The sequence below is a fragment of the Colius striatus genome, chromosome 23 (genome assembly GCF_028858725.1).
Source record: "Colius striatus isolate bColStr4 chromosome 23, bColStr4.1.hap1, whole genome shotgun sequence".
Classification (NCBI taxonomy): domain Eukaryota; kingdom Metazoa; phylum Chordata; class Aves; order Coliiformes; family Coliidae; genus Colius; species Colius striatus.
Window position 1 is genome coordinate 1,143,136 of NC_084781.1, and position 121,896 is coordinate 1,265,031.

General features: G+C 52.0%; 1 protein-coding gene across 1 annotated transcript; it reads right to left on the reverse strand.

Annotated features, from left to right (window-relative positions):
* Window positions 1-69,047: 69,047 nt before the first annotated feature.
* On the reverse strand, window positions 69,048-120,703 carry ETS1 (ETS proto-oncogene 1, transcription factor). Its single transcript, XM_062013962.1, has 8 exons — window positions 120,399-120,703; window positions 97,183-97,302; window positions 96,190-96,390; window positions 93,060-93,137; window positions 92,007-92,255; window positions 87,204-87,464; window positions 75,734-75,852; window positions 69,048-74,809 (listed from the first exon to the last, which is right to left on the reverse strand). Exons 1-8 carry the CDS (start codon window positions 120,466-120,468, stop codon window positions 74,594-74,596), a joined length of 1,314 nt encoding a protein of 437 aa, XP_061869946.1. The 5' UTR covers window positions 120,469-120,703; the 3' UTR covers window positions 69,048-74,593.
* Between the last annotated feature and the right edge of the window lie 1,193 nt (window positions 120,704-121,896).

The following is a 121,896-nucleotide window of genomic DNA, read 5'->3' on the forward strand; positions in this document are numbered from 1 at the left end:
AATGAAAGAGTGCACAGGCTTTCAAATCCACCCTGATTTGCCAAAAATACTTCAGCATCAAACACGTGCTTTGCACATGAGTTCAGAGTGTGACAGAGAATGGGGTTTGGCAAGTAGCTTTGAAAAGAGGAGCTAAATCCCAGGAAAACTGTAAATCTTTGCATGCTGAGTCCTATCCTGAGGTCAGACATGTGTTAAACTGAAGACATAGGTGGCCATGAAAAGCCATAACCTCCCTTTGAACTCTATAAGTCACCTGGAGAGCAGAGAGACAGGGCATCAACACAGCCCCAGGTGATGCTCAGGGTGCTGTGCAGAGTTCCTCAGGAGAACTAGGCAGGAATTTGTCTGCACAAAGTGGATTTTCAGCGCCATCAGACCTGTTCAGCACCTCAAGAGGCAGCTTTGATTGCCAGGTTTGTTGAGATCTACCCTTGTTTCTATGTTGCATCATCACAAGCTGCAAGCAGATGGCTCCAGCATCCATCCATCCATCCATTTAACCACCCACCCACTCACACATCCATCCATCTATTCACCCACCTACCCATCCATCCATCCATCTCAAAGCCCATTCACTCAGCCATCCATTTACTCACCCATCCATCCACCCACCCACTCACCCATCCATTTACCCATCCACCCATCCATTCACCCACCCATTTACCCACCCATCCATCCGTCCACCCACCTATCCATCCACCCATTTACCCACCCACCCATCCATCCATCCATCCACCCAGCCACCCATTTACCCACCCACCCACCCACTCATCCATCCATCCATCCATCCATCTATCCATTCACCCACCCATTTACCCACCCACTCACCCATCCATCCATCCACCCAGCCACCCATTTAACCACCCATCCACTCATTTACCCACCCACCCACTCATCCATCCACCCACCCACCCACCCACCCACCCACTCACCCATCCATCCATCCATCCATCTATCCATTCACCCACCCATTTACCCACCCACTCACCCATCCATCTATCCATTCACCCACCCATTTACCCACCCACTCACCCATCCATCTATCCATTCACCCACCCATTTACCCACCCACTCACCCATCCATCCATCCACCCAGCCACCCATTTAACCACCCATCCACTCATTTACCCACCCACCCACCTATTTACCCACCCACCCATCCACCCACCCATTTACCCACTCATCCACCCACCCACTCATCCATCCACCCACCCACCCATTTACCCACTCACCCACCCACCCACTCATCCATCCATCCACCCATTTACCCACCCACACACTCATCCATCCATCCACCCACACACTCATCCATCCATCCATCCACCCACCCACCCATCCACTCACCCATTTACCCACCCACCCATTTACCCACTCACCCATTTACCCACCCACTCACCCACCCAACCACACTCATCCATCCATCCATCCATCCACCCACCCATTTACCCACTCACCCATCATCCACCCACTCATCCATCCATCTATCCATCCATTTACCCACCCATCCATCTATCCATCCATCCATCCACTCACCCACTCATCATCCACCCACCCATCCATCTCAAAGCCCTTTTTGTTTCCTCCAGTGGCCAATTTTGAGGATGCTGGTGAGCAGCATCTCTCTTCAGGTGCAGTCACAACCCCAGGCAACAGGACTCACACACACACACAGATGTGAGAGATCTATTCTAGATAGACACACCCAGATATATCTCTGCTTAATGAATTCATGGTGTGCACACACATGGGTGTGTTTTATAGGCCTCCTAGTCCTAAGACTAAAGCATAAGCCTGCAAAACCTCATCTCAGCAGGTATTTTGGGAGGATTTGAATCATCAAGAGTCTTTGACTTGAGAGTTTTCTACCTTTTATAACCAGGGCATGAAGCAGCTGAGGCTTTGCACTAGCCAGCAGAGCCACAACCTCCCCTGCAGAGGTGAAGCCACTGAAGGCTCAGCTGCTAATCCCAAATGCATGCAGGGAAAGCCTTTTCATCACTTAGAGAAGTTGAAGAGTCATAGAGCTGGGTGACTCCTTCTTCCCTTCCCTCTGCACCTTCCAGGACACTCTGACACTCCAGCTCTGTTGAAATGGGATAATCCCACCCAAGAGATGGTTATGAAGCAAGAGAAGGCTTCTTCCTTGGGTTTCTTATTGTTAATTGCTGCCAACTTTATTCCTTGGGGTGTTTTGTCAAGGCCTTGGCTGGGGGATGAGTAGCTGGAGGAGACAATGCCAAGATACATGTTGCATCTGAAGCACAGCTTCATTTCTTTCCAGAGGTTTCCCATTTCTCACTGGTTTGGGTTGATTCTCCTGCCACAAAAGCTCAAGAAGCAGAGTTTGGAGAAGCACTTTAAGGGGTTACAGATGAAAGAATAGGGGGGAAAGTGCCTTAACTGGCTTTTGAAATTGCCTTCAAATGCCATGAAGTGATCTTCTCCCATTAGCCAAAGTCATTAGGAAAGTAACCTCTGCACCCAGGAAGGAAGGAAAAGGGGTAAGGATGAAATGAAACCTCCAAAAAGACAGAGGTGACTTAAAACCTGAGCAATTCACCCATTCCCACAGCCATCTCCATGATCTTTTTCCATCCCTGAGCCCTTGCTGCTGCCTGCTGGTGCCTGACTGCGTGTGCATGGTCTCACCAAGGAGAACAGCACTTCTTTCCATCAGTTGTGACCTGGGGAGGTTTCTCACTCTGCTTGAGGAGACATTTGAGAGTAAATGGAGGAGTTTCTAGCTTCCCAAGTTGGTTTCTTTTCCCCATGTTTTGGCTTTCATGCTGGTTTTCTCCATCTTCTCAGCCATGAAACTGTTACTCAGGGAGGTTTGCACCCATCCCTGGCCATTGCTGCAGTCCAAGAGCTGCAAGCATCTTCCTTTTCAAGCACTTGGGAGGATCTAAACTTTCCCTCCTCTCCCAAAGCTTAAGGGATTCAACAGTGTCCACTGGCATCAACAGCCTGGTGAGGAGAGGAAGCTTCACAAGGTTCTTTACTGATCAGTTGTCAGCAAGAGATCAAACTGAGGTGTCCTTCCAGGAAGGTAACTCTGTCCATACACCACCAGCACCAGGCAGAGCCTCAATGCACTGAGCCCCTTTCTGGCTTCAATTTTCACAGGGTATTTTCCTTCAAAGAAACAAAGAGACAATGACAGAGATCTTAATTTTGTTGTCAAAATCCCCACTGATGACAAGGAGAAATTGATTGGCCTGGAAACAACTGTTCTTTCTTAATGGTGTGGAATGAGGAGAGAACAGAACCTCTGAAGAAACATTTCCTTTTCTCCCTGACATGTCAGGTCCCTCAGCAGCTGCTGAGGATACAGGGGAGAAGTTGGGCAAGGAATTAAGCAGCTGTTTCAAAGGAGGAGAGAAGGTGCTGATAGAAAACAATCAAGACAAAGCAAGATAGAAAGTGGATGAGGGCAAGAAGTAGTTTCTCTCCTGGTGAAAAATGTGTCTGGCCTGCTTCCCTGATGAGCTCATATATCTGACAATATCCTCACTGTAATGGTTTGCAGACCTCAGGTACATTATCATACCCTGAGCCTGAGCCCTCCAGGGAAATCATGGTGAGGAGGGAGGTGGGGAAGCATCTGTGTGGTGGTAGGTTGCTGAGAGCAGTGGCATAGGGATGCCCATGGTGGTGGGATGGAGATGCCCATGGAGCTGGGATTGGGATGCCCATAGTGGTGGGATGGAGATGTCTGCAGTAGTGGGATGGAAATGCCCATAGTGGTGGGATTGGGATGCCCATCATTCTGGGATTGAGATGCCCATGGTGGTGGCATAAGGATGCCCATGGTGATGGGATTGGGATGCCCATGGTGGTGGGATTGGGATGCCCATAGTGGTGGGATGGAGATGTCTGCAGTAGTGGGATGGAAATGCCCATGGTGATGGGATTGGGATGCCCATGGTGGTGGGATTGGGATGCCCATCATTCTGGGATTGGGATGCCCATGGTGGTGGCATAAGGATGCCCATGGTGATGGGATTGGGATGCCCATGGTGGTGGGACTGGGATACTCACAGTGATGAGATTGAGATGCCCATGGTGGTGGGATTGAAATGCCCATAGTGGTGGGACTGGGATGCCCATGGTGGTGGCATAGAGACGTCCATGGTAATGGGATTGGGATGCCCATGGTGCTGGGATTGGGATGTCCATAGTGGTGGGATGAAGATGTCTGCAGTAGTGGGATGGAAATGTCCATGGTAATGGGATTGGGATACCCATGGTGGTGGGATTGGGATGCCCATGGTGGTGGGGTTGGAATGCCCACAGTAATGGGATTGAGACACTCATGATGATGAGATTGGGATGCTCATGGTGGTGGCATGGAGATGCCCAAGGGTGTGGGATTGGGATACCCAGGTACATTATCATACCCTGAGCCTGAACCCTCCAGGGAAATCATGGTGAGGAGGGAGGTGGGGAAGCATCTGTGTGGTGGTAGGTTGCTGAGAGCAGTGGCATAGGGATGCCCATGGTGGTGGGATGGAGATGCCCATGGAGCTGGGATTGGGATGCCCATAGTGGTGGGATGGAGATGTCTGCAGTAGTGGGATGGAAATGCCCATAGTGGTGGGATTGGGATGCCCATCATTCTGGGATTGGGATGCCCATGGTGGTGGCATAAGGATGCCCATGGTGATGGGATTGGGATGCCCATGGTGGTGGGATTGGGATGCCCATAGTGGTGGGATGGAGATGTCTGCAGTAGTGGGATGGAAATGCCCATGGTGATGGGATTGGGATGCCCATAGTGGTGGGATTGGGATGCCCATCATTCTGGGATTGGGATGCCCATGGTGGTGGCATAAGGATGCCCATGGTGATGGGATTGGGATGCCCATAGTGGTGGGATTGGGATACTCACAGTGATGAGATTGAGATGCCCATGGTGGTGGGATTGAAATGCCCATAGTGGTGGGATTGGGATGCCCATCATTCTGGGATTGGGATGCCCATGGTGGTGGCATAAGGATGCCCATGGTGATGGGATTGGGATGCCCATGGTGGTGGGACTGGGATACTCACAGTGATGAGATTGAGATGCCCATGGTGGTGGGATTGAAATGCCCATAGTGGTGGGACTGGGATGCCCATGGTGGTGGCATAGAGACGTCCATGGTAATGGGATTGGGATGCCCATGGTGCTGGGATTGGGATGTCCATAGTGGTGGGATGAAGATGTCTGCAGTAGTGGGATGGAAATGCCCATGGTGATGGGACTGGGATGCCCATGGTGGTGGCATAAAGATGCCCATGGTAATGGGATTGGGATGCCCATGGTGCTGGGATTGGGATGCCCATGGTGGTGGGGTTGGAATGCCCACAGTAATGGGATTGAGACACTCATGATGATGAGATTGGGATGCTCATGGTGGTGGCATGGAGATGCCCAAGGGTGTGGGATTGGGATACCCAGGTACATTATCATACCCTGAGCCTGAACCCTCCAGGGAAATCATGGTGAGGAGGGAGGTGGGGAAGCATCTGTGTGGTGGTAGGTTGCTGAGAGCAGTGGCATAGGGATGCCCATGGTGGTGGGATGGAGATGCCCATGGAGCTGGGATTGGGATGCCCATAGTGGTGGGATGGAGATGTCTGCAGTAGTGGGATGGAAATGCCCATAGTGGTGGGATTGGGATGCCCATCATTCTGGGATTGGGATGCCCATGGTGGTGGCATAAGGATGCCCATGGTGATGGGATTGGGATGCCCATGGTGGTGGGATTGGGATGCCCATAGTGGTGGGATGGAGATGTCTGCAGTAGTGGGATGGAAATGCCCATGGTGATGGGATTGGGATGCCCATAGTGGTGGGATTGGGATGCCCATCATTCTGAGATTGGGATGCCCATGGTGGTGGCATAAGGATGCCCATGGTGATGGGATTGGGATGCCCATGGTGGTGGGACTGGGATACTCACAGTGATGAGATTGAGATGCCCATGGTGGTGGGATTGAAATGCCCATAGTGGTGGGACTGGGATGCCCATGGTGGTGGCATAGAGACGTCCATGGTAATGGGATTGGGATGTCCATAGTGGTGGGATGAAGATGTCTGCAGTAGTGGGATGGAAATGTCCATGGTAATGGGATTGGGATGCCCATGGTGGTGGGATTGGGATGCCCATGGTGGTGGGGTTGGAATGCCCACAGTAATGGGATTGAGACACTCATGATGATGAGATTGGGATGCTCATGGTGGTGGCATGGAGATGCCCAAGGGTGTGGGATTGGGATACCCAGGTACATTATCATACCCTGAGCCTGAACCCTCCAGGGAAATCATGGTGAGGAGGGAGGTGGGGAAGCATCTGTGTGGTGGTAGGTTGCTGAGAGCAGTGGCATAGGGATGCCCATGGTGGTGGGATGGAGATGCCCATGGAGCTGGGATTGGGATGCCCATAGTGGTGGGATGGAGATGTCTGCAGTAGTGGGATGGAAATGCCCATAGTGGTGGGATTGGGATGCCCATCATTCTGGGATTGAGATGCCCATGGTGGTGGCATAAGGATGCCCATGGTGATGGGATTGGGATGCCCATGGTGGTGGCATAAGGATGCCCATGGTGATGGGATTGGGATGCCCATGGTGGTGGGATTGGGATGCCCATAGTGGTGGGATGGAGATGTCTGCAGTAGTGGGATGGAAATGCCCATGGTGATGGGATTGGGATGCCCATGGTGGTGGGATTGGGATGCCCATCATTCTGGGATTGGGATGCCCATGGTGGTGGCATAAGGATGCCCATGGTGATGGGATTGGGATGCCCATGGTGGTGGGACTGGGATACTCACAGTGATGAGATTGAGATGCCCATGGTGGTGGGATTGAAATGCCCATAGTGGTGGGACTGGGATGCCCATGGTGGTGGCATAGAGACGTCCATGGTAATGGGATTGGGATGCCCATGGTGCTGGGATTGGGATGTCCATAGTGGTGGGATGAAGATGTCTGCAGTAGTGGGATGGAAATGCCCATGGTGATGGGACTGGGATGCCCATGGTGGTGGCATAAAGATGCCCATGGTAATGGGATTGGGATGCCCATGGTGATGGGATTGGGATGCCCATGGTGGTGGGGTTGGAATGCCCACAGTAATGGGATTGAGACACTCATGATGATGAGATTGGGATGCTCATGGTGGTGGCATGGAGATGCCCAAGGGTATGGGATTGGGATACCCAGGTACATTATCATACCCTGAGCCTGAACCCTCCAGGGAAATCATGGTGAGGAGGGAGGTGGGGAAGAATCTGTGTGGTGGTAGGTTGCTGAGAGCAGTGGCATAGGGATGCCCATTGTGGTGGGATGGAGATGCCCATGGTAGTCAGATTTGGATGAGCATGATGGTAGCATGGAGGTGCCCATGGTACTGGGATTAAAATGCCTATGGTGGTGGGATTGGGATGCCCATGGTGATGGGATTGGGATGCCTATTGTGGTGGGATGGAGATGCCCATGGTGCTGGGGTTAAAATGCCCATGGTGATGGGATTGGGATGCCCACAGTGATGGGATGGAGATGTCCATGGCGGTGGGATTGGGATGCCCATGGTGATGGAATGAAGATGCCAAGAGGCCAGGGACCAAGAGGTGGCGCTGACAGACTGCCAACCAGCAAAACCAGCTCCTTAACACCGACAGCAGAGACAAGCAGGCACACACCCTCAGCAGACGTGCCTTTATCTCTTATCTCCTTGTGCTCGGGCTGGACGAGGCATTCTCAGGCACTAATCTCATGTCTGCCCTGCACAGAGTCCCTGAGGAGACAGGGGAGCTGCTGGGGTTAGGAGGAACACAAAGCATCCAGGTCTGAAGGCCACGGTCAAAGGCAGCTCTAATTAATTCAAACCAAGGCAACTGTGGTTTTCTGGTAAGGAAACAGGGTTGCTTTGCTGTAGGGGAGAGACTGGTTAAGAGAAGGTGACAAATGCTTGCTGTGCAGAGATATTTCTCTGCTTACCCTCTTGTTTCTCCTGCAGGGCACTGCAAGAGGCAGGGGCAAAGCTCTGCCTTGGCATCAGAAGCCACACAGCTCCTGGGGCTTTCCCAGACACATCTGGGGTGCACTCGAAGAAAAGGCACTCTTTCTTGGCTTGTTTTACAGAGAAAAACCAGAAAGCTTCCCTAGGCACATCTGATAAGCAGGTGGCTGCAGGTAAAAACCAACCCAGGGCACTTCATCTCTCCCTTTTCCTCAACGTCTTAAAGCACTTCTGGTACCAGAGATGAGTCACTGGAAATCCCCACTGTCTAGTGATGTTCTTCCTCCAAACACCATTTGATGCTACTTTGAGCACCACAGGGTCCACACTTAATCTTTCCAGTACTCTAGAAGCTGGGGAATGAGAGGAAGAAAGGTAAAGAGGGCACCTGCTTTAGGCAGCCAAGCACATGGACAGGTTTGCAAAGAGCCCAGTCTCCTAGAGAACATCAACTACATCTCAGTGCTTTGGCACTTAGAAACTGCTCTTACATCTTTCCTCAGGTAGAAAGTGGTTGATGCATCTGGAGAGGGTTAAACCCCCTTCCCCCCAAGGGCTTGTCCAGATTGGGAAGAGATCAGAGGCTGAGCTGGAAACAGGAGGATCCCATGGAGCAATATACTGGTTATATCCAGATGGGAAAGGTAAAGTGAGGGTCTGCTGCTTCCTCAGGTTGTACATGGTCATGGGAAACACAACTGCCTCAAGAAAGTGGGAGTGTTTCTAGGAAAAGGTGTGCAGGTCCCCTGTTGAAATCAGTAGGGTCAAGCCTCAAGGTGCAATCAATAGGTTGAAGCAATGTAAAGCCATCAGTGGAACATCCATTTTGTCTCTGAGGCTGAATCCTCACCATTACAACTGAAAGAGCCAAAAGTGCATCTCAGACAAAGACCAGGCACAGAGGAGGAGAAAGAAAGATGCCTGAGAAGGGAAAAGTCCCAAAGTAATATGTGTGTGTTGCAAGCAGTCTGAAACAAGGGCTCCTCTGCATCAAAGATCTTGGAGGATGTTCAAGTTGAAGGAAACTGAGGCTTGGAGAAAGCAGCAGCAGCAAATTATTCGTGTGTAGAGCAGCAAAACCAAATGCTGATGGTGAAACATCCACAAGAAACACCTTGATCAGGAGGGAAACACAGCCCCAGGCTCCCAGAGAAGCCCAGGGGAGGAGAAAGTCAAGTGGCAGGGTCAGACCCAGTGGCCTTTTGCAGCTCTGAGGGTCCAACTGCAACCCCTGTGCTGCTTTTTCCTGACCCAGTACTGTTGGCTTCTGTGAATCCTGGCCCAAACCCAAGAGGTTTGTAGTTAAAAGCCCTGTAGTTAAAGGCCCTGGATAACCAGGTGGACTTTGGCAGGAGGGTGCCTTGGATGGGTGGGAAGGACAACCCTCAAGCATGGAGGCTGGATGATCATTTAGGGATGATGAGTAGCTTAAGATGACTTTATCCATGACACCTGGCCACGTTCCTGTGTGAGCTGATCTAGGTGGGAGCTGCTTCTGCAGGGGGGTTGGACTGGATGAGCTCTAAAGGTCCCTTCCAACCCCCACCATTCTATGATTTAAAGTGATGGATGGGCATCACATAAACAGCACAAGAGAAGAGGTGATACAAGAGAAGGTGAAGAAAAGCTTGGACCACAAGCCTTGTGAGCTCTTGGGGTGGGAGGAAGCTTCCAGGCACCTTGGAGAAGAAGAGAGCACACCAGCAGATGCTTAGGTTGACCATACAGTCATTCTGGATCCTTAAACTCAGTTTCAGGAGCAACAGCAGCAGTAATTGTAGACTCTCCCCACCCAGCATCAGCTTAATGGGTACAAATCTGCCAATTAAGGACCAATTAAGGCTCAGCTTTAAGCCCATTCTCCTTACTCAGCACTGCTTGCCTCCATTTAACTGGTAACAACAGGGCTCTTTGGTTATGGCCATCATCCCTTTTCATCTAAGGATCTCAGAGCACTTGATGAAACTCCTTTCTCTGTGGTAGGTAAAGGCTAAGATGTGATTTGAATATCATGAACCTAATTTATAAGGGATAAATTACAGGGGGGGGGAGATAAAGAGCACATGGGCCCATGTGGATAAAATGAAAGCTCCATCTTGCCCCATTATCTGGCATTGGTTAAGCTTCTGCTTGTAGAAGGGGGGTTTTTTTTTGGCTAATTTCTCTCCTTTTTTCTTCTTCTTTCTTTTTTTTATGCTACTTATTTATAGCTGAAGGCCAACTTTGAAGCCAGAGCCAAGCATTTGGGGAGCTGCTCAGATAGGGCCCTTGAAAAGGAGGATGATGTCTGTTTCAGATGTTTTTTTGCAGCAGTTATTGTTTCAAGGCAGTGAGGAACTGGGACATCTCTGCCCTCCCCACACACACACACACACAAGCTCTGCCCTCCCCTCAGCTTCTGGAGAGGACACAGGCAAAGCAGATGTCTTGAGAGCTGGGGGGAGAAGTGGTGACAAGTGTGTGTGGGAGAGGCATGGGGAAGGGGATCAGATGAAAGAGGATTTGAGGCAGGAATCATACAATCCCAGCATGGTGGGGGGTTGGGAGGGAGCTTTAGAGCTCATCCAGTCCAACCCCCCTGCAGAGGCAGCTCCCACCTAGATCAGGTCACACAGGAACGTGTCCAGGTGGGGTTTGAAGAGCTCCAAGAAATCCCACACCACCACACTCACAGAATCACAGAACCTCAAGGCTTGGAAGCGACTTTAAGACCTCACCCAGTCCAACCCCCCTGCAAAAACAGCTCCCACTTAGATCAGGTCACACAGGAACGTGTCCAGGTGAGGTTTGAAGACCTCCAAGAAAGCTTCAAAGGGCCAAGGTTGGTGTCAAGTGCTCCCTGATGCCCCAAAAAGAACCTCATCACCAGGGCATGGGGCAGGAATGTTGGAGATGTTTGGAGGTGGCCAGAAGTTTCACCTGCCTCAAAAAGCCATCACTCCAGTGGTCAAGAAGTTGACTGCCCTTTGCAATGTGCCTTGGTTTTCCTCAGTGGGCTTCAAGCTCCAAAGCTTCCTTGTGACCTGGTCTGGGTCCTTGTGACCTGATCTGGGTCCTTGTGACCTGATCTGGGTCCTGTGACCTGATCTGGGTCCTGTGACCTGATCTAGGTGGGAGCTGCTTCTGCAGGGGGTTGGACTGGATGAGCTCTAAAGGTCCCTTCAACCCCCACACCCTTCAAAGGGTCCTTCTCAGACCAAGGCACCACTCATGGCCTGTTGCTACACTTTCAGAAGGGGTTTAGGGTGGGTTTTTTCCTGCTGGATTTAGACCCTTCCCTTTGCAAAGTGAAGCCTTTCACCACTTCTTCCAGGTGGTGACTCAAGGCTTCAAGCAAAAGCCAAGATCTGCTGTAGCTGGGAGCTGTTTCCCTTCCCTTGTGCAGGGTCTCACCCCCTTGCAGTGCCCTTCATGCTTACAGGCAGCAACAGGAGGCTTATTTTTGGCCACTTCTCCAATAATGAGAGCCTATGAAGGGCCATGGGAAGATTTCAACTCAAGGGAGGAAGAGGATTATAGAAACACTCACTTTTTTTCCCTGGGGCTCCTGCTTCAGTGTCTGAATGACATCATGCCCTGTGATAAGAAAGGGAGTCTTTGATAGCATGGAGGGTGGAGGGGAGGACCCTGGCCCACAGCCAAAGACCATTAGGAGCAGCACATACCTTCATCCAGTCATCTTCTCCCTCCCAGCAATTCCTGGAGGGTGATACAACTTCCTCCAGGCCAGTGAGGTAACTGAGACAACCCTGGGGGCTCTATCTTGGAGAACAGCAGTTGTCTGAGGGAGGAGAAAGGGGGGAAGAGGGGCAGATGCATCCTCCCAGCTACATGCATGGAGCAGCTTGGACAGATTGGACATTCTTAGTGATCTCTTGGGTAATGAGGACCTTTTGCTGCCTGTTTATGAGCTCTCCATCCTTAACCTGTTCCCTGCTGCCCCTACAAAGTCCCAAGCTTTAGAGAAGACCTCTTTGGCCAGCTGTGCCCTGCACCACCATCCTCCAACCCCATTGCTTTCAGGTTAGGGGGGCCTGAGCCTGTTGGGGTTCTCTGAACCAGCACAGCTGCTCTGGAGGGATGCAACTGGAAGAGGAAACAGTGCACTGCCCCAGAGAGTGCCATTTCCATGGCTTTCTGTGTGACAGCACCGACACAACTGGTCCAGACAGTTTGTAACCTTAACCTGGTAGCACTATTTTCCCTGTGCCTGCCTTCCCCATGAGTGATCCAGACTCAATTGGGTGAAAGATACCACCTAAGGATCCCTGGAGTGTTTCCCCCTATCTGCTGCTTGCACAGAGATTCCCCCTTCTTTGGGATTTGAGCCTTTCAGACCAGCACAGGAGGAAAGCAGAAGGCTTGTCATAGAACAAATGCCTCAGCAGTTGCTTTAAGGTGAGGTGGCAAAGCATTTCAAGCCATCAAACACACTCCAGGAGACTTCTCACACCTTGCAACAAAGCTCATTGCAAGAGTGGAAGGGAACAGATTGAGTTTGCCCCACTACAGCTCCTTCTCTAGTCAAGATGCTCAAGTTCAGTAGGGTGTCCTGGCCCTGCTCCTTTCTTCTTGCAGGGCAGCATCCCTCAGCCCCTGCCTGAGAGCTTGCCCTGCACATCTCAGAGCAACATCAGTTACCTGCAGCTACACCTGATTTTGCTTCTCAGCCTTCATAGCACAGTCCCTCAGAGCCTGGCACAGCGTTTGCTAAAGCAAGGAGCTCTCTTAATTAGCACAGCATCCCCTCTAAGCCCTTCCTGACAGCATTTCTCCTCCAAAATCTTCCTTACAGAGGAGAAAAGGGTGATATCTGCCCCACCTGACCCACACCACCCATTCCCAGCACTCAGCACCCCCCTCATGGCTGTTACAATGGGCATGGGGATGGTTTGGTTTGGGGAAACACCACAGGGAAAAGCTTCAAGAGCAGAGCTGTTGGTGGTTGTGAGCAGCTTGTTCAGAGCCAAGCTCACCAAAATGCCAGCTTGTTTCTCCCAGAGCCACAGTGCCAGAGGGTTTGGTGCTGTTTGAAGTGCAGGTCTCAGCTCACCCTCCAAGCCCAGAGCCATTAGCAGCATGTCCCTGAGATCTCCAGTTGTCCCCCCTCTCCCCTTGGAAATATGAAGGCTATTAGAAAGGGAGGTAAATGAAAATGTGGTTGCCAGTTTCCCCAGATGTGAGGCCAGTGTCATGGACAGATTTTATTGTTCTATAAATACCAGGGGCAGAAGGTTGTTATTAGCCACCCAGTAATTAATACAATGTGCAATGGCCCCCCCTGCCATGGCCCACCACTTAATGTCCAATTAAATAGCATGCTGCCTGCCTGAGCACGTGTCAGCCTCCCCACATGTTGCACAAAACTCCTGCAGAAAGGCAGGAGTTAGGCACAAGGTATTACCCCCAAAATGAAATCAAGTTTGCTGAGGTTTGGTGACTCTTGCTGATGTCAAAGCCTTCAGGAGCACGTTGCTGCACACAGCCAAAGGCAAGCTGCAAAGAAAAGGGCCTCATGCAAACTCCAACAGCAGAGGTCTGTGCATTAAGAGGTGGCTAAGTGAACAAATCCCCTCTTTGCCACTTGCCCACTGCATGCCAATAAGCTGCTTTCATGCACTAGTAACACAGCAGAAAGCCCCAGAACACATCCCAGGGATGCTGCAGAAAGCCCCTGCAGCACAACGTGTGAAAACCTTCATGTTGATGCCCTTTGGAGGGGAGAACCCCTATTAAAACTCCTCCAGCAAGCCAGAAATATCTAGAGGTGGATGTTTGGGATGCTACTCCAAAAACAACCCCCAAAAGGTAAGGATGGATGGGTTTGGTCAAGGAGTTGTTTGAGATGTGGGGGGTTGGATGCAAGTGCAAAGGTGGGTGAGGTAGTGCAGAGCCTCTGATGTGCTGGGTTAATGCTGGGGTGGGTCAGGGAGCTTGTGAGTGGTATGTGAAGGGAAAGCTGCTCCCACAGGTGCTGTAGAGGAAAAAACATGGGTAAGTGGCTGGCCCTGATGTGGCAAATCATGAGCTGTATGGAGAAGCCCAGTGTGGGCTGTGATCATTTTATCATGTAGAGGGTTTGCCTGTGATTGCAAGGACGGGACTTGGTGCACCTGCAACATCACCTCCTGTTGTATCTGTGAAGCTATCATGACAAAAAAGAGTGATTGCAGGAAAAGGAGGTGGTGTTTCTATTTCAGCTACATAAGAACAGCGTTTTACCTAACCCAGAGCATCCTGTGAGGCCTGGTGGGTCACCTGCTGAGGATGGATGTGATCCATCCCTTGAAGGTGGGCTGTGTGGAGCCCTCATCCTTCCCTGAGTAGCCTCAAGCTGCAAGATGGGAGCAAAGCTGCTGCTGCTTTCCATGCTAGTGTGACACAAGGGAGCACACACACCTATGGGGTGAGAATTAACTGTGGGAAGGGACTTGGCTGAGCTGGTTGGGTGTCTCTGCTCTGACCTGCTTGGATGGCCTTGGCTGGAGGCTGTATCACCAAACCTCTTCACTCCTCTCCTTCAACAAGCCCTTGGAGGGCTTTTTTAACCCTGCAATGTCTATTGTTTGGATTTCCAGTGGCAAATGTCAACCAAGTACCCTGGGATGGCTCCACAGTGGATGCTCGAAGTGGGAGGCTGCAAGCAGGGCTTGGGTTGTGCCTGGTGTTATCCTCTTCCAGTTTGGCTTGAAGTGCAAAGAAGCTTTAAAGCTGGTGGCTTGGAGCTTAGTCCTAAACCATGCTATCCAAACTTCTTGCTTTTTGTTATCTGTCCTGCACAGATCCTCTGTGTGCAAAGATGATCAATGAAGAGCAAGGAAAGAGCAGGGAGGGGGTGGCTTCCTAATGGTTTGGAGGGAAGAGGCTATAAAATCAGTAGCCTGGGAAGCATGAGACCCACATGAGGCTGAGAGCTCTCAGGTTGAGAACCCCTCCTTGGTGTTTGTTTGGCTCCAGCCTCTTGGTGCTGAGGTGGGAGAGAGAAGAAGTTGCAATGCACCAAGCTCAAGTGCAATAGCAGGTGTGCAAAGGGGTCTTGGCTCTCTGAGGGGTGGTCACTGCCAACTTCAGGCTAGCCAGGCTGTATACCCTGGTGTGAAAAATGAAATGGATGAAGAGGAACATTGTTTCCCACACTAACAGAGGGAGGGATGCAAATGATACTCCTCAAACATCCACCTCCAACTCCCTGACCTTCGAGCAGTCTGGCAGCCAGCCCCTGAGACGAGTAGAGGTGATAAAATCTCTTGCCAAGCCCTTGTTTCCCAGCTCCATCTGGACTATCCAGCAGCAAACACTTGCATCACCCTGCTGAGGCCATTCAAAGGCCATTTCCAAGCCAGGACATGCTGGGTGTCTCCTCTCAGATGCACTCTCAAGGCAAGTGCCACCACTTCAACTACCCATGGCCTGGGGATGGAAGCTGGTGAAAGCATCATATGTGATGCACTGGTTGAAGCACCCACTGCATTTCTTTTCCCTGGACACTCAGCTTTGGTTAAAAGTAGATTTTTGGCTCTGCTGAAAGCTTTAGCTCTGTACCTAAAGCTCCTACAGCTTCTGAACTCATAGAAATGTGTGACAGGAGACACCAAAGGGTTGCAGAAGAGCACAGAAAGCCACACACGTTGAGCTCTTCATGGAGGGAGAACTCAGCGGAGGGTCTCAAGGATGGAGGGTTCTTTTTAAGGCTTTAGGGGAATATCTGTTGGGGTTCAGGTAGTATTTAGGACCAGGAGGTTTTAGTCCTGACCTGAGGGATATTGTTCTGAGAGATACTTAATCCATTTGTTGGATGGATGTCACCTTGGGCTGAGCCCATTGAGAGGCCGTTTGCCCTCTGCAAAATGCAGGTGGTGCATTGCTGTGAGCCCTTCACTTCTCTCCCAAGTGGCATTTTCTCAAGGATCTGGGTACCAAAGCTGCAAACACTCTATCAGAGGGCAGAATCTGGCTCTCAGTGCCAAGAACCAGCACACAAACAGCTACTGGATGGCATTGCCACCCCCTCAACAACCTGCTGCAGGGAACCCTCTTGAGAGTAGAGCCCTCAGCTCATCCCATCCCTCTCCTTACATGAGTGATCTTGAGCAGCTTCAGGGCTTTGCAGGGTGTTAATGTCAGACACCAATGAGCACTTTCCCTTCTCTTTTCCTGGCAGGACTTGTCCATCTCCCTGGCCATGGAGCTGTGAGCAGCACAAAGAGCAGACCCTGGAGGAGGCTGGTGTTGGGATGCAGTGAGGTTATCTCTGTAACAGGTTCCTCCTGTCCTCTGCACATATGTGCAGTAACAAAGCTCTGGAAAATATGTGAGTGGGTGAGTTTGGACTCATCTCTCTCTCTCTCCCAGATGGGACATTACACAGCTCACATCACAAAACCATCAGCCCTGATTTGACAGAGCTGCCAGCATCCTTCATCCCTTTATCAGAGGCCCAGAAACGGCCATATGATCACTCCTCTCCCTCAAACCTCCTTGTCTTGCTCTGATTTGCAAGTAGGAAACAAAAGGTTTGGCCAAAACAAAACCCCCAGACAATGACAGGGAAGAACAAAGCTTGAAAAGGAGAAGGTGGAGGAGATGAGACTTGGGTTTGCCTGGAGGGGTGTAACACTGCTGAGCCCACTGCATCCAAGCTGGTACTTCTGAAGGGCATCAATATCTCTTCTCATGTCCCCAGAGGCACCCAAAACCAGCTCATTTGGCCCCTATTTTCTGACAGCTGCCTCTCAGCATCCTCCCAGTCGCCTCCTGTTGCTCCTACAGCACAGGTAGGTGCTGAACAGCTTTCACAGACCCAGCAAGTTATCACATCTCTAATCCAGAGAGGATTTAGGGGGTTTTCTTTTGGGGAGGGGAGTTTTAAGGCTATTGCTTAATACTCAAAGAAGACTCAAACCTTTTTTGCCTCTGAGGGGGAAGGGGGGGAAGGCTTTGCTAAGACCAACAGTGACATCTGAATTCAGCAGCCCACAGCTGGGATGCATTTCACCAGCTTCCAGAGAATGTTCTAAGTGTGTAAAGAGCTATTTCCCTGCAAACAACCAAGCTTAATTCTTAGGCAAACCATCTGAGCCCCTTGGCCTTAGCTCAAAACACATTAGGCAATCAAAAGCATTGATGCAATTCTTTTTGCTCTCTCTCTCTCCCCCAGCTTTGCTCAACGAGCAGGATTTAATAGACTTTGCTTTGTGACTGCAGACACCTTCCATAGCTTTGCTTCTTCATCACATGGGGGCTTAAGGCACTCATCATGTGAAATCAGGTTAGCAACTTGTTCTCCTTCCCCAGCCCCTACATTTGCATTTTGTCCACTGTTGCTTCATGAATTGACCATGTCAGGGCTTATAAATCATCCAATTCGCTCACTATCAGCGTCTCATCTCATTTTACTACCCCTAAAAAATGGCCTGAGTGCCCTTGAGGTGTTTCAAACCCAACAGGGATGAGGATGGAGGGTTTGCTGGGCTTGTGATGTGTCCAAGCATGCTGAAACACAGCAGATTTTGAGGAGGCTGGTGGAGTGCAGCAAGGAAACTGTTCACCAGCTCCTGAAAGCCAAAAGAACCATTTGCTAACTCCAAGCAAATCAATGAATTTGGCACCTAAACCCCAGTTCCATTCACTTGGACTTTGCTTGGCTCCTTGGCTGATGCTTTCATTCCTGTGGCTGGGGTCTAAATCTCCTGAAGAGCTACAAACACCTTGGGCTCAGCAGCCCTGGGATCACATCTCTGATATCTAAGCTCTGTGAACACTCAGGTTTGAGGGGGGTGTGAGAACTTGGCAGGTGCATAGAATCATAGGGTTGGGAGGAACCTTTAGAGCTCATCCAAGTCCAACTCCCCCTGCAGAAGCAGCTCCCACCTAGATCAGGTCACAGAGGAAGGTGTCCAGGTGGGTTGGAAGATGCTCTGGGTCTTGAACATCCCAGAGATGTTTTCAAGGTGATGAGGAGCTTCCAGGAGTGAAAGCATTGGCAGCAATTGGTGTAGCAGAACCATATTCAAAGCTCATCAAACCATGCAATCACAGCATGGTGGGGGTTGGATGAGACCTTTAGAGCTCATCCAGCCCAACCCCCCTGCAGAAGCAGCTCCCACCTAGATCAGGTCACACAGGAATGTGTCCAGGAGGGTCTTGAAGAGCTCCAAGGATCCATCTTCTCCTGTATTTCCTACAAGGCAGGATTGGGTGGGTTTCCAAGGACAAAGCAAATCCTCATTGCTAATCAAGACCTTCAGGTAGCAGATGCTGCTATGACTGGATTATTTTCCCCTCCATAAACCTGGATCCCAACAGTAGCAGCTGCTCAACCACACCCACAACCCAGGGGATGAGATGATGGTCTGGGATGTCATAGACACATCCAGAAGACACCCCACAGAAGATGCAGATGGATCTCCTCTTCTTCCCCCCCTCCACTCCCCTTTGTGTTTTGAGACACCAAACACTTTGTTGCTTCTCTCTCCAGTTCAACACCCATAAATCAAACAGCCCAAGCCCTGAATTAAGCTCCCCAAGATCTTTGAAGCAGGCTTTGGCTTGGGGTGGGGTGGCAGTTGGGGTGTTCCTTCTTTTCTCCCCCTCCCCACCCTTTCTGAAAATCATGACTTTATTCTTTATCTCGTTACCAAACCAAAAGGTGACTTTTCTTTGAATGTCAAAACAGGATGTTATTGACAATTTCAGGGCATTTCTAAAAGCTGCTTCTCTTTTTCCCCCCCCCCCCCCTCTCTCTCTCTGTGTCTGTCTTTCTTGTTTGAAACAGGAAGCTCATTTGAAAGCCCTTTCCTGCAAACACTTTCAGTGGTGCCAGGACGAGCCCTTGCTGACAAAGGTTTGCTCTTGATTTTAAAGAACACTCAAAACACACAGAAAAGCCAGTTAAAAAACCCCTCCTTCTCTCAGGTTACTTAGTCCTGAAGGGGACTTTGAATTCCTACCCCTAAGAAAAAAGCTCATCAATGTCAAGACTGAAGGTGGGTGGTGGGGGATGAGGATGGTTGGTGTATCTGGAGGTCAAGGTTGTTGAAGTGAATGTGTCTGTGATGTCCCAACCATCACTGCATCCCCCAAACTGGAGGGTTTGGTCTTTGGGTACAAGTGTGGTGAAGGTTAGAATGGAGAATGGTGAAAGAACCCCAGTGAAACACAGCACTGAGCAAAATGCTCAAGCTCTCAAGGAGGAACTGAAACAGTATTTGCAAGTCAAACTCTTCCCCCCTCCCTTTGTAGGCAGAGGGAAATGGGGCTGAAGCAGGTCAGAGGGGATTAAAAAAGTCATCAGAGTGGGTTGATGGTGGGTTAGAAGCATGGCAGCTCTTGTGTGGGGCTGGAAGGTGGTGAAGGCTTCCTTAAATCCTGGTTGCTTTGCAATGTTTCCCTGGCATTGTCAGCCTGGGAGCAGAGTTGGATCCCCTGACAGCTCTGTATTTAACCTGAGCTCTGCAGGGAATCCCAAGAGGATGAAATCCCAGGCAAAGGGGTGACCTGGGGGCTTTGCATCTCTGGATGTGTTAATGTGCTAAGCTGCAGCTGGGAAGCTTTTCCAGAGATCTGCCCTTCTTAGCCTGACTCTGCCTCCCTCATGGTACAGGGATGGGATAAATAACCTGGATCATACCTGGAGCACAGATATTCCAAGACATTTGTCCTTTATTTGCTTAGAAGCATCCTGGCCTGGCTTCAAACCATCACCAACTTGCTTAACTCTCATCCAAGTCTTGGTCTCACCTGCTCTTGGAGAAGACAAGCTCTCCAAATGTCAAAAGAACAGAGGTTTGGTTGAGATGACTCCTCCTGAGGCTGCTAAATATGACCAGGGCATCACATCTGCAAAGCTCTGAGAAGCTTTCATAAGGTCCCAGCTCTGCCAAAGCTCAGTGTCAGCCACAGAGCACAAATGGACTTGTATGAGGCAGGAGGAAGCCCTGAAACAGAGAGTGGGGAAGGTAGAAACCCCATCAAGCCTGTTTTGCTGTACCATTGGGTGGTCTGAAAGTTGTGGGATTAATATGATGCACACACAAGGCTTTTTTGCATCCATCTCCTGTCTTCTGCCAGGCTTTTGTGGTGGCTTGCAGGAGAAAGCCAATGTCAGAAGGAATGTCATGAAATATTCATTCCCTCTGTCAAGGAAATTCAGAGGGAAGCAGGAAGAAAGGAACAAATGTGAGATGAAGATGAAGGAAGACTGTGGCCTGCTCCTTTCATTTGCATTGGTGTAACCCAGAGCAGGGAAGGAGAGAGAAGAGAGGGGGAGAAGAGAAGAGCTGACTCCTCACCCTCCTGCTGGATACAAGCAAAGAGCAAAAGCAGGACAAGAGTCTTTGATGGCAAGAGACAAGAAACAACATCCCTTCTTGATGTACAAGGAAGAGAAGTGCAGGTTTTGTCTGACTATTAGCAGAGGGAAAACGAAGCAGAGTCTTGATTTTGGACTTTTGGGGGTGGAATCCAAGTCCCCTCCATCCTCCCAGCTTGGACAGTGCTGAGGGGCACACTGCCTGGAGGAATGAATGCTCCAGTGCTCCCCATCAAAACCTCTTCTCCAGGAGTGCAAAGCACTAATAAAATTGCTCCCCAGATGGGATTTTTCAGGCTCCTTTCCCCCCCCCCACCCCCTTGTCTTTCATCTAATTTGATTAACTTGGCTCATTTCCTCTCCTCCCTGTGATCTCACTTATGAGATGTGCAATCCCAGCTTTTATTGCAGCCTGATTAGGATCAGTCAATGACAGGAGGGAGCTTTGCAAGCAAAGGGGCCTCAGCCCAACTCAGCTGCTTCTGTGTCCTCCCCCTCTCAAGCTACATCTCCATACCTCACTGGCAGGAGAGATGAAGTGGCCCAAGGTAAAAGGAGGTAGCCAGGGGGCTTCTGGGCTACCCAGGAGCTTGGCAAGTTCCAGGCAGCACCAGACCTGCTGTGATCCATCATGGACAACACAGCAACACTATGGGGAGACCCCCCCCACCCCAATTTTTCCTGCTGTCACCCTCCTTTATTTGGAAAGGGGGGACCAGCTTTGCACCATTTCACGTGGAGTGTTGCCTGATGTGCAGAGAGGATGGGAATGGGGGGCCTTGTGCTCCCAAAGCCTCTTTATCTGCTCTGACCTTACTGTTTAAACAATGTTAAGCCTTCAGAAAATAAATATGCTGGAAGAGTTGGGCTTGATTCAGCTCACTGCCTGGCAGCTCTCCTAAAACATCCAGGAGTTTTCACAGAGCTATTTAGCATAATATTTGACACTTCTATCACTCCTTTCATCCTGAAGTGCTTCTCCAACCCAAGACCACCATGGGAGTTCAACGTTTTTATTCCAGGACAGCACTTTTTCAGCCTCTAAGGACCAAATGCCATGTTGTCCTGGGATTCCCATCCCCCTAAAATCAGTGTGAGCTCACCCACAGCATGCAGAGAGCTTGAGGAGCACTCATTTACTTTACTCTAGGGGCAAAAAGTCCCAAACCACATGCACAGAACATACAGGACATTGATTTGGCTCTGAAATGCTCTGCAGGAGCACAGGTGGTAGATTGGAGCTGTTAATAATACCCAAAGCAGGATGAGCACCATGCTAGAGCTGATTCCTGCACACCTCCCAAACCCCATCTTGTCCTGGGATCCCCATCTCCCTAAAATCAGTGTGAGCTCACCCATAGGATGCAGAGAGCTTGAGGAGCACTCATTTACTTTACTCTGGGGGCAAAAAGTCCCAAACCACATGCACAGAACATACAGGACATTGATTTGGCTCTGAAATGCTCTGCTGGAGCACAGGCTGGTAGATTGGTGCTGTTAAAGCAGGATGAGCCCCATCCTAGAGCTGATTCCTCCACAGCTCTACCTGCAAAGCCACTGGAGAGCTTCATGTTTTCTGGGCTTTGGGAACAGTTTTATCTCTGTAGGAGCTCCCAAGCCATGAGCCTGCCCTAGGATAGGGATGGAAGGACAGGGCAAGGGCAGCATGTGGTACCACCTAAGGACAAATCAAGCTTGGGCTTGTTGGCCAGCCTTTGGCCAGCCTCCAAAGCATTTCACCTTTCTACTGCAGGATAGGTGAGATGGAGAAGCTCACCCTGGGTGGGTTTTCCTTGCAGAGTTTATCAAGAAACAGATAACTCCTTGGATCAACAACTCCCCCTGTCCCCATAACTAAACCTGACACTTGATAAATGCCAGCATGAGAAACCTCATGGCCAGGGAGGGTCAGAGCAGCCACACAAAGAGGGTTCAGTGGGAAATGCCTCGTTCACATGTTGCACTTGGACTCCATCCTTCCAGCTCAGCCAGATTTTAATCTGCTGCTTCCCCTCCACTGGCCACAAAGAAGCATTTTCTTGGCCTCCAGATCCTCATTCTTCTCAGTGTCAGGCTTCAGGATGGTATTTGGCAATGGGAAGATGAGACAAGCTGCTTTTAGGTGCAGCAGGAGTTGGTTTTGGTGATGAAGGAAGATGCTCTGGAGCATGATGTTTCTCTAGGAGCATCCTTGCAGTGTGAGGTGGGATTGCCAGGCAAAATTAAGCATCTAGGAGAAAAAAAGCAACTTACAACAGAGCCCAGAACTCACTGCAGGAGCTTTTCCTTTCACTCAGGTATTGCCCAGCCCTGGAAGCTGTCATGCTGCTGGAAATGGGGGCTGGATGATGTTAAACAGGGAGCAGTGGGTTTTATTGGCAAAGCACAAACAGGATTGCAAGGGAGACTCAGGACACAGGCACTTAGTGGCCTTGGGGAGAGGAAAGTGGAGGCATTAACCATCACTGAGCCAGTCAGCCCTTGTGCAAGCCCAAATCTGCCTTATCTGGGGTTGGCTGGTTGGGTGCTGGAGCAGGGTTCAGCTGGAAAGTTCATTAGAGAAGGATGGCATGTAATGAGGGAATGTGCAGTGTGTTAGGGAAGCTGCCTGCACAGCCTGGCCTGAAGTTAAAGGGAAGGCAATTATGTGATTACCAAGCTAATGAAGGACAATTGAAATGGATAAGCCATGCTTGGCAAAAAAAAACCCCAACCCAGGCTCAGCACAGAGTCTCTAAGGAGACCAAATTGACAGGACCTCAGCTGAAGCAATGGCTGAGGAGGAGAAAAGGAGGATGCACACCCTTTACCAAGCCAAGCTGGGGAGGACCATGGCTTTTCTGGCTCAGGATCCCCAACTTTAAACCACTTCAGAGCCATCTGTACCCCAAACTCTGTGAAGGCAAAGCAGCAGCTTCCTACAGCCCATGTAAACAAAGGGGAAGACAAATAGCACTTGCTGTCCCTACATCCCATCTGTGATTCCTTCTCCTCCCCCCACCCTCCACAGCACAGTGCATTTTGCAGCCTCTGCAGCTTCAATCATGTGTCTCAGTCCCTGGGCAGAGCTGCAAGATGATGTTTAATGTGTCTGCCTGGGCAGGAGGTGATTCATTTGTCTGGGGGCACAGGGGGTACCGGTCAGGACTCACTCAGGGTTGTGGAAGGGAATCAACAGGCACTCAGGAGGGTGAGGCATCCATCTCTTATTGTATTGAAAGGAACATGTTGAACCTTTAAAGCCTTGGCTGATCTGACAGCCTCAGCTGACCTCCTGAGATGCTCTGTCTGGGGAAAGTTGGGCTGAGGATGGAGGATGAGAGAGCAAGAGCAAGGAGAAAGAGCAGACCCAGTATACCCTTGGCACAGCAAGAACCATTGGGATGGATGGGAGGCTGAGCAGATTATCCACCTCCAGCACACAGCCTCAAATGGGATGTACATGGAAAAGGTTGTTAACCTGTCCAGGCTGGCTGCAGCACAGATCTGTTTCCTAAAGACAGCTGGAGCCTGAAGCAAAGAGCAACAGTGTCTAAAGACATCCCAGGGGCTTGAGCTGCTCCCCCCTACTCCCAGCCTAGGAAGGAGCTGGTGCTGCTGAGCCATCAGAGGTTTCCCCCCCACCACCCCTCCTCTCCTCTCCTCACCCTCCCCAAACACAGCACAGACTGATAACAGCCCCGGAAACCCATCAGAGACACCCTCTGCCTCTCGTCAAAATTACCTGCCAAAGGAGGCTCCAGCCCTGCACCTTGTCAGCTTTTATGGTAATCAAAGCCAGCTGCTGGCTGGGGGGATGGAGAGGCAGGACTGGAAGGAGAAGGGGAAAGAGAGAGAAAGAAGCAATCACACTTTCTGCTCCTTGCAAAAGGGGCTGAGGAGGAGGCAGCCCAAAAACCCAGAGGATGCTCAGCCCTCCCTCAGCCTGGAAATGGCTCTTGGGAGCTGCTCCCTGGCTCAGTTTTTCCACCCTAATGGGGTTGCTCCTGAGTAGGTCTCAGCTCTGATGCTGGATCCTGGGAGTATCCCCCTGCTCCAGCTCAGGGGAAAGCTTGGTATGGAGGGAGTCCCATCTAGCAGCAGACATGAACTGCCCAGACTAGGCTCAAGGTCATGTTCAAGAGAAAAGCTCCAGTTTTAACCTAAAACAAGGCTTCTTGATGGCATTGCCCTGCCCCAGCTCAGGGGAACGCTTTCTCTGGAGGGAATCCCATCTAGCAGCAGAGCTGAACTTCCCAAGCCCATGCTCAAGAGAAAAGCTCCAGTTTTAACCTAAATAAGCCTTCTTGACAACATTCCTCTGCTCCAGCTCAGACAAAGGCCCAAGTTTTAAACTAAGATAAGGCTTCTTGACAATATTCCCCTGCCCCAGCTCTGAGGAAAGCTTGGTATGGAGGGAATCCCATCTAGCAGCAGACTTGAACTTCCCAAGCCCATGCTCAAGAGAAAAGCTCCAGTTTTAACCTAAATAAGGGTCCTTGACAACATTCCCCTCCCCTAGCTCAGGGGAAAGCTTTCTATGGAGGGAATCCCATCTAGCAGTAGATCTGAACTTCCTACACTAGGCTCAAGGTCATGCTCAGAAGAAAAAGCTCCAGCTTTAACCTAAAATAATCCTTCTTGATGCCATTGCCCTGCCCCAGCTCAGGGGAAAGCTTTCTCTGGAGGGAATCCCATCTAGCAGCAGAGCTGAACTTCCAAGCCCATTCTCAAGGTCAAGCCCAAGAGAAAAGCTCCAGTTTTAACCTAAATAAGGCTTCTTGACAATATTCCTCTGCTCCAGCTCAGACAAAGGCCCAAGTTTTAACCTAATTAAGGCTTCTTGACAGCATTGCCCTGCCCCAGCTCTGAGGAAAGCCTGGTATGGAGGGAATCCCATCTACCAGCAGAGCTGAACTTCCCAAGCCCATGCTCAAAGTCATACCAAGAAGAAAAACCTCCCCTTTTTTTACCCCCAATAAGCCTTCCATGCCCCAAACTACCTGCAAAGCTCAAACCCCTGCTGCCCACAGGTCTCTGAGGAGGGCTGGTCCCACAGAGGTTGATCTTCTGCATGCCCACACATCATCCCTCTCCAGCATCATGCAGCACCCTTAAATAATCACCTTTCCTTTGAGGCTTTTTACCCCTGGGAACAGAAGCAGGGGAAGGATTTAGAGCTGTGCCCAGGCCAGGTTTCTGGGAAGAGCAGCATCATGAAGGAAGGAGCTGTGTAATTGGGTTAGCTGAGCTCGTTTGCAGGAGCAGCTTGCTGCTGCTGCTAATGAGTTTTAATTAAAACCATCTTCACAGTGTCAGCAAGCTGAACTCAAGGGCAGCTATTAATATCAGTGGTAATTGTCTCAGCTGAGTGTCTGCTGGCATTGCCATTTTGGGGGGGTAAAACAAGCCTAAATGTGCTCAGGGCTCAACTTCTTCTCAGCCCATGCACACAAAGCCTACGGGTGGCTCAGCCTCTTGCAGCCTCACAGATGTTTTTAGCCCTCTCCCAGGCTTCTTTTAGCAACACAGATGTTTTTAGCCCTCTCCCAGGCTTCTTTTAGCAACCAGCCCCATCAGAAAGTTTCTCCAGGGCTTAATCCTGCTCAGTGCAAAGCAAAGGAAGAGTTTGCCTGCTGTAGAGTCAATCCTCTCTAGTCTAGTGGTTGGTAGGGCTGGGACAAGGGCTGGATTCAATGATCTCAGGGGTCTCCTCCAGCTGAAACCATTGATTCTATGAGTCTCTGTTTTTCTTTGCCATGAGAATGGAAGTTTGGGGCTCTCTGAACCTCTGCAAGAGATTTTTCCTTCTCTTGCCCAGCCCTGGCACTGCCCTGAGATGTCCCAGCTGGTTGCAGCTACATTTTGAGCACCTCCTGAGTGTTTCCAAGACAAGTCTCCTCTGCTCTCTGCAGCCTTTCATGTTTGAGGGAGAGGTGGCCACTGTGCAACCCTGAAACAGGATCTGTGCTGCTGAGCATCACTGTGTGCAGGGGAGGATGAGGCTGAGAGGGCAGCCTTGACACAGGCACCTGCTTTGCTTTTTGCAGAGCTGCATAAATTGACTTTAACAAAGGCTGAGTCTATGTTGGGGTGGAGGGGGGGAAAAGCCATCCCATCCCATCCCATCCCATCCCATCCCATCCCATCCCATCCCTCTCCTTGTGCTTCTGACAGTTGGGTCAGGCTCATGGATTGCTCAGGTAAGGGATTGAATTCACCAAGGCTAAAAACACTCCAATCCATCAGTGGAAAGTGACTATTGGATTGCAGGGGACTGTTTGGGTTCATGACACCTCCTTACTCAACCCCCAGCACAAGAGGATCTGAAGCATTGTGCTTTTCATTAACAAAACACATCGTTTTCCTCCCCTTTTCTTCCCCCTCTCTTCCCAAAACCAGGTCTCCAACCCAAAGCTGCTGCTGCTGTTGGCTTTTTGTCTCCCTCTTGTGACCAGCCTGGAAAGGATTTCCAGCTCCAAGGTGAAAGCAGCTCGAAGATTTCCCCTTTCAGCACAGGGTTGGCTCTAAGGAGCTGCAAAGGCACAAATCCCTGCATCACTTAAAGCCCAAGGACAGCCATGGCATGAGCTGGAGAAAAAGACAATGGTTTATTTGTAAGGAGAAGGGGAAAGAGAGAGAAAGAAGCAATCACACTTTCTGCTCCTTGCAAAAGGGGCTGAGGAGGAGACAGCCCAAAAACCCAGAGGATGCTCAGCCCTCCCTCAGCCTGGAAATGGCTCTTGGGAGCTGCTCCCTGGCTCAGTTTTTCCACCTTAATGGGGTTGCTCCTGAGTAAGTCTCAGCTCTGATGCTGGATCCTGGGAGTATCCCCCTGCTCCAGTTCAGGGGAAAGCTTGGTATGGAGGGAATCCCATCTAGTAGCAGAGCTGAACTGCCCAGTCTAAGCTCAAGGTCATGGTGGGGAGAAAAGCTCATGTTTTAACCTAAAATAATCCTTCTTGATGGCCTTGCCCTGCCCCAGCTCAGGGGAAAGCTTTCTCTGGAGGGAATCCCATCTAGCAGCAGAGCTGAACTTCCACTCTTGTCTTGCTTACCTGGAATAAAAAGCCTTTACTTTGCTATTTAACCAAGGAGGGGGGTTTCTGGAAGCTGGCTGGTCTCAGAGCAAGCACAGGAGGTGAGTTTAGTACCTTTAAGCCTCTGAATCACAGTGAAAGCTCAGCTTTTTCCCAGCCCTGCACAAGAAGAAGAAGAGATTGGAAGCAGATGTTGAAGGCAGCAGCTTGTAGCACAGGGGTGGAAGGGGCAGGGTGAGGGGTGGGAGCAGCTGAGGCTCCTGTTGCTTGAGGAAGGGGTTGAGCTGACAGGGATGAGCTGGGCAGACAGGCTCCTTAACCCAAACCAGATGGGAGGGGATGGCTTTTTTGGGGGAGGGAATGAGGACCTGGTGAGATAAAGTGATTAAAAGAGATCATCTGCAGAAAGAGAGTTGAGGTACCCTGGGGATGGGGGGGCACAAAGCCTCTGGGGTGAGGGGGTTTTGCTGCATCTCTCTTGTAGGGATGCTCTTGCAGGAATGTCTAAAAGCATGTCTGGATGGGGGGGATTCCATCCTGGGAAGCACAGTTAATCCATTCTCCTTCCCAAGCCTCAACTTCTGGCAGCTTTGACAGTCCCCAGCTCTGCCTTCACATGATCCTCCCCATCCCTCACCCAGACCTTGCAGCAGGAGGGAGGCATGAAGGCAGCTTCCCTACCAGCCACAGGGCTTGGATCCTACTGGGGGAAAAGTGAGAAAGAGACATCCTGGCTTCCCTCAGGGGGAATCTGGGGACATTGCTGGCTGGGATAAGCCACATGGGAGCTCTGTGTGTCTGTTTGGACACAGCAGGGAGGGGTTTGGGTGCTGTATCACCGTGCCAGGATGCTGACAGTCTCTGACAGATAAAGCCCCTCTAAAACCAGGCCAGAAGTTCCTCTTTTCCCCTTTCAGCAAGGGGGGGAGATTATGTGATTGCAGTGGCTGATCTCCACCTCCAGCACAGGTTTCATGGCCATCTGTGGGGAAAGCTGCTGTGTGTGCATGGTGCAAGGGATGCCACTGAAGTGAGGTGCAGTGTTTTGTTTTGCTGACCACCCTGTGCCAAATCCAACAGAAAACCCCCTTTTCTTGTGCCTTCAAAGAGGCTGGGACTCTGCAAGCATCAATTCCTCCCTCTCCCTTTCCAAACCAACCTTGGAAAAGAACAAACCCCATTCAATTAGCCAAGTTAATCAGGTGAGCTCCTGACTCACCTCTGGTGTCTTTCAAGCCTCAGCCCAGGAGACCCCCAACATGAGATTAAGTGCAGTGATCAACAAAAGATCCCAGGCAACCCAGAGATTGGTGGCTCTTCCCCTGCTCTGAACCCTGGACTGGAGGCTCCAACATTTGTTTTCTGTTTTGGAATGATAGGAAATGATGGGATTGGGGGTTTGTGCCACACTGTAGTGACTGAGTAAAAGAGCCTGGAGATGGGAAGAAGCTCCAGTGAGGTGATGGTCAGTGGGATCCACTGCTCTACCTTGTCTTGGGACCTAAAAGGTGGGTCATCTCCCCCTTGTTAGTGCAGAGAGGCTGTAGCTCCCACCTCCCCTCCCCCTGCCCAGCTCTCCTTGTCTGGAGGGGGAACAGGAGCTCGTTTTGGAGTGCAAGGATTGGGATGAAAACCCTCCTGAAGCTTGCACAGCCTGCCTGCAGCCAGCCCTGGCCAACCTCCATCCATCACCCATGAAGCAATCCATCACTTGCAGGAGCTCTCTCTGCCTGCAGCATCCTCCTGATGCCTTGCAGATACACAGCTAAATCCTCCTGCCTCCCTGCCAAGCCTCTGGCCAGCTCTGCTCTCCTTCACATTCAGCAGAAATCACATCTCCTGTTTAAAAAGACCCTTTTCCCTCACAAACATTCTCCCCCTTTGTCACTGTTTTACCCTCAGCTGGAGTTTTAGGTGCTACAGAGTGAACAAGTGAGCAGGAGCAGCAAAGGAAAGCTGCTCTGTGTCTGGAGGATGCCACAGCAAATGGAAATCATCCTTAGACCTCTTTGGCTGCTGGTTTGGGGAGAAGTGGGAGTCCTGTGCTTGGATTATAAGCACCAGAGACCCAGAGGGAGGGGGTTCAAAGTCCTTGAGCTAAAGAGAAGATGTTCTAGCAGCTTTCTCCTTTCACATTTGGGCTTCTCTTTCCCTGGATGAAATATGTTTGCTTGGCTGGGATGTCCTGAGAAGAGCCCAGAGACCCCTAGCCATGGGTTGGAATCATTAGCATTGATCTCTTCAGTTGTGTGGTTTAGAAGGGAATCTCTTTGCTGGAAGATTTGGAAGGTTTCACTAAAAAAAAAAGAGCCAACACAGCTCAACCAGTTCCATGTAAACTCTTCTAAGAGCCCCCAAATCAGCTCAGTGTTGGATCTTAGGGACACCTTTACAAGAGAGTTGGGTTCCTTTGGATCTCTTAGAAGACAGCCCTGGAAGGACAGAATTCAGTGATGGATGGAGGAAACTGGGGGATGTTTTGCTGCTTAAGGTGCTCTGAAACCCAGTCCCTGAGGGCTTGGGTGGAGTGGGAGGGTGTTGAGAACAATGCACTGCTCTGGATGTAAAAACCCAGAGAGGAAACTCAGCCACTCCATGGTTTGAAGCACTTTATCCACGTGGAAGCTCTATTTCTGCAGAAATCAGCAAGGATTCGTTTAAGCAGAGCAGGGAGAGTGAAAGCAAAAGAGGTGTTTACCCAGGATGATGTGTTTCACCCCAGCTTTACACAGGCATTGAAATTTAACCCCTTGGGTTACCTGGAAAGAGCTCCTGTGAGCCAGGAGAGCTGAGCTTTCCCTTCTCCCTAAGGCCTTTCATCTTTCAGGGTTTGGTTTTCACACTTCCAGCATCCTAAAGGTGGCCCAAAGCATCCCAAAGGAGTGAAGCTGGGCTGGAAGAAGAGGAAGAGGTGGCTGGCTTTCTGACCTCAGCCCCAAAGCAGAGGCATCTCCATTGCCTGTAACCACTAGATGGTGCCAGGAGAAAGAACGTGGGAAGGGCAAGGTGGGTACCCAGGCCACCTGGAGATGGGAGATGTTGGGCATCATCATCAAACCCAAGGCTCCACAGACCAACTGCAAACTGCCAAGCCAAACCTCACTCTCAAAGAGAGGCAGTTTGCAGCTGAAAGCCTCCCAGAATGTGTCCTGAGGGAGCTGGGGCACTTAGGACCTATCCAAGGGCTGTGCTGGATGTTGGGGATATAGTGGGAAGGCCCTTGGTTGCTTTCTGGGGAGTTTGTAAGCTGATTGTGCTTGCCCCAGGGATGCTTTCTGCACTCCTCCCATCTCTGTCCCCATCAGATGTCAACCACTGACGACATGATGCATGGGGAGAGGGAGATGTCTCTCCCTTCACACTGGAACCTGGGAACTATGGTGAGATGGATCCTGGAGAAGCTCAAGGAAACAAAATGCTCCTCAGTAACTCCCCTCCCTACAGCCAACCCAAAAGCCTTGGATGGGTCATACAGTGTCATCAGCCCATCCTCCTTGTGCAGGTGCCTTTGCTTTTGAAGCCAACTTCTTATCTCCTTTATCCCTTCCTTCCATCCACCAGTCTTCTTCCACAGCCCATCCTCACCTTCTCCTTGAGCTTCCACTGGCCTCCTCTATTTTATCCACGACCCACTGGTTAAAACAATAAGCCACAGCTACCTTGAAACCAATTCCTGGCTTTCCTCAGCTGGTTGCTCCATCACTAAAAGATGTCTTCATGTTCACCTCCTCCACATTCATAACTGAAAGCCAAACTCTGCAGAAACCCAACACACCTACAGCTCTGGGGAGACAACTCAGAGAAGCCTGATCAAGTGTGATCCCATCACTCAGGTTACCTAAATTCAGCTGAACCAGGAGCCAGAGGCATGTTGCTTTTGTGTCTCACACTGTATTTCTCCTGAAAGCCTCAGCTCCTGGATCCCAACTTTACAGATGAACCTCAACTTTCTCTTCTTTTTGATTGAGGAGGTTTCTGGACATGACTTCACCTTGAAAGCATGACCTCAGGGCACCTCAGAGGCTCAGAAAATCCTTGCCCAGTTCCCAGAGGATTCATAAGAAAAGAGAGCACATGAACTTTGAGATCCTCTTCACACCCAGGGAGGGGGGAGTAGAGAGGCATTTGCCTTCAGTATTGATTTACCATCAAGGGGAGCTTCATCACAGCATGTGCAGAGGCTTCAGTTTGAAACTGGAGGAGGCAAAAAGCCTGGAAGCACAGCAAAAAAAACAGAACCAACCCCTCCACAGTGTTGGGTTTCCCATGGTTCAGCATTTCCCATGCAACAGTGAAGATCAAGGAACTATGTGGTGTGCATGGAGATGAGGAGATGGGATCCACACCACCGTGCATTGAGCTTTCCTGGGGAAACTGAGGCATGGAAGTAGAACTGGTGGATACAAATGTGCCAAGTATGTTTTTTCCCCTACATGTTTTCATCCTAAGAGGTGAGGAAAAATTGCTTGCAGCATGGGTGTTGCCTGCAGCCAGTAAATAGAGCTGGAAATATGGCATGGGGACATGTCTCCAGGCCCTTTTCCACCCCTCTCCTTTCTCTTTGGCAGCTCTGGGGTTTGCTTTTTTCCACCCATGTATCATCTGAGCTGGAAAATGGATGTGGCAACAGCACTGGGCTGGATTCTTCACCTGCAGCAACCCCCAGAATGGGGTAGTTTCTGTCTCATTTTTACCCCCTTCCTTCATCCTGCAACCAAGAAGAGCAACAGGTTTAAAGGGAAGAAACTTGCTTTCTGAGGCAACTTCTCCCCTAAGAGGGTTGTTAGACACTAGCACAGGCTGCCCAGGGAGGTGGTGGAATCCTCATCCCTGGAGATATTGAAAAATCACATAGCTGAGGTGGAAGGGCTTGGACTCCAGACCTTCGAGAGCTTTCCCAACCAAAACGATTCTACATGGCTTGCCTGTGCTGTGCCACCACCCTCCAGTGTGCAAGGGGCTTCCTCTCTTTTTAAAGGCAGGTTAGAACAAAAGAGCTTGGCTCAAGCTTGGAACCAAAGCTCAGGGAAGGAAACCTCCTCTGCTAATCAGCTCCCTCCTCTCCCCTTCGCCCGCACGTCTCCGTCAGCTGCGGCGCGGGGGAGAAAACGGCCCCGTCACGGCTGTCTGGGCTGTGTTATTGTTAGTGTTACATTACAAATCCCCTTTCCATGCAGAGGTCCCCAGGGCTGGGGGTCATAAATAGGGGGTGGGAGGTCAGGACCTTGCCAATAAACAGGACCCCCAGCCTCCCCCCCGGCCTCCCCGCAGCGACGGGAGCGATGCAGATGGGATTTAGCCCCTTGTTTTGCAGGACTGGTGTGTGTGTTCCTCCCCACCCCTCCTAGATCCATTCCCAGCCAGCCAGGACACATCAATCCCCCTTGGAAATACTCACAGCAGCCAGTATGGCTTCCATCCACTTGCAGCTTGATCTATAATTAACCACTTTGTGGAGACAAGGCTTTTATAAATAGGTATAGGCAGGAATTGTTGGGTTTCCTCTCCAATGAGTTGATTTGTTTGGCTGCTGTTGTTGCCTGGTGGCAATAGTATTGTTTCCCAGTGTGTTTCCCTTGCACAGCTTGCTGCCTGCTCAGAAATACCTTCAGATAAATCCAGGAGTGGATGAAAAGTTGAGGTTGAGGCTCTGGGTTGGTTCCTTAGGCACAGCACAGGGTGACTTTGTAAAGGGTTGGAGCCAGGCTCCAAATCTCCCACAGTGTTTGTCATCCTGAGCAGCAGTAGGGAAAGGGTTAACACAGAGGTTCCCACAGGAGAAGATCTCATCAGATCCCATTAGGATGGGATATAGTAGCCCACAGGGCAAGGCTCAGGAGCATGTAGCCTGCAGACACCTCAGCATCTTCTCCTCTGGAACACACTGCTGAGGATGTTTCTTATGCATTGAGGATGTTTCCTACCACTGTGTGGATTTCTTTCCCTGCACAAGGTGTGAAAAGCCTGGAGGAGTCACAATCACCCAAGTGAGGACCAACACTCCAGCTCTCCTATTTGTATCCCTCTTTCCCTCAGTCTCCTCCAGCAGCTTCTGCCCTCCCATGGCTTGGGATGACAGGCCTGGGTAGATATTTGCAACACAGGGGGAGAATAAATGACAGAGGGGGGAAAAAGGGGACTTATGCAGCACAGGAATGGAAATAAAACACCATGAGAGAATCATTTTGGTTGGAAAAGAGCTTTAAGAGAAGAGTTTGACCGTTCACCTCACGCGGCCAAGCTACCCCATGGCCCTCAGCAGCTCAGCCCCATGGCTTTGGGATCCCTCCAGGGCTGGGCACTGCCCCAGCTCCCTGGGCAGCCTGGCACAGGGCTGACACCCCTCTCAGGGAAACAGTTCTGCCTCAGCTCCAGCCTCAACCTCCTCTGGGGCAACTTGAGGCCTTTTTCTCTCGCCCTGTGGCTTGTGACCTGGGAGCAAAGATGGCCGCCCCTCCTCCCCTCAGCCTCCTGTCAGGGAGCTGCAGAGAGTGCTGCTGGCTGCCCTCAGCCTCCTCTTCTCCAGGCTCAACACCCCCATTCCCTCAGTCCCTCCCCAGCCCCTTGTGCTCCAGCCCCTTCCCCAGCTCAGTGCCCGGCTCTGGCCACGCTGCAGCCCCTCAGTGTCCCTGTGGCAGTGAGTGAGGGGCCCAGCACTGACACAGCCCTGGAGCTGCAGCCTCCCCAGGGCCCAGCACAGGGGACAATCCCTGCCCTGCTCCTGCTGCCACCCCACTGCTGATCCCAGCCAGGGTGCCCTTGGCCTTCTTGCCCCCCTGGGCACGCTGCTGGCTCCTGTTCAGCCGCTGGCACCAGCCCCCCCAGGCCCTTTCCCTGCAGCAGTTTCCAGCCCCTCTGTGCCAGCCTGTGGCTGTGCCTGGGCTTGGGGAGGCCCAAGAGCAGGACACAGCATAGTTAGACCAAAACCACTGAGCTTCTGGATGATTTAGGAGCTTGACCCTCACTCAGATGGGCTGAGAGAACCTGTGCTCCACAGGCCACGAAGATCTAATGAAAAATCTCACCCATGGCCAACATCAAACGTTCTGTAAAGTGTGGGAGGGTTTTGCCAGGAGTAGAAGTGGCAGTTTGTTGCCCAAGTCCAAGTTGACTTTGGGTGATGTCTTTGTAAAACCACATGCCCAAAGCAGCAGTTTGCTGCTCGTGGCCTGAAAGATTGTCCTCCCACGCTTGACTCACGCAGCCAGGTTCAGCCCCTCCGAAACCACCTCGCAGGTAGTTGGCTAACAGGGGAAAAAAAGTCAGAGAAAGAGAGGAAAAAGGATTAGAAAGAGAAATATTTCAAGAGGGGATGAGAAGAAGAGCTCAGCTGCATGAAGCTACTCAGCTTCAGGTGATGGAGTATATGGGAAGGCTCTTGCGTCCAGCATTGGAGCAGATTTAATAGCCAAAATCTGGTTAAAACCAAAGTTTCCACCACTGTAAACTGCAACTTTTCAGAAGGGCTCAGCTCATAAATCTGCAACTTGAGCAGCTGATAAGGGACCCACGTTTCTTATCACACTGGCTTATACTGCTAGTGAAGCAGAGGGGAGCTCTTGGGTAGGCCACTCTCCATGTGATGAGACACAACCTGCTTGTTTCAAACATCTCTTTTAACATCTCCTGTCTCTGAAAAGCAAACTCTGGAGACCCAGCTAAGAGATTGGGGACATTTCTACTAGTCCTCTCGTGTTTAAATCCTCAGTGTTACCATGAGCACCCAAAAAAACATCCTTGAGGCCAACAGCAGAGTGACTCAGAGGTATGTGTGACATCGCTTTCGGGTAGATGTGAAGAGAACTCCCCGTCTCATTTCTGCTTGTGGGTCAGGTTGGTAACAGCTCCTGTTTTAATGGTAGAAGGGTGGCTTCTGGTTTTTTTGAGGGGAGGGGGGTGGTGATGAGGTGAATTGTTGGTGTGTTTTGTTTTGCAGATGCTTTGCCCAGAAGCTGAGTGAAGCTCAGATCAAGATAAAGGGCTTGAACGGCAAGCTTGAGATAGAGGTGCAGAAGGCGAAGAACCGCAAGAGTCGGTGCAGAGAGGGTGGCTGGGTCGATGCTCCTGCTCTGGCTCTCTTGAGCAGTTCTGAGGAGGAGAAATCTGGAGGACAATTCAGCTGGAGCACTTAATGGCTCTGTGGGCTTCAGGTTACTTTTGCAAAGAGCAAATGGAGCATCTTCCCTGTGAAAATGTGCGGATCGACGCAAATCTCTTGCAAGGGAGTTGAGGTCAGAGATGACAACACAAGAGCTCCTGGCCCAGCTGCTGCAATGATCTTGATTTCAGAGAGGGGGGTTTAATCTATTTGCAGATCAAAGCCTTTAATTGCATCATTATTTTTCACAGGAGGGTGACAAATTCAGGAGGTTTTGCAAGGGTGGAAAACCCCTGTTTGTAGAAACAGGGAAACTGAGGCACTGCATGGGAACGTGACTTGCTTGAATGAATGAGGTAAATCATGGCCAGCTCCAATATTTCCCACTTACTGGAGGAATCTGGAGCATGTTGTTATGGTTTTGGTGGAGTAAATCAAAGGCTGGTAATAAACCAGTAAGAAAAGAGCCTTGTGTCCAGGGAAACTTTGGCTGACAACGAGTCATGGGAGGAGACAATGCTGAAAAGGCCAAGTTCAACTCCAAATGGGTTTCTGTTTTCATCAAGTCCCCCTTTTCTGAAGGCAGATGATATTTTCCCATCTGGAACAGGCTGCCCAGATGGGCTGTGGAGGCTCCTTCCCTGGGGACATTCCAACCCAGCTGGATGAGTCCCTGTGTGCCCTGCTCTAGGTGGTGTTGCTCTGGCAGGGGGCTGCACTGGATGAGCTTTGCAGGTCCCTCCCAACCCTTGAGATTGTGTGATTCTATGTGATCCTGTCTTCTGCCTGTTAAGAAGATAAGCCTCTTTGCCTGGCTAAATACCCCATTAAAGGTTAAATGAATAAATAACAAAGAATAACTTCAATAAAGAACATAAGTCAGCATCCCTCTCTGCCCCCCACTCTCGGGAGAGATCTGCCCAAGAGCATCAGCAACTTCAGATGAGAACAAACTCTCTTATTCCTCTCCATTCGCTTTTCCTCCTCAAACAGGCTTTTCTTTAGAACCCAAAAACCCTCCAGGATCAGAAATACTCAGAGTTTCTGGCTTGGTTCTTTTCTTTTATGGGAAAGTGGGAAGCAAAGCATCCAACCCCAGCGACAATTTGCATTTAGTAAAGCCCCAATTTTCCATGGATACATTAAGGGGTGGGTTTTTTTTTTCCCTGATCAGCCACAACCTCCCCTTCCATGAGAAAATATTTGAAAGGCCTCAGAAGAAAGGAGCAATTTGGGCTCGATTCAACCCAAATACCAATAAAAAAAGCAAAGAGCCCCCACCTTTCTCAGCCTTGTTTTGCCAAGCAGCGAAGGGCTGGAGCATCTCTGGCACTGAGTTCTTCACCTTTTTTATCCATCTTCACATTGAAAAGCAGTTTATTAACGAAGCCTGGTGTAATTATACCCCCCTCCTCACACCACTGTAACCTTCAAAGCTCTCTAAGTGAATGGGGTTAGTGCTTTTGATCCCCATTTTCCCCATCCCCCAGCCCCAAATTTCCTCTTCCTCACTTCATAAAAGGATTTTCTCCCCCAGAAATGCAGTTACTATTTTACTGATGAGGTCAAGACCTTTCTCTTTTCTTTTTTTTCCCCTCCTTCTTTTTTTAACCCATTTTATTGTCCCTCAGGGATTGAGGCTTTTTTCCATCTGGGGAGATGTGTAAAGCAATCCAAAAATAACAGCACGGGCAGAGAGATGGAGAAATGGAGATAGAGGAGAAAAACCCTGCACCAAAACACCCATTCAGTGGTGCAGGAGCAGCATTTACACACCCTTTGAGAACAAAGTTGCTGTGGTTGTTTGAATATTGATCCCAAAAGCCCTGCTCCTGAGGGGTAGATAATTAAACCAACCTTCAGCTCTTAAATGAAGTGAGTTGGGATGGGATTGGTTTAAATCAGCTTTGCCTTCATAGAGATCTTGGCAATTGCTGGCTCTGGGATGTTTTTCCCACTGAAAATAAAGTGGTTCAGGGGAGATTCTGGGCCACATAGTCTCCCCTGTGAAATCACCCCAGTGAAGGGGAAGCCAGGCTCCAGATCCAATCCCACGTTCATCTCTGGAGCGTTGACTCAGCCCATGACGCCAACCAGAAGCAGCGCCAAAATGCTTTTTCCTCCAAAGGAGGGGGTGTGTTGGCAAATCCACCCTCTAGATCATCCTTTCTGCCATCCCCTCTCTTTATCTTCTTATCCCTTATCTTCTCTTTCCATTTTGCTCATCTATGGCTAGACTCAGCCTTCCCCCCCTCCCCAACCCACCTGCACTCTCCTCCACAGACCTATAAAAAGACTAATGCCCTTTGGCACATCCTTCACCTCCTGCCATCTCACCCTTACCCTGGAGGTTGGGTACAATCACTTCTCTGGTCTGCAGGATGCTCAGCACAGCCTCACCACCTCTGCATTCATCTATAACAAGCATCATTTTTAGGGTTGTTAAGACCAATGATGTAATTAAGGAGTGAGTGGAGGGCATCCCTCCATCCTCACATATTTGGGTCTTGTGCCCTTGTTTCAGCGTGGGCTTCTCAGAGTGATGCCCATGGAATCATTTGGGTTGGAAAAGAAGATGTTGGAGTCCCAGCCCTGCCCTCACCCTGCCCAGCCCAGCCCAGCACCACCCCACAGCCCTCAGCACCTCAGCTCCATGGCTTTGGGATCCCTCCAGGGCTGGGCACTGCCCCAGCTCCCTGGGCAGCCTGGCACAGGGCTGACACCCCTCTCAGGGAAACAGTTCTGCCTCAGCTCCAGCCTCAACCTCCCCTGGGGCAACTTGAGGTCAATTCCCCTTGTCCTGTCATTCATTACTGGGGAGCAGAGACCAACCCCCAGCTCACTGCAGCCTCCTGTCAGGGAGCTGCAGAGAGTGCTGCTGGCTGCCCTCAGGCTCCTCTTCTCCAGGCTCAACACCCCCATTCCCTCAGCCCCTCCCCAGCCCCTTGTGCTCCAGCCCCTTCCCCAGCTCAGTGCCCGGCTCTGGCCACGCTGCAGCCCCTCAGTGTCCCTGTGGCAGTGAGTGAGGGGCCCAGCACTGACACAGCCCTGGAGCTGCAGCCTCCCCAGGGCCCAGCACAGGGGTATGATCACTGGGATGGGATGGATATGGTCACTGGGATAGGATGTGATAGATGATGTGGCTGGGGGAGAGGATTATTTTATTATCTGTGGTTTATTTGATAAACAACCTCAAAATACACATTTCAAGTCATTTTTCTCCCCCCTCCCCCCCATCCCCCCCTCCCTCCAATTTTTCCTGTGTTAAAACAGTTGCAGCTTCCAGCCAGGAAATCAATTTCTTTCTTTATTTATCTCTCTTTGCAACCAAAATAAACATCTATTTATTTTAGGAGCACAACTTGGAAAGCAACACGTACACTCCTCAGACATCCACCAATCCCTCAGAGCTCCCGAAGCCCCCCGTGTAACAACATTCCCTTTTGAAACAGAAAAGGAGCAAGGAGGGGGGAGGAAAGTAAAGGTTAGAACCACACAGCCCTGCCTCTCCTCCTTTACCTCTTCAAAAAGGGTTTCTTGGCGTTTCTTTTCGGTTTTGAAATGAGTGTTTGCTGGTTTGCTTCAGAAAGGTGCTGAGAGCAAAGCTGCAACTTGGGCAGATGCATTGTTCTTTCTCTCCATAGGTGTGCTTGAAGAAAAGAAGGGGGGGAAAAAACCACACACACACACACACACACAGAAACAGACACACACACACACAAAAAAATATCCAAAAGCAATATCCAAAATATCCAAATGATATTTAAGGGTGGTTTTTTGGGAGCAATGTTGCCCCTCAACTGCACCAAATACCACTAGAGGGCTCAAAAAGGGTTGCAAGTTGATGCTGGTACCTTCCTCTGTGTGCTTTGTTGCCTTAAAAATAGCTTGTGCATCCCCTCAAGCCCTCCAGGGGAAAAAAAAAAACCCTTATGATTTCAAACAGAGTACCAGCAGCTATTGGGAAGGTTTTTCCTAGAGAGACTCTTCCAATCCTTGTGCCATGTGAGTACCTGATGCTTTTTAGACCCTGTTTGCTATTCCCAGCGTTATATCTATCTATAATCTGTCCTTTGGGTCTCTTGGTACTTATGGAAAGCTCTTTCCTATCAATACAACCTTGCATGGGTGTAATTCTCCTTTCTCAGGGATGGAATTCAGCTCCTGGGTTGAAATAGCCTCACTCTGACCCTCCTGCCACGGTTAATGCCCATGGGCTGCGGGACTGGTCGGCTCCAGGCAGCTGAGGTTGGAAAGGGATAATTATTTCTCCTGGGGTTTTTTAACTGCTTTTTCCACATTCCTCGAGGAAGGGGAGAAGGGAACAGCTTTTCCCAGCATTCTTCCATTGTGATATTTGCTTTTCAGCTTATAAAATATAGAGGTAAAGACCCCACTGGAGTGGCCCCAGGGGTGTTTTGGCCCTGAAGGAATGCTTCTGAGTCCAGGGCTGTCAGGAGCTGTTATCCCTAGCTATTTCCAAGCTGTCATCACTAATTGATATCTCCACCTCCAGCATCCTCATCCCCCTCTTAAAGTAACCCTGGCCTTTAGCTAATTCCTGGGGGGGTGATGCAGAGGCATTCAGAGAAACTCAGAGCATCTCCTCAGGGATCCCATTAATGAGGAGAGATGGGAAATGCAACTGTTAATGGAGTGGTGATGGGGAGGAGAGAGCTGGGAGGCAAAGAGAGATTTCTGTGTCTTAAGGAAGGTGATCTCAAGGTGCAGAGAGCAATCACCCCACTCCAGCTTCTGACCTAAACTAGGCCAAACCCATTGAGGTCTCCATGATGCTCCCAGACTTTCCCATCCAGCGGTTAAAACAACCCCTTTTGGGCAGCAGCACAAGTCCCAGGGGACCTTTTGGATGCCCAACATGCCTCTTTGAAGGACAAAGAATAGAAAATCAACATATATGAAGGCATTTGAAGCACAGGGCAGGTCCCAGCTGAGCAGTTTCCTGAGCATCCCCACGCTGAGGGACCACGATGTGTCTGGGGTGGAGGAAGAGGCTGGGCTCCTCTCCAGCGCTGTCACGATGCTCTTGCCAGCAGCCAAGATGTTTCCTGCCATTCTTACTGGCCCTGACCTGACTTTCATTATCAAGCAAGGTCCTGAAAGCTCAGCACCCACTGGATGTGAGATAGACTGCAGCATCCCCCTTCACTGGGGTTTATCTCTCCGTGGCTCTCACTTCCTTTGACGTCTTTAGATTAGCACGGAGCAGAGGTGGCTTCGTGGGGTGGATTATTACAGCTGGGGAGTGTCACAGCCTCAGGATTAGTGAGAATGTGGACAGATAACCCCCCATGAGACCTTGGAGCAGGATAGGAAAGGTTGTCAGCCTGCAGCCAGCTCTGGAAGAGCAGCCAAAGGTGCCCATGAGCAATCCAACTGCAGGGACTGGAAGATCTTGGATGGATTTAGGGTGTCCTTGCAAATCCTGTGAGCCTTGACTTGGAGCAGGAGATCAGAGAATCATAGAAGCATGGGATGATAGAATCATGGAGTCCTGGGATCATGGAATCATAGGATCCTGGGATCATGGAATCACAGAGTCGTGGAGTCATAGAGTGCCAGAATGATGGGAGTCACAGAGTGCCAGAATGATGGGGGTTGGAAGGGACCTTTGGAGATCATCCAGTCCAACCCCTCTGGCCAAAGCAGGTCCCACCTAGATCAAGCCACAGGCTACTGGGTGAAATCCTTGGTGGCATCTTCAATCACCCTGTCCAACATCAAAGGGGTGACGTGCCCGCAGCCATGCCAAACCAGCAATCGGTGTGGAATCCCAACAGGGAGCCCTTGGCTATAGTAAAATACCCCCACAATCCTTTCCAAACCCTGCAAAGAAACCAGCTCAGCTTTGCTGATGCTCACAGGGAACACACATCACCCCACAGAAGCAAGTGACATCCCCCCAGAGCCTCAGGCTTCGCTGAGCATGGCGGCCTTGGCCTACTCCGGCCTACTCCATCCTCCTCTATTGTTTGCCAGAGCCTGGCCCTGACCCTGGGTATTTATAACCCCCCTTTTCCTGCTCAGCATTGTGTTCTGGCCTCCCCAGCTCACACCCCACGTCCTGGATGAGCCAGGGCTCGGCTCCTCGCTTCCTCACTTTCCTGTTTACGGAGCTCGGGAGGAGCTCAGGCCCGGCCACTCCTCAGAGACCTCCATAAAAATCCCTTTTCTCCTTCCAGAGGGGAAAGGAATGCAACCAGCCTGCAACCCCTGAGGAGTTTGTCCTGAGACTGTTCCCCTCTCAGGGGACAGCAGCTGCCATGTTGTCTGTCTGTCTGTCTGTCAGATCAAACCCTTTCTGGGTTTGATTTCCTTCAGGACAGTTGTGCTTTGTACCAAGCAATAAAATCACGGCTACCTCAAGTGTTTGTACTTCCCTCAAATGTTACATAAACCTAAACCAGCACCAAAGAGTCCCAGAGTGGGTTGGAAAAGACCTCTAGAGCTCACCCAGCAAAACCCCCTGCTAGAGCAGGTTCCCCTGGCTCAGGGGGCACAGGAACGTGTCCAGGTGGGGTTGGAAACCTCCATGGAAGGAGCCTCCACACCCTCCCTGGGCAGCCTGGGCCAGGGCTCCCTCACCTCAGCACCAAAGGGGTTTCTCCTCCTGTGCCAGTGACACTCTGTGTGTTCCAGCTTGTACCCATCACCCCTTGTCCTGTCACTGGCCACCACACTAAAAAGATTGTCCCTGTCCTCTCCAAACCCACCCTTTAGGTATTTATGAGCATTGGTGAGGTTCCCCCTCAGTCTCCTCCAGCCTGAGCAGCCCCAGGTCCCGCAGCCTTTCCTCACAAGGAAGATGCTCCAGTGCCCTGAGCATCTTGGCAGCCCTGCACTGGCCTCTCTGCAGCACTTCCCTGTCCCTCTGCAGCTGGGGAGCCCACAACTGGCCACAGGACTCCAGCTGAGGCCTCAGCAGCTGTGGCAGAGCAGAGGGGGAGAAGAACCTACAGGCTCAGTTTTGGGCTCAAAATGGGCTTTTTCTTCTCTCCTAGAGCGGGCCTGAGCCATGCCTTGATGCAAACAAGCTTTCTATGTGTGCTGTGTTGTACAAGGAGGGGGAAAAAGGTCTACACTGGTATTGTGTGTGAGACAGCCAAAGAGACCTTTTGCCCAAGTGGCTTTTACTGTTGGGGAAGTGAATGAACTGGCAAAAGACACTGGTTGGAGTGGAGGTGCTGCCAGTGACCTCTGTGACTGAGCTGGCCCCAAATAGGATGAGGTTTGGGCTTCTCTCTGCTGAAGGGATTCATTTGCAGGCTGAAGAAGAAGCTGTTTAATGAGGAAATGTGTGTCACAAAAACGATGGGGTGGTTTGGCCAGGCTGGGGGGGATGAGTGTGAGGGTCCCCCAGCCATCCCCATGCCAGAGGGAGGGCAGAGGCATGAGGAAAAGGCCTTTCACTCGTGCCAGAAAGAGGTAAAGCTGCCAAAAGGAGGAAAAGGGGTTTGCCCTGAGTGGATTGTGGTGGGATGTGGCCCCTTCCCACTCCGTGCAAGGGGGTGCAAGGGGGTCCTGCTGGCTTTTGCCTCAACAGAGACACTGCTAACCCCACAGTCTGCATTCCCCACAGGGCCAAACTCTGTCCCCTCATCCAACCTCTTCGTTATCACACCCCCTCCCACTGCCCAAACCTCCCTCCTCCCCAAGGCCACCCCAATCAAACAAAGCCAAACAAGAACCCTCCCAACCTTTACCTCACCCTGTTGCCAAAGTCTGGGTGGAGCGAGCTCTCTGTGAAACCCCTTCATCCAAAGCCATTCACGAGTCAAAACCCTGCAGAAACCATTTACCTGCCTGTTGCCCTCAGCCTCTGGGCCCAGGTGGGGAATGTCTACACATGGCTGGAGGAACATGAGTGTGTTTTTCCTCCTCCAAGGTGCAAAGAGCAGCGTGGGAACAATAGCCTTACGTCAACCCTCCTGTCTCACTGCTGCAGCTCGTGAAGCTTCAGTATTTATGGGGCTTTTATTTCCTGTCCAGAGCCATGGAGGGGGGAGAATTACCCACCAAAAATCCCACCTGGATTGTCAGATGTGTCAGATGTGCTGTCCCTTAATGATTCTTCTTGATCTGGCTGTGACAGGCAAGGTGAAGTGATCTCCAGATGTTTCCTACCCCAGAGCTCAGCTCAAGGCTTATTGGGTTTTGAAGCTCTTGGGCTGATTGCTCAGTGGGTTCATCTGCTGGGGGGAACAGTTACCTATTAATCCATAATGAGCATGGTTATTAATCAACAACATAGTGTATTAATCAGTAGTTGGCCATAGTGATGGCCAATGGTTAGTGATGGGCCAGTGTGAGGTGAGTGGTTGGATTTGATGATCTTAAAAGGTCCTTTCCAAGCAGAAATGGTTCTGTGAGCCTAATGTTTCACCTCCAAACAAAATGTGCTGTGTTCTCCTCTTGGTTAGGTCATTGGTAAGCATTACCTGTGGGGTTTGAGGCAGGGGAGAGGGATGGACAATGGGAATAATCCCCTCTCAGGGAGTTCAGCAGAGGTTCACTAGAGATGCCCTTTGAGAGGGCACCGAATTCCCTCTGCTTCTGTGCACAAGCAGGAGGTGGGGAAGGGCAATGGTTTCTTGCAAGCTGGATGGCACTTGGTGACAGAATGAGGGGTGAGTGATGTGGGAGTTTTCAGGACCAAGAGAAAGGATGGTGCTGGTGACCCACCTCAAACAAGAAGGGAAGTTACAGCTGATGCAGTTGAGATTGGAGATCCACCTTCCTTCCAGATAGCAACCAAGATGTTCCTGAGAGAGACTCGAGATCCTGCCATGGCTTTACTCCAAAGATCTTCTCCCTGCATTAATCCTTCCTTTAGACTCCCCTACACAAGTGCCCAGCATATGATGCTCCTGGTGCTACTGATTAGGTTTGTGGAGCTGCCCACACCACTTTCTTCTCTTTCCCTCTTTTGAAGGAAAGACAGAGTTCCTGCCTAGAGCTGAAGTCAGGTGAGACAAGCTCCATCTCTACATCTCTACTGAAGGAGGAGAAGCACAGAAGGAGAGAACAGAGTCACACCTTGATGGTGTAACTGCACAGACCCCTGGTTCCTCCCTGTGCCAAGAGAATTCCCACACCATGTTCACCCTCAGCATCTGAAACACAGTGCTTGGAAAGAAAAAGGCCTTTTCTTTTGCTGGTTGGTTATTGGTGTCTCCAGGAGGTGGGATTTCCCTTTGTTTATAATCCAGGTCAGTAGACAGAAACACTTCAAGAGCTGTGGCTTTCTTTTATCTCCTGCTCATCAAGGTGAAAGGCTGGGAGAGCTCACAGTGAGGGGAGCACTTGTGTTTGTTTGCTGAGGGGTGAGGTCCTTGCTTGGTGCAGGTCACCTTGTGCTGAGATGTCCCTGTGAGGGTCCCATAGGGACACAAAAGAGCTTTGCAACCACCAAAGGCTGCTGGGTGGAGGTGATGCCACGGGCCACATCCTCACCACACTGAGCAAGCAGGGTTTGGGCTGCCTGGGGCAGCAAACTGTTGGGGTTTCCTTGTTCCCCATCCTTTCCTGAGGTGAAGAAATCAATCTCAGCTCTGTGGCTGTATCAGCCCACAGGGGTTCAGTTCCTCTTGGGTCACCACTGCCAAGTGCATCTTGGTGCACATCCCAAAGGCACGTTGCAGCCTCCCACGTGCTGCTGGGGCTCAGGAAAGCAGAGCCCCACCTTGTTTGTAACCTCAGCAGCTTCTCTCAGAGCACAGGGTGGCAAGGACACAGGCTGCTTTGTTGTACAGGCCAGCTGGAAAGGGAAGAGATGGCGTGAGACCCACAGAAATGTTCCTCAAAGCCACAGCTGGGTCGGTGGAGTCCAGGCAATGCTGTGCCACCCATCTAAACCCACCCCTGGGGAAACTGAGGCAGGGTGTCACGAGCTAAATGCATCCTGAGTAACCTGCCTCACCTTCCAAAGTCATTTTAGAAAGCCACCTTCACCCTGTAGCTGGTGGTTGTCACCAGAGATGAGCTGCTTGGGGACAACCCACCAACTCTAGGGAGGGTGTCAAAACCCATTTGGCTCGTTCCTAAGCACTTTGTGCTCTCATGCACTGGGCTGCTGGTGCCTTTGGCTTTCACCACCATGTGAGCAAAGGCTTTGAGAGGCACATCTCCACATTCCCATCCTCCCCACCCCAAGGCTTGGCCATGCAGTTGCTGCTACGTGAGGCCAAGCCTTTGCTTTTACTGCAGTGGTTGGAGATGCTCAGGACAGTGCTGCAACACCCACAAAGGGAAAGAGATGGCTTCAGGTCAGATGGCAAGAAATGATGGGGAAACCAACACCAGGCATTTGTGGCAACATTTGTGGGTGTTTCAAAGTGGTGGATCCACCAAACCCCACCAAATCAAATGCCCAGGGAGGGTGTGGAGGCTCCTTGCTTGGAGCTCTTCAAGACCCACCTGGACACTTTCCTCTGTGACCTGATCTAGGTGGGAGCTGCTTCTGCAGGGGATTGGGCTGGATGAGCTCTAAAGGTCCCTCCCAACCCCACCATGCTGTGGTTCTATGATCTGAGCTTCTGGGTTTCTCCTGGTCTTGAAGAAGAGGAGGCTGCAGCTCGCTGTGCCAAGGGCAAGGAGGGTTGAAGTGGGGAAAACAGCCCATGGTGCCACTTGGCATGGAATGGGGAGGCTTTGAAGGCTTTGCAGAGCCATTTAGCCCTGCAACAGGGCAATTCTGGGAACAAATTCACATGTTTTGGCCAAAAAAGCTGAAAATGGCTCTGGGTTTTCTTCTTCTAGATGAACTCTCAGGTGGGGAAGGAAATAAATCCCCTGGAAATCTGGGTGATGCCAGTGAAAACCAGATCCCTGCCCCTCCTCAGATTCACCTCTTGGCATCCACTTGTGTCACAGAATCAGAGGATCACTTGGGTTGGAAAAGGCCTTGAAGATCACCAAGTCCAACCACACTGCCAAGCCCATCACAGCATCCCTCTCTCCACACCAAGACAAGCAAAGCCACTTCCCCACCAGCCCTTCCAGAAACCTTCCCAGACCCTGAAGTCTTCCCCCTCTTTTATTCCCCCCTCCCTCTAGGATCATCCAAGCTGGGAGGAACTGGGATGAGATTGTTTTCACTGGTCCCATCCTACCTGCAACGCTCCTGCCTCAGTTTCCCCAGCCCTTCCATTAGGACTGATGATCTTTCTTCACCCCAACACAGTCAGGGCATGTAAGAAATGTGCCTTTTAAATGCCATTCAGGCATTTTACACCTCCAATCTTCATGAGAACAGAACCAGCAGATGGCTGGCTCTGCCCCACAACCCATCACAAAGCAGCAGTGGGGGATTGGGCAGAGACTGAAGGTTGTCTGCTTCTGGTTTTTTCAGTGCTTTCTGTCATATTTTTAGTCACTAAGATGTTTTTCCTGGCTGTTTCATCCCCTCTCCATCCACTGACCAAGCAGGAAAAGGTTGTAGAAGGGCCATGGAGCTGCCAAACCTCATCTGCAGCTGGGAGATGGGACCTGCCAGCATTGATACATCCTGAACAACAGCACAAGGTGCTTTGGAAAACATGGAAATCCCCTCCCCAAAAATGAGAATGCAGTGCCCTGGATTCCCTCACAGGTTGGCCAGAGCCAGGATAAAGGCTCAGTGGGTCCCTCACCCTCTTGCAGCCCTTGGGGAGAGACCCCAAGCTTTGCATTGGAATCATTATGGTTAACAAAACACCTTGAAGATCCTCAGGTCCAACCCCTGCCAAGCCCAGGCACTAAAGAGCTTCATTTGGGATCTACAGGATGAATTCCCTACCCAGATCACTTCAGATGGTCTCACCAGGGCTTTGCATCCTCTAAAGCTTATAAATCTCTTAGCTCAGGGCTGCTAAGGCAATTACAGCTGGTTACACATGCAGCCCATCAAATATTTGTCATGTTTAAAGCACCTGGGAGTCATTCTTCAGCTTAACCCAATCACCCTGAGCATCCCTTGAACCAAAGAGATTCCCAGCAGCAACATATTTGGTGTGCCAGAGGTAGGGCAAAGGTAATCTGAGGAGGGAAAAGTCCCATTCCTGTTGTTTTCCTGCATGGGGGGGGATGGAATCACAACAACCATCCTTCAGCTTGAGAGGAATGTAGAGCCTTGTGGGATTATAGGGTGTGGGAGGGACCTTTAGAGATCATCCAGCCCAACCCCACTGCTAAAGTAGGTCCCACATAGATCAGGTCACACTGCTGAGGCCTCAGCTGGAGTCCTGTGGCCAGTTGTGGGCTCCCCAGCTGCAGAGGGACAGGGAAGTGCTGCAGAGAGGCCAGTGCAGGGCTGCCAAGATGCTCAGGGCACTGGAGCATCTTCCTTGTGAGGAAAGGCTGCGGGACCTGGGGCTGGTCAGTCTGGAGAAGAGAAGGTTGAGAAGGAACCTCACCAATGCTGATAAATATCTAAAGGGTGGGTTTGGAGAGGATGGGGCCAGTGTTTTTAATGTGGTTGCCAGTGACAGGACAAGGGGTGATGGGCACAAGCTGGAACACACAGAGTGTCACTGGCACAGGAGGAGAAACCCCTTTGGTGCTGAGGTGAGGGAGCCCTGGCCCAGGCTGCCCAGGGAGGATGTGGAGGCTCCTTCTCTGCAGGTTTCCAACCCCACCTGGACACGTTCCTGTGTGACCTGAGCCAGGGGAACCTGCTGGAGAGAGGCCAGTGCAGGGCTGCCAAGATGCTCAGGGCACTGGAGCATCTTCCTTGTGAGGAAAGGCTGCGGGACCTGGGGCTGTTCAGTCTGGAGAAGAAGATACTTAGCATACTGGATACTTAGATTCAATGAGATTCCTCTTCTTGGCTTCATTCTTCTTAGCATACTGGATACTTAGATTCCATGAGATTCTTCTTCTTGGCTTAAGCCAAGTCTTGCTGAGCCTGAGAGGATTCAAGTTCACCTGGTTGGCTTTTGGGGTGGTTCTTCCTCTCCCAGTGCACTCGTTTCATTCAGCAAAGGATAAAGAAGCCTTCTGAGAGGGTTTCTGCACCATTTTTTCCCCCCTTCCCTTTCCATCTTCCTTTATTTTTTAATGGACTTGATTAAAAAAAGGAGATGGATTAGCCAAGCCCAGCCCATGTGATTTTAATAACTCAATTAACATCTCCCAACCTGTCTCATTCAACCTAAATCAAACCCCAATTGGAGATGTTGAATAGATCACAGCAGGACTTTGTGCAGAGACAACTGCAGCTGTGGGGGTGCCAGGAAAAGGAGCTCACCTTTGCACAGGCCAGACCTGTTCCTTCCCCCAATCCCAAGGGTGTTGTGCCAGGATAAATCAGCCTTTCATTCCCTTGGGCTGGAGAGAGCTGGGGTAGGGGGGGGGGTGGGGGTGGGGTAGAGATGAGGAGTGGGGTGCTCTGGAAGGGAACACAAACTGGTAACATGGCTGGTTATGAAGGTGGGATCTTTTCCATGTATCTGAACCACATGGGCTGAGAAATAAACCTCAGGATGCTGAGGGCCAGGAAGAAGGATGGTGACAACTGCCCTGGTTACGACGTGCTCTGCAGAGGAAAGGGCTTTGGCTTGTGCTGGAAACAGGTTGGGTTTGTTGGGAAGGGAAACAGGGAAGAGCAAGGAAACATCAATGTCTTCTGCAAATGCTTGCCCTCAACAAGGAATCATCAGTCAGTGCCACATCAGCTCTTCTCTTTGTGCCCTCTGCCCCTTCCTTTGCCTCCTTTCTGCTCTCAGGGTGCTTTTTCCCTTCAGCTTTCAGTGGATCCTCACACCTCCCCCAAAACATCCAGGCAAAGTGCTTCTGTTTCATCCCTTTCCCCACCACAACCTCCAAAGCCAGAGAGCCAAGGAAGACAGGGTCTGCTTTCCATCACTCCTGCCAAGCAGGGCTTAGATCTCCCCCACTTTAAGACACGTTTTGGGGGCATTAAATAGATGCCACCAGATTAAAACCGTGTTCAAAGGCCACTCAGCTGTGGCCCCAAAGAGCTGGGAGTTCAACAGGAGCTTGTTGGGGGCGATGGCCTGAGATTGCACAGCCCCTTGAGGGGCTTTGGACCTCTTTGGATGGATGAACAAGACTGAAAACAGCTCCCCAGGGGCAGGGGGTGGATGGAGGGGGGTTGCATTTGGCATGTGCTGACTCGTGGCGGCGGCTGAGGTGATGTCAAACACACAGCCCAGCTCTTCCCCCTGGATGGATGGGTTTGGTAGCAAAGGTTCAGCTGCTGCTCTCCCTGCAGGAAAGGACAGGGGCAGCAGTAAGGCTGGAGTCAGCCCCAGGAGATAAAGTCAGTCTGGAAAATGTCTAAACTAAGTCAGGGAGACACTGTGCAAAACAGCAGAGGCAAAGGGCCACGGGGCTCGGGGGAGAGTCCTGACAGGAGGCTTAAATCCCTTACATCCAGCTGGTCACCTCTGAGAGGGGCTGGAAAGTGAGTGGACAAAGCTTGTTTTCCCTGGGCACACAGCAGCAGTGGAAAGTGTGTGACTGACACCTTTCCAAAGCCCAAGAGACCCCTCTGTGCCCATTAAAGTCAACGCTGTGGGGGTCAGCTGAGAGCATGGGGCACACAGGCACTTGGGCAACAAAGACAGACCCAGAGAGAGGCATGGAAAGCCCAGATTTAAACCACACTGATCCACTGGAAAGCCATTGCTTCATCCTTTCTTTTTGTTATGCCTTGAGAGAGAAACTTGAAGGCTGCAGCTGGTGGTTTTGCAACGCTGTTGACAAGGATTTTCCAACCCTGCCCCAACCCTGCTGACGTTTGTTGGACTTCTATCACCTGGAAATCTGCTCCAAATGTTCCTAGAGCAGCATTTGTTTACTGGGGAGCTTTAATCCTCTGCTTTTACAGCCCTGGGTGATGCAAAGCTGCCTTGAAACCACTTAAAGGAGGTGGTGGAGGGGGAGGGAAAAAGCCAACCTCAAGTGAAAGGAGATTTGAATCATTGAGTGCTGCAAAGCTCAGCCCATCTCTTTGTTCCTGGGTCTGACATCCCCAAAAACAAACCAACCAGCCAATCATCCTGGGTCTGACATCCCCAAAACCAAACCAACCAACCAACCATCCTGGGTCTGACATCCCCAAAACCAAACCAACCAGCCAATCATCCTGGGTCTGACATCCCCAAAACCAAACCAACCAACCAACCAACCTCCCTCCAGCAACCCCACAGCCACTTTCCAAACTCAAAGAGGGATCTGGAGTGGTTAATCCTGGCACAGCTTCACCATTGGAAGCTTCATCACCACCCAAAAGCATTCTCTTGGGTTGGGTTTGTTGTCTGTGGTTGGGTTGGGGTGCCCCCTTGGGTGCTGTGCTTCAGGGAAGGATGAGGATCAGCCCCTGGGAAGGATGAGGGTCAGCCTCTTGTCTCTGCACTCTCAGTCCTTTGAGTGGTGGGAGGTAACTGCCTGGGAGTAGGGAAAGAGAAATGCTCGTGGTTTCTGCACCATCACAGCTTGAGGGGGCAAAAAACCCCTCCCTTTACCCCAAAAAGCATTGAAACAGTTGGTGGAAAACCATTACTGGGTGTTCTCCCTGCATGGCACCTTCCAAGGGCAGCCCATGGCTGCTCCCAGTGGAGATGCTTTCACCTGTAGCTTCAGTGGTGGCATCTCACCTGCCTTTGGCTCCTTGGCTGTTGAGTGGCCTCAAGCAGTGGTTGATTCAAAGCTGGAGCTCCAAGGGGCACTTAGAAACTGAGCTCTGGGGGGGTTTGAAGTTGTTATTTGCCTTCTGTGAAGTGCCTTGGGATCAAAACCCCTGCTTTGCCCTTTCTTGGCACTTCAGATGAACAGATCTTTGGTGAAGCCCTTGGAATCACTCAATCATTTGGGTTGGAAAAGAGCTTCAAGCTCCTGGAGTCCCAGCCCTGACTTCACTCTTCCAAGCCCACCACTGACCCCTGGCCCTCAGCATCTCATCTGGGTGGCTTTGGGATCCCTCCAGGGCTGGGCACTGCCCCAGCTCCCTGGGCAGCCTGGCACAGGGCTGACACCCCTCTCAGGGAAACAGTTCTGCCTCAGCTCCAGCCTCAACCTCCCCTGGGGCAGCTTGAGGCTGTTACAGGCTTTGGAAGGGACCTCCAGAGAGCATTTAGTCCAATCCCCAACTAAAGCAGGAGGATCTAGATCAGGTCCCATCTTCTTGGAGGTTGCTTTTTCTCTCTTAGCCACCTTTCCTCCCTTCAACCTGATGCCCTTAATGCTGGGAGCACCACCAAGCACCCTCAGAAACAGGGTCCTGAAGCTTCTCCCTCTCCCCCTTGGTGATATGCAAAGGAGAGCCAAGAGCAAAGCTGAGAGGGGAGTCAGGGCTGGTGTATGGAGGCTGGGGACTGGTTTCAAGAGTTCCAGGCAGTGAAACCATCCCCAGCAAACCTCCAGTTTGAACCCCAGAGGTTCATGTGGCCGGTTCTAGGTGGCAGCAGAGCTCAGACACGTTGGAAGAGGGAAGGAGAAGGGACCCAAAGGTTGGTTTTGATCCCTCTCCTTTATCCCCCTCAAAGCCACCATGTGCCCAGCACCTGATAAATGCTGGTTATAAACCTGGAGGAGAAGGAAAGACCATCAGATCTCCTTGGCTCTCATTTCTCTGTATGGATCCAGTGGAGAATGAGAACCACGTGCCTGGGTTCCCAGGGATGCCCCATCCTCCTGCCCCTGTAAAGCCAGTGAGGAGGGCATTTGGCTGTTTGGTGGGGGTTTCATGGAACAATGAGGCTTCAGGGCCATCAGCTGCTGCTGAACCTACATCTTTGTGGCTCCTCTGAGGACTGTATCCCCTTCATCAAGCAGCAACCCCACAGAGATCCCAACAGGCTCATGGAAGCTGCAGTGGAGATTCTCTGATGTCTTAAGAAGGGGTTGGGCTTGTGCTGCAGCCTGGCACCTTGGTGTTCATGGTGCATTTGGGGTTGCTGGACCAAACATTCTGGTTGGAAAGGTGGATGCCAAGCAGGCAGAATGTTCATACAACACCAGGCTCAGGTTGGTCTCTTCATTAATGAACAGGACAAGAGGAAAATGGGCTGAAGATGCCCCAGGGGAGGTTGAGGCTGGAGCTGAGGCAGAACTGTTTCCCTGAGAGGGGTGTCAGCCCTGTGCCAGGCTGCCCAGGGAGCTGGGGCGGTGCCCAGCCCTGGAGGGATCCCAAAGCCCTGGAGCTGAGGTGCTGAGGGCCAGGGGTCAGTGCTGGGCTTGGAAGAGTGAAGTCAGGGCTGGGACTCCAGGAGCTTGAAGCTCTTTTCCAACCCAAATGATTGAATGACTCCATGATGCTCTGCCCTGTGCTGGAGTGCTGCTGCCCCACATCTCTGCAGGGGAAAGCTGCTTCCCTCAGGAGCAACAGGTCAAAAGGGCACTGCCACCACATGTGACCCACACTGCTGACCTCACACAGGGGTGAGGAGCATAATCCTGACACCAAAACCCACCCAGACACTCCAAACGTTGGAGGCAGCAAGAGGGAGGCGATGGGGAGGGAATGGTGAGGGAAGGATGCTCCTTCTCCCCCATCCCAGTCCAGGGAGCCAGGGTTGAAAAGGACTGAGGCAGTGACCCCAAAGGCCAGGGGAGAAGCAGGAGCAGATGTGAAACAGAAGCTGACAGTGTTGCAGTGACCAGCAGGATCCTGCCCTGGAGGAAATGACCCCTCTGCTCAGATGCATTGTCACCCACTTTGCTTACCAAGAGATGGCTGCTCTGCTGATTCCAATGGAGCTGCCCAGGGGCAGGAGCTGCTAAAAATACCAGGAGGCACCAAGACTGGCTGAAGAAAAGCCCCCCATGGGGGTCAATGCAATGGAAACAGGAGGATTCCCCAAGTCTGGGGGTTGCTTTTCCCATCCCTACATCATTTCTGCTGCCTTGTTCAGCTCTGGTTTGATTTTTAAGGTGGGGAAACTGAGGCACAGAGCAGGGGTGGCTGTTGCCCTCCACTTCCTATCCTGGTAATGAAAAAGAGGGTTTGGTTCAGGCTTCCTTGCAATCCTGGCTAAAAGAAAAGCCTGTGCCTGGTACCTCAGGGACAGTGTGATGCTCCCCAGCCAGAAAAACACCAGTTTGCATCCCCTGTCCTCCCTGCCAGAGGGGAAAAAGGAGATACACCAAAGAGAGAGCCACCAAAACCCCTCTTAAAAGCCCAAGTTCTCACAGCAAGGAGCCTCCTCACTGTGTTTTGCCTTGGAAAACCTGAGGGGTTTTTATCTGGGTGGGATAATTGGAGCAGAATCAGAATGTGGGGGGTGGGAGGTTAGTTCACAGGTAAGAGATGCCAGAGGAACGTGGGGAGAGGGAGACCAATGGAGCCTGGCAACAACCAGTGTTGTTGGGCATCAAACCAGGGGGAAAGCAGCACAGGTGGAACTAAAACCAAAAGGAAAGAGAAGGTGAAATATCCTCCAGCACCAACCAGATGTTTCCTAAAGCCTCCTGGGTGAGAGCTGGGGAGGGGAGAAAAGAGCAACAAGTCAAGGGCTGGGAGGGGGGTTTGTCCCCAACGACAGCCCCTGGGGTGGTCTTTGTTCTCCTGGTGCTTTCTCCCCACACCAATTGCATCCACCTGGGACTTGAGCAGCTCTGAGTGGGCAGGAACAGGCTCTTTTTGCCCCATTTCTTTCTCCCAGCTGCTGGATAAACACGAGCCTTTCCCTCAGAGAGGCTTCTCAGGTGCTCTGATGCCCCAGCTACAAGGGGTGGGGGTTATTCTTCCAATGCTTCAAGAAAGAAACTGCTCTGAACCAGCTCATTGTCATTCCCTCATTGTATTTTTGGAGCAAGGGGAAAGGGATAAGAGAAAGGGGGCAAATCTCAGCTGTGCTGCAGGCACTTGGGTGGTGCCTCAGTTTCTCCTTCTCTGGGGATGCTCAAACTGGCTGAGCTTTGCCAAGGAAACCACCAATGTTTAGAGCAATAGTTGCCCCTGGCCAGGTTCCCTCCTGCATCAAAGCAGCAGGAGCTTCCAGCTCTGCCAGAGGGGTAACTCCTAACAAAAAGGGACCAAGGAGGGAGGGGTTTGGAGCTGCCTGGAGTTCAGCATCACTCCCCAGGGAACAGAAGGAGGCTGCAGCAGGGGCTGGGATTGTCATCACGTTTTTGCAAGGTTTCTCTAAAGCAGCCAAGTTTCCTTCTGGTGGGAACAAAAGATGGCACAGGGGGTGATTGATTGAGGGGTCTGGGGGGAGCTCTTGAGGTGGGGGGTGGTTTTTTGCCCCTCTGTCCAGCCCTGATGCTTCAAAACACCCCAGAGATTCCAGATGCTCACAGACAGTGACTCAAAACCAATCCTGTTGCTTTCTGACACCATCTGATGAAGCCATGGAGAGACTGACCTCCCCACCAGGAGCTTCTGGCCATCTTCTCCTCAGGTGCTGGGGAGAGGAGATTGTTTGGGGAAACCTCACTCAGTGTTTTGAGAGTTCAGCTCTAGCTGAGCTCATCCCTGTGAGGGGAAGGGGGTAAAGACCCAAACTGGAGAGAGCCAGGGATGGGAAAGCATCAGGAGCAAAGGTTTAGGCCTAATCCCCTTTGGGACATCTCTGCTTGCCGTGGTATAAAGGGTTGGGAGGGGATGTTCTCTCATTGGAGTGGGAATTCATGGAGGTCTCATGGGATGATGCAGCTCTGGTGACACCTCAAGCTCCATGAAACCACTCACCAACTGAGTGAATCTGGCTGCAAAAGACCTTGAAGCTCATTGAGTCCAACCTCTCCCCTCCACCCTGCCAAGCCCACCACCAACCCCTGACCCTCAGCACCTCATCCACGTGCCTTTGCAAACATCTCCAGGGGGGTTCCACCACCTCCCTGAGCACCTCCTTGCAATGTTTAACAACCCTCTCAGTGAAGGAAAAGTTCCTTCTAAAAAGAACAAACCTCTCTCCATTCACAGGTGGCTTTTCTCTGCCCCCCAACCAAACCTCCTGCAGGGGAGCAGCACGGTGATGGAGGCAGAGGAGCGGGAGGCTTAAAGCCAGCAGAGCTGAGCTTGCTGCTGCTGCTGCTCTTTCTATTTTTGCTCCCTTTATGTTTTTCCAGCTTCCAAATTCCACTCCCAGCCCAAGGAGCAACACACACAGACACACACACACACAGAGCAGCCCTTGCCTGGAATTTCTTTCATGCCCCGTTCTCAGCCCGTGTGTGTCGCTCCCAAGGCGGCGTCAAGCCTTGCGTTGACTCAGCGGGGCCAAGAGCCAGCTCTGGTTTCTATTAGCAGTGATTAATGCCAGGGAAACATGTTTAGACTCCCAGGGCTTACAAACTGCTCAAGGGACTGGAAGGGAATTTGTTGATACCAGCTCTGGTAAAACCTTTTCATTCCGACCGGGGCGATTCGAGGGGGTCTCACGTTACTGGGTTTGGTGGGTTTGGAAGTGGGTTCCTGGGGGTGAAAAGCACCTCAAAACCTGCTGAGTGCCAGGGTACACACACACACACTTTCCTTTCTCTGTGTGGGGGAGTTTGTCAGGCTCAGGTCCCGGGTTCCTCCGTGGGAAAGCCGGTGGAGCCGTGGTGGGAGGAGCGGAGCAGATGGAAGCTGTGTCCTGTATCCCATCAGCTGCTGATGGAAGCCTGGGGCCAGCCCTGAAATCAGCCTCCAGGAGCAGTGTTCTTTCCCCACCTCCAGCAATTCCCAGCTCTTTCTCTACCAAAAAGCATCACCAGGTTCAATTTGAACTCTGTTCCTTAGACTTTGATGGGCTTCACTTTGGTTTCACTGTAAGGGGCAGAGCTGGCTACTCCCCCCAGCCCTCCTCCCCATCCTTCTTAGGAGGAATCAGGAAAGCTGGGAAGAACCTTCAGGGCTGAAAAGAAACCCCACTCACCACACCAAGCTCAGGGTTAAGAGTCCCCCTGCTCCTGAGCTCATGCTTCAGGTGAAATCCCACCTTCTCCTCTCCCAAAGGGACCAGGGCAGTCATAAACCTCTCCCCACGCTGGCTTAATTGGATTAGCCCAAGAGGCAAAGCCCAAGCTCCCCAAAATCCTTCTCCAACAGATGTTTGAGTTAAAAAGAATGGAGTTTCCTCTTCCAGGTAGCTTTAGCTGTCAGCAACACAGAGCTGAAGTTGATCCTTTTGCTCTTGACACTATAAATCCTTCCCTGGGCTTTGGGCCAAGGCAGCTGCTGTCAAGAGGCTGAGAGATGCTCAGAAGAGTCAATTGCTGCTGTTCTCACATCAGCCAGACTGTGCCTACACAGAGAAAACCCCCAAAAGCCTTGAGATCACATGGAGTTGCCCCATTTCCAGCTCCTGGAAACAAGGTTTCTCCCTGCCCAGAGAAGCAAAGTGGCCTTGGAAGTGAATGAATTACTGAGGGCATGTTGATGGCACCATTAGACTTCAGCAGGTTGGTTGGGTCACCTCCTTCCACCCAGGCAGAGGGAAACATCCATCCATCCCTCTTCCTTGCCTCCAAAGCCTTGGATGGCCACTAAACCCCATCCAACAGGCAGTGCACTGGGTTGGAAGGTGTTTAGCAAACCCTCAGGGGTGTTTGGAGACACATTTGTACCACCCAAAAGGCCAGCACAGCGTTGGCTACAAAGCCAACCAACTAAATCATGTCCTGACACACTTTCCCAGCCAACCCTTGACTGCTTCACCTGCTCATCCCTCTTACACCACTTCCCTCTCACCTCCACCTTGTCAATGCTGTGTCTCAGGAGATGCAGCTCTTCATACCTGCCCATGGTCAGCTCTTTGTAAGCTTTTGAACTCATCTAGTGGAGGGTCACAAGCTCTCAGAGCAACACCAGAGCTTGTTTTTGCAGGCAGAAAGGATCACAAGGTGTGGAGAGGATGGAAGAAAGAACCCCTGTGACATGCTGGGAAAGCTCCTTGAGGTCATGGTCCCTTGTGTTCAGCCTCCATTCATAGGATCAAAGAGTGGTGGGGTTGGGAGGGACCTGCAGAGCTCATCCAGCCCAATCCCCTGCAGGAGCAGCTTCACCTAGCTCAGGTCACACAGCAACATGGCCAGGTGGGTCTTGAAGCCCTCCAAGGAAGGAGCCTCCACACCCTCCCTGGGCAGCCTGTTCCTGGAAAGCAGATGGATATTGTCTTCTCCATCCTGACTTTTCAAGCCAAGCCTCTTGTTCCCCCACTGGCTCCTGCCCTGGAGCCTGAGGCAGCGGCTCAGCCTCAACCTTCTCTCAGCTGGTGATGGGGATGAAGAGCCGAAGCTGCCTCCTCCCAGACACCCTCCTGAACCACCACACACTCACATAACCAACCTCCTTCCTCCTGACTTCAGCCAGGCCTCTGGCCTGCTCCTCTCCCCACCTCCCCTCAGTGTCCTTCACAGGGAGGAGACAGAAAGTGGTGGGGAAGTTACTTCCCAGGGCACCCAGCCGATGTCTGTGGGCTTGGAACAATGCTTGGAAGGGAAGATGAGGGTGAGGGAGAGGAGAGGGCAAAAATAGCCTGGGATGACGGTGTATGGACTCCTCCAAGCAGCAGCAGCACATAGTTTGTGGTGGAAATGTCCTGAAGTTATTTCCTCCAGCAATCTGGTTTAGGTTAGGCAGCCCCACGAGCAGGCTGAGAGCTTCCCAGCCCTTAGTTCCATCCCTGCACTTCCATTCACTTACCACCAGCTTTTCTCCTCCAGGCTTTGCTCTTCCCCAAAGGAGATTTATTGACCTCTTCCCTGGCTGGGTTTTGCCAAGGGATGTTCCCAAACAATGCATCTGCTGGTGGCTGAGGTTTCATCCCCAGGAGGATGCTGTGGGACTCGTCATCAGGACACTCAGGGCTTCTGCTCTCACCATCCATCTCATCCTTGAGTTGAGGCTTCAAGAAGGAGCCAGGGACTGCACTAGTGATTGTGGTGGCTGCAGTTGGGGGAGATGGAGTTCAGAGAGAGGGTTTGTCCAGCAGAAATGGGGACATGCTAGGTGGGACCTGCTTCTGAAGGGGGGTTGGACTAGATGATCTCTAAGTCTATGCATGGCTTGGCCAACAGTCTGGGGTGAGTCCGTGTCCACTGACTCTCCAGGTTTTGGTGAGGGAAAAGAGGGAAGGCAAGGGCTGAATTGCCATTCATCAACACTTCTAATACCATCTTCCCTACCTACCAGGTGCTTCTGGGACAGATCAACCCTTGCAGACCTCCTTCAGCATAAGCTCTGCCTGTGGGAAAGCACCTTCCTTTCTTCTTTGCACCTTGATGCAATATTGCTCAGCTGAAATCCTGCCCCCATCTCCTGAGTTGTAGGACCCCACTTGGAATGGTTCCAACCAGCTCTGCTTGTCCCCTCCTCAGGCAGAAGTCAGCAGCTCTCAGTGAAAAGCTTCTCTTGGAAGCTGAATGCACAGAAGTCACTGGCTCACAAACCACGAGGCATTTCGCTTCCTCCACCACCAGGAGCTTCTGTGTCTGTTTTCTGTCGTTACAACAACCCCCAAAATGAAGGTCTCTGTGGCTCCTGACCCCCCAAAAAATGAGGCTCACACAGAATCACAGGATCTTAAGGGTTGGGAGGGACCTGCAAAGCTCAGCCAGTGCAGCCCCCTGCCAGGGCAGCAGCACCTAGAGCAGGGCACACAGGGACTCATCCAGCTGGGTTGGGATGTCTCCAGAGAAGGAGCCTCCACAGCCCATCTGGGCAGCCCCTGCCAGTGCTCCCTCACCTCAGCAGGGAACAAGTTTCCCCTTGTGTTGCTTTGGAACCTCTTCTGTTCCAGCTTGTTGCCCCTTGTCCTGTCACTGGCCATCCCTGAGCACAGCCTGGCTCCAGCCTCCTCACACCCACCCTTGATGCATTTGGAACATGACTGAGCTCAGCCCTCAGGCTCCTCTTCTCCAAGCTGCAGAGCCCCAGCTCCCTCAGCCTTTCAGCACAAGGCAGATGCTCCACTCCAGCATCTCTGTGTCCCTGTGCTGAACTCTCTCCAGCAGCTCCCTGTCCTTCTGGAGCTGAGGGGCCAGAACTGGACACAACATCCCAGCTGTGGGCTCAGCAGGGCAGAGCAGAGGGGCAGCAGAACCTCTCTGACCTACTGCCCACAGCCCTTCCAACCCAGCCCAGGCTGCCATTGGCTTCTTGCCCACGAGGGCCCGTTGCTGGCTCATCTCATCCTGCTGTCACCTGCTCTGTGCCGGTGCTTTCCTTGTGCCACCTCATTTTAATCACTGCCAAGGCAAGATGTGGAGTTAAATTCTTCCATTTCTTCTTGTCTTCTCTTTCCTGCACTGATCCAGCCCCTTTGTGCCCTCTGGGTGTGCACAGGAGGAGGGGACACGTTGCAGAGCCCCTGCAGCCAGCCCACGCTGATGTCTATCGGCCTCCCTTGTGTGGTTAAGCAAAGTTTGACTCATCAACTGAACTGTTTATTAAACTAATCGAGCTAAAAAAGAAACAACATGCAACTTGGCAGAGAATCTCTGATTCTATGATCTTCTGGAAGCAGCCAGTGCTGGATTTCCCACCCCCTTCCTCCAAACCCTGGTGAAGGGGGGAAGCAAACGCTCCAGCTCATTCCTACATCCACACATCAACTCATCCAACGGTGGGGGTTTGGCAGGGAGCTTTAGAGCTCATCCAGTCCAACCCCCCTGCAGAAGCTGCTCCCACCTAGATCAGGTCACACAGGAACGTGTCCAGGGAGGTCTTGAAGAGCTCCATGGAAGGAGCCTCCACACCCTCCCTGGGCAGCCTGGGCCAGGCTCCCTCACCTCAGCACCAAAGGACTTGCTCCTTGTGTTTCAATGGAACCTTTTGTGTTCCAGCTTGTGCCCATCACCCCTTGTCCTGTCACTGGATACAACAGAAAATAGTGTCACCCCATCCTCTTGACACCCACCCTTTAGGTACTTGTAACTGTTACTGAGCTTCCCCCTCAGTCCTCCAGACTGACCAGCCCCAGGTCCCGCAGCCTTTCCTCACAAGGAAGATGCTCCAGTGCCCTGAGCATCTTGGCAGCCCTGCACTGGCCTCTCTGCAGCACTTCCCTGTCCCTCTGCAGCTGGGGAGCCCACAACTGGCCACAGGACTCCAGCTGAGGCCTCAGCAGCTGTGGCAGAGCAGAGCAAAGGGGAGCAGAAGCTCCCTGGCCCTGCTGCCCACACTCTGCTGGATGCCCCCAGGCTGCCGTTGGCTTCTTGGCCACGAGCCCACGTTGCTGCTCAGGGGCAGTTTCTTCTCAGCCAGCACTGCCAGGTCCCTCTCCTGGAGCTGCTCTCCAGCAGGTCACCCCCAGCCTGTGCTGGCCCAGGGGGTTGTTCCTCCCCAGCTGCAGGACTCTGCCCTTGCCCTGGTTGAACCTCAGCAGCTCCCTCTGTGCCCAGCTCTCAGCCTGCCCAGCTCTCGCTGCCTGGCAGCTCAGCCTCTGGGCAATCAGCCAGTGCTCCCAGTTTGGTGCCAGCAGGGAACTTGCTGAGGGTCCCTCTGTGCCCTCACCCTTTTTGTTCAGCTTATCCTTTGCAGAGCCACCCTGGTGCACATCCCTCCTTGCTCATGGGAGCAGAGCTGGATCACAGCCCCATCTCCTTTTTCCCCCCTCCTCCCTTCTTTGCAACCCAAAGGTTTTGGTCAGGGTTGGGCTTCCCATTGGCACTGAGGTTCAAAACAAGCTTCACTGGCACCAAACCCACCAAACCCTCTCCCCAAATGGAAGGGAAAACCCCTCAGGTCTGTTACCTTGGCAGCTTGATGAGATCCCAGCCAGGAGCTGCTGTGCCCTCTGTGCCCTCTGCCTACAAGGCCCAGGCAGAGCAGATATTCAAGGAGGGAGGGGGAAAAAGCAAACTGAGAGCCCCCTCTCCAGGTTTAAGCCCTGACAGCTGTGGGAAAGCCCTTCCCAGTGGTTACAAACCCTGCCCCCTAAAGCATGGCTTCCTCCTTTCCACTTTCAGTTTGCTCAGGGTTTGTTGCCTCTGGATCCTCTGCTGCCAAATTTCCCCTCCCCACGGAGGGAGGGAACCAGAGGAACCCTTTCCTTACCCAGAGGGAGAGAAACAAAGCTCCTGGAGCCTCATTCCAATCATTTCCCTTCCTCTGCTCTCAACTGTGGCCAATGTTGCAGCACTTTGGGCTGTAAATGTTGGTGCTGCTGGAGCCCAAAAGCTGTCACACCACAGGGATGTTCTTTGCTGCTCTGTTCCTCTTGCTTCTTCACCCCAAAATGGGTTTCCTATGTTGGCAGAGCCATGAGATCACTCTGGGGTTGGGGAGGGGTATTTTTCCTGGTCCTTATTTGACTGAGGCACAAGGATTCCTGGCTACTGAAGCTGAGGATGGTGCTTCAGCCAAAGATCCCTCAGCAGCAGCTCACACAGAGCAATAAATCCATGCCACCATCTCAACAGCTCAGACCATCAGCTGGGTGATGGTCCTTAGGTGCTGAAACCACTTCAGAGTCACCCAGCCAGCACAGAGCACCCATAAATGCCCCTTAGCAAAGGCACCCCATGGGCTGAGGTGCTTGAAATCACCAACAGGAGCTGCACAAGAGAATCCACAATATGTTTGACAGCGTGGGCTGGAAACCTCCTGGGCACATCCCAGCCAAGAGCTTTGGCATCACCTTTAATTAGGTCAGGGGTGACTGTGAATCCCACATTCCCTTGGCAAAAGGGGCTGGAGGGTTTCAGGTTGACACTGCAGGGCAGAAATCAGCACAGGTCCTGAGATGCAGCAATTGGGGACCATCCCTATCCCAGAGATGTAACATCTCAAAGATGATCCCCATCCCAGAGATGCAGCATCTCAGGGAGCATCCCTACCCCAGAGATGCAGCAATTGGAGGATCATCCCTACCCAGAGAGTAACATCTCAGGGATCATGCCCACCCCAGAGATGCAGCATCTCAGGGAACATCCCTAACCAGAGATGCAGCATTTTGGGAGATCATCCCTACCCAGACACATAACATCTCAGGGAACATCCCCATCCCAGAGATGCAGCATCTCAGGGGACATCCCTAACCAGAGATGCAGCAATTGGGGACCATCCCTATCCCAGAGATGTAACATCTCAAAGATGATCCCCATCCCAGAGATGCAGCATCTCAGGAAGCATCTCTACCCTAGAGATGCAGCATTTTGGGGACCATCCTCACCTCAGAGATGTAACATCTCAGGGATCATCCCTACCCAGAGATGCAGCACTTTGGGGACCATTCCTACCCCAGAGATGTAACATCTCAGGGATCATCCCCACCCAAGAGATTCAGCATCTCAGGGAACATCCCTACCTAGAGATGCAGCATTTGGGGGATCATCCCTATCCCAGAGATGTAACATCTCAGGGAGGATCCCTACCCCAGAGATGCAGCACTTTGGGGGCCATCCCCACCCCAGAGATGCAGCATCTCAGGAGGCATCTCTACCCTAGAGATGCAGCATTTTGGGGACTATCCTCACCTCAGAGATGTAACATCTCAGGGATCATGCCCATCCTACAGATGCAGTATCTCAGGGAGCTTCCCTACCCAGAGACTAACATATCAGGGAGCATCTTTACCCTGGAGATGCAGCATCTCAGGGAACATCCCTATCTCAGAGATACAGCACTTTGGGGATCATCCCTACCCAGAGATGCAGCACTTTGGGGACCATTCCTACCCCAGAGATGTAACATCTCAGGGAGGATCCCTACCCCAGAGATGCAGCATTTGGGGGATCATCCCATCCCAGAGATGCCACATCTCAGGGATCATCCCCACCCAAGAGATTCAGCATCTCAGGGATCATCCCTACCTAGAGATGCAGCATTTGGGGGATCATCCCTATCCCAGAGATGTAACATCTCAGGGAGGATCCCTACCCCAGAGATGCAGCAATTGGAGGATCATCCCTATCCCAGAGATGTAACATCTCAGGGATCATGCCCATCCTACAGATGCAGCATCTCAGGGAGCATCTCTACCCAGAGACTAACATCTCAGGGATCATCCTCACCCAAAAGATGCAGCACCTCAGGGAGGATCCCTACCCAGAGATGCAGCATTTGGGGGATCATCCCTACCCCAGAGACTAACATCTCAGGGATCATCCCCACACCAGAGATGCAGCACTTGGGGACCATCCTCACCTCAGAGATGCAGCATCTCAGGGAGGATCCCTACCTAGAGATGCAGCACTTGGGGACCATCCTCACCTCAGAGATGTAGCATCTCAGGGAGCATCCCTACCCAGAGATGCAGCACTTTGGGGAGCATCCCCACCCCAGAGATGTAGCATCTCAGGGAGCATCCCTACCCCAGAGATGTAACATCTCAGGGATCATCCCTACCCCAAGGATGGATCATTTTGGGCAGCATCCCTGGCGCTGGGCTCCTGTTCAGCAGGGTTTTGGCCCCGGGAGCTGCCTCCCTCCCGCTCCAGAGCAGCCTGGCACAATAGCTCATTGTGGGACCGGCTTTCAAGCGGGGCCAGGGATCGGCAGCCGGGGCTGGAAGGGGGAAAAGGCCGTGGGAGGAGCCGGGAAGTTGCTGTTGGCCGCTGTTCAGAGGCCTCGGAGCAGCGGGAGGGACACAAACAGAGCAAAGCGCTGAGTCGGGCCCGCGGCTCTGCCCACCCACCCCCGTGTAGCCGGGATGGGACGGGAGAAAACGGGCTCTACATGCCCCAGGGGAGGTTGAGGCTGGAGCTGAGGCAGAACTGTTTCCCTGAGAGGGGTGTCAGCCCTGTGCCAGGCTGCCCAGGGAGCTGGGGCAGTGCCCAGCCCTGGAGGGATCCCAAAGCCGTGGGGCTGAGGTGCTGAGGGCTGTGGGTCAGTGCTGGGCTGGGCAGGGTGAGGGCAGGGCTGGGGCTGCAGCAGCTTCAAGGGCTTTGCCAACCCAAATGGTTCAGTGATTCCAAGTAGGACCTGAGTGACTAAATCCCTTCCAGCAGCCCCACATCTCCAGCTGTGTTGGTGTGAGGCCGTCGCTGCCCTCAGCAACCGCTCAGCCACCAGCAATGGCAAAGTGTGTGAGCGAGTGCAGGGCCCTGCGTGCCCACAGCCCCCAGGGGAGGAGCAGAGCCCAGCACACTGCTGCAGACCCCACTGCCAACTTCCACCCCCTTCTCCTCAGGGAAGGAGCAGAGCCACCACACTGCTGCTGCACACCCCATTCTGCTGCTGCACACCCCACTCTGCTGCTGCAGACCCCACTCTGCCTCCTTCCACCTCCTTCTCCTCAGGGAAGGAGTAGAGCCCACCACACTGCTGCTGCACACCCCACTCCGCTGCTGCAGACTCCACTGTGCCTCCTTCCACCTCCTTCTCCTCAGGGAAGGAGCAGAGCCCAGCACACTCCTGCTGCACACTCCACTGTGCCTCCTTCCACCCTCTTCTCCTCAAGGAAGGAGCAGAGCCCAGCACACTGCTGCTGCACACCCCACTCTGCTGCTGCAGACCCCACTGTTCCTCCTTCCACCCCCTTCTCAGGGAAGGAGTAGAGCCCACCACACTGCTGCTGCACACCCCACTCCGCTGCTGCAGACTCCACTGTGCCTCCTTCCACCTCCTTCTCCTCAAGGAAGGAGCAGAGCCCAGCACACTGCTGCTGCAGACCCCACTCTGCCTCCTTCCACCTCCTCCTCCTCAAGGAAGGAGCAGAGCCCAGCACACTGCTGCTGCACACCCCACTCTGCTGCTGCAGACCCCACTGTTCCTCCTTCCACCCCCTTCTCAGGGAAGGAGTAGAGCCCACCACACTGCTGCTGCACACCCCACTCCGCTGCTGCAGACTCCACTGTGCCTCCTTCCACCTCCTTCTCCTCAAGGAAGGAGCAGAGCCCAGCACACTGCTGCTGCAGACCCCACTCTGCCTCCTTCCACCTCCTCCTCCTCAAGGAAGGAGCAGAGCCCACCACACTGCTGCTGCACACCCCACTCTGCTGCTGCAGACCCCACTGTTCCTCCTTCCACCCCCTTCTCAGGGAAGGAGCAGAGCCCAGCACACTCCTGCTGCACACCCCATTCTGCTGCTGCAGACCCCACTCTGCCTCCTTCCACCTCCTTCTCCTCAGGGAAGGAGCAGAGCCCACCACACTGCTGCTGCACACCCCATTCTGCCTCCTTCCACATCCTTCTCCTCAAGGAAGGAGCAGAGCCCAGCACACTGCTGCTGCACACCCCACTGTGCCTCCTTCCACCTCCTTCTCCTCAAGGAAGGAGCAGAGCCCACCACACTCCTGCTGCACACCCCATTCTGCTGCTGCAGACCCCACTCTGCCTCCTTCCACCTCCTTCTCCTCAGGGAAGGAGCAGAGCCCACCACACTCCTGCTGCACACCCCATTCTGCTGCTGCAGACCCCACTCTGCCTCCTTCCACCTCCCTCTCCCCACGTTCCCCTCTCTCCCTGCCTCCTCCCACTGCTCTGGTTCTCCCTCAGACATTTCTTGAGAGCCTTGAGTCATTTCAGTTCCTCTTTCAACCTCTTGTTTCCCTCAAGCACCAGTTTAGACAACTCATTTCAAGACACTGACCCCCCAAAAAGACCCCTTTGCTCCCCAAGCAGCAGCTTTTGATGTGTGGCTGCCAAAGCCCCTCCATCCCTCCCCAGGAGCCGTTGCCCCTCAGTGCACACTGCTGCTGGATGCCCACAGCCCTGGCTTTGCTTAAATCACATGCAGAAGTTCCACTAAACACAAGGAGCAAGTCCTTTGGTGCTGAGGGGAGGGAGCCCTGGCCCAGGCTGCCCAGGGAGGGTGTGGAGGCTCCTTCTCTGCAGGTTTCCAACCCCACCTGGACACGTTCCTGTGCCCCCTGAGCCAGGGGAACCTGCTGGAGCAGGGGGTTGAGCTGGATGAGCTCTGCAGGGCCCTTCCACAGAAAGCCTCAGCACAGGGAGAGATGTGGGCACAGGGAAGGGGAGCAGCAGAGGAGCAGCTTCCCCCACCACCCTGCAGGCTCCTGAGGGAGTGGGAGGTGGGTGCTGGGCTGCTGTTAACCGCTGGCCCTCGCTCCCCCGGGGGTAGCCCAGGTGCCAGGGGCTTCCCCTGCAGCAGCAGCAGGGAGGTATTTTTAGCCTGAGCGTTACAGCACTCGCCTGCAGTTGGGGGGGAATGGGTGGAGGGGGAAGGGAAGGTGGGTTGCTCACACCTCAGCTTCCCCTTCATGTCAATTCCTCTCTTTCCCTCCCTTTCACGTGGAGCAGCAGCATCCTCAGCTCTTTGCTGTGTGTTCCCTCTCTGGGGGGGGAGCAAAACCAGGGGGGCATGGTCACAGAGTCACAGAATGGGAGGGGTTGGAAGGGACCTTTAGAGCTCATCCAGTCCCTGCAGAAGCAGCTCTCACCTGGATCAGGTTCCTCTTTACCCACAGAATCCCAGAGTGGTGGGGGTTGGGAGGAGACCTCTTAGAGCTCATCCAGCCCCTGCCCCTGCTACAGCAGGTTCCCCTGGCTCAGGGGCACAGGAACGTGTCCAGGGGGGGTTGGAAACCTCCTGAGGAGCCTCCACACCCTCCCTGGGCAGCCTGGGCCAGGGCTCCTTCCCCTCAGCACCAAAGGAGCTTCTCCTTATGGTTCAATGGAACCTTTTGTGTGCCAGCTTGTGCCCATCAGCCCTTGTCCTATTGCTGGAGACAACAGAGATGTCACCTCATCCTCCTGACACCCACCCTTTGGGGACTCAGCATCGATGAGCTCCCCCCTCAGCCTCCTCCAGGCTGAACAACCCCAGGTCCTGCAGCCTTTCCTCCTCCCAGAGCTGTTCCAGTCCCCTCAGCATCTTGGTAGCCCTGCTCTGGCCTCTCTCCAGCACTTCCCTGTCTGTAGGGAACCACCAGACACTTGAAAGGGGCGGCTGGGCCCGGAGCTGCGTTGGCTGTTTGTTTACTCGGGCGGCCGAGCACGAGGCCGCGGCGGCTCCAGCTGCGATGAAAAGAGCCCCGGAGAGATCAAGGGGCCGTGGGGACAGTGGTGGGCTTGGCAGGGATGAAGGGGAGGGTTTGGACTCCAGGAGCTTCTTTTCCAACCCAAAATGATTGTGTGAGCTCTGCTCAGGAGCTCTGCTCCTGCTCGGTGCTGTCCTTTGGGGCCGTCCCCGTTTTGGGGTCTCACCCAGCCCAACCCTGCACCATCACAGCTCTCCACCTCCTCGTGCTCCTTCCTCTGAACATCTTGCATCAAAGCTGAGTCAAATGGAGTGATTCTGAACATCCCTTACCCCAGATTCATCCAGGACATCCCCCTGCTGGCTCCTCTGCCTGTGTTGGGATGTGGCAGATCCCCGAGTGCTTGGTCTCATCCCCTTCGTGCTGACTCACTGGTCTCCTCCTCCTTGGGGAACCAGTCCAGCAACAGCCTCAGTGGGAAGACATCATGGGTATAAATGGATGGGTTTGTCCAAGATCTGAAGCTGAGCAACCTCTTGATGGACCTACACCCATTTCACAAGAGCCTGCTGGAGGTGAAACTGCTCTGTGAGCCCTTCAGGGTGATAAAACACAGGTATCTCACGGTTCCAGTGGTGGAAGAAGAGCCCAGAAGCACCAAGTGTGAGCCCTGTGGCCAGTGGAGTTGCACAGAGATGGGTTCTGGGGCCAGTCTGGTTCAACATCTTCATCAATCACCTGGGTGAGGGCACAGAGGGACCCTCAGCAAGTTCCCTGCTGGCACCAAACTGGGAGCACTGGCTGATTGCCCAGAGGCTGAGCTGCCAGGCAGTGAGAGCTGGGCAGGCTGAGAGCTGGGCACAGAGGGAGCTGCTGAGCTTCAACCAGGGCAAGGGCAGAGTCCTGCAGCTGGGGAGGAACAACCCCCTGGGCCAGCACAGGCTGGGGGTGACCTGCTGGAGAGCAGCTCCAGGAGAGGGACCTGGCAGTGCTGGCTGAGAAGAAACTGCCCCTGAGCAGCAACGTGGGCTCGTGGGCAAGAAGCCAACGGCAGCCTGGGGGCATCCAGCAGAGTGTGGGCAGCAGGGCCAGGGAGCTTCTGCTCCCCTTTGCTCTGCTCTGCCACAGCTGCTGAGGCCTCAGCTGGAGTCCTGTGGCCAGTTGTGGGCTCCCCAGCTGCAGAGGGACAGGGAAGTGCTGCAGAGAGGCCAGTGCAGGGCTGCCAAGATGCTCAGGGCACTGGAGCATCTTCCTTGTGAGGAAAGGCTGCGGGACCTGGGGCTGCTCAGGCTGGAGGAGACTGAGGGGGGAGCTCAGTACATGCACACAGCTGGTCCCAGAGACACCCCAAAACCCCTCACTCCCAGATCAATGAACCAGTAACCCAGAGCTCCTGAAGGTTCTCCCCTCCCTCCATGGCCAGGGTTCTACCTTGAGGAGCTTGAGGGGGTCTTATCAATACTGACAAACACCTAAAGAGGGGTGTGGAGAGGATGGGGCCAGGCTTTGGTCTGGGGTGACAGGACAAGGGGTGATGGACACAAGCTGGAACACAAAAAGTTCCACTTAAACACAAGGAGCAAGTCCTTTGGTGCTGAGGTGAGGGAGCCCTGGCCCAGGCTGCCCAGGGAGGGTGTGGAGGCTCCTTCTGGGGATGTTTCCAACACGTTCCTGTGCCCCCTGAGCGTGGGGAACCTGCTCTAGCAGGAGGTTGGGCTGGATGAGCTCTAACAGGGCCCTTCCCACCCCCCCAAGTCCGTGCTCCCACGATTCCCGTTGCTTCTCCTCTCTGCTGGAGGAGCCAAGCAGCACACTGACACCAGAGGCTTTAGGAATTACTCATCTTTTAATTTCACATGGTTTAAAATACGATATGAAATAAGGCTACAGTATATAAAAAACTCTCCAGCAAAAATGATGTGCCAGCATCAGCAATTGAAACAAAACCCCCCCTCTCCACCTCCCTCCTCTCCTTTAACGAACTCAATGCAGGAGGGGGGGGACTCCTCCTCTATTTTTTTATGTATCCTTTAAAAAAACAACGACAAAACCAAGACAAAACAAACCCAGAACGGACCAAAACAAAACATCACACGCAGACACACGCGCACACACACACACACACACCTCGCTACATCTCTAAGCTACCTCAGCTCAGGTTTGGGGTATTTTGTTTAAAAAGCACCTGCTTTTCCAAGTTTGGTTTTGTTTTTAACTTGTAGGGGTTTTTTTAACGTGTTTTTTCTGGGTTTTTTTTAACCTCTGGCTTTTAATTCTCTTTTTTTTTTTACCCCCCCCAACTCCCCTATTAAAAAATATAAATTATATGAAAATACAAAGTTGGCAAAAACCAGCACAATATAACAATCTCTTCTTCCTTAACTTCTATGTTTATCAGCTTAAAAAAACAACACAACCCACCCCAAAGTCCCACAGACAGACACACGAAAGAAAACGCCTCTTTGCTGCTGTTCTCTTTCAACTGAGGCAGTTCCATTACTGGAGAGATTCCACTATTAAACACAGGTCTCTCAAAAGCTCTTTGGAATGTAGACAACAGCTCGTGGATGTCAGAACCTTAGCATGGAGCAGAGCAAAGGAGGAGCCCAAACTGATGGCAGTGATGAGGAAGAAGCCACTGACAAGTCTCAAATGCCTCCAGAAGAGAAGCTGGAGACAGATTTCCCACAGCACTTGGAGCTGTCAGGACCTTCCTCCTTTTGGTTTCTTTTTTTGGTTGTGGAGGAAAGGGGTGTTGGGTTTGGAAAGATGTTGAGGAGGTTGAATGGTACTAAATCTCTTCTGTGCCCCCACCCCGTGTCTTTGGTTTGTTTCTCCTGTCTGGAGTGGGATGGTGGCAATCAAAGGGATCTCCACGGGGTGTAAGTCATCCTACACACAGAGATGGGGAGGGACAGGCAGCAGGAAAAACAAAGTGCTTGCATTTTGCATCAAGTTTGGGGCTTTATGGTTTTGAAGCCTCTGACCCAGGTCCCAGCTGAGGCCTCACTGAAGCTTTTTGCAAGCCCAAGGCTCTGCCATGGGGACCAAGGGGATGTGTGTCCCCCCCTACCCCCACCTCAACTAGCAGAGCACAGAAAATATCCCAAACCCCCCCCCATCACCAACAGAGACATTCCAAACCAAGACAAAACCACCCAAAAGCCAAGTGTTATCTGCTGAGGGTGAAGCTCACCCCCACGTAGAGGAAACACAGGAGTGAGTCCCATCCCCAGCAGATCTCCATCACCCCTCTCAAACTCATCTCTCTGATCCAGCACAGGGAGGGAGGGGAAAGGGCTGGAGTTAAACCTTCAAAGCCTGGAAGAATCAGGAGGTTGGGTTTGGGTTCCAGCACATCCCTTGCCAAGAGCCCACATGCAATTAAAATGCAGATAGGAAGAGAAAAAGAAACCAAAACACAAAGAAACCAAACAACACATTGCAAATTTCCAGTGTATAAACAGCACACAGCCCTGGCTGGGATGGTCTCTGGCTTGGGAGGAGGAAACAGGAGCAGAACAGCAAAGGATGAAGCTGAGGACGCAAGCTGGGGTGGCAAATGGGTGGCAGAAATGATGGGGAAGCTCCAGCCAGGGGGAAAAAAAAAGCCCTGCTTGTTGTGACTTGCCTTTTCTAACCATCTTCCCTAAATTGCTGGGGAGGTGCAGGTTGAGCTTGGAGACTTTTGAGGGAAAAAACCCCCTTGAATAAATAAGCACAGGGGAGAGAGTGAGGTGAATCAGGAGGAGGGAACTGCTGGTTCCTTCCATCAGAGGGAATTCTGATCCCTGATTCCTGCTTGGCAAAGGCACTTCAGGTGTAGTGGGGCACAGGCATGGTGCTAAGGGCTGGAGACAAAGGCAGCAGCCCTGGATGCTGGGAAAAACCCACCCAGCTGCTACAACTCCAACCCAGATGATGTGTCCTGGGAGGATCCTTCAGCTGCTCCTCCCTGCCACGTTCCTGTGCCCTCACACCTTCCCTCACTCCTCCTCATCCTGCTCAGCTCTGCCACTGCCTCATGGCAGGCACCTCCATCCATCACACCCAGGTTTTCCCTTCCTCTCTCCAGCTCAGCTGGCTGAGCTGCTTTCTCCCCCTGCTCCCTGTCTGCCTGAGTGGGTGAGTGAAGCCACTGGCCCTTTCCTCCTTCAGTGCAGGCTCCTCTCACCTTCCTTTCACCCCTTCTTCTTTCCTCTCCTTCCATCCCACTCTTCTCTCCATACACTTGGTGGGATGATGCACAACCCTGTGAGCTGATAGCAGAATTAACCCCCTCCCTTACCCCAACCACCCCCTTGGCTGCAGCTCCCTCTGGGCCTGCTCATATCCCCCCCACCATCACCCTTATCCAAGCCCTCAGCAATCTTTTGGGGCTGTCTTGCCCCAAAATGACTGGCTGGGGAGGTGCTGGGTGCTCTGAGCATCGCCTCACCCCGGGGTCTCACTCTCCATCACATCCCACAGTGCAGGGGGAAGAACATGCCCCAGTTTTTTGTCCCTTTACAGGCCTCTGCCAAGCTGGGATCACCCAGACAGCCCCTCTGGAAAAGCTCTTCCCCTGTAATGATGGCAACTACCTTAAGAAACACAAACAAACAGGTAAACTACATGAAAATAAGGTACTTTTGGTTCAAACACATAATACTGTCTCTAGAAAGAAAAGGCCCAGGAAGGCCTCAATGGGCAATGGGACCCACATGGATCCAGCCTGGGGGGTAGGGAAACACTCCCCATCCCATATTCCACCTCCTACCAAGCCCCTGTCAGCTCACAGCATCCCTGAGAGCACTCAGGGCCATGGGATTTATCCCTCTGAAGTCAGCCCACGCTCAGAGAGTTTAGGGCTGCTCCCCAGCACTGATGACCCTGTGACCCTCTGGGCTATAGGACACGAGGCCTGGTGTTTGCCCTCCCTCCAGCCACGTGCTTCGTGTTCCTCACACCCTGACAGGGTTTTGGGTGGTTTCTTTGCAGGATGAGGCTTACAAAAAGCAATAAAGAATCTATTTGCAAGGACAATTTCCTTCTGCCCAGGCTGGTTAAGACATAAGGGCAATAGAGCTGGTTGAAACAGGAAGGGAAATAAAAGCATTTCCCTTTGCTTTTTCACCTTCTCTTTGTTTTCCTCCCCCAATCAACTTCTAATATATTCCATTTATCACATTCAAAAGGTGGGAATTTCTCCCTTTTCCCCTCTCTAAGAATAGCCCAAAATCTCCTCAGAGCACCAAAGTGTCTCCTGAGCAAATAAAAGCAGCGATTTGGCAAACGCCAGAAAGAGCCGTTTTCCCCCTCAATCCTCGCTGGCTTTCCTGCTCAAAAAAACCACCCAAAAGAGCTGCTTTTTTTGTTCTGAGCTTAAAAAAAACACTCCCCAAAAGCAGAAATTTCCACCAGCTTCATCAGCAAAGCGTGTGGGGCTGGAAGCAGGAGTGACACACACACACACATACACACACACACACACACGCCAGCATCACCAGAAGCCAGTTTGGGGGGCATTTTCCTTCAGTAAGGATTTATGCTGAGTCAGAGCGTTGAGCTTCTCAAGTGGGGTCTTACAGACACTAATTTGGGGGTTTTTAGGGTGGTTTTTGTTGTTGTTGTTCTTTTTTGTGCCCTCCAACTGATCAAACTCTCTGCTGGCGTTAACAGAAACGAACATATTGCAATGCTGAGACCATCTTAGAGCTTAAGGCTATTTGAAAGAGATAAAAAAAGGAAAATACTGGCACAAAATTTAATAAAATAAAACTTTTAACAATTATTCTTTTTTTTTAAAAAAAAAAAACATAAAAAATATCTTGATCCCTCCTCCTGAACATCAATTCTGCCTTTTGCAGAAACAAAAGACAACTGACAGAAAGGCGATGCAGGAGAACAAACGGTTCTTGGGCTTGGGTTTTCCTCTCCTCTCTCACCCCCCTCCCTGAGGGAAGGAATATTCACCCACTTTGGTCTTCCCTCCTCTTATTCCCCTCCCTTCTCCCACCCACCCCCCCAAAAAAGAAATGTTTCAGATCCTCAGATTCTCTGGAACACCTGAACTGTCAGTTGGTGTGCAAGCGACACAGAAACCAAGAGGGATCCACTTGTAAGTTTTCCTAAACAGCAACATGTGGGAAGGGGCTTTGAGCTGGGGGTTGGTTTTTTCTGAAGTGAGCTACATTTTTTTTCCCCCCAGCTTTCTTAAAACTCAGGATTTCAGCTCTTAAAACTCGAGAGAACTTCGCCCCTCAAAGCTCAGGATTTCACTCCTCAAAACTCAGGCTTCCACCTCTTAAAACTCAAGGATTTCGCCCCTCAGAGCTCAGGATTTCACTCTTCAAAACTCAGGATTTCACCTCTTAAAACTCAGGCCTTAACCTCTTAAAACTCAGGATTTCACCCCTCAAAGCTCAGGATTTCACCCCTCAAAACTCAGGCTTTAACTTCTTAAAACTCGGGATTTCACCCCTCAAAACTCAGGCTTTAACCTCTTAAAACTCAAGAATTTCACCCCTCAAAGCAGAGGATTTCACCTCTTAAAATTCAGAAATTCACCCCTCAAAACTCAGGATTTTCTCTCTTCAAACTTGAGAATTTCACCCCTCAAAGCAGAGGATTTTACCCCTCAAAGTTCAGTTTTTCACCCCTCAAAACTCAGGATTTCACCCTTCAAAACTCAGTTTTTCACCCCTCAAAAACTGAGGATTTCATCCTTCAAAACTCAGGATTTCACCCCTTAAAACTCAGGATTCCACCCTTCAAAACTCAGTTTTTCACCCCTCAAAAACTGAGGATTTCATCCTTCAAAACTCAGGATTTCACCTCTTCAAAACTCAGGATTTCACCCCTCAAAAACTGAGGTTTTCACCCTTCAAAACTCAGGATTTCACCCTTCAAAACTCAGGTTTTCACCTCTTCAAAGATTTCACCCCTCAAAGCTCAGGATTTCACCTCTTGAAATTAAGAAGTTCACTCCTCAAAACACAAAGATTTCACCCCTCAAAGCTCAGGATTTCACCCTTCAATACTCAGGATTTCACCTCTTAAAACTCAAGGTTTCACCCCTCAAAACTGAGGATTTCACCCCTCAAAACTGAGGATTTCACCTCTTAAAACTCAGGATTTCCCCCCTCAATAAAAGCCTGTCCCTCTCTGAAACAAACTGCCGAGGTTTGAGCCAAAACCTTGCCTCTCCCAACATCCTCACAGCATCGAATCCGAGTTGCTCTTCACAACAACAAAACAACAAACAAAAATGACCAACGAAACAAAAATATCAGCGAAAACTTAAAACAAAACAAAAAAAAACCCCCCCCAAAAAAAAGGACCCAACAGCAAACGTCCCGTCGACTCTCCAAAATGCCCGGGGGGGGTCACCTTCACTCGTCAGCGTCGGGTTTGACGTCCAGCATGGCGTGGAGCTCCTCGGGGGTGTAGCCCAGGAGGCTCTGAAGGTCACAGACGAAGCGGTAGACGTAACGTTTCCCGGCTGTCTTGTGGATGATGTTCTTGTCGTAGTAGTAGCGCAGGCCCCGGCTCAGCTTCTCGTAGTTCATCTTGGGCTTGTTTTTCCTTTTGCCCCATCGCCTGGCGACCTGGGGGGTGGGTTGTGGGGGGATGGGTGGGACAAGGAAAGGGAAAATCCGTCTGGTTTGGTTTGGTTGGGTAGTAAATGGGATAGGAGGGAAAGGAGAGGACTTGGCTTGTCTTTAAGGTGGACACGGGTAGGCCTCAGGCATTAAAAGCAGCCTCTGTGTAATGGCTGAATGTCACAGAAGACTCCCTGAGGCAGGGAAAGGAATGAATGGCCCATCTGATGCCCAGTCTGTTCCCCATGTTCACTGGGAAGTCCTCTCTCTCACCTGGACCCACCCTATTTCAGTTGGGTTGGAAAAGCCCCTGAAGCTGATGGAGTTCAAGCCCTGACTTCACTCTTCCCAGCCCAGCACTACCCCATGGCCCTCAGCACCTCATCTGTGTGGCTTTGGGATCCCTCCAGGGCTGGGCACTGCCCCAGCTCCCTGGGCAGCCTGGCACAGGGCTGACACCCCTCTCAGGGAAACAGTTCTGCCTCAGCTCCAGCCTCAACCTCCTCTGGAGCAACTTGAGGCCTTTTTCTCTCGGCCTGTGGCTTGTGACCTGGGAGCAAAGATGGCCGCCCCTCCTCCCCTCAGCCTCCTGCCAGGGAGCTGCAGAGAGTGCTGCTGGCTGCCCTCAGCCTCCTCTTCTCCAGGCTCAACACCCCCATTCCCTCAGCCCCTCCCCAGCACCCTTGTGCTCCAGCCCCTTCCTCAGCTCCTTCCCCAGCTCTGGACATACCCAAAAAGCTCTGGCACTACACCTTTCTCTGCAGCGTTTCAGCTACTTCCCATCATCTGTAAGCACAGATTACCACTTCCCAGCCTGGTTTTACACAAATTTTCAGCTGATTGGTTTCTCCTACACATACCCAAGTCCTGAACAACGTGACTGCCCAGATCTCAGGCCTGAAGGGAGGAGGGATGGGTTATCCACTTTACCTCGTCTGGGTCGGACAGTTTGAATTCCCAGCCGTCGCCCGTCCAGCTGATGAAGGACTGGCAGGACTTGTCAGTGAGAAGTTCCAGCAGGAACTGCCACAGTTGGATGGGTCCACTGCCTAGAAAGACAAAGGAAACATGAGAGATTAATGCCAGGAAAAGCATGGTCCCTTCTTGCTTCAGCAAGAGGTTGGATTAGATGGTTTCTAGAGGTCCCTTCCAACCTCCACCACTCAATGATTTTATCCCAACCATCAGTGGCCACAGGACAAGGTCTGGGTTGAGATGACAGAGCTTGAGAGTCCAAATCCTGCAGGTAAAAGCAGTTCCTCTTTGCAGCAAGAGCTGCATATTCATGCACTGGGATGTTTCACTCCGAGTTACATAAATAGGATTATTTTTCTGGCATCTGAAGAGCGAGGAGTCATTGTCTTGGCACCAGAACCTCGCCGTAGCCTCTGTGCCAAAAGGCTGCTGGCCACTGTGTGAACCCAGTCAGCCTCTTGCTTCCCATCCTGACTCTTTGCTCCACACCACTGCTTACCAAGAGACAGGGAGGACACAAGTATGAAAATGATTTGGCCTCTGCCCAAGGCATGTTGCTGCAGGAACGGGCGCCGCTGGCTGCCAGGGTTTGGTGTGGGAGGGCCAGGGGCTGCCTGCATGGGCACATGTAGAGGGGGTTCTCCTCCCTCTTCACTCTGCCACAGCTGCTGAGGCCCCAGCTGGAGTCCTGTGGCCAGTTGTGGGCTCCCCAGCTGCAGAGGGACAGGGAAGTGCTGCAGAGAGGCCAGTGCAGGGCTGCCAAGATGCTCAGGGCACTGGAGCATCTTCCTTGGGAGGAAAGGCTGTGGGACCTGGGGCTGTTTAGTCTGGAGGAGAGAAGACTGAGGAGGAACCTCATCAAAGTATCTAAAGGGTGGATATCGGGAGGATGAAGAAGCTCTGGCCCAGGCTGCCCAGGGAGGGTATGGAGCCCTCCTCCTCTTTCAAGCCCCCCTGGACACGTTCCTGTGCCCCCTGATCAAGAGGAACCTGCTTTAGGAGGGGGTTGGTCTGAATAATCTTTAAGAGGTCCCTTCCAGCCCCCACCATTCTATGATCTCCCCACCACATCTGCCAAAGCCATAACCAAACCTCCCCATGGCTGCTGCTGCCCTAATCCATCCGGAGAGGCACGAGGACACGTGCACCATCCCACACCACCTCAACCCACACTCCCAGAGCTCCCATCTCTCCCTTCATCTCAGCCAACAGCAATCTGGGTCCAACCTGGTGCACTGAGAGCTGAAATGCTTCTGTCCCTTCTGCTTTGCTTTTGAGTCCTGACGGAAGGTAGAGGAGGAAGCCCTCGAGCCAAACAAACATCTCTTTGATGAGCAAACCCCCGGCCGCGCCCAAAATACTGAGCTTAGCTCTGGGCAACTGTTGGTTGGGGAGAGATTCTCCTGCCCTGTTTGAGAGGCAGCTTTAGAATATCTCCCTAATCACCAGGAGAAATGCTAACAATAAACAAGAGCCTGAGGTCAGAGGAAATGATTTATCAGGGAAAGAATGGCAGGGGCTGGATGAGGAGGGCGGGCTGGGGTAAACCCTCTGCTGACAGGCACCAGCTTCAAGCAAAGGGGGAGGGAGGGGGGGGAAAAAGTGATTTACTGAGAAAAAGGGATGGAGAGCAGCCTGGTTCCAGGAATGACAATGCAGGCTGTCAGAGCTGAGCTGCAGAGGGAAGACAGGGCTGTCTCCCCTCCGTTTCTACACGGTTTGAAATGACTCAAGAGCAGAGGAGCTGCTGGGGGGTAGGAAATGAGAGAGCTGGCTGTGGGACAGGGGAATCTCTGCGTCTCATCCAGCTTACCCCAAGCTGTTTCCCTCCTGTTATCCCTGAGGAAGCACTCTGAGGTCCTCTGCCAAGCCTCAGGGGTTATCATGGAATGATAAAATCATTTGGGTTGGAAAAGAGCTTTAAGCAAATTGAGTCCCAGCCCTCCCCTCACCCTGCCCAGCACCTCATGGCTCTCAGCACCTCAGCTCCACGGCTTTGGGATCCCTCCAGGGCTGGGGACAAGAAGAAATGGGCTCAAATTACACCAGGTGAGGTTTAGATTGGGGATGGAGGAGAACTGTTTCCCTGAGAGGGGTGTCAGCCCCTGTGCCAGGCTGCCCAGGGAGCTGGGGGAGTGCCCAGCCCTGGAGAGCTGTCTGTTCCTGAAGGATTGTTCCCCCTGTGGATGAGACCCAAGGATCCACGTTGGAGGAGTCTGTGGAGGACTGTCTCCCATGGCATGGACTGTGGCAGTGACAAGGGTGAGGAATCCTCTCCCTGAGAGGAAACAACAGCAAGCCCACCTGTGATAAACTGACCACAGCCCCCATTCCTCATCCTCCTGCAGTTGCTGGGTGGGGTGGGGAGGACTTTTAACACCCAGGTTCCCATTTCTCATTTCCCTGCTCAGTTTTGATTTGTTTGCTAATAAATCCAACCAATTCTCCCCAAGCTGAGTCTGGTTTACACCTGATGGTAACTGCTGAGTGATCTCCCTGTGAGCCCTCTATTTCCTTGTCCAGGTGAGGAGGGGGAGTGACAGAACAACTCAGTGGGCACCTGGTAACCCACCAGGGCTTTTAGGCTCTTTTTGGCTTGGTGTTCATGGCCCAGCTGCCAATTGGCAGGGAGAGGTGTCAGGAAACCCAGCAACTCCTCCTCCTCTTCTCCAGCATGTGAGGAAGGGCTCCTGCCTCCATGCTGGGGTATTCTGGGAGTCTGAAGGAAGGCAGTGTCATCCTTGGGACAGGGATTCCCAAGGTCTATTCTGAGCTGCCTGTGGGACACGTGTAAAACCCCAAATTCCTCTGCTGGTGGACAAGTAATGATGTCAAGAATGTGTTTACTGGCAGGCATGTCTCAGCTCCTAGGAACACACACCCTGCCAAAGATGGGGGCAGGCAGCCCAGGCCCTGCAGATGTGCTTGCTGCCACATGGCTCTGGGTGGCAGGAACCAAACCTGGGCTAGTGCCCCACCAAAGAGCTTTGGGGAGAGCACCAGTGAAATGAGCAGGGGAAGGGGTGCTGGAATCCCTGTGTCAGCTGCTGGGTCAGTAATTTGGGCTGTCTTCAGAAAGGAGTTGCCCTTCTTCACCCTATAAACCAGCAGAGAACAAGCAGAATGCTTTTCCCTGAGGTTGGAAAAGATGTCAAGGTGATGCAGAGATGCCACTGCCCCCTGACATCACATCCCCAAAGCTACCAGGGCAAGGATGAAGCTGCCAGGCTTGTCTCTGCACCCCAACTCATTTTCCATCCCTTCTACTTCAACCCTTCCACTCACACCCAGCCAGGGAGTGGGGTGGAACCTCTCCCTGCACCACGAGCACATCCCAGCCTGCCTGGGTTACCTCCAGAAACCCACCAGCCCTGGTTTGATCCCAAGTGGGGGGTGAAGGGACACAAGCCATCTTTTATGGCACACAACCAGGGGCTACCCAGAGGAAAAAAAGGGGGGACAGGGGCAGCCCCTGCTCCACACATGACAAGGAGAGGGCTCAGAGGGCAGTGGGATGTCTCCCATCCCGTCATGACCTCTGGCACCCCCGAGGGCTGCTAAGAATAGGGGCACAAAGGGGGCCCTGTCTGGCCTTGGTGGCACTGAACAGGCTCCTTCAGCAGGGGAGTGTCACACCACAGGAATTCTCCCACGTCAGGGGGAAAATATGTCTCTGGAGCCAGAGAGCAGAGGCTGCAAGAGTGGGAACCACTGGCTAAGGGACCTGGGGGTGTTTAGTCTGGAGAAGAGGAGGCTGAAGGGAGACATGAGCAATGTCTGCAACTCCCTGACAGGAGGCTGCAGTGAGGTAGGGGTCAATCTCTTCTCCTGAGTGACAGGACAAGAGGAAATGGGCTCAAGTTGCCCCAGGGGAGGTTGAGGTTGGAGCTGAGGCAGAACTGTTTCCCTGAGAGGGGTGTCAGCCCTGTGCCAGGCTGCCCAGGGAGCTGGGGCAGTGCCCAGCCCTGGAGGGATCCCAAAGCCATAGAGCTGAGGTGCTGAGGCCATGGGGTAGTGCTGGGCTTGGAAGAGTGAAGTCCGGACTTGGATTCCATCAACTTCAAGCTCTTTTCCCAACCCAATTGATTCTGTGATTCAATGAAATCTCCACATCCACTTGTGTTCTTCCATGGAAGCTCAAAGCAGATCTGGCCCATTTGGATTCTATCTCAAAGGTTCACTTGGCTGCACCAAGACAAGGAGTCCTGATGTCTCATGATGGCAAGAGACAAGCCCTGATGCTCTTGTGATCTTGCAGGGGTTAGGAGAGGAAAGATGCCCAGGGAGGTGGACACAATGTCACGTAGATTGGAGTCCCCAACCCTGGAGGGATCCCAGAGCCCTGGAGCTGAGGTGCTGAGGGCTGTGGGTCAGTGCTGGGCTGGGCAGGGTGAGGGCAGGGCTGGGACTGCAGCAGCTTCAAGAGCTTTGCCAACCCAAATGGTTCTGTGATTCCTCAGCACCAGTCCTCAGATGACACCCATGGCTGTCCCCACGGTGTTTGGTGCTGTGACAACCCTGTTCCATCCACAATCCTCCCCAGAGGCTCAGGAGGGGTTTGTAACCCAAACATGCACAAGAGCCACTTTCTCTGGTACCATCCAGCTGGGGCAGCCAGACATCAGCCCTGCACCAGGGAAGGCACAGCCCAAAACACATCATCCCTTCTCTCTGAGACGGTTTCACACCCCCACCCCTCTCAACGGCTTCTGTTTTGCTTTCCTTCTTTCAAACAAGAAGAAAAGAAGAAGAAGGAGGGGGAGGGGAAAAAAACCACCCCAAGCAGCACACCTATGCCTCTGTGCTCTGTGGTTTGTGGTTCCAACCCAAGAAAACAATTGGGCATAGCAACGTCTCCAAAACAGCCTTCACTCTGCTCCTGTGTGCCTGCTCTGCACGAGCTCGCTTCTGACAGCTCTGCACCACCAAAGGCCTCCAATTTGGGCCAACATTTTGTCCTTCTCAAGAGCATTTAGTGCCCTGAAGCTCATCCCTTGGCAGAGTGAGCCTGGGCACCTCTTCCCCAGCTCCTGGTGTGGGTGGGAGGGCAGTAGGGCAGCTCAGAGGGAGCATCTCCAAAGAGCAGGTGTGAGGAAAGACCCTGAAAGTGATGTTCCCTGGGAAGCCACGTGCTTTTGGCTGTGCTTGTATGAGAGGCAAGTGGGCAGGTGGAGGTGTTAATCATCAGGGGCTGAACAGGAGCCAGCAGCGTGCCCAGGGGGGCAAGAAGGCCAAGGGCATCCTGGCTGGGATCAGCAGTGGGGTGGCAGCAGGAGCAGGGCAGGGATTGTCCCCTGTGCTGGGCCCTGGGGAGGCTGCAGCTCCAGGGCTGTGTCAGTGCTGGGCCCCTCACTCACTGCCACAGGGACACTGAGGGGCTGCAGCGTGGCCAGAGCCGGGCACTGAGCTGGGGAAGGGGCTGGAGCACAAGGGGCTGGGGAGGGGCTGAGGGAATGGGGGTGTTGAGCCTGGAGAAGAGGAGGCTGAGGGCAGCCAGCAGCACTCTCTGCAGCTCCCTGACAGGAGGCTGTGTCTGGGGATCTGTCTGTGCCCCCAAGCAACACGACATGAGGAAACCGCCTCAATTTGCCCCAGGGGAGGTTGAGGCTGGAGCTGAGGCAGAACTGTTTCCCTGAGAGGGGTGTCAGCCCTGTGCCAGGCTGCCCAGGGAGCTGGGGCAGTGCCCAGCCCTGGAGGGATCCCAGAGCCATGGAGCTGAGGTGCTGAGGCCGTGGGTCAGTGCTGGGCTTGGACTTGATGATCTTCAAGCTCTTTTCCAACTAAAACGCTTCTATGACTCAGGGCCTGTTCTGCTTTCCTCTGTTTCGAGGAGGAACGTGCCTTGAGGACTGGTGTCAGGCAGGCCAAGGGGTTTTGTGAGCTTCCCACCTCCCTTGGAGCTGTGTCCTGGAGGCCCTGCAACGCTCCAGCTCGTTGCTGGAAGGCGAGCAGCCGGAGCAGTGGCTCTGCTGGGGCTGAGCTGCCGTCACGCCTGGGCAGCCGTGCGTGGGGCCGCTTTCACTCTCATTTGCACACGTCTGGCAGGTGGAGCAGGAGCCACTCAACCGGCCCCTGAGTCCCACCCCTCGAGCTCCCTTCACCTTTGCAATGGCTAAAAAGGGCTGCTGAGCCCCACACAGCCTTTGCAGCCTAGCTGGAAAGTGGGCAGAGCTGCTGGCTCTGACTTGAGGTCACCTGGAAGAGCTGCCAACACCCCCTAGAGCACATGAGACAGAGGAGCTGCTGATTGCTGGGACCCCCAAATTACCCTAAGCCAGGACACACTTCTCCAGAAAGGCAGGGAGGCAGGGTGCTGGTGTTCCTAGTGCCCAACCTCTGGATGCCAAGGCCAGCTGACTGTGGTGGGAGAGGACAAGCAAAGCAGCTGCTGGTTGGGTTTTGGGATGCCAATGCCCCCAGCAAGTCCGTGGAGCTCGCTGCTAGAAGCTTCAGGCCAGCAGCAAAAGCAACAAGGCAGAGCAGCAGCACACAAGGTCTCTTGAAAGAAACCCACTTTCTTTGGCACTGACCTGACTCTCTTGCAAAACAGCAGCTGTGTGCTTTCACTTCTGTCTCACAGATAAGCATCGCTCCCAAGCGACGGCTGTGTCAGGCTCTGCACTGCAGACAGCTCAGATGGGGCAGATGGGCTTTAGCAGACCAATTTGGGCCCTATCAAGATGCTGAGTGCAGATGCTGATTGCAAGGAGCAAAGGCTGGATCTGGCCTAGGCTGGACCCTTTGGTAGGCAGCAGCACTCTGGGGTGAGATAGTATCTTGCAGAGGGGGATGCTCCCTGCACTACTTTCTGCCTTCTTTAAGGGCAGCAGAGATAACAGAGATAGCATGGAGGATGAAGACAGCATCATCTGTCCTGACAGAGACACTCTCATGTGTGAGACTGGCTGGGAAGGGGCTGTTAACACTTTAGGTGCTGAGGTTGTCTATAGAAACATCAGCAATTCCTCACCAGGTCTGTTAAGCCAGGAAAGGGTCACAAAACCAACCCTGTAGATGAGGGATGGAGGTTTGGGCGTGAACTCATTCCACTTTCCTCCTCCTTTGCCTCTCCAATATGAGGGGGATCGTTCTGCCCTGTCTGCTCAGCAGCTCTGCACCTCACAGCTCCAACACAGGCAACACCCTGAGATGGAAAGCCCCAGCCTACACAACACCAAAACCCAACATCTGGGCTGGAAACCCACGTAAGGTGGCTTAAGAAAAGCCAAACAGCCCAAGATCAACCGAGCACAGGGGTAGAGAGAAGAGCCTGAACCTCCCACCAGCCCTGCAGCACCCAGAGGGCAGCAGCACAAGTAGGTCAAGCCCAGTGGAGAAAGGAAAGGTTGAAAGGCCAAAGGCTGCTGTGGTCAGAGCCACGCTGCTCTGTTGGCTCTCACCACCACTTTTAGTCTGGCCCACCCTAAACTCTGCTGTGGGGTGAGAAACGGAGCTGAAGTGGGGCTGAGTGACAGTGAGCTGAGGCTCAGCACGTCTGCAAGCAGAGACAACACCTCCTGACAACACTGAATTGATGTATTATGCCTCAAGTTTCCTAGATGACCCCAAAAAAAACCCCACTCCCAAGTCTGGCTCAAGCTGGTCAAACTTAGGAGAGAGCTGGCCCCAAAAGCAGAGGTGGCCCTCCCTGTAGCAATGGAAACTCAAGTTCACCCAACTCCTCAGCAATCACATCTCTCCTGCTGAAAGAGATAAGCAAAGTTGCATCAAAGCCTTATCTGAGCAACCATGGCAACTTGTTAAATTAGGTCAAGATGTGGGGGGAAGATAAGGGCAGCTCTGAAAAGCTGCTCAAAGAGAGCTGGCTGAAGAGAACACATCAAACAGGCAGCGGAGCTTCCGCCCAAATGCACCTTCTCCCCAAAGCATGTGCCTCCCCAGATAGCATCAGAGATCTGCCAGGCTTGTGGTGATAAAGCCCTGGGCCAAAACAGGCCCTTGGGGAACAAAAAACCTGAACAATATTGTCACCTTCTTCAAAGGGGAAGCCAAAAAGCCCTGGGGATGATGGATGTGATCTCCCAGGCTTCACCTGGAGAGGTTGGACACTGTGGTGTGGCTGGTGGCTGTTGTGATCTGAGCTAGATGAACCTGCAGGAGGGTTGGGCTGGATGATGTGTAGAGGTGCCTTCCAGTCCCTACCAGTCTGTGATGTGCTCATAGCATCATCTGGGAGAGGAGAGGAGAGGAGAGGAGAGGAGAGGAGAGGAGAGGAGAGGAGAGGAGAGGAGAGGAGAGGAGAGGAGAGGAGAGGAGAGGAGAGGAGAGGAGAGAGAGAAGAGAAGAGAAGAGAAGAGAAGAGAAGAGAAGAGAAGAGAAGAGAAGAGAAGAGAAGAGAAGAGAAGAGAAGAGAAGAGAAGAGAAGAGAAGAGAAGAGAAGAGAAGAGAAGAGAAGAGAAGAGAAGAGAAGAGAAGAGAAGAGAAGAGAAGAGAAAGGCAAGGCAAGGCAAGGCAAGGCAAGGCAAGGCAAGGCAAGGCAAGGCAAGGCAAGGCAAGGCAAGGCAAGGCAAGGCAAGGCAAGGCAAGGCAAGGCAAGGAAAGGAAAGGAAAGGAAAGGAAAGGAAAGGAAAGGAAAGGAAAGGAAAGGAAAGGAAAGGAAAGGAAAGGAAAGGAAAGGAAAGGAAAGGAAAGGAAAGGAAAGGAAAGGAAAGGAAAGGAGGGCTCCTGGCTGCAATGAGACCTTGGGCTGGTAATCCCCTGCTCTGTTCATTTGGAGGCTCCACCTCTTCACTAGAGCTACAAACTGAGCCCAGACTGAAGTTCCTCTGCTCTAGCTGCTAGACAGCACTTCCTCCCCCTCCCTGAGTCAAGTAAGAGTAAAGCCAAGCCAAAAAAAAAGCACCAAATGAAGAACCAAAGAGTTCTGCCTCAGAGTTCCCCCCTCACATCGTTCCTTGCTCAGCTGGCCCAAGAAAGAAGTCCAGCACTTCTCAGTGGCCAGTCCAGACTGGGTTTGGTGGGGTGATTGATTTGCTTTGCATGAGACACATCACCAACACAGAAGTCTCAGAGCTCAGGTTGTACAGTTGGTGATGCAAGGTGTTCTCACTTCATGTGGCTGGGAGCTGCCTGCACAGCAGCTTGGCTCTGCTCCCCACCCCTTTGCACAGAGAAACCCCAAGGTGCTGGCAGGTCAGCAGGCTTTAACAACCAACACAAGAACAGGAGAGATGACATCTCTAGGAGTCATATGCCTGCATAGATCATCTAGCCAAAGATCATTCCCAAGGGTAAATGCATGGCTGGAGGATTGAATCATTGCTCAGCAGCCTTTGGAGGAAGCAAGAAGTGCTCCAGCCTGAGGATTTCCAAGTGGCTGCTGAGTCTGGAAACCTCTCATTTTCCTCTCCCTGGTTCAAGTTTCTCCAGTGAAGCAATGCAGGCCCTTCCTACTTCTTGAGCCCACTGGAACAGCCAGGCCAAGGGATTAACTTCCCACCTCCAAACAGGGTTTGAACTGAGGCAAAGGAAAACCTTTTACACAGCCCAGAGTGTGTGGAAGTCATCAAAGCTCCCCCTCTTCCTGAGGGCACCAGCCCAAGGCCACTTTTTGGGGGTGTTTCATGCTCCTGGGTGTCCTCAGCCACAGAAGGAGGTGAGAATGTCATCTCTTCTCCATGAGCTTCAGTAGATGTGGAATAGAAAGCTCTGAGTTTTGCCAGTAGCCCCGTGCCTCAGTTTCCCCAGAGGTTAAAACACAACCAAAGCCTTCTGCCCAAGCACTGGCTCCCCAAAACAGCTTCCACAGGCTGGACTGAAAGGTGTTCTCAGGAGAAAAGAGGAAGAAAACATGCAAGTTGTGCTCACTGGGCTTGTTTCTTATGACCTCCAGCTCTTCAGGCTGCTCCTGCTACTTAGGCCTGTCCCCACCACATCATCCCCCAAGCCAAAAACCCTCCAGGAACAGCAGAGCCACCTTCTGATTTTGCACAGACCTGGTCCAAAGAGGCTCATTCAGCAAAGCAGGGCTGAGCCTACTTTCTAACTAAAGCTACAGCAACAAACCACTTCCTTTTTTACACATAGCTCCTAAAATTATCTCTCCCCCCTTCTCCTCCCCTTTGCATCTCTCTCCCCACCCAACCAGACAACAAAAAACCCCCCCACCAGCTATCAGCCCTGAGATGAGCTGTGTGTGGGAGGAGATTTCAGGGACAGTCACACCTCAGGATCTGCTCTGAACCTTTTGATGATCTTTATCTGCACCAATTCTTTCCATCACCTTGGGCCACAGCTGCTGTGGGGTGTGCAAGGGGGAAAGGGGAGCTGGGAGGAGGCTGCCCTGCACAGTTTCCTTCTAGGATGTGGATGGATTGGAAAGGATCATCTCAGTTTGAGCTGGAGGCTTCATCCCTGAAGGTTTTCTCTCCATGGAGATGTCAAACTGCTGCAGGGCTGCCCCTTCCCAAGAGGAAGAGTCTCCTTGGCCTATCACCTTTTCAGCTCACCCCTGTGGCAGGGAATGGAAACTATTTGGGGTTGTTTTGGCCCCAAGCCCATCCCTGCCTTGCATTGAGGTAAAGAGCAAAAGGAAACCAAGTGTTTCCTTCGTGCCAACAAGGGGAGAAAGATCATTTCACATCACCCAGAGGCAATGGGTGAAGGGCAGCAGCTCCTGCCCCAGCTGGGAAACCACAGGCAAGTGGTCAACATGTTGTATCCAAGTGTCACAGGGCTCTCTGGTACCTTGTGTTCTGAGCAATACAACCCAGGCAGCAGCTCCTCCCCAGGAGCTAAGCAGCAGGCATGAAGGGGTAAATGAGTTAGGGCTGCTCTGTGGGGCTGTTCAGCCTGGAGAAGGCTGAGAGGGGGTGTTATCACTTCTGACAAACACCTAAAGGGGGGTGTGGAGAGGATGGGGCCAGGCTTTGGTCTGTGGTGACAGGACAAGGGGTGATGGACACAAGCTGGAACACAAAAAGTTCCACTTAAACACAAGGAGCAAGTCCTTTGGTGCTGAGGTGAGGGAGCCCTGGCCCAGGCTGCCCAGGGAGGGTGTGGAGGCTCCTTCTCAGGTTTCCAACCCCACCTGGACACGTTCCTGTGCCCCCTAAGTGAGAGGAACCTGCTCTAGCAGGGGCTGGGGCTGGATGAGCTCTGCAGGGCCCTTCAACCCCTCACCATTCTGTGTGTGTGTGTGTGTGAAAACCCAAGGCATCAAATGCCCTGCTCTCAGCCAGGTCCTACATCCTCCACGAGCTCTGAAGACCCACCCTCACAGGACAGGCAGCCTTGGGGGGCTGCAGGCTCTCAGGTGTCCCCACATGCACACAGCTGATCCCAGAGACACCCCAAAACCCCTCACTCCCAGATCAGTGACCCAGCACATTGAGTAACCCAGAGCTCCTGAAGGTTCTCCCCTCCCTCCATGGGCAGGGTTGTACCCTGAGGAGCTTGTCCCTACCTGTGTACCCAGCGAGGGCAGCAGCAGGAATGACAGGCTTGTCTTTGTTCATATCAGCCCTGTCTCGAACATAGTCCTTGAAGGTGCCTTTGGGTTTGTGGTTGGGCAGGGCAGCAGGATAGTCCTCTGAGTCAAAGCTGTCGTAGGAAGGGACACGCTGGAGGCTCTGGAAGGAGGATTGGCTGCTCCAGGACTGCGTCAGGCGGTCACAGCTGTCGTAGCTCTCGATGCTCTCGAAGGAGTCCTGGCCACCCAGTTTACCTGGCAGGATGGAAGTGAGATGGGTCTGGTGAGAGAAGGGGTGACCAGGAAGGTGTGATGTTCCATCATAGCCAGAGCCAGGCATTTGGAGCTGTGGAAGGGGCTGGAGCACAGGGGTGATGGGGAGGGGCTGAGGGAATGGGGGTGTTGAGCCTGGAGGAGGCTGAGGGCAGCCAGCAGCACTCTCTGACAGGAGGCTGCAGTGAGCTGGGGGTTGGTCTCTTCTCACACAGAATCTTAAGGGTTGGAAGGGACCTTGAATGTTCATCCAGTGCAAACCCCCTGCCAGAGCAGGATCAGCCAGAGTAGGGCACACAGGAACTCATCCCCCTAGTAGTGAACGACAGGAGAAGAGGAAACAGCCTCAAGGTGCCCCAGGAGAGGTTGAGGCTGGAGCTGAGGCAGAACTGTTTCCCTGAGAGGGGTGTCAGCCCTGTGCCAGGCTGCCCAGGGAGCTGGGGCAGTGCCCAGCCCTGGAGGGATGCCAAAGCCACACAGATGAGGTGCTGAGGCCGTGGGGTAGTGCTGGGCTGGGAAGAGTGAAGTCAGGGCTTGAACTCCATCAGCTTCAAGGGCTTTTCCAACCCAACTGAAATAGGGTGAGAGGGAGGACTTCCCAGTGAACATGGGGAACAGACTGGGCATCAGATGGGCCATTCATTCCTTTCCCTGCCTCAGGGAGTCTTCTGTGACATTCAGCCATTACACAGGCTGCTTTTAATGCCTGAGGCCTACCCGTGTCCACCTTAAAGACAAGCCAAGTCCTCTCCTTTCCCTCCTATCCCATTTACTACCCAACCAAACCAAACCTTCAAGGTCTTTTCCAACCAAAATGATTCTGTGATCTCCCCACAGGCTCCAAAGCATGGCCTGAAAGGGTGATATTGTAATTATCTCTGGGATTCAGAGCTATGTGAGCCCCAAAGAAGTTCAGGCAGCAAACCAAGGCAGAGGCAGGGGTGAAACCCAAAGTCTTGACTCTGTACCCAACACTGATGCCTGGGGCTAACTGGAATTGGCCTCTCTTCCAGAAGAAAGGCAATGGCAGAGAAACAGTCTACTTCAGGCAGATGCTCAAGGCTCAGTTCAGGTGCCAGGAGCTCTTGCTCCTGCATGACACAGGTCTCCCCTGTCTGCCAGCCCTAGAGAAGTTCTGTTCAGGACTATTCAGGGACACTCAGCTTCTTTACTTTTGATGTTTCCTGCAAAACTATAGAGCAGCCTTTTATTGCCATATGTTACAACCAGCTTCCACCCCCAAATCCCCAAACAGCAGCAGAATTGATGGGAGGAGGAAAGCAAAAGGCTGAGAGCTCAATCCAGTAAGGTGAGCACAGCTGGGTTGTATCAAAGCTACTCTCTGGGGTATTTTAAGTCAAGACCAGAACACAAAAGGCCAGATCCTCAGCAGTGCTATCCTGATTTACACCCACTGGAGAGAGCACAAGTATAGCCTCTGTACTTCAACCAGAGAGCTAAAAAAAGGATCCAAAGGACAAACTGAAACTGCTCTCTCTGATCATCCCCCATTGCTCAACATCTCTGCTGACAAACCAAGAGCGTAACAGGATCATTTCAGTTCACTCCTTTCCCAAACTGGGCTAAAAACAGCTGCTGGGATTGATTGTGCAAGAACTCCTGGAGAAATTTCCACTGGCAGAGCTAACCCACAGCATGGGCCCAGAGAGTGCATCACATGGGAACAGGGGAGGTGGGAAGGCTGTTGGCACGTTCCTCCCTAATACTTGTTGTGCTGGAGCTTGAAGAACACTTGCTGTAAAAAGACTCAAGAGCATGGGCTCTGCTGGCTGGTCTGGAGTCATTTGAAGCTTGGATGCATTGGCTGCTTATTTATGCTTGAAACTCAGTGTCTGAGATGTGCTTTGGGTTGTTGCCTTGAAAATTCACCTACATTTGACCTAAAATGGGGAGGGAAACACCCCCCACACGTGCCTTGATCACATTCAGGAGAAACTTCAGAGTCTGGCAGCTTGCAAGCAGATGCCCTCAGTGACACAGGGAAACAACACCCAGGGGATCACCAAATTCACTCCTCAAGCCCACACAAGGAAAGGCAAAGCAGCACAACTGCCTGGGGGAAACAAAACCCCTCTTCCTTCTGGCTTTGTCACTGCTTTTCCTCCAGTGGAAGGGAAAGACTGATCAATCAATTCAACTGGATTCTGCTTAAGGCTACATCTGAAGGCTTCTTTATAGCACCCTGAGGGGGAGTTATGGCATTCAAAAGCTCTTCTGCACAGCTGAAATGTTGTGTTAGTGCAAGCAGGGCCTTGTTGCATCTCTTGAATGGCAATCAGTATGGTCAAAGTGTTTGCTAACACCATGGTCCTCAGTGCTGAGCTCAGGGCTGTTCCTTCCCTCCCCTGGAGCCTTTTTAGGCTTGCCAGTGAGAACAGGCTCAAGCTACAATTGCAAAAGCATGCTTGAACCATTGCCTTTCCCTGAGAATTGTGATGAAATCACCTGTGTTAAAGAGAAGGTCAAGAAAAGAGAGACAGAGAAACAACTCCAGAAAGAGGAGCTCACCTACAATCCCCTCAGCAAGTCACCTCCCTCACATGAACACTCAGCCAGCAGCAGAAGCAGAGCTCATAGCAATAACAACCTTCCTGTCATTAGCTCTCCCAGCTTGGTAAAAGGATGAGCAAGTTCAAATGAGCTCCAGTGAGCAATGCAAACCCTGCACAAGGGGCTCTGGCTTTGACATCTTTGACTCTTGGAGGTTCAACATCAAACCTGCCTCATAGCAACAGGAACACCTGGATTCCATTCAGGGCATGATGGCAGGCAGGTCAGATCTCTTGCCTGTGCTTGTGCTTCCCTACCTGCACTCAGGAGATAATGACAGCCCCTTTGTGAAGTGACTTTGAGCTCTATGGATTCAGCTTTTGCTTTCAATGTCATATCAAGAGGCAGCTCAGCATTCAGGGATGCAGTCACAAAGCACCTGGGCCCCACGTGGTCAGAACCTAATGGCATTCATTGAAAAGGTATTTGGGGGCTGCAAGTGTTTAGGGGTTTAAATCCTAAAAGGGATCATGTACCTACAACACTTTGGCTGTGGCACAAGGATTACAGGTGGTCCTCTGGCTGTTGAGACACAACCCATGCCATCTGCACCTCCTGACAAAGCAGAGGGCTTGAGGTCAGCAGAACACATCATCAGTTCCAGCAAGCAGCCAGCAAAACCATCAGAGATAAGGGATAAAGACTTTGAATCATCACATGTGAAACCTTTCAGAGCCTTGGACAGTAATTGCTGATGAGAACTTGTGAGGAATTTGGGAGGGTTCTGCCTGGTCTCCCAGGAAAATGAGATTTATACAACCAGCCAACAGTCCTTCCAATAACCTTAAAGCCTGTTTCAACCTCACTCCACTTTGACATCAAAGGCCAGGGCTAGAAATGCTCCAAGTTTTACAGGCATTGTAAAAAACAAGGCAGCAAGAGGGTGAAGAGAGACCTTCATCTGTTTTTTCTCTGGACAGAAAGGGAGGGAGGGCTCAAAGCCATCAGGGAATCCAAGCTGGGGTTTCAACCCTGTAAGATACAGAGACAGATATAGAGATGGAGATATAGATATACAGATAGATCTAGAGAGATATAGATAGATACAGAGAGATAAATATAGAGATGGAGATAGAGATAAATACAGAGATCTAGAGATAAATGTAGAGCTATAGAGATGAATATAGAGATAGATATGGATGGAGACATAGATATGGAGGTACAGGTATGGATCTGGATCTAGAACTAGATATAGAGACATATAGAGATAGGTATGGATGGAGGGATATATGAGACAGCTGTGGAGATACAGATATGGATCTGGATCTAGATATAGAGATGGATGTGGATGGAGACAGATATGGAGACATAGATATGGAGGTACAGGTATGGATGTAGGGATTTGGATCTAGATCTAGAGATAGATATGGATGGAAACAGATATGGAGGTACAGATATGGATCTAGAGCTATGGATGTAGGGATTTGAATCTGGAGATATGGATCTGAATCTAGATATAGAGATAGATATGGATGGAGAGAGATCTGGAGGTACAGATATGGATCTAGAGATATGGATCTGGATCTAGAGACAGATACAGAGATAGATATGAGTGGAGACATATGGAGGCATAGATATGGAGGTACAGATATGGATCTAGAGATAAGGATGTAGGGATTTGGATCTGGAGATATGGATCTGGAAGTAGATATAGATGGAGACAGATCTGGAGATACAGATATGGATCTAGAGATATGGATCTGGATCTAAAGACAGATACAGAGACGGATATGGATGGAGACATATGGAGACATAGATATGGAGGTACAGGTATGGATCTGTACCTAGCTATAGACATATAGGTATCTATACAGATATGTGTTGGGAACTGGCTTCATCACTGGCACTGGCTCCCTGATGTGGCCCCAAAGCACCTTCCCACAGAAGGGAAGGCAGCACTGAGGTTGACATCTAGGCCAAATGGCAAGAAAGCTGTGTGCTGCTCAGTTTTACCTCGACTGGCACGGCCCATGCACATGTTGTCTGGGGTGACAACTTCTTGCTTGATGCTGAAGTAGTCTGTCTGCAGGGAGTCTGTCTGCACAGGGTCACGCAGGATGACCGAGGGATAGTCGCTCTCGTACTTGAGGGACAGGAGCTCTTCTGAGCTGATGGGATGGAGGGTCTGGTAGGATTCTGTGATGAAGCTGGGCTCAGAGAACTCAGAGGGAGGCACACACTGTGCATGCTCAATGCCATAACCTGTTGGCAGAAGGGGAGTGTCAGAAAGAGGCTCAAGCAGAAGGAAACCAGAGTGTTGCTCATTTCCCCCCTCCAGTCTCTCACAGCACGGGGAGGTCTGAGGTCTGCAGGGCAAAGAGGAGACTGCCTTTGGCTATTAAATACCTGGCACTGCTCTTGTCATTGCAGACATTGTGTCCTAGAACTGCAGACATTGTAAAAACATAAGGCATCCTCAACCAGCATCAGTGTGAGTTACATCAAACGTGGCAACCCACGAAGAGGGTCATCTCAGCAAAAGACACACAGGGCAAAGCAGTTGCACTGATGATTTTAAGACACAAGGCACTTCCACAGCCACCTCTCCTCACTGGCCAGAGCCTGGAATCCCAACTGAGATGAGTTGGGGTTGTTTTTTTCTGCTGGTTCAGGAAAAACATCACAGATTTCAAATGCCTTTTCCTCCCAAACCACTGGCAATGGTAAGTGCAGGAGACTCCTACCTACTAAGCAAGGATTAAACCTTTCCCCCTCCATTCTCTCCTTCTCAATAAGCTTTTTTTGATCAAATCCCAATGTTCTGGAGTGTCTGAGGTCACTGTTCAGGTGTTCAAACAAACAGCACTTGCAAAGTCCATCTATGGCATCTCAAAGCAGTCACCAAAAACCCCACAGATGGCTTCTAACTACCCCAAGCACTAGGAAAGGCAAAGTGACACACTTTGCACACTCTGCCATGACAGAGCAACAGCTCTGCAGACAGATCTCTTCATGGGTGGCACCTTCATGCCTGGAAGCAGCAGGATGACAGTAAGTGAGACTTACTAATGAAGTAGTCTGAAGTACAGCGGGACTCTGGGTAGGTTGTGTTCACTCCATTTGCTGGGTAGGGTTTTACCTCTTCTGCAAAGAGGAAAAGGAAGGAAATGTCACATGTTCACAAGCACATCATGCTGCACAAGACTTGCTGTTAACACAGAGAAGGCTGAACTTCCTAAACTGCTCCTCTCCAGGTTACACCAGGATGTCCAAAGGAACAGACAGGAGCTGCAATCCCACTCAACCAAGTGCTGGATGTGCCTGGGCTTCCCTTTGGGAACCCTCCAAACTGAAACAAACCAAACCTGACTTTCTCAATCAAGAGCCCTCAGGTGGTTCTGAAATACCAATTGCATCATTTCCTTGCTTGCCTCCAACTTTGTTGTCTCTGAGTTCTCTTGAGGATTGCTTATCACCCTTTACATGTACAAGCTGGTTAAGAGCAGCAGAGGAGGAGAGAGCTGCTCTCCTGGAAAAGCCCCTGTTTTGAAGAGCAGCAGTAGGTGTGTGTAATACACACCTAAGACTCCACTAGGAGTGGGTAACACATCCCAAACCCAGCTCCTACAACCCCAAATGAATGCCTGCACAACACTTTTCAGCTGAGTGGTTGGACTCAGTGATCTTAAAAGGCCTTTTCCAACCCAAATGAAAGCTTTGCCTCACCAACTCCTGACAAACACCCCCAACAAGTGTGTGTCTGGCCAAGCATCATCCATCCATCAGAGGACACCATCACATCAAAGCAGCTTTCCATTGCTGTTTTATTGGTACCCTCAGGCTTGGCACTGACTTTGCTTTCCCATCTTCATGTTGCTCCCACCCTGACCAGCTTCTGCCATTAACACCTTACTCATGCCAGTAGGTTATGGAATGTGGGCAGAGATGAGAGATTTCCTTGCAGGGGGGATGCAAAGTAAAACAGACAACACAGCAGACAACTCTGGGCTCTGTTTATTTCTGCTGAGGTTAAAGAGAAGCCCAATTGAAGATAAGGCACGTTGGCTTGCAAAGGGAGCCTAATTCTGGCCTTGTCTCCTGGGGACTGCAGGGTGGAAAATATTCTCTAACAAAAGGGAGGGTGCAAACACAGAGACTTAATGAGAAAGGCTCTCTTTATCTCTCCCCCACCCTCAAAGGTGACCACAGAGAAGGGACAGCAACCTTTAGCTCTGCTTCCAGGCAAGTGCAGGGCACTGCTGACTGCTGGTAACTCAAGAGTTTATTTTAGGAAGAGATTTGGGGAAAAGAAGGCCTGAAAATAGTCAAAATACATAAGGAAAAGTCATCCATGTGCTGCTGTTTTTAAAGCCTTGAGGGGCCTGTGGTACATGAGTCAGAGAGTTCACAAGGGAGCCATGGCAGTGAAGGGACAGCAAGGTCACAGCCTGTCCCTGTGTGACCCCACTTTGGGGTTAACCACTGCTCCAAGCACCCCAGAGGGGTGACAGTGGGTGGCTGGGGAAGGTGGGAGATTCAGAGACCTGCCTCCACGGTTGGGCCTGGGGAAACCTTCATCTCCTCAAAGTGGACACAAGCATGGGGAGAGGTGTGCAGGGATAGTGGTGTTTGCACAGAACTGAACCCAGACCTTGTCAGGGGGTTGCAGATGTGTTATGCTTCATGGAGCTCCTGAGATTTAGAGGGAAGAGGAATGAACCCTTGGGGTGAGGCTGGTGATTCCTTGAAAGCTCATCTGGGTTTGTCTCCAAATCCTTCACACATATTGCCCTTAAGAACCTTCCCTAAAAGCTAAAGCTTGTGCAAGAGGTACCAAAGTCACCAGGAAAACTGAACACAGGGCTGAGATTTGCTTCCCAGGGCTACACACCAGCAATGTTGAGACAAAAGACTTGAGCTTTATTCTTTTTCACCCTTCTGGAAGAGAAAAATTGCAACAGCTTCTTTGTAAAAGCTCCTCTGTCTGTCTCTCAGGCCTTTTGCATCCTGGTGACTGCAGCATCCTGACACCCACCTGTGTCAAAGCCACCAGGAACCCCCATCCTCACTTCACTGTGAAGCTCTAACACCCAGTTTGCCTCAATGCCTTGGGGGAATTTGGGGGAAGAAGCAGCAGAAGCCAGCTCTGATGCCTCAGGAAATCCCTGCAGAGCCCCACAGCCCTGCCCAAGGGGTCACAACCGAAGGGAAGGCAGAGTGATGGCTCACAGCACTGACCACAAGGTCTGGCTTTGTTTGGTGAAGTTGTTTGCTGTCGATAGAAGCACTCTCAATCAAAACCAGGCCAAACAAGGAGGACAGTAGAGACATGAAGAGCCCAGGAGCAGAAAAACAGCCTGTCACACACACACAGACCCTGGGAAGAGCAGTGTTTACCTTTTGCAAACCACAGGTAGCAGTAAAATTAGCAATCAGCAATTAACAGCCATTTGTCAATGGTTTCCTGGAAGGCAGAGCTTTGCTCCCCCTCCCCTTCCTGCCACCACTCTGCTGACAAGCAAGGCAGGCTCAGTGTAAAAGCACAAGGCATATTCCAGGAAAGCAAAGAGCTCTGCACAGAAAGGACTTAGAGCTCCTGCCTGTGGCTCACTTAGAGGTGTTTAAGCTCTTTTGAAGCCATCCCAGGTTCAGTGTTGCTTGAGCATCCAGAAACCATGATAATCAACCCCCCAAAAGCAATGTCTGTGTGTCCAGTCAATGAAAATCAAGGCTGCTGTCATGCAGGGACTGGCAGAGATGGCTTCTCCTGTAAGGGACACAGGCACTCTGAACAAAATGCCATGACACCCTGAAACAAAGCAGAGCCAACACAACTGGGAAATCAGGGTGGGATCTTGGTGGTATTGTTGTAGCCAGTTCTACAGAAGGAAGTAGGAAAGTTCACAACAGGAGCTGAGGAAGAAGGCTTTGGAAAATCCCACTGTCATTTCCAGGCAGGCAACGTCCCTGCCCGCTGTGGATTCCTGCCCAAGCAGCCAGCACAAACACCCTTCCTCTTTTAAGCACTGCCAGGATTTTCATTGCCCAGTTGGGATTGCCCATTTGAAATGTGAATGGAAAGCTGAGCTGGGAAAGCTGCTTTTACTGGGTAAACACCAAGGTCTTTTGGGAAGGCCCAATATCAGTCAAGGCAGGATGGTGTGAAGCTGCTCACCCTGGAGCTTCCAGGACTCACCCTTCTGCAAGATCTCCAGATGTTCCCAAAGGATGTCTCCCACAAAGTCAGGTGCTAGCTCCAGGAAACATTCTTTGCCCAGAGCACAGAGGGCAGCTCCATTCATACAGAACTTCTGGAAATCCACTCCCTTCAGGCTGAACTCGTTCACTGCCCACATCACCCAGTCCCTCACGTGCGTCTCCGTCCACTGCTGGGGATCTGCAACAAAGGGATCCCTTCAGGAGCAAACCAAGAGTCATTTCCCCAGGAGGAAAGGACACCAAACAGTTGCACTGCCACAGGTTTATCTCATAGAGGCCTAAGGAAGAAAAGGTCTAAGTGTGATGGGGAAGGGAATGGGGGTGTTGAGCCTGGAGAAGAGGTTGAGGGGAGACAGGAGCACTCTCTGACACTCCCTGACAGGAGGCTGCAAGGAGCTGGGGGTTGATCTCTTCTCCTGAGGGACAGGACAAGAGGAAACAACCTCAAGTTGCCCCAGGGGAGGTTGAGGTTGGAGCTGAGGCAGAACTGTTTCCCTGAGAGGGGTGTCAGCCCTGTGCCAGGCTGCCCAGGGAGCTGGGGCAGTGCCCAGCCCTGGAGGGATCCCAAAGACACACAGCTGAGGTGCTGAGGCCGTGGGTCAGTGCTGGGCTGGGCAGGGTGTGAATGTGGGCTTAGGATTTGTTCCCTGAGCCTCTTCTCCCACCTACTCCTCTATTTGGTGTTCCCCCTGTCCCCAGCCTCTGGTAAAGGGTTCTTGCTGCTTCTCTGTGTAGTGGAGATGACTTGAGCCTGGCACAACCTGTCAGACAGGTGGGACTTTGCAAGTGGTCCTGAAACATTTTTGCCTCTGTGTCCATGTTTATTCCAGCTGAAGCTGCCAAGAAACAAGGTGATAACTGCCTGAAGAGGATCACCAAATGAGATGGCAGCTGTGGAAGAAGAGCAGTCTGGCAGGAGGACACAGTCTCTGTGGCTCTCACAGCTGCTCAGAGGGAAGCCATCACTTACCTTTGGGGATCCCCAGCCGCTGTTGCTCTTTGGTGAAGCCACTAAAAGTGGCTTTCAGTGCCTGAGACATCATTTCTTTGCTGCTGGGAGTTAATAAAGGCACATCTGCACATTCCATGTCTGAAAGAAACAGGAGAGGAAAATGGCCATAAGCACATGGGGCTGGGAAAAAGACAAGAGGAGTGGTGCTGGATGTTGACTTGTTGATGTGGATGTTGGATGCTGAGAAGAACAGAGGAATCTTTTTGTCCTTCCCCAGTTTTCATCCCCAGACCTTCTAGCCCTGTACCTAAGCCCTTCAAAAGTCTATGAGTAAGCTTCTTACATACAGGAGAAACAACCTTGTGCTCCTAATAAGCCTCTACTTCAAGGGCATGAACAAACCATGTCTGGTAAACTACCTGGTGCAGATGGTCTCCCTACAAGCCAACCATGCTCCTGGAGATTTCATGGTGATGGCCAAGACCTTTCCAGCATGTTGGGTGGCATCTGGAGCTGGGAGATGGCTGAGCAGCTCCAGATGCCAGTGAAGGTAGAGTCCCGTGCTGGGGTGAACAAGAAAAGCATCTCTGACTTACAGCCCCACCTCAGGGCATCTCAGGCCAAAGAAAAGCCAAAGGAAAGGAAAAGCAAAGAATCAATCCTGGGAAAAAAAAGCAGCAGCAGGATGAAGAACCAGCAGAAAACCCATTTGAGGAGGGAGGGAAAACAAAGAGCTGGAAAACCCCACATTAGCACAGAGTTACATCATGTGAGGGCCCATAACACGGAGCGACGCGCCTCGGGTGAGTCACTTCAGCAACGCTCAGCCATCCCCATGGGGTGAGCACAAAGCCAAGAGCTGGGCTTTGGAGTAAGTCCTGAGGAGAAGCAAAGCTCTCCTTTCCTTTTTTTATCCTTTTTTCTAATGTATTTGGATAGCTGGAGCCAAAGAGTTTCAAAACCAAAAGCAAGTCTCTCAATCCAAACCCAAGGCCAAACCTCCTCGAGCAAGGTTTGGCTCCTCTTCATGTATTTGAAGCATTCCTGAAAAACATTCTTTCAACAGAGAAGAAATGACTTGAGAAGAAAAGACTTGGACAACCACCATGTCCTAAGAGGGAACTTTTATCAGTCTCAGTTGTAAATCATCCACCTGAGTACATCCAGGAGGATGGAGCCAGGCTGTGCTCAGGGATGGCCAATGATGGGGCAACGGGAACAAGCTGGAACAGAAGAGGTTCCAAAAGGACACAAGGAAGAATTTGTTCCCTGTTGAGGTGAGGGAGCACTGGCAGGGGCTGCCCAGATGGGCTGTGGAGGCTTCTTCTCTGGAGACATCCCAACCCAGCTGGATGAGTCCCTGTGTGCCCTGCTCTAGGTGCTGCTGCTCTGGCAGGGGGCTGCACTGGATGAGCTTTGCAGCTCCCTCCCAACCCCTGAGGTTCTGTGGTCTCTAATGCAACAGCAAGGCAGGGCTGGAGACAGCTCAGCTTCTCCACAACCAACCTTGTGGGCATCATTTGAAGTCTAAACTACACAATATTGGGGTCCTGTGTTTGCAGGTGGGTCGATGAGCACCTCAAAGAGTGAGGGTTGCCCTCACTCTTGTGGGTGAGGTTGTGGGTGAGGTTGCCCACACTTGCAAAGCATCCCAAAGCCATCAGCTGGATGAACCAATTTGCCACTCCACTGCCAGGCCAAATATCTCCTTCTCTGGAGACATCCCAACCCAGCTGGATGAGTCCCTGTGTGCCCTGCTCTAGGTGCTGCTCTGGCAGGGGGCTGCACTGGATGAGCTTTGCAGCTCCCTCCCAACCCCCGAGGTTCTGTGATCTCTAATGCAACAGCAAGGCAGGGCTGGAGACAGCTCAGCTTCTCCACAACCAACCTTGTGAGCATCATTTAAAGTCTAAACTACACAATGTTGGGCTCCTGTTTTTGCAGGTGGGTCGATGAGCAGCTCTAAGAGCACGGGGTGAGGTTGCCCACGCTTGCAAAGCATCCCCAAATCATCAGCTGTTGACCCAAATTGCCAGTCCACTGCCAGGCTAAAGACAATAACTTTTATGTCTCCATCTCTGCACTTTCTATTATCATCCCCAAGTAAAAGACATGCCAGCTCACCCCCTTTTTTGGCAGCTCCCTCTAATGCTAGTGGCCAAGGCACACAAAGAACTATTTGCACGACCCTCAGGACTGGTGAAATTCCTGATGTCTGGGGATGTGATTCCTCCCCCTTAACCCCCACCACATAAATCACAGATTGCCCTGCCACATTGGAAGTATCAGGACCTCTGAAAGCAAATCATACATTCCAAAGCTCTTTGGCAAATTACACTTCATTATTTACTGGGATTTGGCTGGAGAGGGCATGGAGCAAAAGGAGCAGCCACCCTCCCTATCTCTGCTCTCCATCTGCTGCCTTGAGATAACAAGAGGGGAGAAAGTGGTTGGGTGCCCCTTTCCCCTTCCATCCTCATGTTACATTTTAATGCTTTGCTGTTCTGTGGTTACAAGGGACCACCCAGGAATCTGCTCCCCTCTCTGCAGGATGCTTCAACGGCAGTTCAGTGCTCCCTGGTGCTATGGGAAGGTGAGTCAGAGTTGAGGCTGAGAACAAAAACACAAGGGTTTCTGAAGCCCAGTTTTGAATCACTCACAGAAGAGAGGGGGGAAAAAAAAGACCTGTGTGGAGGTGACCTCCTTAAGCAAAGCCACAAAGAGTAGCAGGGTAAGGTGAGGTGGGTGTAAAACTGCAAGCACCTACCACTCATCCCACTCTTTTCTCTCTCAGGACTCAAGGGGTTGGGGTTTATATACACCCAGCAAATCGATTCCTTCAGTAGCAGGGATGGGGGAGGATAAGGTTTGGTAAGGTGAACACTGAGCTCTGCACAAACAACATGTCAAAACAGAAAAGGACTTCAAAGTGATTCCCAAGGAGAGGTCACTGGAGAAGCAAACTCTGTTTTCCAGTTTACAACCAAAGAAAGCGAAAGGTTCCATTTCAACACCAAAATCAACCCAACGGTGAGTTTCAAAGCTTCCCCTTCCAAGTCCACTCGGCACACTTTAGGATTGAAACATCTGCTGCTTCTTCAGAAGACAAACCAGTCAAAAACAAAACACAAGCCCCAATGGTTGCAGAAGCCTTGTTTCAGTCACCAGTGGCCCACATCTACACATGTGTCAAACCTAAAGGCGTTTGCAGAGCTCTGCAGACGTGTTTGTGGACGGATCTTGGCTGTGTGACCCGAAAGAGACGAGGTGGAGAGGGGGAGGGAAAGAGTTTTTCATCTCAATTCTGCCTCTGCTTGCTTTTGGTGGGCTGAATTCACTTCAAATAACGTTTTCTTTGCTCAACCTCAGTGGCCAAGGTGTTGGATGCAGGGGGTGTTACTTCTCAGGGAGGAGAAACAAGCCCTGGTGACACCCTCCAGCAGCCACAGATAGATCCCTTCATTCTTCAGTTTGGGATGCTTGAAGGTCAAAGGAAAGCAGAAATCCAGTCACAAAAGCAACCTGGCTTCAGCTCCCTCCCTGGTTCCACCTTTAGCTGCCATCTCAAACCTCTTTCCAAGGTGTTAACTGAACCTTACACAAATAAAACCTCTCCTTTTGTCTACCTCCCACTGTCACACACAGCCTGGCAAGAAACCTGTGGGAAGGAGCATCAGCCAGCACCAAAGTCATCACCTAAACTCAGTTTAGAGCTTTGAGGGGGTTTAAACCAAGACTAAAGCCTTGCAGCCCACACTGGGGTTTGCTGAAGCATTGCAGTTTGCTGCCTGACGCCGTGTCCTCCTCTTGCTGCCTCTGCCACTGGCAAGGGAACTGTGTTTGATTTTCCAGGCAGGGTGTCATGGTTTGATGTTTGAAATGCTAACAGGAGCTTTTGCAGTGCCTCTGGAAAATGATGTCACCAGCATGTGTAGAAGCAGAGAGGAGTCATTTGCCTTGCACAGTGGGGAAAAGCAAAGCAAGGCAAGATCTAGGGGCTCAGTTTGTGACCAGATCCCTATTTTCCATCCAGCTCCTTGTGATGGGACTTCAGAAAGACAAAGATAAGAAGCCTGACAGTGCTGAGAGCCAGAGCTGCATCCCTCTGTGAGTTGCATCCCTCTGTGAGTTTCATGCTAAAAGGGATCTGCCCAAAACCAGGGTGTTGCACCAAGAGCCTGAGAGAAAACCCAGGCCAGCAAACGCACAAGGAGGCCAAGATCACCGAGTTCATCTCCCAGCCACATTCCCACTGCTCTCACCAGGCTCCTCATGTATAAACTGTTTCTACTCATCTGATCTTTTTAAAGGACTATGATTTATAAACTTTAGGGATTTTGACCTTAAAACACACGCATCTGATTGCATAAAGAACAGAAATGGCAGGAAAGGGAGGGGGAAACAAGATGCCCTGAGCTGGAGGATGGGAGCAAAGTCATTTTCCACTCGAGGTCAATGACTTTTTAAAGCTCCCTTCAGCCACTCAGGTTTCTTTTCCCATCAAAGGCCTCAGTGTGGTCTTGTCTCTCCCCAGTAGCTTGTGTGTAAATGGGGAGGAGTCAGACCTTGCCACCTTGCTCTGATGGATGGACACCAAGGTCAGGGACCCAGCGTGCTGTTGGTTCAGGTACAAGCCTGCTCTCTGCTCAGCCTCCTCATGGTCTCCTTCCCAGGCCTAACTGATAACCATGTGGATTTCAGGCCCTTGAAAGATACACAGGGACAAGTTTGGGAGAAGCTGTGTGTTGGTTTTAAACCAGCCCATATGCAGAGTCCAGAAAAACTCAGCTCTCCACACAGCTGCATCTATTTGTGCATGTTTCACCTCAAAACACAACAGCCCTTGAGGCCTGAGCTAACTGAGAAGCTTCTCTGAGCCCCCTGTGATGCCCCACAGCCCAGGACATCTCTGGGTGTCTGTGATGAAGAAGGAGGAGTTTCACAGAGGCTCTGCAAGGAGAGACATGGCTTTGCTCTCCTACAGTGAGCCTGTGGCCACCAAGCCCTCACCCTCCAGCCCACACTGCTGCTGCCTCTATCCCCAGCCTTCCCAAAGACCAAACCCAAGCCAGAGCTAGTGATGGGGGAAGCTGAAACACAACAAATTTCCCAGCTGGCAGGGTTCAGCAGCAACCTTTCTCAGGATAAGAAGAGGCTGGGGAGAGGGGAGGCCAAGAGACCCTTCCCACGCTCCCCAACAAAGCAACCCAGGCACTTTGGAGCCAACATCTCCCCATCTCAGGTTTCCACCACCATCGCCATCAGAAGCTTCCACTCCCCTCCTCAGGGCAGCTTTGCTTTTCCCAGGTAACCCCAGCTCTGGAACAGGGACACCCAAGCAAATAATCCCCAGCTGAGCCCCCTGTTATTTAGGCAGGATTAGGCAAAAAAATGTGTCTGCACTTTTGAACTGTTTTCACAAGAGTTTGCCTCTCACTCCCACGCAGGAAGCGGGAGAGGAGCCGGCCTGTTCCAATTAGGGTTCCTCTGACTGAAAGGGCAGCAAAATTCAGGGGGGAGGAAGGGGGGTAAATGGAAAAAAAGCTGGAGGGGGGCAAAAGGGAATAGAGGGAAATGTGGGAAGGAAAGATGGGGAGAAGGGGGAGAAGGGTTTGTTGAGGATGTGGGGATGGGATGGGAGGAGAAAGGTTGAGGTAGCACAGAGAGCTTTGGTTCTCCTTCCTGCCAGCCACGCTTTGCTCTGCAAGGAATGGCACAAAAAGGCACAGACATTTGCTATTTTAATTTAACATAAATATATCCCTTTTTAAAGAAAAATAAGTCTTTTTTTTTTCCCCTTTCCCTCTTCAAGCATTGAAAAATAAATACTCTGAGATGAAAGCTGGGCTTCAAGAGAAAAAACAAGAGAGGAAACCGAAAGCCCACACTGCTTAGCCTGCAGAAAGTACAACAAAGCCGCCTTTCTTCCGGCATTCAGCAGCTTTCTTATGGAGATGTGGTGTGTCATGGGGGCTACAACTCTTCCCCTAAGTAACAGGCCTGAGAAATATCTTCCCTAAAGGCAGAGAAAAGCATTGCTTCCAAGTTTGGAGTCTCTGGAAGCATCCCAGGGAGCGCGGAAGGGGAATGGTGAAAGATGAGGGTGAGGTGTCAGGATGCTCTGCTTGGCTTTGGGGTAAAACTACTTCACCTCTCTGTAAAACAGAGGCTCTGTGCTTGGGCACAAGCTTGCTAGAGGAAGGTGAGATGTGCCCATGAGGAAAACTGGACACAGAGCTACTCAAAAGTAAGGGAGCGTTTGCTTTGGCTCTGGGTGTCTTGCAGCTGGTGAGGAATCAGGCAGCAAAGGATGCTTTGCCACTACTTCAGTGCTATGGAAGTCACAGCCTGCTGCCCTCCTTCAGGCTCCTCTCCACTCCCTCTCTCTCTCTCCCAGCTTTACAACGTGGGTGTTGCATGGAGATCCTGGGAAAGTGGCATCCCCAGCAGTCCCAGGAGCTCACAGGGGAACAGCAGGCCGGTGGTCAGCTCACTCCATCCTCCCTGGCTTTTGTGGGGGAGAGAAAAGAACTGCTAGAAAAAACTCCTGGACCAAAGCTAAGCAAAACCACAGGGGCTTGAGTCAACGCTGGCTGCAACGGTGGGAATGTTCCCCCAGCCTCAGCAGGCAGGGACAGGACTGACAGCTCATCTCAGGCTTCCCTCAGCAGAGTCCTCCTCACCTCAGCTGCTGGAAGGAGCACACATGGATCAAAGCAAGGACCAGAGAGATACAGCCACCCCTGAGGCTGGGGAATGTGGAGCCACAGCTTAACACCACGGAGCAGGCAGCAAAAGGCCTTTTTTCCATGTAGATGGAGCAACAGCAGAGGTTGGGCTGTGCTGGCAAAGGTTTAGCTCCTGTCAAAGCCTTTCCTTGCAGTGGTCAGGCCCTCATCACCCTTCACCCTCTCACTTTCCCAACTGAACATCACATGAGCAGTAGCATCTTACTTCCAGGCACCTTGGCCTTTGCTTCTCCCTCAGAAGGGCTGTGAGGCCACTCCCTGCCTCCTGTAAACCTATGAGCCTTGCTTACCCTGTGATAATTCGCTCTAATCCCTGCTAACTGCGCTGCTAAAGAGCTCTAATCCCCATGCACAGGCACACACGCACTAATGGGAGCTTGGGGTGGGCTCAGCAAAGCCTGTAATGGATACCCAGCCCCGGCTGAAAGGAGGTCAAGTGTAAACAGCAAGCCCAGGTCATCCCCGTGTCACTTGCTCCACATCAGTGCTCCAGCTCGGGGAGATGTTCCTCTGCAAACAAGCAGCTAAAACCTGGCTCCTCACACCCCCCAAGGCCTAGCAGAGAAGTTCAAATTGCTCAAGAGCAATGAGGATGACCAAAAAAGAAAGGCAGCAGAAGGGGGGAAAAAAAAGCCCTCCAAAAAGCCAGCCATCCCCACTGAACAAACAACTAGATATTCATTTGCTTCTTGGAAAGGTGCCCGAGGTATTTGAATGGCTCACGCCTGGGACCAGAAGCCTCTTGAAATTCCTCACTCTCTCCAGGCTGGGCTGCGAGCCCTGGAAGGGCAGCAACGCTGCCTTCACCATCCAGGAGGTTTCCACAGCCATGGGAGCACTGCTCCAACCCTCCCAAAGCATCCCTGAGAGGATATAACTCTTTCCAGGCAGGTTGAAAGCGGCGCTTCTGCTGTTTGCACCTTAAATCTCTGGCTGATGATGCCATTTCTGGCATCCTCCATGAAGGAGTGATGTGACGGAAGGATCTGTCCCAGGAGAAAGAAGCAGCAAAGTACCATGACATAGATTTACCCCAGGCTGCAAAAGTACACACAGAAGCCAAGCACTTCTCGTAGAACTGTTCTGGTTGGAAAAGAGCTTGAAGCTGCTGCAGTCTCAGCCCTGCCCTCACCCTGCCCAGCCCAGCACTGACCCACGGCCTCAGCACCTCAGCCCCACGGCTTTGGGATCCCTCCAGGGCTGGGCACTGCCCCAGCTCCCTGGGCAGCCTGGCACAGGGCTGACACCCCTCTCAGGGAAACAGTTCAGCCTCAGCTCCAGCCTCAACCTCCCCTGGGGCAACTTGAGGCCTTTTTCTCTCGGCCTGTGGCTTGTGACCTGGGAGCAAAGATGGCCGCCCCTCCTCCCCTCAGCCTCCTGTCAGGGAGCTGCAGAGAGTGCTGCTGGCTGCCCTCAGCCTCCTCTTCTCCAGCCTCAACACCCCCATTCCCTCAGCCCCTCCCCAGCCCCTTGTGCTCCAGCCCCTTCCCCAGCTCAGTGCCCGGCTCTGGCCACGCTGCAGCCCCTCAGTGTCCCTGTGGCAGTGAGTGAGGGGCCCAGCACTGACACAGCCCTGGAGCTGCAGCCTCCCCAGGGCCCAGCACAGGTTGAGCATTTCTCTAGCCAAACAAGGCCTCAACCTCTTCTCCAGATAGTAATCTCCCTCTCTTTCATCACCCAGGGTTATGGACAGATCCACAGTGGGGATTTGGCTTCATCATCTCCAGATGCTCACTCCAGGGAAGCACAGGGCTGACAAACCACGCGTGAGAACACAAACACTGCAAGGCTGGGTTGAGGTTTATCAGCAGTACGTTGTACAAGGAAGATGCTGGATCAGGGTGTGAAAAGAGAAGGCTGGGATCTCTTGGCAGGGCTGTCCCCTCATGGTAGCAATAAGGGTCAAGGAACCTTCCCCTGTGTTGAGCTCCCTCAACACCACACAGAGATCCCAGCCCCTCTAAGCGGGTTGCACACACACACACCTGAAGAGCAAGTTGTGCCAATGCAAGTTGAGCTCACACCTTGGGATGGTTTCACTGAGTATTCCTGGCCATGTGAAATGATCTGTGCCCAGAATGAAAAGCCAGTTTTATGTGCTGTCCACTACCATGACATGACACACTTCTGACCTAGGCAGACTCCACAGATGTCCCTGCTCCTGGGAGACCACTGGTCCCATCATCCCTGCCTCAGGAGCGGATCAGACACTCAGCCAAATGCCTCTTATCTGTCTGTCCTAAGGAATTCCCCATCCTTCACTTGATTTTTGAGCCCAAGTCCTGCATAAACTGATCTCTCTGTGTCCTGGCCTTAGTTCTTGGCCCAGGCTGAGGCAATACCACATCATGCCACAGACACGAGGGTACCACATGGCAGGACACAGCCTCAAGTGCCCTCAAGCTAGGATGACGTTCAACTCCTAAAATATCTCCCCCTCCACATCAAAGTGTCTCCCCTCCACTCACCATCTCTCCCACTCATAAGCCAAGAATGTTTGTTTAAGCTGGAAGGGTTGGAGCTGCTGCATAGACACGTTGGTGCTGTCTCCATATAACAAAAACCACCATCATCAGTCATGAGTGGAAGGTGCCCAGATATTCTGACAGCATTCCTCAAGCCCAGGACATCTCCCCATGATGCAGACAACACAAAAGCAGTGATGCAGAAAGGCTCATCCAGCATGATGACGAAGAAGAAGAGGAGGCTCAGCAGCTCTGGGTCACCTCCAGAGCACACACACATACACATGCTGCCCCAGGGGCAAAGCTTGCCACATCCCTTCTGCAGCTGCAGATTCCTGTTGCCTGTCCCACCCCCCACCTCCTCAGCCTTCCTGGCCAACCCTTCCCTTCGGGGCAACACCAGCCCAGACTACAGCCAAGCCAGCCAAAGAACCCCGGGCTGATTGCTCAATGGGAAGGGGCAAGTCCTGGCGTATCACATCCCCCGTGGAGAGCAGAGGGATCACTGCTGCTGCTTCACCCTAACAAAGTCCTTCTAATATTGACAGCATCTTTGTTGTTGTTGTTTCCATCCAACAGGGAGTGTTGTATGTGCACATGCAGCACTCGATGAGCCAGCTGAGTATGTGAGGGGGAGGAAGAGAAGAAGCTCAAGAGCCTTACCCTGTCCTCACCACCTTTTCTGCCCTGGGATCTCCTGAGGACTCCAGGCCTGTCCTCTCTTATCAGGCCAGGTTGTCTTTGCACTTAGCAAAGGAGGAGAGATTAGAGCATTTAGCTTGGAGATCAAACAAATAATTGCACAGGCGTTTTGCAAACAGATCAGGGTTGGGAGGTCAGAGCGTGGCTGGTAAACCTCAGCACTGTTTGCTCTGACTAAATCATATTAGACCAAGGCTAATCAATCATTTTCATCCACAGCATTAGTTGTAACTCTTCTGAGCAAGCAGTCAGCTCTGCCAGCAGCTGCCAAGAGATGGCAGGTAGCATAAGGATCCACATACCTCTAATTCCCCGGCACAAGATCTGGATTCACCTCTTTGCATCACCTCATTTACTGCCACTGAAGACTTGCACTTGCAAGTACCTTCACCTCTCCTTTCTGAAGGCACCCTGCCTCCCTCTCTGAGGCTCACAGAAACACACAGCAGTTGAAATCAAACCCCAAGGAGCTCACAACATTCACTGCACCAACATCTTCCCCTACGTCAGGGGCATCATTTACCAGGAGGGGAGAAAGAAGCAACTAAAGAGAGGCAAAAGGTGCTCCAAACAAAGGATCTGCTCTCTTTGCTTTGCTGCCTGAGTCAGCCCCAACTCCTCAAGTTGCCCAGGCAGCCTCTGGGGTTGTGACTCCACTGCTGTCACCTCTGTGAGCAGCATCCATGTCCCAGCTCACAGACAAGAGCCAACACGCACAGACACCCATCACAGGTTCAACATTTCCACCCACCCCTGTCCCCTCCTCGGCTTTTGGAGTGATGGAGGCAAGAAAGCACCTTGGGAGAAACCTGGGAAGCAAAATTCCCCAGCCCACAGACAGGAGCCACATGCACAGACACTCATCACAGGTTCAACATTTCCACCCACCCCCGTCCTCTCCTTGGCTCTTGGCGTGATGGAAGCGAGAAAGGAGCCTGGGAGAAACCTGGGAAGCAAAATTCCCCAGCCCACACTGGAGAGAGTGCCTCAGAAACACCAGTGCCAAACCAATTTCAGTTCACAACACCCCAGGAACAATTCACCTGAGCTTGTTTTCTCTTTAAACAGACATAAGCACATGAGGCAGCTGAAGAACATCAAGATGAAGCCTCCTCCATCCCAAAGCTCTTGGGCTTTGCCCCTTCCTCCAGGTTATCAAGCATCCCCATGCACAAGAGTGAGGATGAGTGACCCCAGGAAGGTTTTTGTCTCCAGCTCTGACTTCTAGGAAACTTCCCACTGTGGAAGGGACCAGCACAGAGACTGGGAAGATGAAGAAGGTGGGAGTGAGCTGGGAAAGGCAGCCGAAAATGAGCTGGGCTGCCCCATCAGCTTCAGTCATCCCCATGCCAGGATAGGGATTATGTCACCTATTGGGTTCAGCCTGAAAAGACAGGGTTAGCAGGGATAAACCAGAGTGGCTGGAGGTGTTTAGATTTGCCCAGAGGAAGCCCAAGCTTGGAAACCTCCTGGAAAGCTGGGGAGAGAGCTGAGACACCCGCAGCCCTCACATCCACCCCTCACGCAGCATCCGGAAGCTATTAAGGAATTACAGCCTCTCTGGCCCTGAGCCTTCCCCAGCAGAAGTGCCTGGGAGCAGATGGTGAAAGGGCTGATTGAATTCGGCTGCTCAGGCCAAGAGGCTATTAGGAGGAGACACAAAGGGAGGAGGGGGTGGAAAGGGTGTCATTTGGTGACTTGGGAGCTGGGAACCCTTGCCAGGAACTCTGGGAATCCTCCACTGACTGTAGCAAGCTTGGAGGAGCTTTGGGAGGGCTCTGGATGGGTGGTTTGTAAGGGGTTGAGCTTCCCTTGGGGATGCTGCCCAGGGATCTGGGGTGAAACTGTTAAGTGAATGGGGAACAGGAGCCAGAGGCTGGTTCCTCTCCCTTGGCATCTTCATCTCAAAAAGCAGCACGGTGGGCAGGCACCTTCCAGGGAAGAAGGACACAGCCTCAGGAGCTGTGTGTGCTCCCCAGCCTTCATCCCAGCTGTCTGGAGGCACAAGAGCTGTCAGTTCAGCAGCCCTGCCCTACCTCCCAGAAATAAAACAACTGCTGGTCTGTCAAATCCTCAGTTCCCAACCTGGTCTGACCCTGCCCCATCCCAAGCACCCATGGGAAGGCACTGGGGCATGAGAGCAGACCTCCCCAAGTGCCTTCCAGAAAGGATGGGGGTCTGGATAGGGAGGAGGTGAGGTGAAAAGGTCAGAGTGAGAGGTTAGAAAAAGCCAGTAAGGTGAAAAACAAAAGGGTAAATATGGTTTCTAAGTCACCCACAGTAGCAGCTGCTGAAGGTAACACTGGTGCCTGAGCACAAGGGTTGATGGCAGAATCCAAACTGATGAAGGATGAGGGATAATGACGGGTTTAAACCCCTCCCTGGGAAGTGGGGGAAGAGAAATCATCCTAAAAAATCAACACAACCACCAAGCTCTGGGCTCCCTGCCCTGGCAACCCAGCCCCAGCCCCCCACACACCCTGCAAGAGGTGGAGGGAGGATCAAACACCAGCTCCAGAGCCCTCACGCTTCTCCCCATCTCCAAACTCATCCCTCTCCTCTTCTTATTGCAAGGGAGAAAAGCTCCCTGGGGATGCCTTGGCTGCCTGCCCCAGCTCCTGGAGGCTGGGAAATGAAGGAGCTTGGTCAGAGCTCTGTGACTGCTCAGGGCATCTTCTTTCTCTCCTTTCTGGAGCAATCTTTTCCGAGACAAAGTCATGGGATTCTTCTCTTGCCTGGAATTTGCTCCCAGCAACCCCTGGGATTGCTGAGTCAAGAGACTGTGCCCTCCAGATGAGTAAAGAAATTGCCACGGGGAGTGGTGGGGTGGCTGGGAAGGGGGATGGGATGAAAAGAGGGAGGGGATCTGATGACTCCTGAAGCCTGGGTTGGGACCAGCCCACCTTGGCAGGCAGCCCCACAGCTGCTTTGCAGCACCCAATTAGTCACCAGCTTAAGGAGCCCAGTCACACACCCCTTCAGAGGCACATTACCCCTCCCCTTGGCTTTTCTTCTTTTTCTCTCTGAGCTTCCCCCCAACACCTTCTTCCTTTTTAATTGAGTTCCTTTTTTTAAGGGCTAACTCTTCTTTTTGATGAGTCTTTGGGACCAGCATCCAGCAAACTCCTCGGGATGCCACAGAAGAGGCTGATGCCAGAAGATGCCACAGAAGAGGTGACAGTTGGGATTGTTCAGCCTGGAGAAGATTGAGGGGGGGCCTCATCAGCACTTACAAGTACCTAAGGGGTGGGTGTCAGGAGGATGGGGGGAGGCTTTTTCTGTTCTCTTCAGTGACAGGGCAAGGGAAAATGGACATAAGCTGGAAGACAAAGTTCCACTGGGACAGGAGGAGCAAGTCCTTTGGTGCTGAGGGGAGGGAGCCCTGGCCCAGGCTGCCCAGGGAGGGTGTGGAGGCTCCTTCTCTGCAGGTTTCCAACCCCACCTGGACACGTTCCTGTGCCCCCTGAGCCAGGGGAACCTGCTGTAGCAGGGGGTTGAGCTGGATGAGCTCTGCAGGTCCCATCCAACCCCTCACCATTCTGTGACCCTATGATGCCAAACAGCTCGTGTTAGTGGCAAGAGCTTCTGGCTTATCCCAGGACCAGCTCAGAGCCCAGCCAGCTCCCTTCTCCCTGCCAAGCTCCTTCCCTCCTGGCCTTGTTGCTGTGCTGCTGGTCTGATGTGCAGCCAGGTCACTCAGTCGAATGCACACGGCCCCCAGCTGAAGGCAGGAAGGCACGAGAGTCATCCTGCTCGGAGGCAAAAGCAGGCGCAGGGCCTGGGCCTTTTCAAGTTGCAAAGCTTTCAAGCCAGCTTCAAATCTGGAGCAGCTTAAAGGGATGGAAAGCAGCCTCAGAGTGAGTGAGTAACCACCCCAGCCGGGCCACAGCTACCGTGACAGCTCCGAAACCCCACTGCTAAGGCTGGAAAGCGAAACTTTCCCAGCGCCGCGGCGGCACCGCTGCTTCCTAGAAACCAAGAGCCCTCTGACATCAACCTCCCCCCTCCCAAACCTTCATCCAACCACAGAATCATCAAAGAATCACAGCATCATTTCAGTTGGAAAAGGCTTTTGAAGCTCATCAAGTCCAAGCACACACCTCACGCTACCAAGACCCACGGTCCTTGGCATCTCATCTGTGTAATATGTCCAGGGATGGGGAATCCAGCAGCTCCCTGGGCAGCCCGGCACAGTGTCTGACAACCTCCTCAAGGGAAATAGTTCTTCCTAAAAGCTTGCTTTGCATCCCTTTGAAAGGGCATGGCTGAGGGCAGGGTGTGGGATGGAGAACCAGGCTACTGCTCCCAATGTGCCAGCCCCAGCCGAAGCTGGAGGTCGAGTTAAATGAGGTTTGTCCCTACTTTTAGCAGCAGATGAGGAGGAATGGAGCTTCCTGAGCTCATGAAGCCTTTTGGGTAACATGTCTTGAGCTTCTTTAAAAGAGAAAGCACTTGGCATTGTGTTTGAAAAGGGCTTCTAACAACAATGTGTAAAAATAAGGGGGAAGAAAAGGGAAAAAAGACCCAAATTTCATGTGTTTTCCACTCCATCTTTGTTCCATTTTGCAGTGGAAAAAGCCAGGAATATTCAGCTTTCTGCCACTTGCTTCTTCTGACAAAACCTGGTTTAGCTTTTGGTAAACAATTTGTCAGAACTAAAAGGTAAAACAAAAGCAAACCCCAAGCCAAGGTCTGGCTGCTTCCAGCACGCTGACCAAAACGAAGGGGGTTTGTCCAAATACAGACACCTAGAGAAAAAACACATACTCCCCCTTTCATGTGGGTCAAAAAAAGCCACAGTTTGATTACTGTGATAGATGGTGCTGACAGAGAGTGGGGAGGAAAGCACCAGAAAACAACCCCCCAAAGCACTTCCCGGTGTCCTGCTTCAGTTTCTGGGTGCTTCTGGGTGTAGTGGCAGTGGCAGCTCTCCCTCAGTCAGCTGTTTTATCCAAGGACAGAGCAGAAGCAGCAGTATCCCAGTGAAAATGCCAACCCAGGACTCCAGTCACCACAAAGACACACAGCCCTCATCCTGCTGTGCTCGGTTTCTGGAGGGATGTGGGGCTGAGCCATTTGTTTCTCACTCCCAGTCTAGCTCCCAACCCAAATCAGCAGCAACCAGTACACCCTAACTGGGAATCCGGAGAGACAGATGGGTCCTGGCCTGCCTGGAGGTGCAGTTTGGTTTAACACAGACCATCAGTGTTGCAAGTAGAGGGAGACTTGGTGCAGATAGCTTAGGGATGCTCCCAGCACCTTGCCTCAGTTTCCCCTAAACCCAGGTCTCTGCAAGCTTTGCCTGAACATCTTTTGGGGTCAGAGGCCTCAAATTCACGCTGCATTTTAAGGCAAAGCCAAGCCCCACTGCTGGCTTCCCCTGCCATCTGAAGAATGCTTTGGAATCACATCAAATACTTGATTGGGGGTGGAGGGGAGAGGGGGCATGAGGGGGAAGCACTCTGCTTTTTGACTCAGTGTCTGGCTTCTTTCATCAAGCCCACATTCCTCCTCATGCCATCACCCTCCGGGAAAGTGTGACATCGTCCATAATCCATGTGGAGCCAATTTAAAATCCCTTCTGTGTTAAGAAAAAAATGCATTTGCTTCATTAACAAGCTGAGGAGAGGCAGCCCTGCAGCTCCACAGCCATCCCAGCAACAAGACCCTTCAGCAGGGGCAGGTTTTCCAACTCATAGCCACGTCCTGAGAGAGAACAACCCTCCCTGCAAAGCCAAGCAGGGTGCTGGGGGATGGATACTCAGCCCCAGTAAGCACCAGTTACCCAAGATGGAGATGGCTGCCTCTTCTGGCTTCATAGAAAAGGTTTATGGGGAGCAAAAGGAAAAAGCTGGAGAGCAGGGGATTGCTGGAGAAGGGGATTGTGAGGATAGGAATGACAATCCCAGCATCAGACAGAGCCCAGTGACTTTGCACATCCCAGTCTGCAATGAGGGCTGCCAGTGCCTAGGGCTTCAATTCTCATTCCCAAACCAGAGAGAGCCACAGAAACAAGGGGATTTTCCTCTCTGGGAAAGCAAGCTGCTGTTTCATCCTTGCATTTGGGTTCTTTATCTCCCCAGGCTGCTGTGCTGCAGCAGAGCATCCTGGCTTCTTGCAAACCAGCTACCCAGAGAGGGTGGTTGGATGGAGTCAGGCAGCCACAGTAGTTCCAGGCACACCAAAAAGGGAATGGTCAGAAAGACCAGGGGAGATGATGAGGGAAAAAACCAGGCCTGCACATATAGATATTGCCCCAGTGACTTGATGCTGTTCAGGGGACAGAAGAACAAACCAGGTCTCAAGATTTTTGCCTGTTGAGTGTGGAAAAAAAAAACCCACAACCCTCGTGCTGTTTCATCTCAGACAGAAGCTCAGTGGAGAGCTCTGGGTTTGCCTCCCCCTACTCCTGGGTTAAATAAGCCAAAAGCTACTCTGAGCCACCCACACCACATTGGAGAAGAGAACCAAACAACTTAGAGCACTTTTGATTGCAAGCCCCAAGAGCTTTGCCTTCATCTAAACACAGGCAGGCTTGCAGGAGCTCAAGCTTGCATGCAAACATTTGCAGCCCGTTAATGTAACACTTCTTGTTCAGATCCTGGGGGTGTCTACAACTAAACACAACGGCTGAGCCTTTTACCCAAATTACAAACTGAAACCATCCCGTTACTGGGGTGAGGGGTGGGGGTTGCCACCTCTCTGGACCTGACATCAAACCGTCTCCTCTCAGGACTCTGAGTCACTCCATTCAAGGAGGTTAATTCAGGCAGGTGAAGCAGACTTGGTGGCTTTGCACATGAGCACATCATGAGCTCCAAAGCCTGCAGCACTCAGGGACAAATCCCTCCAAGCTGGAGGAGCTGGGACAGGCAGAAGAGAGCAGATATTACAGGCTGGATGTGCACGGTCAACCCAGCTTTGCAAGGGTCACCTTCTATCTCTGGAGCCATCTCATTATTATACAATCAAGTGTCTGTTGTCATCCTCTCCCCCCTAAATTCCACTGCACCTGGGAAAAAAATGTTAGGAGCTTGTAGGAGAATCAATAAATAGATATTGTTTAACCAGCAGTATTTTGACTGGAGATGTAAGCATGGCCTGATGCCAGCAAAGCCAGAGCCTGCTTGGCCAGCACTGCAAACGTGTGTTTGTGTGTGTGTGTGGAGTTCTGTATCTAGTTGGAAGATTATAAACTACACAATGAAGTAAAAACACCCAGAAACACAGGCTGGGAGCAGCTTAGTCACGGAAGAGGAACAAAAGAGCTGAGATGTACAACTATGTGGTGGGTTACATGAAACAAGAGGTGGAGGGGGGGGGAAGGTGGAATGCAAGCCCCATCTTTGGCTGCCAGACAGCTGTAGAGTTTGTATCAGCTACAGATTTGTCCCACTGGCTTCTGCAGGGGTGAGGTTTTATGCTGGATCACAGTATATATATCCCTGGCTTCGGTGGAGCTATGTTGATTTGGACAAGCTGCAAACTGGGCAGGAACTGCTTCAGCTGAAAAGCAAACGTGGGGAGTCAGAGCTGCATCTACAGAGGCATCATCTTGCACCCCTAAGGAAGATCCCTCTTTCTGTAGGCATCCCCTAAATGATAAACTCAGTCCTTGGCTCCAGGAGCATTTTAGTGCTCAACTAAAGCAGATCACCTCCTGCTGCTTCATCTCAATCCCCTGGCATCATCCTACCAAGTGCAGGTCTTCCCTTGAGCAGAATCTTAAGCCTGCAGCTCCATCCTTGGGATCCATTCCAGGGACAACAATGACACTTGTTCTCCTCACTCATGTCATTTACCCACCTTCTGCCCACGCTGATAGCAAAAAGAAAGAGACCTTCTTTCCTTCTCTGGGCCAAATCCACCTGGATTTGTTCTGTTCTTCCTCAAAATACCAGCTGATACTGGTACTACAACTGAAAACCACCATTCAGGATGATGGATCTGCAAGTTTACCTCCCTAAAACCATCTTCAGACATAAAGCTGGTCTTAGTCACACCTAGCTCTTCCCTGAGTGCCTGCTCAGGGAGGTATCTGCTCTCCCTGAAACAGCAAGTGGGGAAGAACACCAAGCCACCTTTCATTCTGCTTCCAGCATCATCCCAAGCTCAAACCAACCTTTGCCTTCTAAAAAGCCCTTTTCACAGCAACACACTCCAAAGCTGGCTCTCCCCTGATCAAATGAAGCTTGCCACAGACCTGCCTGAGAGCGTGCAGGCTCCCAGCTAGCTCCTGCCAGCACTCTGCTATGGATTTGGGGAGAGCAGGATGGCATATGACTGTGCTCCTTTTGGATAGCAGCAATTCCAGCACGAGACTGTGTTAGCCCTTGATTTTATAAGGTCTATCAAAGCATGGCATGCTGTAATTACACGGGGAATTAGCAGCCACTTCGTGTAACAAAGCTGTAATTCCACAGTTGTTAAAGTGCTTTGAGGGGGGAGCTCATAAGGAAAAAGTGGAAGGAACTGGGTTTTGCTCTTTCTTCCTGGACATCTCACTCCCTGTGCTCAAGTTATAAATGCTATATAGCCAGGGATAGGGATGCACTTCTGTCAGGAAGAGACTCTGGAGATCTCTTTCCAGCTGTTTTCATAGCTTTGTCCCTTAAGCAGGCAGAAGGTGACACTAAAACAAAAGCTGGAGCTGGTGGCAGCCAGGTGCAGCCAGTCCCCTCCCTCTGGGAAACTCACATTCCCCCCCATCTTAGCTGGATACCACAATAATGGGCATTTGGTAAGTGCATAGGATGATAATTGCTCTTTTACAGTTCAAATTCTCACCTCCTCCACAGGCAATCAGCATCGAAAATGCCAGAGGAGCCCAAAGCTCTCAATTTATTAGAGTCTCGCCCTTGTTGGCTGATGATTCATGCCCACACGGAGCAATCCACAGCCAGGGCTGAGCTCTCTCACCTTTGCTGTTAACCCAGAAGCAAAAGCATTTGGAAAGATGCCAGATGCAATTCTCTGCATCCCTAAAATCACCTTTTATCCGTGTTCCCTTGCCCCGGGGCTCCCAGGAGAACACTCCAGTGTCTTGTATGCACTGGGATGGGTAAATGCTCTTCCAGTACCACTGATGCAGAGGACATCTGGAAGCAAAGGTGCTGCAGTTTCATCCCACATGCAAAAACATCACTGTGTGAGCTACTAACAAGACTGATCTCTTAGCAGCAGCAGCAGGGAAACTGAGTCACTGAGCAGCTGACACAGCTGTAGGGACCAGCGTGGAGTCTGAGTGCTGTGCAAGGATAAACCTTCCTTTCTGGAAGAGAAGTTCTTCCAGGTCCCTGTGTGTTACTCTTATCCCCAGCCAGTTCAGCTGTGACTCTGTGCACATATATGAAGCCCTGGGAGCAAAGGTGTGGCTGGAAATTTGCCCTCCTTAGACAAGAGAGAGAGAGAGAAGGGTGAAGGATCCCATCCTGAGACCATAATGCATTCAGACTGGGCAGGTATCAGTCTCCCTGCAGCAAGGCAATGAGAGGAGGGTGTGAATTTGCCAGAGACTCACTTTTAAATGCAAACTCTTTTCTTCCCCAGCATTGAGAGCTGAAGCTAAAGGCCAGGGAAAGATTGAGCTGGCTATGGGAAGGGGAAGCATTCAAATAGAAACATAGAACCATGAGGAGTTGGAAGGGACCTCCAGAGCTCCTCCAGCCCAACTCCCTGCTAAAGCAGCTGTCCCTCAATCAGGGGGCATAGGAATGGGTTTGAAAACCTGCAGAGAAGGAGCCTCCACACCCTCCCTGGGCAGCCTGGGCCAGGGCTCCCTCACCTCAGCACCAAAGGGCTTGCTCCTTGCTGCCTGCTTCCCTGGAGCCTGCAACAACCACAGCAGGAGTTGTCTTGCTTCAGCCCTGACCCCATATCATCCCAAACCTTAAACTGAGAGGGGAAAAAGCTTTTGCCAGATGACAAATACAGCCCTGGGGATGCCTCCCACGCACAGGCCAATGGAAACAACACGTCTGTCTCCCAGCTGTCCTCAGGGTACGCATGGGAAGCGCTCAAACTTGCGGGGTCCTTCCGTCTCCAGGCAAGGAGGATTCCTCCCTGTGCATAGAGTGATGCCTCTTCTCAGGCCAGGCACGAACAAACCCACCAGCACATCCATAACACACTTCCAGAGAAAGGAAGCAAGAGGATGCAGGAGAACAGAGAGCTCAGGAGCTCTGCCTCACCTGTGCTGCCCAGCATCACCACCTGCCATTCTCCCCCTTCCACTGCGCCAGCAGCTTCGTTAGCAACAAACTTCGTTATCTCTCAAGCACGTGGGGAGCCTCAATTACCCACCACCAGCTTCCAGCAAACCCTGATGAGCTGCTTCTAACTGTGACCACAGAGAGAGCAAATGGAGCCTCTGCAGAACTGGAGGAAACCAATTGCTTTGGGGAGGGCTTGGGTTTACCAGCCACGGGGTTATGTTCCCGTCAGGGTTGATTCCTGCATTGCTTTGGGTTGGTGCTGTCTGCAAAAGAAGCCAGCAAACCAATTCCCACCAACCCACTTAACAGCCCCCCACTCAAAAGTGATGTTGCCATCCAACCCCATCAGATCCTTACAGTGCAAGCAAGTTGTACATGACAGGAGAAACCCCACCACCATGGTTTTTTGGCTCCTGACCTACTCATCTCACACATTCTTGCAACTTGAGGAAAGTGAGGAGATTTGGCTTTGGAAGCTCTGTACAACTTCACATCCCTTTCAGGTTATTGGTAAACCCTTTGGAGATACTACAGATCCCAACTTTTTACACACAGATGCTGCCTGCACGTGTGGGTTGGGGTAGGGTTTATTTCAGGGGGAGTGAGAAGGAAGGAAAGGGGGGGGGAGAACTCTGAGCCAATGCATCTCTGCAGTTTTACAGGGCATCAAGCACCTGGCACATTAAACATCTCACACAACTGCAAAGCCAGTGCCTGTAAGCACTCTCCCTGCAGAAGGTTAACCCTATGGATCCCGGGAAGCAAATCTGCTTGCTGGCAGGTAAAGGAACAAGGAGCTGGAGTCTTTCTCAGCCTTTTGTTAAGAAGGGCAATTGGGCACGGTTGGTGGCACATTCAGCAACAGAGAGCATGGGCTGAACAAGGCATCAGGGAGCTGTGAAGTCCTCAGGTACAGTCCAAACCAGACAGGAGGAGGGAAAAGTTATGCCTCCTACACATGCCATTGCTGGACCCCAGAAACATAAGGCTAGCAAGCACCCATGCTCCTTCTCTCACCATCAATCCAAGCAGGCAAGAAAGCTTCAGCATCCTCTAAAAAAGTTAAGAGGGGAAATGAGGTTAAGCCTGCTAATTGACAACATTGACCTTTTTGGCTCCCAGCCTTAAAGCACAGCCACCAAAACAGAAGCCAGTGCAGCTGAAGTCGACAGGGAGTCAGCTCTTTTATACCTCGTTGGGTTTTTGTTTCTTCCTGCCCCAGACTTTGGGTCAGGCTGGTATAAACTTGCAGCAGGACTTTTCACAGAGAGAAGCAAACGAGCTTAAGGCAGAGTGAAAACACCGAGCACTCTCTTGAGGCACAATCACTCACACAGACTCCTCTGGAAGATGCTCTCACTCACCCCAGGAGATGTGTAAAATTAAACAGAGGCACCAAAAAACAAACCCCACATGGTCCCAGCACTGCCCCAATGCAACCAGGTGTTTCTTGCTATCTTGCTTTCCTCCTCCCCCCCTCCTGCAAGCAAACAGCCTCCTGCCATGACCCTAAGCAAAGCAAGGCTCCACTCAACGTCTTATAATCTAAGCTTTAGGGAATAAGGCACAAAACCAAGTCGTCCACTCCACCAGAGCCTCTCATTTCACCTGCAGAAGTGCTATGGAAAGTCATCCCCGGTGCATTTTGAAACCTGGCCCTTCAGAGCCCACTCTTCAAAGCCAGGCTCAGCCTTGCTGTCAGAGGCACCAGAGCACTGAAATAGCTATCATCAGTAACTGGCTCCTCTCCCTTTGCAGGTTGAGCTGGAAGATAGAGCACACAAAAGCCACTGTCCCCACACCAGCCCCCTTGCAGCAGATCCCCCGGGCATGTGCTGACTTCCTGCAGCTCTCTGCACACAAGCTCATCCGACACAAGCCCCTATTTTAAGGCTGAGCATCGAGCCTTCCTCTGCTCCGACCTCCCTTGTGCTCCAGCAGTCAGCTGTCAGTTGATTTCCCACATCCAGCCTGAAATCCTCTTGCCTGGCAGGAGCTCAGCCCTCTTTCTGGCTTTCCTAGAAACTTGTTAACTGGCAAAGAAACTCGATGCTTCATCTGATTTTCCTTCGCAGCACACCAAATCCAGCAATCCTCCACTTTAGAACTAGAACAGGGATTCGTTCCGACATATTTGTACCCAAAAGGAGGTTTGGGGTGGTTTTTTTTCTCTCCAAGCCCCATCCTCTAGCTCGACTGAGCAAGGGAAAAAGTCACTTGAGCAGTTTGGGGTCAGTCAGACGCCATCAGCATACGAATAACAGCCGTTATTATGGTAAAGACTCAACTATTAGCCTTAACCACAGCCAGCAGCAGCTACACTTCTCACTAAAAACACACCAAAATAAACCCTCCACATGCCTCGTTTCAATCAACGTGGTTGCTGTCTCCTCTGCTAGCTCCTTGCACCCCTTCCCTCCAGCTCCAGAGACAGAAGGAAAGCTTTCCTGCTTTAAACGAGGTAAAGCCGAGGGGAGGTACCCCTGGAGTTTTGGTCAAATACCAAGAGCGATTGGGACCACACAAGATATTTCCAGCGAGGGATGGGGAGGGGGAATATTTACACCCCAGCCATGGAGCTGCCAGCCCCGGCGTGGCTCAGGCACTCGGGTAAAGGCAGAGGGTGTGCAGGAGGAGCTCGTGAGAAGAAGCAAAGCGACAGCATCCGAGTGCATCCCGCGGCTGGCAGGCGGAGGTGCCTGCCCGCATCCCCGCGAGGATGAGGAGCGGAGGCTGGAGGGATGGCGGGGGGCGTTTGAAGAGAAGGAAGGCTGTGTGTGGGGTGGAGGGGGGGAGAGTAAAGTCTTGAAACTGCTCGGAAAGCAAGTTCGCCTTCCCTTTGCGGTGCGAGGGATAGAGCTGGGGAGGTGGGGGAAGAGGGCTCGGGGTGGGGGGATGCGGGGCCGGAGGGGACACCACCCGCTTCGCTGCAACTTGGGGGACGCGTTTGATTTTCTCTCCCAAACTCCCTCCCCTCCCTAAAAACAACCCTCAGCGGGCAGCTATTTCCCCACCACCGCCCTCGCTGTGGAAGCAAAAAGAGAAGGAGCTTCCAGGAGGGGAGGAAGGGGACGAAGCGGGGGACACAAGGGACGCTGGCTCACCGGGGGACGGGAAGAGCTCGATGTCCACTTTCTCCGTCTTGATGATGGTGAGATCCACCGCCGCCTTCATGGCTGAGGCAGCTCCGCGGGGGCGTCGCGCCGGGACCGGGGGGCAGCGGCTGCTGAGCCCCGCCGGGCGCGGAGCGGGGCTCCGGGGCAGCGGCGGCCGGGCGCCTGCCTCCCTCCTTCCCTCCTCCTCCTCTTTCCTTCCTTCCTTCCTTCCTTCTCAGCTCCCAGAGCTCCTGTCTCCTGCTCCTCTCCGCTTCCCCGCCGCCCCTTCCGCGCTCTCTCGCGGCCGCTCCGCCTCGCCCGTCCCCCCGCCGCCGCCCCGGCCCGGGCTGAGCCGCCCGAGGAGGAGGGAGCTTGGGCCGGCCCCGAGCGGTGACAGCGGCGGGGAGGGACCCGCCTGCCCCCGCCCCGGAGGCGGCCCCGGCAGCCGGCGCTGCGGGGAGCGGAGCCGGCGCTGCCCCGGGAAGCGAGAAGCCCCGAGGGGGTGATGAGGGGTGCGGGGGTGATGGAGGATGAGGGCTGATGGAGAGTCAGCGCACCCAGCACCAAGTTGGGCGGTGCTCCGCTTGCATCCCAGCCCCAAAAGGATGAAGGGGCAAAAGAGGGTTGCAGTTTTAGCGCAGGAAAACGCACTCAGCCCTGAGCCACGGCCAGTTGCCTTCACACTGCCTGTCTCGACACAAACCACCGCCTTCCACGCATCGTCCCTTCACCCTCGTGTCACCCCTTCATGCTCGTTTCACAGGCGTCGCTGGATCCGGTCCCTGCCAGGAGCACACGTTGAGACCTGAGGCGACGGGTGATGGGCAGAGGTGGTTGTTCAAGGGCGAGTGGCAAGCCACAAAGGTTTGGGAACTGTGTGGATAAAGAGCAACTCAGAAGATGTAGGATGGGTATTTGTGGCAGCAAGGCACGAAGTTAACAGAAGAAGATGGGTTTTCACGTGAAATGTGTTTTATTCTCTTTAGGTAGCACAAACTTGAGACCACAAACGGCAGCAGCAGGAGGAAGATTATGACTCACAGATGTCAATTTACCGGTACAAGTGATTAAAAAAAAAGGCATTTGCTACCAGCTTTTGTGTTTCTCTCTCACTCTGAAAGTCCAAGACACGGGCAGTAGCAAGTCTGAGAGCTAAGGGAAATACACAGGGCAGTTTGGCTGAAAGCTCATCTTTCAGGTGCCTCAACCCTTGACAAGCACTTGCAATTCTGAGTTTATAAGCAATCGTGTTTCTGATCTACCTGCAAGCTCAGTTGTCACAGAATCATAAAATCATTTCAGTTGGGCAAGCCCCTGAAGCTGCTGCAGCCCCAGCCCTGCCCTCACCCTGCCCAGCCCAGCACTGACCCTCAGCACCTCAGCCCCACGGCTTTGGGATCCCTCCAGGGCTGGGCACTGCCCCAGCTCCCTGAGCAGCCTGGCACAGGGCTGACACCCCTCTCAGGGAAACAGTTCTGCCTCAGCTCCAGCCTCAACCTCCCCTGGG

Coding starts and splice junctions, on each gene's coding strand:
- ETS1 (XM_062013962.1), bottom strand. CDS start 120,468: ATGAAGGCGGCGGTGGATCTCACCATCATCAAGACGGAGAAAGTGGAC. Junction 97,303..120,398: donor CGAGCTCTTCCCGTCCCCCG/GTGAGCCAGCGT, acceptor TGTTTCTTTCAG/ACATGGAATGTGCAGATGTG. Junction 74,810..75,733: donor AACTGTCCGACCCAGACGAG/GTAAAGTGGATA, acceptor CCCACCCCCCAG/GTCGCCAGGCGATGGGGCAA.